This window comes from Haliotis rubra, unplaced genomic scaffold, assembly GCF_003918875.1.
Source record: "Haliotis rubra isolate DU_JTF1 unplaced genomic scaffold, ASM391887v1 Scf312, whole genome shotgun sequence".
Lineage (NCBI taxonomy): Eukaryota > Metazoa > Mollusca > Gastropoda > Lepetellida > Haliotidae > Haliotis > Haliotis rubra.
In genome coordinates, this window is record NW_025766983.1 from 18029 (window position 1) to 162207 (window position 144179).

Here is a 144179-nt window from a genome sequence, read left to right on the forward strand (position 1 = left end):
TGTGTGACTATATTTCTGTCTGTCTCTCTCTCTCTCTCTCTCTCTCTCTCTCTCTATATATCTCTCTCTCTCTATATCTCTCTTTCTCTCTCTATGTGTCTATCTCTCTCGTTATGAGAAGATCCGTGTCGTGTGATTATTTCAAGAACTTCTTCTTATTATATATATATATATATATATATATATATATATATGTGTGTATATGTGTGTGTGCGCGCGCGTTTGTGTATGTGTGTGCCGCACTCAGCAATATTCCATCTATATGGCGGCGGTCTGTAAATAATCGAGTCTGGACCAGACAATCCAGTGATCAAGACAGTGTTCGAAATTAACGGCCGACTGAAAACCACTCATACCCACAGCTTTTGTTTTCTGCAGGTCCTTGTGGCCGACAGCTTTTTCATCCCCAATAATTAACAGTATTACTGCCATATATTTAAATATAGGGCCTGCACATTCTTATCAGGACCCACAACTTTTTAGGGCCTGCAGCTTTTCAGGGTTAAGGGCAAACACTGGATCAACAGCATGAGCATCGATCTACGCAATTGGGATACGATGACGTGTGTCAACCAAGTCAGCAAGCCTGACCACCCGATCCCGTTAGTTGCCTCTTACGACAAGCATGGGTTACTGAAGATCAATTCTACATAGCTGGGGACAAAACAAACAGGCGTCATGCTCTGTAGGGATTAAAAACAATGTTCTTTGGTTTCACTGTTGGGCTAGAAATCGGCTTCCATCATTTGATTTTCAAAATCAGGAATAATGTTATCGAATATTCTTTCATTTTTCTACACAAATGTTATAGTGAGTAATCGTGAAATTACGCACAACAGAAAAGTAAGTGAATGTAAGAGCTGGTAAAGCGTTGATTGGTTCAGTGATGATGTGATCGAGCGAACGAAGCAGGGTTGTGATTGGATGGAGTGTGGGTTTAGTTAAGACCAGATCTGAACACACAGAGTGGGTGAGCGAGTCACTGGGCGATCTGAAGTAAGTCAGTGAAAGCATGATTGCATGGGGAGAGTACAGATGTCAACCTGATGTTCGACAAAATGCTGAAAGTAAAGTTTAGTGAGGAAATCAACAGATTAATTTCCACGCAAAAATGTCACCTGAGACATTATACCTTGAGCGTCAAATGATCAACTGGCACACAGAACCGCTGATTGTGGGTTTGAAGCCCAGGTTCATTCAACATGTCATGGTCAAAATTCACCATTTTTTCATGGAGTTAATCATTTTTGTTTCATTTAAGTTCACAATTTGCATTATTGGTAATTCGTTTAACAGTTCTTAATGTAAACTACCCAAATAAACCATGCTGTGGAAAATGTCTACAATTTGTCCCACGGTAAAACACACACACACACACACACACACACACACACACACACACACACACACACACACACACACACACACACACACACCACACACACCACACACTCACCACACACACACACACACACACACCACTCACACACACAAGACACACACACACACAGCATCACTGACACATGCAGCTCAAGCATCACTGATATGTTGTGAAGGTTTGTCACAAATAAACAAAACACCCAATGTCATTTATGCGCCAGGCAACAATACCGGCACAGGTAGCCAAGTAGCATACATCGCCGATTTCAATGTGAAGAGTTCAGTCCCTTTGTCGTGCCAGGACACAGTGCATCGTGGTTTCTAACACCAGATTCTCCATCGTCATTGTGAACTTAATGTTTTGGTTGCTCCAACGTCATGACTGTACACAGGCGGGCCATTCAAACCGGTGGTTGACATTATGAACAACTCCCCACGCATCAAAGATGACACGCTGTGACCCGAGGCACCGAGTACAGGCTGCTTGTGAACCATCTTAAACCGATATGGTCACACACGTGTTACACGTCAACCTGGATCATATTGGTGTTTCCAACTTGTGCTGATTTGTTGTGTACGTGTCTTTCAATGAAGTTTGAAACATAGGTCGTTCGCGCAACCCAGCGTTCGCTCTTCACGCCAAAGACCCGGGTTCGATTCCATACATGGATACAATGTGCCAAGCCCATTTCTGGAGTCCCCTGTCGTGATAGTGCTTAAATGTTACTAAGAGCTGCGTAAAATTATACTCGTTCACTCACTCACTCACTCACTCACTCCAACCCATTGGGGCATAATCCATATCACAACTGTAATTTGATGCTTCCGACTAAATCAACCAATCTATAAAAAGAATCCTGTCTGATAACCTTAAGTGAAACCCACCTAATGCTACTCGCCTATAGTATATCAATGTGTCAATCCTGACTACAGTAAATGAATTCACATTTTCTTCAAAAGATAAATTCAAAAACACAGATATAAAAAAACACATTAAGTAATGCCTAAATTGTTTTGACGGAAATAATGAAAGTGTCGGAACAGTGATCAGTACTGCTGATTGGAGTTCGATATATCGATCCTGAAGGGGCGGCACACTCGAGACTGACAAGCAGCGTTGGTACATTGAAATATCATAACAAATCAATACTTCTCGGCCAGTGAAATACATATCAATAACGGCGAGAGACTGATAGCTGAGCGTAAGTCAATATGTACACAGTCAGCATGAGTACATTTGTAGTCGGATATTGTGAATGTATCCGTCTGTATTAGCAGTGATTCTATATTTGGTTTATGAGTACTATTGACGGAATATCAAGGACATGCAGACATAACCTGTGAATGTTCCTGCACGCAAAATGTTATTTGCGCTACAACGCAGGTTTAAAGCCTCTGTCTCTCTATATACCTATTTTTAACATTTTTCAAACATTCACTTTGAAAAGGCTGGCTCAGTTTCCAGAAACCTTGTCCCTAGTTTCCTAATAGGCTTCAAAACGAAACCGATGAAACCAAAAGACCCTTCAATGGCACAGATGAACAAATTCAGAGGCACATAGGTTAGTGACACCATTTGACCATGACGTCATGGTAACCGATGACGATACAATGCTCCGAATTAATGCAGTGTGTTTCAAGACTGGTAACTGCACTTATCAGACTTGAAGTAGTTCCATGTTAACTCAGGCAATGAGCATTTCAGAAGCCACGAGTGAGAATAGCTCAGTACTCATCCTTAACTCCCCACGCCCCCTTCCCCACACCACCACCTCTCACACCCCATCCTGTTATATCTGGATTGCCACATCACTGCCACATAGCAATATCTATATACTATTAACAAGCTCACTGGTATATTATGTGCGCTTCATAATTTGTTTGATTTCGATTTTCCTGCAAAAACACATTTACGTTTATTCTTTTACTCTTTGTGAGGACATCAAAGCATTGGAGCTGACAAGACATTGGACATAGACCTACACAGGCTTTTGTCATAGATGTCTATTAACATAACATCAACTGTCTTATGTATCAAGTTGTTTTGTTTAAGGGCCATGCTCGCGGGATATCACGCTTTGTAAATCTCATTGCTTTACAATAAACAAACAAGAACAGATAAATAGATTAGAGGGTATCTGATTAACAGACCAAATATAAACAAGAAAGTATGAAAATGAACACGGTATCCTTATATAACATATGGCATATATATTAAGGTATCCCTATAGTTGTCTCCCTTAGATCATATAGCATCAGTGCATGTTGACGTGCAGGTGGCCGTTCCAAGCTCAAAACACGTAAATATTTGAATTTTCCTATGATGATTTGAAGTTCACAGTCGATCAGTAATTAGATCTGAATAAGTTTCATCTAAATATTTGTTAGCAGAATCCATTGTCTGTCTCTCCGTGTCTCTTTCTCTCCATCTATCTATCTATCTATCTGTCTGTCTGTCTGTCTGTCTGTCTGTCTGTCTGTTCATCTATCTAGCTGTTGTCCTCTCTGTCTCTCTCTTTCTGTCTCTCTGTCTCTCTCCCCACTACAGGTAATTTCTCTCTCTCTCTAATTCTCTCTCTCTCTCTCTCACTAATCTCTCTCTCTCTCTCTCTCTCTCTCTCTCTCTCTCTCTCTCTCTCTCTCTCTCTCTCTCTCTCTCTCTCTAATTCTCTCTCTCTCTCTCTCTCTCTCTCTCTCTCTCTCTCTCTCTCTCTCTCTCTCTCTCTCTCTCTCTCTCTCTCTCTCCACTACAGGTAATGCATAAAAGTCATATAAGTACTAACCCTCCAGACAACAGGAAACCCAACCCAATCAAATACCACCGTGGGTTGGAAACATCCCCGATCCGTCCACACGTACTTATATATAATGTTATTTACATCAGAGGCTAAAATGGTTACGGCAAATGGCATCTGCCATGTGTTCTATATCTCAAGCTGGTTAATGTAGTCAGTCGTTAATCAGAACGCGGTAACAAGTGTCCTATAATATAATCATACAGACATCCTCCACGAGAGGCCGGTCGTAACGACATTACCGGTGTTAACAGCATTACCGCACGGAGGCAGGGATTAAAAAAGGGGTAATATTACTTAGCACCTTTTATGAAGTCTATAAAGGATATGTCTGGAATAAGCATTTATCAAATAAAGACCTGAGCCTTATTCTGTAAGAACACACAAAGTTCATATCTGGACAATATGACATCGTGTTGACGAAAATACAGTCCGACATATTGAGATCTCAGAGACGATTGCTGTTTGTACTCGACTGAGTGATCGAGATGTGGTTTAAAATATTGTGATGTTGTAAGGGAACTGGAGGTGTAGGTTTCTGAAAACAATTCTGATGTATCATGCCCGATGTGAGGCACGGCGTCGAAAATCGATTGACATGCCAGGATCCGATTACCGTGAGTTCGAATCTAAAACTTTCGTGGGCTCCGCGTCAAACATCTACATCGCTTTACGTTTTCCTCCCAATCAACAACTGAGTGACAAGTCTTAACTCGGACTTAACTGATATTTGAAGCGGTGCAAAACCCAACCCGTTATGGACTCCCAGTTTCAGGAAATATTCCAAGAATATTTATAGAACTCCGCATTACAAGGCGATTCTTTGAGCATTAGGCCTTCCAACCGCACCATTATCAAATGATTCTTTGTATTCTTTGTTTAGTACACTGCAGGGCAACATAAAATACATAGATGCAAATTCGTTTTCACCAAAAATTACAATTGTTATCAATACGCTACAGGGTTAAAACAGTAGTTGAAAAGTCCAGAACATAACTGTTAAAACCCATATGAAGTACTTTACCATCAAATAACCATTTGTTGTTTTGATATATAACCATTAGATATATCCATAACATGTTGAAATACCGTGTACACACATTCAACATACCCGTTCCTGGAGATCTTTACTTTCCACCAGCTGTGTCGTCAAGCCATTTTCCCTTGTCCCACATGGTATTATATATTTACTGGTAGTTTAAGCAGTGCTGAATAACGTTATCTTTTGTGATTAGTGAACCGTTTTTAACGGATCGACATCTGAAATCACCCGGGCGATGTATTCATTTTAAGTGAATGAGTGAGTAAGGTTTGACTCTACTGTGAATAAAGTTTCAATTGAATTACGACATGTCAGCTCGACTGTAGACGACAGACCGACGTGATTTGGATTGTAAGTGAGGAAAAACCGTTATCAATAATTTTCACGCAGAAAGTCTGTGTAAATAACACTAATCTTATCCATCAATATAAATATTTTCCCATTTCATACCTGCGTGCTAGATATTTCATAACGTGAATAAGAAAATTGTGCATTAAAACAAATAACATTTATGTAAACAGTGGCGTTGAAATGTGAATGAATCACAAATAATCGAACGTGTATATAGCGAGAGCCATGTATTCATCAAATACAATAATCACAACAATCGGTTTCGTCCTTTGTACACAGAAACTGATGGAAAGGATAATACCCAACATTAACACAAGGGATGAGTAAATAGATGACTTAGAGTTGACTTTAATCTAGCAAAGTACAGATGTGTCGAATCTTGTCCACCTGGTTACCACCTTCCCTTATGTGGATTTGTTATGAAGACTGCTGTATGTGACAGAGGCAGCAAATGATTGGAACGCTACTAAAATGTCGAGTTGTCTGCCCTTCGGTTTTGAGAGAGAATTGTAGGCTGGAACGTTCTTGACGTCGAATACTTGCTTTAACAATGTAATAGCGACATTAGGACGATTCAAAGCTCTGTATACGTAACTTGAGTCTTATCTACCTGCCAAGAGAGGCACCTATTTCAAAACACTGGATCCCTGCCCGCTTCCGAACACAGTTGCGCACATTCGTGAGACTCTTACATTATTCATAGGGCTTTTACTTTCTGCTACTTACACTTCTTTGACCCATTGTCCTTTTTGGTGATTGTGAACTTAAAACTGTTATATAAATTATTGATCGTTCATTCATCGTAATAAAGCTATGCACTGATTTCGCAATTGCTACCTACAGCCAATCCTTTCACGTCAACTGAGAAATCACATCGTAATAGAGTGAAAGAGTAAGACTTCACTGCACACAAATAAAAACACTTTTTAGCTACTTCAATACCCCTTAATAACATTTTTACAGATTGCATGTAGCTTCTTTGTAAGATCCACGCTGGACATGTACCAGTATTCAAACAGAATGATACATGTTCAAAACAGGCATATGTATGCTTGCATTATACCCTCAAGTTGGATGGTGAATGAATTATAAATGGATCATACTTCTTATAAGTACATTAAGGTATGTTGAAGAGAAGAGTGAGTGAATATTATTTTATGCTGGGTCAACATTGAATTTGAGAATGCAAGATTCCATTTTTATTTTGTGTTCTCTTGTAAAGTTGGCGGAATATTTTTATCTTCCCTTTCGCGCGATGGTCGTTCCGTCAGCAACAGATCCACGTTGGCTCATGAAACAATCCTCAGGCAAAAACAAATAATAACAAACATGTTAATTTTAAGGGTTTTTATTAATACCTGGAAATTGTAGAATAACAATGTTCACCAGTAGCAACCAAGCAATGTCTAGCTGAGAGGGCGGTAGCGAGAGTGCTCAATAAAGATGTATGTTGGAATAAAAATGTAGCTCATTAAACGTGGAAGGTCTGTGGAGCACCAGAACCTCAGCTCCGAATGCCCGCTAGTATGACACGTAGGGGAACGGGCTTTCAGGTGTACCCTGAATATCTGCCAATCAGACAAACCTAGCTTCCTTGTAGGATTTCTGTGTTAAGGTTGTAATAGAGAGGGATTTATGAGGTGGTTGATTCAAACAAGGATGTCATAAACACTACAGCAAGTCGACAGAACTGTAAGGCTCCAAATGGTCTGGTCAGAGCATTACACCAAGCGACCCTAATGTACAATATGTGAAGAAAGAAGATTAAAAATTAAGAAAACTACCAGTCGAATCTCAGATATTCTCCAGTAAAATTAACAAATATTCTGTGAATTAAAAAAATGACAAACAAAAAGCATATATTCTGAATGTGGAATCTAAAGTTAACACTACCGACAAAATCCTGAGATACACGAGTTAAAATGATCAGCTGTAATGAAGTGATCACCAATATAAGAAAGTATCATGTTAGTCAAGTCGCGGCCATTATTGTCAGAGTCACGGGACCTGTACTGAAATACAGCCAGAAGCATGGAGTGATAAGGAGGATGGTTTCTTCATCAGCCACGATGGAGACTGCGTGTATATCAACTTCATCTAGTACTCTGTACAAAACCGACTCGACCAGAAGCCACGATAAGACATGAGGAAAAAAATCTGACAACAGTAAGGTGCATAATAAAATTCCTTATTTCCCAAGCTACTTTATGAAAGACTTTGTGAAAGACAATTAAGTGCAAAATGTAATCAAATACATATCAAATCTACAAAAGGAAAAACTCACAGTTTAATGCATTTTATGAGAAGTATATGGTTCACTTATGTCTACTGCCGAGGCCAACAGCAGAACACGAAGGTCGTCCCACATGGTGGGAAGACTCTAATGTGTCTAGGGGAAGATTTGGAGCAGTATAAATTAGGCTAAGATCTTATACACCATTCTTACCATGTAGACCAACACGTCATCCCATTCGCTGGTAGCATTCGTCTCTGGGAGAGGATCAAGACGCGCGACAATCCCACACATACACAGTGGTAATATCAGTAAAAATGGGTAGATGTACAATAAACATTTTGTTCATTAGCTGGCACGAAAAACACTCTACCACCTACAATGTAACAAGTGGTCTTAAATTCGATAATATTGTAATCAGAGAAATTGCTAAGCAAACCTTTGAATGAAGGATGGTGGTATGTGAGGACTAGTTAAATACTGTTATACACATTAAATAATATTTGATCAACTATTTGTAATAGTAATTGGTATATTCACTCTATACATAAAGACAAATACATGCCATCATAAATAATCTACAATATTTCGTTTACTGGGCATGACATATTTGAATCAATAACATGTCATTAAATGCTTTCTTTGTTAATCCTGAAAAAAGTTGTGATCATGAATATTATGATGAATCTTTTTAATGACAATCTGCAATGCAAAACATTCAGTAAAACTATTCGTGATCCCTATTCTTTACGTTCAGAATAGATGGAATGAAAGTCATTAAGACTATTAGGTTAAAGATGATCTGAGTAAAAATTACTACTTCGTACAAAACATCTCACTCTTATGTAATTTCAATAATGTAGCCTCGCTATTTGTATGTGAAAATGTCACTTCATACAAGGTGTTGTGTACTGTAATCGTATGGTAGATTCATGAAGTTATAAAAGCAAAAAAATATGAGAATACTTTTAAAAAACCACATAGATATGAAATGGATATTTTCATCATATATTGAAAAACTCAATCATAAGTAGGTGGGTGTTTCGTTCTCTATAACAAACATACGGATGATCGACGTACGAAATGAGAAATCTTTGACCCTACTATCACTGAAATTTACAGAAAATGTCTCAAGATGATGGTTACAATAAAACATAAAGTACGAAAAAGAATAAACGAGTTGAAGAAGATCAATAAAAGCAATAAAAATTAAGCTGGCATGGCTATGAACCATTAACAAATTTAATATATAGAAACCAAGAAGCATATATTTTTTTTCTGTTTCGCTCCAATTCAGACATGGGGCAAACAAATTCCAGAAAATATAAAGAAATCCGAACAAACGTTTCTGTGTATTTAAAAGATGGTACAAAATAAATGAAATGAGAATGATACCAACGCCCTTAAGACAATAATAAAATTTTCTTTTTCACCGGCAGAGGTTATACACAGCTGCAATCATAAGTTTAAAATACGTAACAACTAAAGGTAACCATCAAGCGTTTAATCAAAGCGCTGCTTAATTCCAAAACGAGGCACATCACGCATCGTGCTTTATTTAAAAGCTTTGTTTTAAACCCTGAAAGGTATGTGTAACACTACTGAATCTGGCAAAATTCCACTGTGACGTATTTTGGATATTTCAGTTCTTCCTCTCTCAATGAATCGCTTGATGGCTTCCTCTAACTGCAGTAGTATTCTATTGCTTAACAATGTTCATATCACAAGAACTCGCTGGTGTTAGGGACTGAATAATGCCTAATGCCGATATATTACTGTCTGTACGATCCATTGGCATCTTTGATCAATTTTACCGTGAAATTATGCCTTGAAACCTTACTTATCTACCCTGGTGATTGTTTACACTACCCAGATTTTACCACTTTGAACGTTGGGTATTTATGTCACTTTAGTTGTATCACGTCTTTCTTTGTTGGAAAAGTGAAAAAATAATTAAATTTAATACCATTTCGCGGAAATAGTCATAAAAATAAAAATATCCATAAAATTAAAACTGAATCTCTTTCACATTGAGTTGTTATGCAAATGTCAATATAACTATTCAGACACAATCTACAAGTAAAAGATGTGTCTATAATATATTCTAGCTCTAGGTAGTAATCAATACATGTGTTTTATCTCTGCAAATTGAGCGGTTTTAAAATATCAATAAACGTCTTTCACGTGTTTGTCTTTATCAACATTAGAGTAAGCTATGGCTATGAAAACCTTTGGTTCTCATTCCAGCAACTTTCAACGCACATCCAAGACATCATAACATCATTAACACTTCAACAGTTCATACAACAAATGTGTGGAAAACTCAACAAGGGATTTTACATCGCACGGAGATAAAAAGTGTCGTAAATATTTACCATTCAACAAACAGTCTTTAAATTCTATTATACAGTCATGATGTACATCTGTTACTATACTCATTTCACAATTTTAATCTCGACTTAAATATGCACGGGGAGCAGTTAATGACGTAACGTCATTGTCGAAACCAGGATTACCGAATCAAACAGCTTTATGTCCATCCTGTTCATGTTGTCGTGCCAATGGTTATAGTGTAAGTGGTGAGGACAGTGTTGTTATATTGATGGTTCTACAATGGTGTTCAAACTGGCCATGGTGTCCAATTGGTGTCCAGTCTGACTTCATACGGTAAATTACACCATGAGAGGCAGAATATATATTCTAACTCAAGGCAGAGTTTTTTAACTTATTACTTAACCTCGCCAGTAACTTCTTTGCTTATGAAAAGAACACCAATTCACAGTGAAATGCCATCCCAGTCGATGCAAGAATTAATACTCTTCACAAATACTTTTCAAATGAATACTTTGAAGATAGATACATTAAAGGTGTAAGGGGAAATTATATTTGCATCTTTCAAACTTTTATATATTATTCATATTTGTTCGAGCTTTGTTTAAGTACTTGAATAAGCATTGTCATCAACTCAACTGCCTGGCTTTAAGTGTTCTGGACACAAGGACCTGCTTCTCCTAACAGTAGGTAAAGGCTATAGTTTTACAAATTGAGATGTGTGTTTTCCATTTATTTTCACTTCAAACCTTTCTTTTCGCAAAGTATCTTACAGATCCAGATGAGCGACATAATTCTTGTAACTGTTTTCAAAGGTTTACGAACACGACACATCTACGCATCAATCAGTAAGCAAGCAATATGTTTTCAGTGCCTATTCGTTATGTTTTCGGTATCCGAATGTTTCCAGAATAACTATATTTTGATTAGTACGGTATCCAGGAGCTGCCGGTTCTGGAGGTAGCATACAGTACAGTATATAGCATACTTCTAACATGGAATGATGAGAAATATCACTTTGAAGGAACCTCGGTTGAAATATAGCACACTTTACCAGCACTGTCATACCATATCATGTCATACCATGCTGTGAGTGAACATTACTAAATATATTTAAATCATAACACAATAAAAAGCATTTGTATCGGTTCGATTAATATCATTATTTTATCGTAATTATATAATCATGTGATATGGACGGTGCTGCATACAAATCTAATGTAAAATAAGCATTTGTATATATACCTACCAAAGTCCACAAACCTTTGTAATTTTGTTTCTGATATAATTACACGGTGATATATTTACCTATACCTATCGTTTGGAGACATAGTATTACCATTTATGTCATATTATTCTAGTTCTATATTCTAAAATATACCATAAAGAAGAGCTTTTATATTTGTAGCAAAGTGACAAAAGTCATTCAGAAGTGAAAGATCTGTCATATTTATATCTTTACAAACCACTGTGTGTCTAGCAACCAACTGGTCTTTAAATAGAAGCCCCAGACTTTGGTTATATTCCTGTTTCCATGGATACCAGATTGTTAACCATTTGTGCTGAAATAGCAACGTTGTTTTCGTGAATGTTTCTGCTGACTAAGTAAGGACATGTTCTGCACAAATATTTCAGGATATTTAAATTTATAATAGCATTAAATTCTTTTGAGCCATATGAAATGCTTTATGATTTGAAATATAAACACAGAATTACAGCTGGGATTAATCGATTGTGTTCAGTTGTTGCAATACACAGCAAAATGAAGAATATGACGTCAAATGAATTCATGGTTACCATGGCGACAAGATGGGTGCAGGAACGTATTTTTAAACTTGGATTCTAACACCCCCTAGAACGAAACATTCCAGAGCAACAACACTCTACCAGAAAACCTTCAATAGCAATTTCAAATATAAATGTCATCTCCCAAAAGGCATAATTTGCAATCCAGTCCAGAATTACATATTCTCAAACCAAAACCAGACGTTTCAAAGAAAGAAATTTGGTTTCAATGAATACAACAAGTTTGCAAATGCTACCTTTTGTTGTGTGAACGTTTATGTTAGTGATAGATCTTGTAGTGGAAATGGAAGATTAATAATAAGCCCCTTTTCGACAATCCCGTGCCAGATTTCGGGCAGATGAAGATAAGACGATGTGGTTTCATGAAAAAGAATGAGGTATGCAATGTTTGTCAAGAAAATGAAAAAAAATATGAAAATTAACAACAAAATGATATAAATCTGTTACTATGTTCAAACTGTGTGTGATATCTACACTGGGTGTGGTTAAAACTAGGTGAGTACAGAGAGACGCTGACGGGTGCATACTATATGGGGGACTAGGTATCGAAAACTCCTCAAGCAAAGAAACCAAGATGAAAACTACTGCTTAATTATATCATGAAAAGACCTCTCCCCATCAAGGATAAAAACAATATTAGCACAAGCACAGTCGTATAGATTCTCATTATGTTAAAACGAGGAACATTCCCCGTAGTATGTTTCTAGAAATGACTGCTTACATCCACCAATATACACGTTTCCGAAAATGGAAAAGTAAACAGGAAGGAAATTTACACATTACTGTACAGTGTTAAGTTTCCATTTAATGAAAGGTGTCATTGTACACATGATTTTGCTATGTCATAAACTCTCAATACATTTGGAAATCTGTATCAAATATATCTGCAATTAAGTTGAAAGTACGCTACGTTTCATAAAAGACATCTAAAAATCTACTCTACGAACCTTCTTAATTTGTGTTACACTCATTACAACAAATATACAAAAAATAGTTCAACGTACATTCTAGAATTATAGTCTATGTCATGTGAGCAAAAGCAATTGATAAACTAGCTATAACTAGAGAAGTTCATCTTGGCAGTACCGACCTCAATGGTGCAGTTGTCCGGCAAAGATTCAGTTGAGAACTTGAAGTCTCGCACACGTTCTGACAACAGTATGTCGACCATACATATTTGATACAGATTTCCTGCTTTTCCAGGGGGCTACGGTCTGCATTGTACGTACAGACTCCGCAAACTGTACAGTACAGAATTTGTACTCTGTACGGTACAGAATAAGTATCCTGCATGGTACAAATTATGTGCAATTACGGAACAGATGGCATATTGTACGGTTTCAACACTTTACCTTGTGGCATAGCCTCTCTGCACTGTACGGCCTAACATGTGTACACCGTACAGCGCACACATTTCTACACTGTCCGCCACAAACTCTGCACACTTTCGTGTACAGAATCTATACACCGTATGACACACAATCTGCACACCATGTAGTACAAATTCCCTACTCTGTACGGCACAAACTCTCCACACTGTACGGCACAAACTCCGTACACTGTACGGCACTATCTCCGTACACTGTACGGTACAGACTCGTGTTGGCTGGGACCACCAGGACGTTGAGATCAGGATGCGATACACATTAAAATGATATGCAAAAATTGTAAAATAAATAAATTAGAAAATATGTACAGGACACTCATCAGTTCAAACAAAGTACTGGAGCATTGTAAAGCTTGAACATTGCATCTCCGAGACCGCCACTAGGGCGAGTTAGGACCTTGTAAACCAACATCCCATAATATCAAAAGTATCGCAATCACAATTGAACGCTCCAATCAACACGCTATCCAACAGCATCCAACTGTGGGATTTTCGGTGCTCGTTCCTCGAGGTTCAAAGAGTGTGAAAATTGCAGCTCTCTGTGGAATATCCGGGGTAGGTCATGTATGAAATACACTTTTGAAACTTTCACGTGGTAAAACGCACCGCCATCTTTGTGGTGTATCACGTGGTTAGTTGCGTACAGATCACATGACTTTTCATTGGATTGTGTTCAGGCGATACACATCTTGTACGAACAATCAACACAGATCAAGACTCGTTCCATTCTCACAACCATACGCATATGGTCGACAAGAATAGGCAGATCGTCCTCAGCTCAAATCATGTATTCACCTTGTTCAGTGCTATATCATGGCCTGGAATCGAAGTGTCTCCTCATGTCTGGCTGATAAAAATGTACAGCTATTCCTCCTCCGCAGCAAAAGTTCCACAGTATCACCAATGGGAAGATAATTAAAGAAAATGTCATAATGCTTACCATCCACAAGAAATTCAGTGACTCGCCTTATATCACAATCACGCATATAAACTTGAAGTTGATAAAAATGTCATAATAAACAAGGTGGTTGAAAATTTCTACTCTACTTGGGAATGCCCGGAAATGCTGTTACAAGGTAGATATCCTCACAACTCCCGGGTTCTGGGATTGGGTCGGAGGAGACATAGTCCCACTTGTACTCTGTGTTTTTAATGATTCCGTCTCTGAGGTTGTACTTGGAGTCGGGAGTGTCACTATCGCTGTTGTCACGGTAAGAGTATTGTTAGATTTACTATTTGTACACTCAACGGCATTCAGGCTTGAGCGAGAGGATCGGTTTATTGTGGGAAGTCGGATTTGAATGTCGTTCAGTTCCTCCTGTTCCAAGCCATGTCTATCGTGTGTTCGACCCTGAAAAGGAACACAGTTTCAGAGTTATTAAGAGCAAACATTCCCACAATTGTGCATAATGTAGAAAATACATATATATATACGTGCATGCTTCAGGGACATCTCTGGCATAAGAGACGAATTTTGAAATTTTCAGATCATCATCCAGAAAGCAGACTGAACAAGATTCGTTGTAGCAAGATTCCAGTTAACTTAGAAGAACTTACCTTCTCACTGGGAACAAACTAAACTAGAAACTAAATTCTATGTCTACATTTGACATGGATTGGTATTTACTATAGAAATTAAAAGAAGAATCACTGTGCAAGAAATTTGTAAAGACGTGCATATAATCAAAGTTTTAACTGAAGCAAACCGTAAAAATCTACTCTTATTTTAATTACTTTATTTACAAGAAAGCTTCGATGTGGTGAAAACCTGCGTGCGCAGCAACCGGTAGTTCGCCGTCTCTGTAACGAGGCCAGGGAGGGATCGGGAGACGGAGGGGGGGTCTCAGATGGCTTGGTGGGTGCTCCATTAAATGTCATTTCCAGTTCTGTGAATTCCCGATCCTGTAGTGACAGAAGAACTTCTCGTCACTTGTGTTTAGATGGCCACGCCGGGCAGGACTTTGTATCACTATGGTTATCTAGGCTCAACTCAACTGCAACTGCACTTAGGGTAGGTACTACTCTCAGGCTTAGATTAATTTTTGAGTTTGTCTACGGGAATTAGTTTTCACAGCAGTCTGTTTTTTGTAGGTTTGCTTTTAGATTATCCAGTGTATCTTGTCTCCATTCTATTAGGATAAATATGTAAGTGAACCAATTTACCTCTATGGTATCATTAGGAAAATACGTCGTCATTTTCATCTATCTCTTCAATCTCTAACGCAACGCAGAATGTCTCTTCTTTATGCCAGTACCCTGATTGGATGGCTATTGTTATCAGGCTCAAAACAAGCCATTGTGCCAATGTGCCCACGGTATTGATCTTAATGGAATGGAGATATTATTCACTGAATAATCTAGGATGATGTGGTTGTGGATTATTTCTAGCTAGTGAAAAGTAGGCTACACAGGGCTATCTTAACAATGAGTGTTTCATGTGTAGCTTTTACGCTCAGTTTGGGAATCCGATTGTTCTCTCACGTTATATACTTCCAATGTGTTTAAAGACTTCATATTTTATAGACAGTAGATTGATAACAACGATTCGTGTAGTGAACTGACGTTGAGAAAATTAAATTGATCAACGTTTTAAATATTCTGAGTGTTGTGGGATTTTTTTTACTGATTATGTTACATCCAGGGACTAAACTCAAGAGGCTATCATATGCTATTGTATGCTTGTTCCTTCGGTGGTTAGCATGCTGATATATATGCTCCGGGTTAAGTAAACTGCATAACAAGTATGCTGGAACACATCTGTCTTCTTGAAACAACCTCAACAAGTTCCCTTAAAATTCTCCTTGATATTATTAAATGCTATTAAAAAAATTCAAAACCTATATACACCCTGAGTCTTGCTGGTTTCCATGGCAAAAACATATACCCAATGCTTATTTTTGAACCCCTTTTGGGCCATAATTAAACTTCGTATCGACTGTATCCTTTTTCTTTTATGGTAGTCTTCAAGACCTAAAATCATAAGAATGTTGTCTTCAAGACCTAAATTCATAAGAATGTATTTTGTTGACATTTCTTATGATTATGAAATGTTTTCTTATTTTCCTGTTATGGTTGTCTTCAAGACCTAAATTCATAAGAATGTATTTTGTTGACATTTCTTATGATTATGAAATGTTTTCTTATTTTCCTGTTCTAGTTGAAATGAAAACCTCAATATCATTTGCCTTCTTATTCACATTACTTTTCCTGTCAATACAATATAACTTTCATATTAGTTAATAATAACATCTGTTGTTCACTCTCCTCAGATTTCGTTTCCCTTTAGAAGTAACACCAAACTCTAGATTTTTTTCAGATATCGCTACCTGTGGAAAGTATTGTCCAATCATTGTTTCATCTCTATCCTAATTACATTTTATTTTATTTATTGCCATGAGCATAATTCAAACAATGTTTCTGTTGTGCTCACATTTTCTCGTATGAATGTAAACTCTCAAACATTCTTTTATGTTTATTCTTGTGAAGACTGAAATCTCAACACTGTCCAAAGCAAAATTCAAAAGCTGTCTTCGGTTACCTTTTCCTTTCCTTTTCAATAATAAAATCCCAATATATTGTCCTTTTCCCCTCACGCTTAAGACTGTTTTCCTTCAAACAATTAGGATCACTAGACTATTTCCTTCTTACTCTCACAGTTGCCTTATCAACTCCAAAGACTATTTTATTTTGTCAACAGCAAAATCCCCCAAACTGAAAAACTCTCACCACTACTTTTATGGGTATCCGTACCTTTTCTTGTTTCACTAAAATATCAGAATTTCCCTTTTGATAACTTTTATTTTTAATTTGAAAAAAGTAATACAGTTATTGTTTCATATCTAAATAGTATAAATTTTATTATCTAAAGAAAAATTCCCAAACCCATTTTTTTCTTTTGGGTATCCCTTTCTTGCCCCAAAATGAAATCCTTCTTATGGTTAATTTTGTCATGTCAAAACTAAAATCATCCAGCTGTTTCCCTTTCCTTGTCTTCAAAGAACTAAAATCTGAAGATTTCCGTTGGCTCCCAAAATCTTGTTCCTGTTCTTGTCTAAATTCAAATCCCAATACTCTTTCATTCTTTTTCTTTTCCTTCTTGATAAGATAGTATCCATATATTGTTTCTTCTTTCAGATCATATTCCTGGTCTCATCAAAACTTATATCCAAATATTCCTTACTGCTTTTTCGTATTTCCTCTTTTGTTGCTAATACTCCAAGATTGTTTTCTTTATCACTCTTATTTCCTTCATGCCAAACTGAAAGCCCAATTTATACTCTCCTGTTCTCATTACTTTTCTTGCTAAAATGATTGACGATCCTTCCCTTTCTAACTGTTTTCTTGCCTCAACTAGGTACCAAGACATCAATATTAATAAATGTATATATTGTGTATAAATGCGTGCAACTCATTCGGGTGTTTGCAAGGCACAACATCTCAAACGCACAAACGTGAACAGTGTAGTGTAGTGTATAACTATTCTTATCTATTGATTCAAACCATTGCTCTCGTAAATATCAGACGAGCTTAGTTCTCCACGGCAGGCGCTGGGGTGGGGTTTGGGGGCAGGGCAGGGAGTCACACCCAAACTAACGAGTGCAATAGCCTTTATCTATTGCAAACAAACTTTCTAACTGGCTGCAAAACAAAATTTTCAACCGACAATGCGAAGCTTTAGTTTTAGCTTTGGTGTTTTGATAAAACATTTATAAAGTGACAGAATGTCCCTCTGGACATCTGGCTACTGCATACAGAGGACAATGTATATCGTATGAGGCTCTATGGGCAAACATATTCATAAGAAATACAGAAATATATATTTGTATGTTCCACATAGAGTCTCACATTTAGGCTATTACAACATTGCAAATTTACAAAGCATGACAGCTGTCTCGAATCAAATATATAACAGATCAGCATGTTTAAACATTTCTACAGCATTAGCAACTAAAGCAAATGTATTACGTTATACCTTAGAAAGAGTTAAGGTACATAGCATTCGGGTTAAAAGTTATTATTATTCATATGAAATGATAATAAATAATCACTAGAGTTATTTAGAATGCGGACGTACGGACAAGCTTGTAAATCAAATATGACTGAGAGTAATGAATAATATTAGAGACAGCTTTCATAGGGAAACCAGTCAGGTACACAATGCAGTGACGAAAAACAGATAAGATATTTGTCTACAGAGAGGAGGGAGAGGAGGGGTGCAGATTACCACTTCTAATGGGTGTGACTCCATGGGCGGTTTGAATATGGACCACCTATGTATATGTGCAAATATGTGTCACCATGAAGTCCATGAAGTCATTCTTCAAAGGAATTATGTTTAAAGTTATCGTAAAATATGATAGTGCCTGGGATTGATGTTTGAATAATTTCTCCAGTTCATGAAGTCATTCTTCAAGGGGAGTATTTAAACATTATTGATAAATATTGTGGTGCCTTTGATTTTGAACAATTTCACCAGTAGTTATTCAGATTTAGGATAACACAATGGTGACTAAGTGCATATTAAGTTATAATATCAATTTTGCGATCAGGGGGACTAGAACGTTGGACATAGTGAATTGTGTCCATAATATGGTGACGAAGATCAGAGGCAAACATACACATATAAAGAGATATCTAGTGCAATTAGCTACAGTCTTGAATGGCGTAGGACAGCATAAGGACTAAATCTAGTGGGTAATATATCATAGCATTAGCACTAAAGAAGATATTTAAGAATATTCATGTACATACGGGTACCTTTTGATATGTTTCACTCACACAATGTCACTGCACTTTATGGTAAGGCTCGTACTCATTTTATTTCGCTTAACATATATTTCATGGTTCCCAAAACAGTAATGTTTGGAGGTAATGATAAGGTGATATTCAAAATATTGAACTTTTTTCAACTTGCACTTAAAGATGAGTGCAGGCATGACAGATTTCCTATTATAAGTGAGTCATCGATGTGTGCATCAAATTATTACAAATGTCAATAAAAGTGCCGATGTTTAAATGTTGGACATCCGCATACATATTTTAAGTATTCTCTACGTAAATACTTTAACTCTATCACTTAAATTAAGTGCACAATTATTTCGGCACTTGTCGTTAAGTCAGTGTACCTTTAGATGTACCTACTATTGCCTGAGGTTATTTTGACAAGCGTTTGTGATTGTTTAAACTGTGGGGTAGTTCTTGGTTAGGGATGGTAATGTTTGATGTCTGTACATCATGCATGACATGTTAACATGGGTGGGGATCATGCAGGATCTATTCATGTCTAACATAAGCTATATATACTATATTGCTGAAACGAACGACAAGTATTAAACATATATATATGTATATATTCTCATTATACGTATAATGCAAATACTTGAAAATACCCGCATCAATGTTTCAAGCAGATTTAAATGGAATAATGTTATGAATGATGTATTTGCTCATTTGAAGGTGGATAATGTTTTTAAATTGTTTTGGCTCCTTTGATGAGATATTTTCAAGTATTTATGTACATGTATATACGATATACTGTGTGCTACATGGGTATACTAACATACGAAGAGGATATACATATTGCCTACGAAATATTTATATTGATATCATAAAAATTAGATAAGAGTGATAGTGTTTTAACACTCAAGTTATTCTATACGCTTAGAACTATATATCACTATGGCATATCATCTATGACATCATAACAGAACATATTTATAATTATTCATCCACGAGGGTTCACCTGATAACAGTTTGCATTCCAATCCACAAACTAAAATTTCATTTAATGCATTAATAACATGCATTTACGTGAAATGATGCATCTACAGGTATGCATATCAAAATAATATGTCCATATCAAATTCTTTCCACGAGAAAACTTAAAATTATTCCAATGTCAAACATATGATAACCCGCGCTGCTAACACACACTATGCAAACTCGTGTGATACAGAAAATAAATTATCACATTAAAATATCTACAAAAATGAAAATAAATTCAAACACTCTGAGAGTAAATAGAATTAGTGTGAAACTATATCAGATTAGTGCAATACTTAAATGTAAATACGCGGAAATAACTTTCAAGCATTGAAATAAACTAGACTTATCTCTGTAAACACATATACACAGGAATGGTGAAATAGATTGTGTCTTTGAATTCCCATACAAACACTGGAACATTTTAGTCCCATTTAAGTCATGATGGCAAAAGACCTTTAAATGACATGCGTTTGTTTGCTCAACACAAAACATGTTGGCACGGATAATTACATACATGGTATGGTGTTCATTAAAGACACATCCCTGTTTCATCACTGACAGAACTAACTGCATCACAAGCAAAACCAGATAGTACACAAGCACGGGATCATACAGTGAGCAGGCAATAGACACAAAGATCATGAGCTATATGCTGTATGCATACTGCAGGCTCACTTACCGTTGTCTTCTCCAGACAGCTTAATAGATGGTGATGTTGCATCTCAAATATGTCCTCCTTGTATTCGTCTAACTCTAATCCGCTTTCCCTCGCTATCATTATTTCCTCAGCTCGTTTCTTGCTGTTCAGGAAAGCAGCACCGCTAGCATTCTTTGCCATTCGAATGCGTGCCAACCTGGCTTTCTGTGAGAATAAAATGAGATTAATATTAATTCAGTAATGTCCGAATGTTACTGAAAACAGAATTCCATTCCATCATTGTTTCATCCGTATCCAACAGATCGACCTTTAATCACTTACTTCCAAACACATTCAAAATCAATACAGCAATTGCGATACACATAAAAGGAAATATAAGGATATTTAGATGTGTAATTGTTTAAAATTGTTCGATCTGACCAAACGCAAGCAAAGTTAGTTTCACCATTTAACGCTTGGCAAGTTAAAACAGATATTTGCTTTGTCTTGTTAGGATCCAGACGTCAAACATAAGCAACGAAAGCCTTTTCACAACCCCTTCTAAAAACAAAGATTATTGTACGATCCCGATCACATAATGTGTTTATGACACCAGGTGTTCGAGAAAAGATGAGCGTATAGTGTCCTACCAGAAGGACCATTCAGAAAAAATATGCCAATCACGTCAGTTGCTTAATATTCACATTCAATCACTGCACGCTTCTTTCATCCTGCATTCTGTTCTATAAATACTTCTTCTGCTAATGCTAGTCATTATATTAACACATTGTGATCAGTGGAAAACATATAGTATGCTTCCCAGCAATGAGATGTCATTAACGTAATTTTGAAATTATCTCGGGAATGACGTAATCGGTTCAGCTGCTGATCAATATTTTGATATTGTGTTCTTGAAGTATGGATGTGTGGAATACAGAACTTGGAGCTATGAAAATAATCTTTGTTTACCTTGAATTTATTTCGAGGTTGACTATAGTCAAATACGTTTATGGCTTGCATTATCCAGGTTGAACACAGTACACGCCAACAAGCATCCCATTAACCTACCTTTAGTCCGATCACAGAAGAACACGTTGATGAGAGCATTCCCGTTAGTTTTAGTTCGTGAATAGGAACAGCAGACCCCCAAAGGGTTCGTGAGGTTCTTATTCGCGAACCAACACTTATGAGTATGTTATAGAACTTCAGATCCCTAGTTCACACGTTTGGAAAAATATTCTTTTGAAGAAAATATTTCAACAACTGAGTCCATGGATTTACAACAGCACAAATATGAACACAGGTTATCTCCCTTACTCCATGTCCTGAGAGTCGAAGTCGTTTAACGATCCCAATTACTACCAGTATTTGACGGTGTATTGATAATTAACGCAGCATCTGTGGGTGTTTACGTACATGATCTGCTGCCTAATTTAATCTCGTGCACAGAAACATATGATCCTTGCGAGTAAGAGGCATTGGACACGGACCGGCAACCCAATTATGAGAGTCTGACGAAATATATTGACAAGTAATTGTTTAATTTATAGGGAAGGAACAAGTGGCTGGCTGTACTCAATCAAATACGGATAACTGAAATGCATAATGTGTTATCATACAAAGAAGGTGTTTTCTCCATATTTAATCAATGGCACGTAAAGCGTAACGGATTTCCTTGCAAGTAGTTAACGGGCCATGATGTTAGCTAAATAATTGCTGACATGGCAATTTGTACATTAACCCGTAGCCACCGTCACACAATATATTTCCTGTATAATGGTCGTCAGTTCACAATGAACACTACACTCTGCTAAACATGTTTGTGTGTGTCCAATTGTTCCGCGGTTTTAAAATTTCATGATTGGGGGCGGTTTCGCTAGCCCGCTGGCACCAACTGACAGGATCCGGATCCTCAGAGACCAAGGGTTGCCAGAGGCTATGGAGTGGCAGTGGTGGCGCTGTGATCTGCTGTCTTCCAGGCCCGTCTATTGTGCACGATCCTAAAGGACCTTATTCCGCTTCTCTGTACTATACTAATTAATCTCATGGACCAAGCATTTCTTCTTGTCGTCACGTCAAATATGGTTGGGTCCATATTCTAGCTACCCACAGAAGGGCTGGGGTATTCCCCTACCCAATGTTCGTTTTTCATGTTTAACAATTACAGGTAAACGTAAGCCTCATTGTAATGCTATATGCTTTGTAGGTTTTTGTGACAAGACAAGAAGATAATTTTTTTCACTTTTTCCCAAAGGAGTGTACGATTGTATGTTTTAATTGTTTTCACAACAGAGTGTTCATTATACTATGTATCTTCTACTAAACATATATTTTATTTATTTAATAAAAATGTTATGGGGTTTTGTCTGTATTTTATACTATTAGATATACGTTTGCCATAGGATTGGCGACTGGCTAGAGTTAGCTTTGTCCTGGGTTTCACTTGGAAGCAAATGTTTCCTAGCATGCAATAAACCTATCTATTATCTACAATATTATCTAGAATATCACGTGACTTTGTTAAACAACGATGAAGCATTTATATTATCGTCAGCCGAGATCATTGAAACTGTATTACTCTCCTACCCCCGAGCATAGATACTGCTTCAAGTAAACAATCCGACTGGGTTTGTCTAACGCCGTGTGAAGTATGAAGTCAAACACGCCATTAGGGCACAGTCGTGAATCTGGGCTTCGAAACCAAGACTAGATGATCCCGGGCGTAATCTTACTCAGCAAACTAAGTGGCATTGTCCGGTGGCGCGTGGCCCTGTGCTCAAAGCTCAGGTCACAAGTCGGTGAAGTTAAGCAGCGTCGAGCTCGGAGAGTCCTTGGATGGGTGACCGTGTTTGGCAGCTTGACTCCTGAGAGTTTCTAGGACTTGAGTCCTGCCCCACAACGAAGCACATGTGACACATGTGGTCTCACCTTAGGCAAGTGAGTTTGTTGAAAATTGTCTCTGTTCACCCAGCAGGAAAATGGGTACCCGGTGGAAAAAAAGTCATATGACTATAACCTTCTAGCGCCTAACAGGCAGCTTGGGTTATCCGGGGTAATAATGTGCTGTGCCTTGATTGTTAGCGCTATGAGCATACCTAGTGTGGAGTTTGTATTATACCAAAAGCAAAAGTAATGCAGCAGATCCTGGTACCAACAAGGGGTCGTACCCCGCACTGAGACAACCTACGTATAACACATTGTGGTAAGAAGGAGGCATGGACACCAGCTGGGTTATCCTTCTTGTGTCTTTAAACATGTGATCACATGTTTGATGTGGATTACCGTTTCTCATGTCGTAGTATGACATACAAAACATTTGGACACTTCGAAATGTGATTTATCATTGATCAAAATGTATTGCAATTCCTCATTTGATTTGTACTTTATGTCTACAATACATATTTGACTTGCCTGTGCATGTGTTTATGACGGGGCCTTTATGATGGGGCATGATTTGCTCACCTTTTCGCGAAAAAGTGCCGCAATATCGTCATTAATGGATAGTGAACCATAGGCATATGCCCTTTGACAAATGCCCATAGTTTATGATTTTTTTCCTTTTAAAAAAAAACATTGGTTGAGCAAATTAAACATACCTTCTGAGCTTTCCTCTTATCGGCACGTTGATTTTGATGATAGATGCGACTAAAGTTGGACACTATAACTGGAACGGGCAGAGCGATCACCAATACACCACTGAGAGAACACACACCTCCTACAATCTTCCCCGTAATAGTGTTGGGCACCATGTCACCATAACTGGAACAGAAACACGGACAATAAGCACATAGGAAACGGAATTCAGCGCAACAATACATTAAGCTGAACAATGCATTCAGTTCAGCAGTGCATTCAGCTCATCGACTACATTTAGGTCATCAATACATTCAGCTCAGCATTGTATTCAACTCATCAATGCATTTCGTTAAACAATGCTATCAGCCGAACAATGCATTCTGTTTAAATGCATTAAGTTCAACAATATATTCAGCTGAACAATGCATTCAGTTCAGCAGTACATTCAGCTCATTGACTACATTTAGGTCATCAATGCATTCAGCTCAACATTACTTTCGGCTCATCAATGCATTTCGTTAAACAATGCTATCAGCCGAACAATGCATTCAGCTTTGTCAAATGCATTCAATTCAGCAATACATTCAGCTCATCAATACATTCAGCTCAACAATACATTCAGCTCAAATGCATTCAACTCATTAAAAACAGTTCCGGAAACGTATGAAGGCGTATGGTTATCGCCTATGGTGAGATATAAGATCAGTTGGTATAATGACTTCAACAATACAGCCTAGCTGGAGCTGGAGCTGGTAAGATGGTATATTCAAGACTATTGTAAGGCAATGTGCGGAACGGAGCAGACAATCCTCAAGAGTATGTGATTTAACGTTGTTTATGTGGTATTGCCCTCCCGAAGGACTCATAACTGCCATGGTTGTTTGTTATCAGGAAAACTGTATCTTAAATGTGATATTATCTGACAACTACTTCCGTTCGTCAGATTATTTGCATCATAAAATAGGAGCAGTATTGGGGAAACGACCAAAGTATTTGCATGGATACACGTGATGCATATAATAATTCCAGATCCGTAGATCGATGCCTACGATGTCTATAACTGGACTGACAGATCCAGATTTAATTATTTACACAACAAGCATTTGTACATGAACGGTGTTATGCCACTGTCCCATATATTGGTTTTATTCAATACACAAACAAAATCGTCTTTGCTTTTGCAGTAAGAAGAAAAATATAAAATATAAAATTTGCGAAAACAATGTAATGTATTAGCATATGTAATAGGTATGTTCCATCTGTGATGTGGTTTGATCTTTTTCCAGTTGTCATGCACATATATGCATAAACCAGATAGTTATATTACAGCCATACGATATGTGCGTGTATTTCTACCAGATACAACCAAGATGGTATAGGGAGTACGGTAGAGAATGTTTCCCTAAGTTGACAGATTCTAACAGTTTAACAGAATGAGTATTGGTGGGGAAACAAACCCGGAATCGGACACCCTTAAACCTCAAAACCACTAGACCAAGATCACAGTACGGTCCAATATACATTGTGCATGGTCATGGCTTATTCCTCAAAAAGATTTGTCAAATATTTCCATTAGCATGTCTGCTTCGTCCTAACAGGGCAGAACAAAAAACGACAGTGAAAACTATTGCTTCCAGTAATCTTATCAACGTTTTTGTCAAACAAATCAATCACAATAATGGACATTTCTTTTGCCGTTGGCTGGAACTTATCACATTGTTTCACACTTATCAATGCCTAAAGACAAAAAATGAAATTTTGTCTTGATTATAATGTTCACTCTATCCCGACAATATCTGATTAAATAAATCTACAACCAGCATAATCAATTTCTCCAAACATGGTTCCTATAGCAACCATAAAACGATAATGCTTTGATTATTAGAAAAGTACTGTCTGTAAGAAAACATGAAAAGAGTGAATTAAAAAAATACTCGTATCCCTAAAGTAATTCAGCTGACGGTAGTCTTTGAACCTCTGCCAGGCGCCATTCAGGAGAATGTTAGTAAAACTCGCGCTGTCATTGCTATTCGGTGTTGACGAATGAAGGACAAAGACAAACAGTGTATGAAAATTATAATTCTTGTGATAAAATCATACAGTTATTTTCAAGACCAACATGTTTCTGCCTCACCAGAAATTCCATATTTGTGTTGAACGTTAACACATTGATTTCAGTCCACAACAGACTTATTCATGCTACAAAGGATAGGGTGTCATTGGTCTTTGCTTCTATACAACTGTCTGTTAATTCATGACACATCAAATTTTAACATTGTTGAAATGTTCGCCTATGAATGTACGGAGGAACAGTAAACAGCATCAATAATAAATACTACTACAGCCTGGATAGACTGGAAGCACTGAAAACAAATGGAAGTTAGCACGAGATAAAAATATCACGACCAGGTGCCGCAAAAACCATGGCAACGGTATGGACTTAGTCCAAACATGTCATTTCTAACATTACAGAGGCATGTTTTGATGCTTCTTTCAAGATATCCATTTATTGCATGTAAATTGTTATAAAGGCAACGATGCCGGTGTCAAACAATGGCCATTCCCAGTACACATGTAAAATGTATGAAGCTCTTCGAATGATAATTTAAACTGACAATGTCTTCAAAGTATTCAATATTAATGTATGTGTAAGGACAGGTTTCCCATGCATAATATTCAATTCCAGACCCCAAACCCAAACTTTTGTAATATTACAATTCTGGCATGTCGGCAGCCAGTCCGGTCAGAATTAAACAAAAGCACCACCCTTTCCATAAAAATACCAGAACGAAATAGAAATCGGTAGTTGCAGTTTCACAAATGGATACCCAAAACACTCGAACATTGTTCATGCCCCATACCATTGGTTTTCCCGGGTTTGATTCCAATATTTACCGGTCAGCACCGTGAATAATATATCCCTGACTGCGTCAGGAAACGACATTCACACACTACAAAGACACCAGGTGTCAAATAAGATCACACACATTACCCTACAAACAATAGGAACTGGTGAATTGCATTTTATATTTTTAACATTATGTTTGGTATTGGTATTACAATGCCCACAAGCATTAAATTCAGTTGTTGCTATGTTTCACTATCTAAAGTTTTCTTAACTAAATACAAAGTAGCACGAGCACAATACATAAACAAGTACGCTTGCTATTGATGAGCTAACGATCCAGCATCTGATGGAGAGATATTTGTATCTCTCATTACCATATGATCAATCTCCTGGCTCAGACACCAGCAACAAAAATACAAATGGAACCAGACTTCGTGTACAATGTCACATACAATATACGTTTTCCGGTTTGTTTTTACCTCCCTCCCAACTAGGGAAATAGGATCAATCAGGCAGCATTCATGTCGATGCAGTACCGCTGTCATTAGCTTGGTTAGGTCTTGTAAACTAAGCCGTAATTCTAACGGAAAGGCCCGGCCTCCATCATGCCTTTCTCTTCGGTCTGTGTGATCAATGGATGATTTGCTATAGCTCCGCTAATTGCAACATGTGGCAAGCGGGGGAACTCTATACCGGTTCTCCTACATGGACGTAATGCAACTGATTAATGAGTCTAAACAGCTGACGAAGAACAAACACAAGAAAACAAGGTAATTAATTGGAAACACCGATCCCTTAACCACACACTGTCTACATATAGCCAACGCTTCTTCCTGAAACCAAACGGCTTAGGGTATATGAACATCTACTGAATGGAAATGGTATCTGGGCATGGTGATGTGTCTCGAAATGCCTGCACATAATTCTCCCCGGACACAAACACTCATTTCATCATCATACGAATTATATGCAGTATTTGAGGCATGTTAGTATGTGGTATTATGCTCGCTGGGAGACTGGCAATCTGCATAGCATGAGAAGAGCTAGAGAGAAATGTTTCATTTACAAAACCGATCTTCTGCAAGGAATGAAAGAAATACCAGACATAATAGGAAGAACCTGAGTTCTTGTGTTACAAATCCCTGTATAAGTGACCCCCATGAAAGGTCATACGGTTTTGCATCACCTTCTTCTCATCTTGGAAGCGAAGTCACATGTGGAAAATGGTGTAACAGAGACGTAAGAACTATCAAACATATTGCAAGATCTACGGGCCAAAAATAACGAACAAATCACAATGTTGAGTTTAACCTGAGCAGGACACTGCTCAATGGAACCCCTATAATTGGTCATTTCCTCATATCCCTGTGTCCCCTCAAGAACCACTTGGAGCATGACCAGATCCTAAGCGCCCACCACAACTGATATTGTAAAGGATGTATGCTGTTAAATATAGTCTAGACAGTGTATTGATGGTGTACAACAGCATAAAGACACCGTGCAGGGAAAGCAAAGGCGTTAAAAATCGATAGTTATTATGTATATAAATGTCCCAGTCGGGAAATGACATGGAGTTTGTGCTACACTACAGAACATCTGCGTTGGATCGGGAGACGTGGATCCATAGATACTGGCGGATGCTAACGTACTGTGATGATACGTATTGATATTTCTGTCCTTAAAACATAATTGATGTTGATCTTAAAGATCACCGAGTTTCGTTTCCTTTTCTTGAAGGCATGTGGATTTGTCCACAAATTTCCTATCAACATATTTACACATTGCATTTATTTGAGGCTGTTATAAACGATTCCTTAATGTACCGTTAGACTCAAAATGCATTTTTATTGTACATCTATTTACTTTTTGTTTGCCTCTGTTTTACAAATAGTATATGCATTAACACCATTTGGTACAGATACTTTATAAAACAGTTCCTGCATTAGGAACCTTGGGAGCATTATTTGTGCTTGCTACCAACTATGCTTGGTAGATAGTTCGTGCTATCCTTGACGGACGGATATAGCACAGCTAACAAGTTGGCATATTGCCCGTCACAGCTTGCTGAAAGTACAACGTTTGACACCGTGGATGTTGGTGGCATCATTGATCTTCAATGTAGACTTTCCCTTCCCAGCCACAGCATCTCCACACGAGGTAGTCGTCAGAGGCGGAACCCTTGCATCACAAACCGTTAATGTCATAGCGCTACTTGTTTGAAAAACAACAACGAGAAACCTTAAACCATTTGTCGGTGAGGAAAGCCCGGCTATAACATACCCATCCGAGAGATGCTCAATCAGAACTAAAAAAACATGTTGACTAGCTGCCCGCCACACAATCTAGTAGACACGTTTGTCAAAGACGCTGCCCTGGCGGTCATAAGGCCGTGCATAGGGACCTGACTGTGTTGGTTGTTGCTGCAGCAAATAATGTTTGCATCGGAGTCCAATATGACCTGTTGTTCGATCAAACAGATCTTGTTTTTGTGCCAAACAGAGCAAATGTGCTAGCATCAATGACCTAGAAGTTGGCCGAATTCGGCGGCTACGTGCCCAGAGAGAGGTTTGAAGTCATCAGACAGAGTCATCTGAATCCAATTGAAAGTGATGAAGGAAAATCTAGTTATTGAATTATTCCGATCAGGCAGTTCCATGCCTTGTCGTGAGCCATGCAAGAATCTGAGATGTATTCTACCTTTTTCCAAACTGCTCATCTTTAAAGCAAATCATGGGTTTTCCCGTGGGGAATCATGTATTGTATTGTCTGATGGTTTATCATGCCCTATGGCTTGGTCTGCGGTCTAAGTTCTACTATGTCCGCCAACTGTTCACCATTACAGACATTAACGGGCATTTTTCACTTCTTGAGCCGTTGTGATGACGTCAATATGCTGTACGTGTTCTTCATACTGAGCCAGGAATGCAGTGGCCATTCTAAACGTACAATTTAACCAAGGAAATGTGATGTATCACTTACATCAGCAAACTTACAGAGAAATTGTGCTTCGACCATTTCACGGCATAAGTCAGGAAAATCACCTCAACTAACTTTCTCTGCTCATCAGCAGAAAGTTGTTCATTACCCAAAGCATGGGGTTAAAACTGCAGATCCTACACATAACAGCACATTCACAGATATAAAATCCGAATTTTTGCATATACTGTATATCCTTGAGTGGGGGCACCTGAGTCTAAACGCTGTCTCTTGACCTGGCTAGCTATTCTTGAAAAAGTCGTAGCCCTACGAACTTCTTAAGCCCATTCTTAACACATTGGCTACGATCAAAGTTAAGAATTCCTAGGGCTACGAACGTATCGAGAATAACGGTTCGTAACATTTGCAAATTTGGGTCAAAAGAAAATGTAAATACAAACCCCGTCCAACAAGATGCGTACGTTATTTAAAACACGGACACGTTAGCAAATCTGGATTCAACCCAACCTTTAGGAATTCTAGGCAGCTATTAGGAGAGGCCTTCATATTCTTAAATATTGTTATACGTTGAGTCGTTCGGGAGAATCATAATAACTTAATATTCAATGACGTTATGTTGAAACTAAATGCGTATACAATGTAAATCTATCACAGAGCTATCAGTGCCATAAATTCAAATCACCTAAATAATTCCCAAACCGGAGCCTTGCCTACGTCACAAAAGCCGCAGAGGAACATAAATCATCCACTCCAGCGTCCGTTTTTTACTGCCATGCATTGTCAGTTGCATCTGAACTCCGCACTCCGAAACAGACGCAGCCAGGGAGAATATGACCTGAGTGTACACAAATCAATACGTCAGTCTTACGCTTGTAGTGCGAAATCTACGCAAGGCAGGAAGCACCAATATAAGACTGAGCTCCGTGTGCGTTGACCGTCTCCAAATCGAGGATAACTCATTTTCTTCTACTTGAATGCAACACAAGCGTTTGTGGAAACACATTACACCCACGAGAAAGAAATATCCTTGTGTCGATTTTGCTAATTTGGAATCCGGTTGTTATATGGCAGCCTTTCTTATGACGATATGGAATCAGTATTCTCATTCCAACCTGGCCAAAGTATTGCATTGTATTTGAAATGTTACAAACTGATTCTGCTTTTGGACGATTCCAGTCTGCAACTAAGACAATATTTAAGAGGGATTAAATACATTTTTTGGTCTTTCCCTAATTGTGTATTCGCGAATAGGTTGATTTCGTGTTCATCAGTACGTTTATAACATTATATACATCGGTATGTGGTATAGTGTCTTCCTGACGACAAACGGTCAACGTTAAGGTGGCTTCCATCACTTAGATTCCATATGACATATTCAGAATTTCATCCTGGTACGTTTTAACAATTAACAAAATATATATCAGCATTTCTTTCTTTTAAGCAATGCTCAGTTTGATTTAACATATTCAGTAACACGATATTACTTCCTGAATGCCTGTCACTGGTTGGTCAGATAGCTACTTGTCAGCTGCTGCGAATGTATTACGATATTGAGTGTTTTTGTCGTAACTCTAAATTTCCATATTATTTCATTAAATTTCCATATTATTTCATTAAATACCGTATCTCATTGATCACAGTATCTACATCTGAATTGAGATACCATCGTCACTCTGCTTAAACCAGATCTTTCCAAATAATATCACAACGTCTCATCGCTAGAAGCTATCATCAGCTATGCTTTACCTAGATTGCGCTGAACATACTCAAATGCTGCTTTGACCTTTGCAGTATTCGTATACATGTATACAAGACTATGTCAAGTTTCTATTTCCAACACCGCATTGCGAAGGGAAGCAATCTTGTATTTCGTTCAAACACACACTCTCAACATCTTTGAAACATATATTGTATGTTCCCTTGATAGTCAGCTACCCAATCTCATAATGAACGCTGGCAGATGTTTTCATTCTAGTCATATGGTAACGAACACTCTCTCCGCTACCAAGACGCCTTCGACTTCACATATGAAGTAAAACTACAATGCTGCTATGTCTCGTCCCTCGCGATTCCTTATCGTTACTCTCTGGGTAGAGTTCTTTTGATCTAACCCGATCCCCGCAAACCAACAAACAAAGGTCTGTAGAGCCCCTTCCGAGGTACCTTCTGTTTATGTACTTGGAGGCTGTCTAGGCAATTCCACATATACGTGAAACAGGAAACAAACATATGGCGCAATAAGTCCTTGTTTACATTGGAACATTATTCTACATAATATTGTGCATTTCTAAAGCGAAATGCAACACTGAACATTATTCTAGATAACATTTTGAATCGCGAATGTCATGAAACATTAAACAGTCTCCTTCATAACATTTTGCGTTGTCCATGCCAAATGCAACACCGGACATTATTCTATATACCAGCATGTTGGGCAATTTCATTGAAAATGCGACGTTGAACATTATTGCGCATAATATTGAGCATGCTAAATGTGTAATGAATTGTCAATGTAGAATCCAACACTGAACATAACTCTACTAAATAGTTTGAATTGTCAATGTAGAATACAACACTGAATATAACTCTACTAAATAGTTTGAATTGACAATGTAGAATCCAACACTGAACATAACTCTACTAAATAGTTTGAATTGTCAATGTAGAATACAACACTGAACATAACTCTACTAAATAGCTTGAATTGTCAATGTAGAATCCAACACTGAACATAACTCTACTAAATAGTTTGAATTGTCAATGTAGAATCCAACACTGAACATAACTCTACTAAATAGTTTGAATTGTCAATGTAGAATACAACACTGAATATAACTCTACTAAATAGTTTGAATTGTCAATGTAGAATCCAACACTGAATATAACTCTACTAAATAGTTTGAATTGTCAATGTAGAATCCAACACTGAACATAACTCTACTAAATAGTTTGAATTGTCAATGTAGAATTCAACACTGAACATAACTCTACTAAATAGTTTGAATTGTCAATGTAGAATCCAACACTGAACATAACTCTACTAAATAGGTTGAATTGTCAATGTAGAATCCAACACTGAACATAACTCTACTAAATAGTTTGAATTGTCAATGTAGAATCAAACACTGAACATAACTCTACTAAATAGCTTGAATTGTCAATGTAGAATTCAACACTGAACATAACTCTACTAAATAGTTTGAATTGTCAATGTAGAATTCAACACTGAACATCACTCTACTAAATAGTTTGAATTGTCAATGTAGAATTCAACACTGAACATAACTCTACTAAATAGTTTGAATTGTAAATGTAGAATTCAACACTGAACATAACTCTACTAAATAGTTTGAATTGTCAGTGTAGAATCCAACACTGAACATAACTCTACTAAATAGTTTGAATTGTCAATGTAGAATCCAACACTGAACATAACTCTACTAAATAGTTTGAATTGTCAATGTAGAATCAACACTGAACATAACTCTACTAAATAGTTTGAATTGTCAATGTAGAATCCAACACTGAACATAACTCTACTAAATAGTTTGAATTGTCAATGTAGAATCCAACACTGAACATAACTCTACTAAATAGTTTGAATTGTCAATGTGGAATACAACACTGAACATAACTCTACTAAATAGTTTGAATTGTCAATGTAGAATCCAACACTGAACATAACTCTACTAAATAGTTTGAATTGTCAATGTAGAATTCAACACTGAACATAACTCTACTAAATAGTTTGAATTGTCAATGTAGAATCCAACACTGAACATAACTCTACTAAATAGTTTGAATTGTCAATGTAGAATACAACACTGAACATAACTCTACTAAATAGTTTGAATTGTCAATGTAGAATCCAACACTGAACATAACTCTACTAAATAGTTTGAATTGAAAATGTAGAATTCAACACTGAACATAACTCTACTAAATAGTTTGAATTGTCAATGTAGAATCTAACACTGAACATAACTCTACTAAATAGTTTGAATTGTCAATGTAGAATCCAACACTGAACATAACTCTACTAAATAGTTTGAATTGTCAATGTAGAATTCAACACTGAACATAACTCTACTAAATAGTTTGAATTGTCAATGTAGAATTCAACACTGAACATAACTCTACTAAATAGTTTGAATTGTCAATGTAGAATTCAACACTGAACATAACTCTACTAAATAGTTTGAATTGTAAATGTAGAATTCAACACTGAACATAACTCTACTAAATAGTTTGAATTGTCAGTGTAGAATCCAACACTGAACATAACTCTACTAAATAGTTTGAATTGTCAATGTGGAATCCAACACTGAACATAACTCTACTAAATAGTTTGAATTGTCAATGTAGAATCAAACACTGAACATAACTCTACTAAATAGTTTGAATTGTCAGTGTAGAATCCAACACTGAACATAACTCTACTAAATAGTAGAATCCAACACTGAACATAACTCTACTAAATAGTTTGAATTGTCAATGTAGAATCCAACACTGAACATAACTCTACTAAATAGTTTGAATTGTCAATGTAGAATCCAACACTGAACATAACTCTACTAAATAGTTTGAATTGTCAATGTAGAATCTAACACTGAACATAACTCTACTAAATAGTTTGAATTGTCAATGTAGAATCCAACACTGAACATAACTCTACTAAATAGTTTGAATTGTCAATGTAGAATACAACACTGAACATAACTCTACTAAATAGTTTGAATTGTCAATGTAGAATCAACACTGAACATAACTCTACTAAATAGTTTGAATTGAAAATGTAGAATTCAACACTGAACATAACTCTACTAAATAGTTTGAATTGTCAATGTAGAATCTAACACTGAACATAACTCTACTAAATAGTTTGAATTGTCAATGTAGAATCCAACACTGAACATAACTCTACTAAATAGTTTGAATTGTCAATGTGGAATCCAACACTGAACATAACTCTACTAAATAGTTTGAATTGTCAATGTAGAATCCAACACTGAACATAACTCTACTAAATAGTTTGAATTGAAAATGTAGAATTCAACACTGAACATAACTCTACTAAATAGTTTGAATTGTCAATGTAGAATCTAACACTGAACATAACTCTACTAAATAGTTTGAATTGTCAATGTAGAATCAACACTGAACATAACTCTACTAAATAGTTTGAATTGTCAATGTAGAATCAACACTGAACATAACTCTACTAAATGGTTTGAATTGTCAATGTAGAATTCAACACTGAACATAACTCTACTAAATAGTTTGAATTGTCAATGTGGAGAATTCAACACTGAACATAACTCTACTAAATAGTTTGAATTGTAAATGTAGAATTCAACACTGAACATAACTCTACTAAATAGTTTGAATTGTCAGTGTAGAATCCAACACTGAACATAACTCTACTAAATAGTTTGAATTGTCAATGTGGAATCCAACACTGAACATAACTCTACTAAATAGTTTGAATTGTCAATGTAGAATCAACACTGAACATAACTCTACTAAATAGTTTGAATTGTCAGTGTAGAATCCAACACTGAACATAACTCTACTAAATAGTTTGAATTGTCAATGTAGAATCCAACACTGAACATAACTCTACTAAATAGTTTGAATTGTCAATGTAGAATCCAACACTGAACATAACTCTACTAAATAGTTTGAATTGTCAATGTAGAATCTAACACTGAACATAACTCTACTAAATGGTTTGAATTGTCAATGTAGAGAATCCAACACTGAACATTACTCTACTAAATAGTTTGAATTGTCAATGTTGAATACAACACTGAACATAACTCTACTAAATAGTTTGAATTGTCAATGTAGAATCCAACACTGAACATAACTCTTCTAAATAGTTTGAATTGAAAATGTAGAATTCAACACTGAACATAACTCTACTAAATAGTTTGAATTGTCAATGTAGAATCTAACACTGAACATAACTCTACTAAATAGTTTGAATTGTCAATGTAGAATCCAACACTGAACATAACTCTACTAAATAGTTTGAATTGTCAATGTAGAATCCAACACTGAACATAACTCTACTAAATAGTTTGAATTGTCAATGTAGAATTCAACACTGAACATAACTCTACTAAATAGTTTGAATTGTCAATGTAGAATCCAACACTGAACATAACTCTACTAAATAGTTTGAATTGTCAATGTAGAATCCAACACTGAACATAACTCTACTAAATAGTTTGAATTGTCAATGTAGAATCAAACACTGAACATAACTCTACTAAATAGTTTGAATTGTCAATGTAGAATCCAACACTGAACATAACTCTACTAAATAGTTTGAATTGTCAATGTAGAATCCAACACTGAACATAACTCTACTAAATAGTTTGAATTGTCAATGTAGAATCCAACACTGAACATAACTCTACTAAATAGTTTGAATTGTCAATGTAGAATCTAACACTGAACATAACTCTACTAAATAGTTTGAATTGTCAATGTAGAATCCAACACTGAACATAACTCTACTAAATAGTTTGAATTGTCAATGTAGAATCCAACACTGAACATAACTCTACTAAATAGTTTGAATTGTCAATGTAGAATCCAACACTGAACATAACTCTTCTAAATAGTTTGAATTGAAAATGTAGAATTCAACACTGAACATAACTCTACTAAATAGTTTGAATTGTCAATGTAGAATCTAACACTGAACATAACTCTACTAAATAGTTTGAATTGTCAATGTAGAATCCAACACTGAACATAACTCTACTAAATAGTTTGAATTGTCAATGTAGAATCAAACACTGAACATAACTCTACTAAATAGTTTGAATTGAAAATGTAGAATTCAACACTGAACATAACTCTACTAAATAGTTCGAATTGTCAATGTAGAATACAACACTGAACATAACTCTACTAAATAGTTTGAATTGTCAATGTAGAATCAAACACTGAACATAACTCTACTAAATAGTTTGAACTGTCAATGTGGAATCCAACACTGAACATCACTCTACTAAATAGTTTGAATTGTCAATGTAGAATCCAACACTGAACATAACTCTACTAAATAGTTTGAATTGTCAATGTAGAATCCAACACTGAACATAACTCTACTAAATAGTTTGAATTGTCAATGTAGAATTCAACACTGAACATAACTCTACTAAATAGTTTGAATTGTCAATGTAGAATCAAACACTGAACATAACTCTACTAAATAGTTTGAATTGAAAATGTAGAATTCAACACTGAACATAACTCTACTAAATAGTTTGAATTGTCAATGTAGAATCTAACACTGAACATAACTCTACTAAATAGTTTGAATTGTCAATGTAGAATCCAACACTGAACATAACTCTACTAAATAGTTTGAACTGTCAATGTGGAATCCAACACTGAACATCACTCTACTAAATAGTTTGAATTGTCAATGTAGAATCCAACACTGAACATAACTCTACTAAATAGTTTGAATTGTCAATGTAGAATCCAACACTGAACATAACTCTACTAAATAGTTTGAATTGTCAATGTAGAATCCAACACTGAACATAACTCTACTAAATAGTTCGAATTGAAAATGTAGAATTCAACACTGAACATAACTCTACTAAATAGTTTGAATTGTCAATGTAAAATCCATCACTGAACATAACTCTACTAAATAGTTTGAATTGTCAGTGTAGAATCCAACACTGAACATAACTCTACTAAATAGTTTGAATTGTCAATGTAGAATCTAACACTGAACATAACTCTACTAAATAGTTTGAATTGTAAATGTAGAATACAACACTGAACATAACTCTACTAAATAGTTTGAATTGTAAATGTAGAATCCAACACTGAACATAACTCTACTAAATAGTTTGAATTGTCAATGTAGAATCCAACTCTGAACATAACTCTACTAAATAGTTTGAATTGTCAATGTAGAATTCAACACTGAACATAACTCTACTAAATAGTTTGAATTGTCAATGTAGAATAAAACACTGAACATAACTCTACTAAATAGTTTGAATTATCAATGTAGAATCCAACACTGAACATAACTCTCACTAAATAGTTTGAATTATCAATGTAGAATCCAACACTGAACATAACTCTACTAAATAGTTTGAATTGTCAATGTAGAATCCAACACTGAACATAACTCTACTAAATAGTTTGAATTGAAAATGTAGAATTCAACACTGAACATAACTCTACTAAATAGTTTGAATTGTCAATGTAGAATCCAACACTGAACATAACTCTACTAAATAGTTTGAATTGTCAATGTAGAATCCAACACTGAACATAACTCTACTAAATAGTTTGAATTGTCAATGTAGAATCAAACACTGAACATAACTCTACTAAATAGTTTGAATTGAAAATGTAGAATTCAACACTGAACATAACTCTACTAAATAGTTCGAATTGTCAATGTAGAATACAACACTGAACATAACTCTACTAAATAGTTTGAATTGTCAATGTAGAATCAAACACTGAACATAACTCTACTAAATAGTTTGAATTGTCAATGTGGAATCCAACACTGAACATCACTCTACTAAATAGTTTGAATTGTCAATGTAGAATCCAACACTGAACATAACTCTACTAAATAGTTTGAATTGTCAATGTAGAATCCAACACTGAACATAACTCTACTAAATAGTTTGAATTGTCAATGTAGAATTCAACACTGAACATAACTCTACTAAATAGTTTGAATTGTCAATGTAGAATCAAACACTGAACATAACTCTACTAAATAGTTTGAATTGAAAATGTAGAATTCAACACTGAACATAACTCTACTAAATAGTTTGAATTGTCAATGTAGAATCTAACACTGAACATAACTCTACTAAATAGTTTGAATTGTCAATGTAGAATCCAACACTGAACATAACTCTACTAAATAGTTTGAACTGTCAGTGTGGAATCCAACACTGAACATCACTCTACTAAATAGTTTGAATTGTCAATGTAGAATCCAACACTGAACATAACTCTACTAAATAGTTTGAATTGTCAATGTAGAATCCAACACTGAACATAACTCTACTAAATAGTTTGAATTGTCAATGTAGAATCCAACACTGAACATAACTCTACTAAATAGTTCGAATTGAAAATGTAGAATTCAACACTGAACATAACTCTACTAAATAGTTTGAATTGTCAATGTAAAATCCATCACTGAACATAACTCTACTAAATAGTTTGAATTGTCAGTGTAGAATTCAACACTGAACATAACTCTACTAAATAGTTTGAATTGTAAATGTAGAATCTAACACTGAACATAACTCTACTAAATAGTTTGAATTGTAAATGTAGAATCCAACTCTGAACATAACTCTACTAAATTGTTTGAATTGTAAATGTAGAATCCAACACTGAACATAACTCTACTAAATAGTTTGAATTGTCAATGTAGAATCCAACTCTGAACATCACTCTACTAAATAGCTTGAATTGTCAATGTAGAATTCAACACTGAACATAACTCTACTAAATAGTTTGAATTGTCAATGTGGAATAAAACACTGAACATAACTCTACTAAATAGTTTGAATTATCAATGTAGAATCCAACACTGAACATAACTCTACTAAATAGTTTGAATTGTCAATGTAGAAATCAAACACTGAACATAACTCTACTAAATAGTTTGAATTGTCAATGTAGAATCCAACACTGAACATAACTCTACTAAATAGTTCGAATTTAAAATGTAGAATTCAACACTGAACATAACTCTACTAAATAGTTTGAATTGTCAATGTAAAATCCATCACTGAACATAACTCTACTAAATAGTTTGAATTGTCAGTGTAGAATCCAACACTGAACATAACTCTACTAAATAGTTTGAATTGTAAATGTAGAATCTAACACTGAACATAACTCTACTAAATAGTTTGAATTGTAAATGTAGAATCCAACACTGAACATAACTCTACTAAATAGTTTGAATTGTAAATGTAGAATCCAACACTGAACATAACTCTACTAAATAGTTTGAATTGTCAACGTAGAATCCAACTCTGAACATAACTCTACTAAATAGCTTGAATTGTAAATGTAGAATCCAACACTGAACATAACTCTACTAAATAGTTTGAATTGTCAATGTAGAATCCAACTCTGAACATAACTCTACTAAATAGTTTGAATTGTCAACGTAGAATCAACACTGAACATAACTCTACTAAATGGTTTGAATTGTCAATGTAGAATCAACACTGAACATAACTCTACTAAATAGTTTGAATTGTCAATGTAGAATCCAAATCTGAATATAACTCTACTAAATAGTTTGAACTGTCAATGTGGAATCCAACACTGAACATCACTCTACTAAATAGTTTGAATTGTCAATGTAGAATCAAACACTGAACATAACTCTACTAAATAGTTTGAATTGAAATTGTAGAATTCAACACTGAACATAACTCTACTAAATAGTTCGAATTGTCAATGTAGAATACAACACTGAACATAACTCTACTAAAATAGTTTGAATTGTCAATGTAGAATCAAACACTGAACATAACTCTACTAAATAGTTTGAACTGTCAATGTGGAATCAACACTGAACATCACTCTACTAAATGGTTTGAATTGTCAATGTAGAATCCAACACTGAACATAACTCTACTAAATAGTTTGAATTGTCAATGTAGAATCCAACACTGAACATAACTCTACTAAATAGTTTGAATTGTCAATGTAGAATTCAACACTGAACATAACTCTACTAAATAGTTTGAATTGTCAATGTAGAATCAAACACTGAACATAACTCTACTAAATAGTTTGAATTGAAAATGTAGAATTCAACACTGAACATAACTCTACTAAATAGTTTGAATTGTCAATGTAGAATCTAACACTGAACATAACTCTACTAAATAGTTTGAATTGTCAATGTAGAATCCAACACTGAACATAACTCTACTAAATAGTTTGAACTGTCAATGTGGAATCCAACACTGAACATCACTCTACTAAATAGTTTGAATTGTCAATGTAGAATCCAACACTGAACATAACTCTACTAAATAGTTTGAATTGTCAATGTAGAATCCAACACTGAACATAACTCTACTAAATAGTTTGAATTGTCAATGTAGAATCAACACTGAACATAACTCTACTAAATAGTTCGAATTGAAAATGTAGAATTCAACACTGAACATAACTCTCTACTAAATAGTTTGAATTGTCAATGTAAAATCCATCACTGAACATAACTCTACTAAATAGTTTGAATTGTCAGTGTAGAATCCAACACTGAACATAACTCTACTAAATAGTTTGAATTGTCAATGTAGAATCTAACACTGAACATAACTCTACTAAATAGTTTGAATTGTAAATGTAGAATCCAACACTGAACATAACTCTACTAAATAGTTTGAATTGTAAATGTAGAATCCAACACTGAACATAACTCTACTAAATAGTTTGAATTGTCAATGTAGAATCAACTCTGAACATAACTCTACTAAATAGTTTGAATTGTCAATGTAGAATTCAACACTGAACATAACTCTACTAAATAGTTTGAATTGTCAATGTGGAATAAAACACTGAACATAACTCTACTAAATAGTTTGAATTATCAATGTAGAATCCAACACTGAACATAACTCTACTAAATAGTTTGAATTATCAATGTAGAATCCAACACTGAACATAACTCTACTAAATAGTTTGAATTGTCAATGTAGAATCCAACACTGAACATAACTCTACTAAATAGTTCGAATTGAAAATGTAGAATTCAACACTGAACATAACTCTACTAAATAGTTTGAATTGTCAATGTAAAATCCATCACTGAACATAACTCTACTAAATAGTTTGAATTGTCAGTGTAGAATTCAACACTGAACATAACTCTACTAAATAGTTTGAATTGTAAATGTAGAATCTAACACTGAACATAACTCTACTAAATAGTTTGAATTGTAAATGTAGAATCCAACACTGAACATAACTCTACTAAATAGTTTGAATTGTCAATGTAGAATCCAACTCTGAACATCACTCTACTAAATAGCTTGAATTGTCAATGTAGAATTCAACACTGAACATAACTCTACTAAATAGTTTGAATTGTCAATGTAGAATCTAACACTGAACATAACTCTACTAAATAGTTTGAATTGTCAATGTAGAATCCAACACTGAACATAACTCTACTAAATAGTTTGAACTGTCAGTGTGGAATCCAACACTGAACATCACTCTACTAAATAGTTTGAATTGTCAATGTAGAATCCAACACTGAACATAACTCTACTAAATAGTTTGAATTGTCAATGTAGAATCCAACACTGAACATAACTCTACTAAATAGTTTGAATTGTCAATGTAGAATCCAACACTGAACATAACTCTACTAAATAGTTCGAATTGAAAATGTAGAATTCAACACTGAACATAACTCTACTAAATAGTTTGAATTGTCAATGTAAAATCCATCACTGAACATAACTCTACTAAATAGTTTGAATTGTCAGTGTAGAATTCAACACTGAACATAACTCTACTAAATAGTTTGAATTGTAAATGTAGAATCTAACACTGAACATAACTCTACTAAATAGTTTGAATTGTAAATGTAGAATCAACTCTGAACATAACTCTACTAAATTGTTTGAATTGTAAATGTAGAATCCAACACTGAACATAACTCTACTAAATAGTTTGAATTGTCAATGTAGAATCCAACTCTGAACATCACTCTACTAAATAGCTTGAATTGTCAATGTAGAATTCAACACTGAACATAACTCTACTAAATAGTTTGAATTGTCAATGTGGAATAAAACACTGAACATAACTCTACTAAATAGTTTGAATTATCAATGTAGAATCCAACACTGAACATAACTCTACTAAATAGTTTGAATTGTCAATGTAGAATCAAACACTGAACATAACTCTACTAAATAGTTTGAATTGTCAATGTAGAATCCAACACTGAACATAACTCTACTAAATAGTTCGAATTTAAAATGTAGAATTCAACACTGAACATAACTCTACTAAATGGTTTGAATTGTCAATGTAAAATCCATCACTGAACATAACTCTACTAAATAGTTTGAATTGTCAGTGTAGAATCCAACACTGAACATAACTCTACTAAATAGTTTGAATTGTAAATGTAGAATCTAACACTGAACATAACTCTACTAAATAGTTTGAATTGTAAATGTAGAATCCAACACTGAACATAACTCTACTAAATAGTTTGAATTGTAAATGTAGAATCCAACACTGAACATAACTCTACTAAATAGTTTGAATTGTCAACGTAGAATCCAACTCTGAACATAACTCTACTAAATAGCTTGAATTGTAAATGTAGAATCCAACACTGAACATAACTCTACTAAATAGTTTGAATTGTCAATGTAGAATCCAACTCTGAACATAACTCTACTAAATAGTTTGAATTGTCAACGTAGAATCCAACACTGAACATAACTCTACTAAATAGTTTGAATTGTCAATGTAGAATCCAACACTGAACATAACTCTACTAAATAGTTTGAATTGTCAATGTAGAATCCAAATCTGAATATAACTCTACTAAATAGTTTGAACTGTCAATGTGGAATCCAACACTGAACATCACTCTACTAAATAGTTTGAATTGTCAATGTAGAATCAAACACTGAACATAACTCTACTAAATAGTTTGAATTGAAATTGTAGAATTCAACACTGAACATAACTCTACTAAATAGTTCGAATTGTCAATGTAGAATACAACACTGAACATAACTCTACTAAATAGTTTGAATTGTCAATGTAGAATCAAACACTGAACATAACTCTACTAAATAGTTTGAACTGTCAATGTGGAATCCAACACTGAACATCACTCTACTAAATAGTTTGAATTGTCAATGTGAATCAACACTGAACATAACTCTACTAAATAGTTTGAATTGTCAATGTAGAATCCAACACTGAACATAACTCTACTAAATAGTTTGAATTGTCAATGTAGAATTCAACACTGAACATAACTCTACTAAATAGTTTGAATTGTCAATGTAGAATCAAACACTGAACATAACTCTACTAAATAGTTTGAATTGAAAATGTAGAATTCAACACTGAACATAACTCTACTAAATAGTTTGAATTGTCAATGTAGAATCTAACACTGAACATAACTCTACTAAATAGTTTGAATTGTCAATGTAGAATCCAACACTGAACATAACTCTACTAAATAGTTTGAACTGTCAATGTGGAATCCAACACTGAACATCACTCTACTAAATAGTTTGAATTGTCAATGTAGAATCCAACACTGAACATAACTCTACTAAATAGTTTGAATTGTCAATGTAGAATCAACACTGAACATAACTCTACTAAATAGTTTGAATTGTCAATGTAGAATCCAACACTGAACATAACTCTACTAAATAGTTCGAATTGAAAATGTAGAATTCAACACTGAACATAACTCTACTAAATAGTTTGAATTGTCAATGTAAAATCCATCACTGAACATAACTCTACTAAATAGTTTGAATTGTCAGTGTAGAATCCAACACTGAACATAACTCTACTAAATAGTTTGAATTGTCAATGTAGAATCTAACACTGAACATAACTCTACTAAATAGTTTGAATTGTAAATGTAGAATCCAACACTGAACATAACTCTACTAAATAGTTTGAATTGTAAATGTAGAATCCAACACTGAACATAACTCTACTAAATAGTTTGAATTGTCAATGTAGAATCCAACTCTGAACATAACTCTACTAAATAGTTTGAATTGTCAATGTAGAATTCAACACTGAACATAACTCTACTAAATAGTTTGAATTGTCAATGTGGAATAAAACACTGAACATAACTCTACTAAATAGTTTGAATTATCAATGTAGAATCCAACACTGAACATAACTCTACTAAATAGTTTGAATTATCAATGTAGAATCCAACACTGAACATAACTCTACTAAATAGTTTGAATTGTCAATGTAGAATCCAACACTGAACATAACTCTACTAAATAGTTCGAATTGAAAATGTAGAATTCAACACTGAACATAACTCTACTAAATAGTTTGAATTGTCAATGTAGAATCCAACACTGAACATAACTCTACTAAATAGTTTGAATTGTCAGTGTAGAATTCAACACTGAACATAACTCTACTAAATAGTTTGAATTGTCAATGTAGAATCTAACACTGAACATAACTCTACTAAATAGTTTGAATTGTAAATGTAGAATCCAACACTGAACATAACTCTACTAAATAGTTTGAATTGTCAATGTAGAATCCAACTCTGAACATCACTCTACTAAATAGCTTGAATTGTCAATGTAGAATTCAACACTGAACATAACTCTACTAAATAGTTTGAATTGTCAATGTGGAATAAAACACTGAACATAACTCTACTAAATAGTTTGAATTATCAATGTAGAATCCAACACTGAACATAACTCTACTAAATAGTTCGAATTGAAAATGTAGAATTCAACACTGAACATAACTCTACTAAATAGTTTGAATTGTCAATGTAAAATCCATCACTGAACATAACTCTACTAAATAGTTTGAATTGTCAATGTAGAATCCAACACTGAACATAACTCTACTAAATAGTTTGAATTGTCAATGTAGAATCCAACACTGAACATAACTCTACTAAATAGTTTGAATTGTAAATGTAGAATCCAACACTGAACATAACTCTACTAAATAGTTTGAATTGTAAATGTAGAATCCAACACTGAACATAACTCTACTAAATAGTTTGAATTGTCAATGTAGAATCCAACTCTGAACATAACTCTACTAAATAGTTTGAATTGTCAATGTAGAATTCAACACTGAACATAACTCTACTAAATAGTTTGAATTGTCAATGTGGAATAAAACACTGAACATAACTCTACTAAATAGTTTGAATTATCAATGTAGAATCCAACACTGAACATAACTCTACTAAATAGTTTGAATTGTCAATGTAGAATCCAACACTGAACATAACTCTACTAAATAGTTTGAATTGTCAATGTAGAATCCAACACTGAACATAACTCTACTAAATAGTTCGAATTGAAAATGTAGAATTCAACACTGAACATAACTCTACTAAATGGTTTGAATTGTCAATGTAAAATCCAACACTGAACATAACTCTACTAAATAGTTTGAATTGTCAGTGTAGAATCCAACACTGAACATAACTCTACTAAATAGTTTGAATTGTAAATGTAGAATCTAACACTGAACATAACTCTACTAAATAGTTTGAATTGTAAATGTAGAATCCAACTCTGAACATAACTCTACTAAATAGTTTGAATTGTAAATGTAGAATCCAACACTGAACATAACTCTACTAAATAGTTTGAATTGTCAATGTAGAATCCAACACTGAACATAACTCTACTAAATAGCTTGAATTGTCAATGTAGAATTCAACACTGAACATAACTCTACTAAATAGTTTGAATTGTCAATGTGGAATAAAACACTGAACATAACTCTACTAAATAGTTTGAATTATCAATGTAGAATCCAACACTGAACATAACTCTACTAAATAGTTTGAATTGTCAATGTAGAATCAAACACTGAACATAACTCTACTAAATAGTTTGAATTGTCAATGTAGAATCCAACACTGAACATAACTCTACTAAATAGTTCGAATTTAAAATGTAGAATTCAACACTGAACATAACTCTACTAAATAGTTTGAATTGTCAATGTAGAATCTAACACTGAACATAACTCTACTAAATAGTTTGAATTGTCAGTGTAGAATCCAACACTGAACATAACTCTACTAAATAGTTTGAATTGTAAATGTAGAATCTAACACTGAACATAACTCTACTAAATAGTTTGAATTGTAAAATGTAGAATCCAACACTGAACATAACTCTACTAAATAGTTTGAATTGTCAATGTAGAATCCAACACTGAACATAACTCTACTAAATAGTTTGAATTGTCAATGTAGAATCCAACACTGAACATAACTCTACTAAATAGTTTGAATTGTCAATGTAGAATCCAAATCTGAACATAACTCTACTAAATAGTTTGAATTGTCAATGTAGAATCCAACACTGAACATAACTCTACTAAATAGTTTGAATTGTCAATGTAGAATCCAACACTGAACATAACTCTACTAAATAGTTTGAATTGTCAATGTAGAATCCAACACTGAACATAACTCTACTAAATAGTTTGAATTGTCAATGTAGAATTCAACACTGAACATAACTCTACTAAATAATTTGAATTGTCAATGTGGAATACAACACTGAACATAACTCTACTAAATAGTTTGAACTGTCAATCAGGAATCCAACACTGAACATAACTCTACTAAATAGTTTGAATTGTCAATGTAGAATCCAACACTGAACATAACTCTACTAAATAGTTTGAATTGTCAATGTAGAATTCAACACTGAACATAACTCTACTAAATAGTTTGAATTGTCAATGTAGAATTCAACACTGAACATAACTCTACTAAATAGTTTGAATTGTCAATGTAGAATCCAACACTGAACATAACTCTACTAAATAGTTTGAATTGTCAATGTAGAATCCAACACTGAACATAACTCTACTAAATAGTTTGAATTGTAAATGTAGAATCCAACACTGAACATAACTCTACTAAATAGTTTGAATTGTCAATGTAGAATCCAACACTGAACATAACTCTACTAAATAGTTTGAATTGTCAATGTAGAATTCAACACTGAACATAACTCTACTAAATATTTTAAATTGTCAATGTAGAATTCAACACTGAACATAACTCTACTAAATAGTTTGAATTGTATATGTAGAATCCAACACTGAACATAACTCTACTAAATAGTTTGAATTGTCAATGTGGAATCCAACACTGAACATTACTCTACTAAATAGTTTGAATTGTCAATGTAGAATTCAACACTGAACATAACTCTACTAAATAGTTTGAATTGTCAATGTAGAATTCAACACTGAACATAACTCTACTAAATATTTTAAATTGTTTAGAATCAACACTGAACATAACTCTCAATTGTCAATGTAGAATTCAACACTGAACATAACTCTACTAAATAGTTTGAATTGTCAATGTAGAATCCAACACTGAACATAACTCTACTAAATAGTTTGAATTGTCAATGTAGAATCCAACACTGAACATAACTCTACTAAAAGTTTATTGTTTGAACATAACTTACTAAATAGTTTGAATTGAAAATGTAAAATCCAACACTGAACATAACTCTACTAAATAGTTTGAATTGTCAATGTAGAATCCAACACTGAACATAACTCTACTAAATAGTTTGAATTGTCAATGTGGAATACAACACTGAACACAATTCTACTAAATATTTTAAATTGTCAGCGTTGAATGCAACATTGCGCAACGGGATAATAACTGCCATCTGTGTATTTAACAAATGCACATTTGAAAGAAGTCGCAAAATATAATTCCTGCATGAGTAAAACCACAGGCGTATGATCCCAAATGAACCTGCAACACAAGAAAACTATCGCTGTCATGCATATGGTAACTCTCAACAAGAATCCACACGTCGCTTGAGATTTTGCGAATACAAATTCACGTTGAATTATATATTTTAAGTAAATAATGTAGAATCCGTTGCAGATGCGGTATTCAATGAATATTTACTTTACCACAAATAATCCATTGCGGGTATGGGTGTCCAAAGCATATTACTTTACAAGAAATAAAGGAACACGCAGGTAAACTATATGTGAGAAGGTATACACCTGTATTGTACGATGACATCTATATCTCCACACCTGAAATCGAATTAACCCCTTGTCTATGATTAAATCTTATGCCATCAAATACCCATGCAGAATTTAATACTACACCGAACACATAATGAAATCTTCCACCACGTTGGGAAAAGGGCATTTAAAAATGCGATTCTCTATTTGTGAATAGAAGCGACAAAACCCTTTCTACGTCCATAGGAAATCTCTGCTAAAACAGAGTCGATTGCACAGTTGTGACTATATCATGAGCATGTATTTATTTCAGCAGTATTACAGCTGTACGATGTTGTTTGTAAACGATCGAATCTGAACCAGATAATCCAGTGATTGTGACCATGCGATACCATGACAGTACATGTGTTTATGAATCCGATGCTTGATGGGCATTTAGAAGTTGGAAGGTAACATAACAACGTATGGTATGGATTTACAACTTCTTTAATAATTATAACACATTGTAAATATTAAAGTGTGTTGTAAATTTTAAAGAAGTTGTAAATCCATAACATACGTGGTTATGTGTATCAATCACTATGAAATAGTAATGATACCAGGTGTTCACGATACCAGGTGTGAGCGTATCCTGCCCCACCGGTGCCACTAGTCATAAACATATGCAAAGTCTCGTCAATTGCATTGGTTTCCAAGCGTATATATTTATTCAAAACCGTAGCAAGCAATACAGTGGCTCAATTCAAATTGGGACTTCCATAGAATCAGTTTAGTCAACAACTTGCCTCTCAAGTGCTGGTCTCGACAGTCAGATCTATATGGTGTGGGATTAAATTAATCAAGTATTGATAGCTCATGTAGTTTTATCTATAGAACAACATCGTCTTTAGTGCAGCATCTATAATATACATACGTATACGACCGGTTTTTACATCTTACACAGCCTAACTGGAAATATCATATAAAACACAACGTTTAGGGGACGATGGTTGACGCGTTCGCTCGTCGCGCCAAAGTTCTGTGTTCGATTCCCAAAATGCATGAAATATGTTTGGGATCATTTAAGATGCCCTCTTCCAGTACTCTGATTTTCGTCATCATCGTTATAGCCGCAAGTTTACAACCAAAGATGTTCATATTGTCATATAAGTCTCATCGCGTTCGTTTCAATAATGACGACGTGTCACTATAACACTGATTAATATTCAATTTTATTGTTACTTTTATCAGCGTATGATAAGTCCATACATGTAGTTTGTATATTTCCTATGATGTGGTACCAAAATATGGTAATTCTGTCAGTCTGTGTGTCTGTCTATCTGCCTGTCATATGAGAACACACCACCAGTACAAACCGTGACATAACAAAAACTATTCACATGAATCTCATTAACTATTTGATTTTTTCTGTACCATTTCAAATGAAACAATATCCAGTTTCCATGGCATTGCCGATAACACTCTCTATCGTGATGCATAACTACACATTATAAAATCAAATTGCATACAGTTTCCATATGATGGCTTACTAATATATGTACACATGTATCGTCACTTAGAATTCATTTCGAGGCCAGCACTGTGTAACCTAAGTGCGATATGGATTGCCACACACGCGTCATTTATCATTTAATAAAACTCCAAAACGTACACTTGCATATTGACCTAGTAATATAGCTCGATCCATTTGTATAGATGTGTCAGCATGCATTCATGTTTCTCGACTTATCAGGTCAGACTGTTTAAATGCACTCATTTTCACTCTGTAAAATTGAATCAGTCCCTTGTAACACAATGGCTTTTTGTCCTGCAAACATCTCCCTCTGACGTCACGAATAGGTTAATAAAATTTATAATGAAATTCGTTCTCAACTTATTGGAGAGAAATCTATACTATTTAAAACATATCTACCCTTTTATTACTGTATATTATTTAGTATAATGTACCATATTTATATTCTGTTGATGAGCATTGGTTTTTCAAAACAACACCTGTACGCGTGGATATCACCGAAGTTGTAAATGTCAAGGAACTCTACCACTTCAGGCTTTCTGCGACCGCCTCCGTGGTGTAGTGGTTAGAGCGTCCGCCCGGAGAGCGGAAGGTCGCGGGTTCGATCCCCGACCGCGTCATACCAAAAGACGTTAAAATATGGTACTTGTTGGTCCCTGCATGGCGCTCGGCATTAATGGGTACAACAAGGACTGGTCGGCTCGGAGTCAGTTTAATGTGTCTGAGTGGGGTATTCATGCTTCACTGCGGCATGGTATCTCAGTGGGCTAGCACTATAAAACCAGCTTAAGTCTGGGCTAGTACCAGCAGCCGCACATACACATACACACGCATGCACGTCGTCATATGAGCGAAAAATTCTCAAGCACGACGTTAAACCCAATTTCACTTCAGGCTTTCTGCTTATTTTTAGCTGACACACTGTCATATACTTCGCATGCTGTTCCAACTGGCATTAAAACCAAAGTCACTGTCGTGAGAGATAACTTAGAGATAGAACTGAGGGTCAGAACACGCTTCATCTCTCTGCCATCATGTATGCAAAGAGCAGTTATCACTGAAGTAATTTGCAAAATGGTAATTAATTTAATTAAAAGCAACGCTGTTAAAATATCTCTATAACGTTCACATGTACAGACATAAGACATCACAAGACATCACAAGACATCACAAGACATCACTAGAACAAAGTGTCAGCTAATCATAAAGAAAGGTAATTGCGATTTAAAACAATTATCTCACGATTGTAAAGAATGCAGAAAGCTGCCAGATTCATTAAAGGCGCTAAGGAGGATTACAGGAGATAATTAACCCTCCTCTATATCCTAACAATGAGCGCTAAATGATTGTTGTAGCCAGTGTCCTATTAAGAACATTGTTTCTAAATACCTCATGTTGTTAATTGATTTAGATATTAATCCGAACTGACTCCTGGGATGAACATGATACCTGCCCGGTTTATTTATGATCATGTCACAGAAACACATGTTAATGTATTTCCAGTACAGCGATTCAGGAAAATGTAATATTTGCAGCAATTCCTAAATTGGAAGTATGCCCATGGGGCCTAACATGTCTGTGCTCTATTCAAGGTTGACATGGCCGCATAGCCCCGGTGACCGCACTGGCCGCATGCCATGTTCTAATTCACCCATTGACGTCACGACAGCGCGCTACATCACTGTGATAGCTCGCCCAGCAGGTAACGCTGGCGCGTGGATTAAATCCCTATGTCCATCAGCCTACCAATATAATAACTATTATCTGTGGTAAGCGATAACGTCACGACTTATCTTCAGATTCGTTCTCCGCAGAAGGACGCCCGCGGCTTTCATTAGCAGAGCACAATTCTACAGTAGCGTGCTAGGGCTGGAGCAGGAATGGACCCGGGTGGTGTTAACGCACGGGGAAACAATATTGTCTAAACAGCCAAATTAGCCGTGTTGATAACTCTTGAATTATCCGTTCAGTGCAAGAGGTTTCAAAAACAACATCGTAATATTTGGTATTACCTTTCAAGTGTTGGTTTAAGTAATAACATGCTTAATTCCTGCAGTTACTTGTCCTTGGTCCCAACAGAAACACTGTTCAACTCGAAAAAAATAACCATGAAAAACTGTATTTTGCCTCTGGGTATATATACATTTTATCTCATGATCTACATGTATATGTATGAGTATCATATTATACATATGCATGAATATGACAATAAATTATACATGCATTATGCGTACAAATTAACTTATTGTGAAATGTTAACAGCCAATTGTATTTTTTCATTGTTTACATTTACGACTTTTTATGCATTCATATTTTGATCATGATATTTGGTGTCATTCACTGTATGATCGTAAATGCTCGAATACAGTAACACATATGCATGACAATAAAATTGCGTTTACATCGACACTGTCATCGTGGACGTTTCACTAGCCACTTATAGAATCTGTGTATATTCCATAGAGAGTTAACTACGTTTAAAACGAACGTACGGATATAACGCCCTCGCTTCTTGATGTACATTTTAGTCGAAATGCGTAAACGAATTACCGCTATAACACACTAGCGGTTTCTTTGAGTTCGCGATAACCGTAGTTTATTGTTATAGTGATCATGAACACGTAACCATCATCATGATCATCATGATCGTTGTCTAAAGCACTGTTACAGTGTTCATGAACAACAACGCAACTTTTACAATGTCCATGCTGACAATTATTGTTTTGTTCTATTGTTTTTATATGATAAAATATCCATGTAGTGTCATGCAAGCAGACATTCTGGAGAAGAACAAATATTCTGGAGTAGAACGTTTGCATTCCGAGCCTGCACTTTTTCTGTTTATGTTACAGATAGCGCAAAGGTGCGCTCATCACTTCAAGGCATTCCTTGCAAGCCTTATCAACCTCTACGAGCATTTGTATCTATGGCGTATCAGAAGACAAAAGTCGAAACGCGGATGGTTCCTCAGTGTTTCTGTAGGTTTCTATAATCAATGTGCATTCTTCGTTACAACATCCAGAGCATATGTAGGGATTCCTTGCCTTTTCCTTCACTACCTGCAATACTGGAGATAAATATATTGCAAAGTTGAGTGTAAACAGCAGCTGCCTAACAAATGGGTAGAAAAGATCGATGCCCATTCCCGTTGCCATGGATACATGGACACATAATACCTTGGCCATTACAACAGTAATGGACATATTTTGAGATTCTGAACAATCGTGAGCTATTGAAGAGAATATATTTACAAACCTATTGCTTCATTCTAAGCAAAGCATACTATAACAGTAAGAAATGATACAAACGTTTAAGTAATGAAGACACAGGCGAGTTATAGCTACTGGATACAGAGACGTATGTTCAATGTCTGCATAACATACTCTGTGGTGACAACGATACAAAATTGTTCAACAAATCATGTAAAACCAAGTCCCTGTTTGTGTGAAAACGACACTTCATATTTTGTCCCAATACTCGAGATCAAAACATAAATCATTTGTTTTCCGGCTCATTTGTTTGTGACGGATTCCGCCACAGTGGTTCTAAAGCTCATATTTTCGCGAACCCTGGTTACAGTATGTGATATTAATTCATATACACATACTTATGATCTAGTCGGAATCGTACAACGTACTCTGATTTTAGTTGAGATTTCTAATAATTTTGGAAGGTTTTTGTTGCTTCTATTTTAAAATATTTATTATTATTATTATTAATATAGGATATTTATAGCGCACATATCCAGGCAACTAGTGCATGCTATAGGCGCTGGTACTTTTTTCCCTCGATCATTGGATGTCAATTACCAAGGAATTAGCAATGCCTTCAAAACACTAAACTAATTGTGTCCTCGTACTTGATATATTTAATGATTTGAGAATAAAACAATGTTCTTTATGTATACAATGCTTCTGTGGATATAATTAAAAATATTAATGAAACACTGCCAAGAACAGCTCATATATTCAATGGGTTCAGGTAATTATAACCTAACGGCTGTTTCACGGTGTGGAATTGAATCCATCTCAGCAACATCTGAATCTGAAGTGTTAACTACCTGACAAAACGACACAGCTGTGTGCCACATTTCATCCAGGACAGACTAATTTCAAGCCAAGATTATCCCTTTATCAATACTTTGACGTCATCATGTACATAATTTGAAAACATATAAGTAATAGTAATATTTATCATATATGCCATTTAAATGGGTCGTTTTATTTGCCTTATAGAATATAATAATATTCATTACTTCTTTCATGTTTTTCAGGAAACTTCCGTTGGTTAGATATTCATGAAGATCAAATGTAACACTAGTCACTTGAACATGTAATACCACTTTACGATCTGTTCAGTTCCAATGCGTAATGACAACGCACAACAAGGCCCATTCAAGTTCCTCCTACAACTAATCGTTAATATGAATCGATATACATACGTATTGATAAATCATATGCAAATATTGATAAAATCCATGGCAGTTTCCAACGTGAAAGCCTGGCATTAAGTAGTGTGACATAATATGCTCTTGCACCATTTGCTTTCAAGAACCATTGAGGTATTTTGCTGATTCTCACCCTACAACATATTTGACTGGCTTTTAGGTTAATATATTTGAGTTTGAAGCCAACTGATGCGAAAATGATGACATGTGGGGCGAGGGGTGATCAATTCTGATGTTCTTGACTCTCTTTAACATCCCCACTTGCTTAGAACTGACAATTGTTCAGGCGCTACGAATCTGAATCAAATAACTCAACACGGCGTTTATAGACTGGATGGAGCATTCAGCTACATTAGTGTGGTAAATGTCATAACCAGGCAGGGAAGGCATAATGACGTTAAAATATGAAATACCGTTCCATTCAGATGTCAAGTGGAGATTAGTGAATTGGTATATTCAATTACCATTAAGGGTCTTTAAGCTTAATTTCATGTCTGCATTTGCCGTGGCATCGGGTCTAAGAGCAAAATGTCAGAATTAATATTGAGAGTAACACATTTCCTGTCTTGTTTTGAGAGTTACGACCTTATTGACAGATGACTTGTAGAATTAAGTTCTATCGTTCTTAACTAGGCTTTGAGTATGAAAGGTGAGTAGTGTCATGCACCATTAGCAGAAACCGTTTCATGTGAACGACCAAACCAGGACAAAAAAAATATTATAAGCCATTATCATCATCAGCATCATGATCATCATCATCATCATCATCGTCGTCGTCGTCGTCGTTGTCGCCGTCGTCAGCATCAGCATCATTAACACTATCATCATTGTCATCATCATTTGTTGAGGCAAAAATTCCAAGGTTCCTATCACGTAGAAACATGTCTCATGTGCAATACTAGTTTCAAGAATCTTCAAGAATAGTTCAGGGTATATCCCAGATATATCATTAAATGTATATAACTAGTAGGTTTCACCACTGCGCAATAATGGCTGTCACTAACCAATGTGTGATGAGATAATCAGAATACAAGCACTATCATGTTACTACTCATAGCAGGAACAGCATCAACAGTGTTCATCCAGGCAGAAGTAACAAGCTTGTGATGTACCATCTAATCACAGATGGGTTGGCCATGTCACTGGGTAAACCAGTTAGCCTGGCCGACTTAACCTCCCCAGGTCCAACTGAACATGTACAAGCACCTGTTAAAAACTGTACATCTGAAATTGATCAGGCCATCACTTCAATCACACTATGAAATATTCATTGTGTAGCCAAAAATGAAACCGTGTACCCAAACTGCCAATTCTAACCACGATATCGACTTTCGTTAATTGGCCTGAAGCATGAAAGCCATCCCCTCTTGTGACTTGCCTAGCTGAACGTGATACTGGAAACAACTAGACACAAGATCAGGGTGGGAACCAACGATCAATACTACAGTCGATTTCTCTGGAAGGCGTAGTCACTGGTAGGTGAAACAAATGAAGTCTTTCCTGCAGTTCCAGCAGTGGAGTACTCCTCAAGGCTACAAGACACTTGCCAAATCATAGTCAGGGTTACACTACCCATATCCTTAGTTGATGACGTTTTCCCCTTGATTGCAAAGCTTTGCTCTATCTGTAGGTTACTGGGTGGCCATTAGTAAACCTATTGATTTAACGAATAATTTCGTGAAATACACACATCACAGAAATTCGGGTTGTACATTTTTGACTTGTTATATATAGGCCGTTATAAAGACGCAATGTAGTTCTCAAACGTATATATTATGCAGGAGTTCTATCCCATCAATGGAGGGACGAAACGCAAATGCAACACGATTTGAAAATATACAACCTTTGTAGCGCGTTACTCTCACTGATATTAAAGTCACTGGATGATAACAACATAAACAATGGTTATGGTTAGAAATGCAAGAAGGTAATAATATGTTGTACATTGAATATATGCCATTATGAACTGTTTGTTAGATATGTAATATCATGTTTTGGGGAAAGTGAAATAAATTATTATGCTAATACACACCGATTTCATGACTCAAAGCAAAGACAGATAATACTAGATAATATACACATATTACTATAAACAATTTATCCAACTCAAATTTATGGATGGATGAAATCTACATCTGAAGTCTGTATATCTTGTGATCAGTCAGCAGAATACAGTAACGACGAAACTTGATAAAATGGCAACAACCTAACAGTGTGTGTGAGACATGAAGGTAATAAGGTAACAACATAGTTTGCATGTCAGATACGCATAGAATAGAATCATACATACATACATATATATATATATATATATATATATATATATATATATATATATATATATATATATATATATATATATATATATATATATATATATACCTTCTCTATGTCACCATTGTGCATGTACTCACAACCAAACATATAACGTCGACGGTACATTGTATGTTAACGAGCTTGGTAACATGCTGAAAGAGCTTCAAACAAAGGTGCACATATTTAAAACGAAATAAGAAATTTAAATTTAGCTTCTAATATTCCACACACAAAACAACAATGATGTAAGTTTTCAAAATGAATTCCATCAACCTCGTACAAGGATCTTCTATCGTTGTAAGATGTCATTGAATCCTGAGTGTCAGCTTTGAAAATAACGCGAAATGCATTTACGAGGGGAAACTAGTTTTATATGAAAAGTCGCTAATGGCCATAGTTTCCTCATTAAGCTGCTAATGACTAACGTATTAGAGTATTTGAATAATGCCAGTAGCGTATTGATCATATAATAGGAGGTATAAATAGCCGTAGTAGCATAACATAGCACGAAGCTTCATTATCAGATAGCTTTTGATAAGACCTGTTGTTCACATCACCAAAGCACTGTGACCCATTACACCATGGGTAGAAAACTGTAATCGAAATCCCACGACCTTGTAGGCTCTGACCCCTAGTGAAGCTCTTCCATGTGGATACATGTCCAAACGGTACCCCCAATCTGGAGCTTAAGTCGACAGTGTTGAGTTGAATGATTACACAGCAATTATATGCCAGGATGTAGTATTACCATACCAATGAAGTCATGCAGAACTGAGAATGGAAACTAGCGACACATATTTCTCTTGTCAACTGTGTGGGCGAGTTTCACCGCCTTCAGATATCCATAGGGGACCCTGTTGTGGTGTCGCGATGGTCATACGTAATAGAGAATTGAACATCATGGAAAACTGATCCGGATCATGAACGCGCAAAGGGAACTTTAAAACATGAAAACAGAATAGTGTTTGCGTGTTAGAACTTTAGATTAATCTGACTGAAGATTTGTTTTGCCATTCCTTCCGATTGCGTGTTGGAATTTAAACGAGTCATAGACAGAATTAGAACTGTGTTCAATGTCCCATAGATCAAGCTTAACTGCGCATGGCCACACAGAAAGAGACAGAGATTTTAAGCAGATGTTGGTAAAAACGGCCTTGGTGCCACTGGTCTTTGTCATCGTGAAAACTGTTGTTAAACAGTACACTTCTTTCAAACGGTACATTGACAATACCGAGGTATAATACCGCTTGTGAAGGACGTGGGAACGGTTGGCACTGTCCTGGTATGTTCGCTGTCAAAGGTCAAAACACTCAGAATTAAATTAAAGATACAATGACTACCCGTGAGTGAACATATTATGTGGAGCTGTGTATGCGTTAGTCATTTTCTGGGAATTCAGTTTAAATGTTAAATTTCGATTCTGAATACAACCGTATAATCATAATGAGTGAGTGAGTGAGTGAGTTTAGTTTAGTTTTACGCCGATTTTAGCAATATTCCAGCAATATCACGGCGGGGGACACTAGAAATGGGCTTCACACATTGTGCCCATGTGGGGAATCGAACCCGGATCTTCGGCGTGACGAGCGAACGCTTTAACCACTAGGCTACCCCACCGCCCCTCATAATGACCTTCATGTTATTTTCATATTGTTTATGTTGTCCTCATATCTTTTCACCTTTTATGTGTTCCTTCTAAATGCTGTTCAAAGTCCCAATAAATACGTGTCCCAGTCCCGAGTGTCATTTGGGTTTTTTCGTCCAGAATACCGCCGTTATACTGCTGAAAGCTTTACGAAGCCAAACTCCCATCTGTAATTTCTGAAATAACCGCCACGTGCTGTGTATTGATTGGCAAAACTGTTCTCGAATTGGACCAATATAGGCGTATGATATAGAAACAATGTCAATACCGACAATCCATTCAAACATGGCACTACCGTGACATATAACTCGCATAACTAGGTCAAAACATGTTAGCATTGCCATGTCCATAAATGGTTGTGTTTATTGCTCTTTAGAACGTTCACCAAACTTTCATCCAAGCAAACAAATAGAATATTTTTGGTTGACCTACTTTGTAACCATACGTAGTTTGTTAAAATTCGATGTCAGAAAACGATTAGTTATATCGACCGTCAAACCTGGGGCAATAAACAATACCCATTGTGTATAAGAAGGTGAAATGACGTAATAGAAGTAAACATTAACATTGGCCCCGCGAATCACATGACCATCTGTGACATCCGGGTAACTGTTGAACAGTTGTTGTAGTGAACGGTTATCAATGGCGGTGTGTGTGTTCAACACTGTATCGACCTACCTCGACCTAATCGTGTTCCTTCGCTGTCAGTTTCTACGTGTAAAGCACATTAGAGGAAAATCTCTAAACGAGGATTTTACATACTTATTCCTGCATGTTTTGTGACCTTCGAACGAGGTAGAACATGTACCGTTAGTTACAGTCAATATTTAACTATAAAACGGCAGAGTTTCTCGTGACAATTTAGCAACACGGATGGAAAGGTCAAACTATTAGGAAAGCAGTTCTCGATGTGCAGGTGTTTCATATTGTATTCTATTACTCAAAGTGTTACCAATAGTATACACATATGGTAAGCGATGACTTAAAAACCATCGTGAACACCTCTCTCAAAGAAGAGATTATTCAATATTTCTTATATCGGGGACATCGACGTGATAACAGTGAACCCCTTTATTCCGGACATTGAGGACAACACTGTGGGGAACGTCTTCTATATCAAGGGGTATATCTATCATGTATTTGTACGCCGTGAAGATCCGGGTTAGAACTGGGTGCTGTTGTATAAAACAACCTTAGCGCTAGGACGATAGTCTATGTTAAGGCGTGGGTGTTGTAGTCACCTTATCGCTATGATCGCTTTGTACAACGGCACCCTGGTCTTCAGCAATCCACGTTGTCGTAAAAGGCGACTAGTGGATTCGGTGTTTTATAGCTCGCGGACATGGTTGATGCTGGTCATCCCATTTACCTACATTGATGCTCATGATGTCACCCACTGGATTGTTCGGTCAAAACTCTAGTATTTACTGACTGCCATCATATAGCTGGGATATCATTGAAAGCGACAAAACACATCAAACAAACAACTACGAATTTGAGAGTCGTTAATCTGCAAATATGTTAATACTACGGACGATTTCGCTGGGAGAGGTAGCCGCTGGGAGAGGTAGCCGGCTTTACTGTGTGGAACACTAAGCTTAATGAAAACGGTAGCGCTGTACAAACGTAAGTCTTTCATTCAGGAAACGCAAAATGCGAATTAAGTCAGACTAGACGTCATTGATTCTATGTAATCGATGGCCAATACCTGTATCACCACACAATGGTGTTTGTTGTTCAGTGTACACGTTGTCAATGAAAACCTCACTCACAGATGTAGTTGCTGATTTGAGCTAGAGTGAGTGAGTGAGTGAGTGAGTGAGTGAGTGAGTGAGTGAGTGAGTGAGTGAGTGAGTGAGTGAGTGAGTGAGTGAGTGAGTGAGTGAGTGAGTGAGTGAGTGGGATGCGCCCCTGTTTGACACCGTCATAACACATGAACTTGTAAGTTGTGTCGGGGGAAGTGGGGTCGGGCGGAATGAGGGAAGGGGATGACACAGATGGGGGGGGGGGGCGGTAGTTCTCTTGTCGCAGGTTGTAGGTCTTTGACAAAACCTTGTTGTTTCCTATTAATGATAAAGTTTGAGACGATGATATGTTTTGTCAGATCGTACTATTTATGACGAAGTGTCCGTAATATTTCTGACCTTTTTTTTATTTGCCATTGTGTGAAATGGATTATACGTATCCTCTTATACTGGAGGTGATTAGGTAAAAGTTACTATAGATCACTTCAATCACTACCACACAATCAATAAACGTCGACCATTAAAAATGTAATGTTACACCTCATAGTAAAAAACCTCGTTCGCACAATATATAGGGCACCTGTTGCGCAATGACATAAGGAACCGCTCTTTTGCACATTGCATTAGTACCTTCTGGTGCTGATGGGAACTGCGAATGGTAACACTATCAGCCGGTTATGCTCAACCAATACCAGCGTTAAGCATACTTATTGCCATCATTAACGCATAACACTACATACACTCTCTAAAAAATATTAACGAGAGCTCGTGCTTAAAATACCTCCTTTAGCTCGCAAGGTCAAAAGCTCCAATGCTTCTGCTGCTTGTTTGATTAAAGGCATTCCACATAATGAAAAAACGTTTTACTTTGATTACGCAGGAGTTGTTTTCCTTTTTACCCATACAACAACATGATTAAAAACCAATGTACCACGGCAAAGCATTATAGTTACCTGTTAATTACCGATTTACAGGTAGGAAGAGATAACTTGTTGCTTTGATCAGAGGAAAGTGAAACTGTGTTTTCCTTTAGTCCTTCAGGTGGATCTTGGTTCAATCTTGTATATGCATCCCCGACCAAATCATATGAATATTAATGGCAAAATAGGTGTTCCATCACGACAGATGGAACACATTCTGGAAGGATCAATGCGAATTTTTACCCAATCCATATTCAAACTCTAACAAAATGTGATATTCAAGATGGAAATGAAAAGATTACTATTAAGGAGAAAAGGAAACTCGGCCTTGCTATCTCGGTTCGGCGTATATGCACATATTTAGCAGCCAGGCAGTTTTGCTGGAACCTTGGCCAATATATTGTAAACGATGGACATGAGCGGACGTCATAGTTCGCATTTACGCATTCTGCGCAGAGATCAGTTATATTCTTTTTCTTATGTTCTATTGACCTGACAACATCAGTTAATATGGTCTGTCTCCTTCAGGTTCCATGGCACCGTTTTAGATGAGGAGGCTAGATGGATGTGCAGTGCCGAGCTGTTTGATGGTATGGCCGATTTAAATGGGGTTCGTCTTTGGGTTCATATGAATAGAAACATTACTTGCATATGGGAAGCGTTATCCACTTGGAGAACTTGGATCACGGTGTGGTTCTCACAAGCCAAGAAACATAATCATTTAAACTGATGATCTTTGTTTTGGGGAGATCCATTGACCATTGATCAACCCTTGAATTAGGAAACCCTTACAGTAAGCATGTTGATCTATGCACCACTGGATCACGGTGTGGTTTTCACAAGCCAAGAAACATATCATTTGAACTATTGTTTTGGGGAGATCCATTGACCATTGATCAACCCTTGAATTAGGAAACCCTTACAGTAAGCATGTTGATCTATGCACCACTGGATCACGATGTGGTTCACACAAGCCAAGAAACATAATCATTTAAACTAATGATCTTTGTTTTGGGGAGATCCATTGACCATTGATCAACCCTTGAAGTAGGAAACCCTTACAGTAAGCATGTTGATCTATGCACCACTGGATCACGGTGTGGTTCTCACAAGCCAAGAAACATGATCATTTAAACTAATGATCTTTGTTTTGGGGAGATCCATTGACCATTGATCTTTGTTTTGGGGAGAGCCATTGACCATTGATCAACCCTTGAATTAGGAAACCCTTACAGTAAGCATGTTGATCTATGCACCACTGGATCACGGTGTGGTTCTCACAAGCCAAGAAACATAATCATTTAAACTAATGATCTTTGTTTTGGGGAGATCCATTGACCATTGATCAACCCTTGAATTAGGAAACCCTTACAGTAAGCATGTTGATCTATGCACCACTGGATCACGGTATGGTTCCCACAAGCCAAGACATATAATCATTTCAACTAATGATCTTTGTTTTGGGGACGGATGGTTCCCACAAGCCAAGCCATTGATCAACCCTTGAATTAGGAAACCCTTACAGTAAGCATGTTGATCTATGCACCACTGGATCACGGTGTGGTGCTCACAAGTCAAGAAACATAATCATTTCAACTAATGATCTTTGTTTTGGGGAGAGCCATTGACCATTGATCAACCCTTGAATTAGGAAACCCTTACAGTAAGCATGTTGATCTATGCACCACTGGATCACGGTATGGTTCCCACAAGCCAAGACATATAATCATTTCAACTAATGATCTTTGTTTTGGGGAGATCCATTGATCAACCCTTGAATTAGGAAACCCTTACAGTAAGCATGTTGATCTATGCACCACTGGATCACGGTGTGGTTCTCAGATGCCAAGAAACATAATCATTTAAACTAATGATCTTAGTCTTTTGGAGAATCATTGACTACTGGACAACCCCTGAATTAGAAAACCCTTATAGTAAGGAGGATGTTGGAATATGGTAAGGAATGGTCAGTACTGATGTATTGAAATGACCATAAGGATCGGTGAGAGGTGTTACGAATTGGATGTGGTTACACGACGAGGATGATGTATAGGTGTTCACGGATAGAGAACGATGTTGGCGAATCGATGAGATGTTGATGTTTAAAAGAACAGAAATATGGATGAATAAAACAGGTGCCATGATACCTTGTGGGATGGTATGAACTTAATTTCAATATCTGCTCTCGAGGTGAGATGACCACTGGATGAAATGGAAATAGGTCAGGAATCGAAGTCGTTAAAGAGCAAACATATATCACCTTTGTCTAGCGGCATAACGTAGCAATTTCTAGCAGCGAGCTGTTAAGTGTTGTGAAGCCCTGTGAAAACTGTCTGCCAGGGCCTGTTGTTTACAGATTGCAAGCTGGTGGTAATCTACACTGACATTAGGCAATGTGAAGTGGTGGTAGGCAGTAGCTGTTTCAGGCTTGGACTCGTAATGAACTGCGAAGCCAAACGATATGCAGATTGCGCTGTCAAGCCAAATACTGAATTATGTTTTATTTATTCATGATCCTGTAGTGGCTCAGAAACTAATCGGGAAGACTTGGACTGCGAAAAAACATATCCCACTGACCACTAACGCCCCGATGACGAACCTAAAGTGGCTTACCAGACACACAGAGATTGATTTGAAACCAAAACGGTGGAGGTCTGATTGAAAAAGGAAAACACATCGTGACCCCCAGCGCTTGACGGTCTACCAATCATCAGATAAGGTAACATTACTGTTGATAGTTCACGTCCAATATAATCTCCAATCCTTTCATTTCAACACGCAACATATATGTATACCTTCTTGTAGACCTATGACATATTCGTTCCTCGGGAACACGGCTGCAAATGACAGTAACATGTTCACCACTGAATCATTTACAGAGACACACACCAATGAGTTGCCAGATGGACTCGAAGCTACAAAGGGGACACGCTGGAGACTGGTTCCATCATTCAAGACATTGTCCCTTGGGCAACACCTGCTAGGCAAAGCGAAAATGACAGTGACGTCATTCCAATTCTAAGAAATGATAGTTTCTTAAACCTGACATACAAATAAATCACTTTTCAGAAACAGACTTACGAGTGTGTTACAAGCTAGTATGAAACTAACAGAGCGCCACATGCATCTGTTCCAGAACAGCAGCAGAGGATGAATAATACATGATACCACGACTGCAGCTATTCTTTATTAATGGGTAGATAATGGTATGGGGAAAGCTGACGTAACAAATGTCGTGAAAGACATAGGCTTAGTGCTAAGTCACCAGATCAACAAACTATTTCACCAAGCAATATTCCAGTAAAACATTTCACATAAGGTCGACTTTTCCAGTGTATAAAATCTCCAAGGGTCTATCCGATACTATTTATGAACTATTAGTAAAATACCGATGGGCGGTGTGGTAGCCTTGTGGTTACAGCGCCGAAGACCCGGGTTCGAGTCCCCACATTGGTATTGTGTGTGAAACCCATTTCTGGTGTCCCCCGCCGTGATATTGCTGGAATATTGCTAAAAGCGGCGTAAAACCATGCTCACTCACTCACTCCAAAAAAGAAGATATAGAACCTTCGATAACCGAACATGGTAGAGGGTTAACCGGTTCAGTATGCTGCAGCTAATGGACAATACGTAATTAATGTTTCACTCGTCGTGTACAAGGAAATGTAGTGATATACTGGTACTTTGAAAAGTTTGACGTATAATAACGTCATATTTCATCGCGCATTAAAACTGTATAAAACATGGATCGATGAACAAGAAAATGCCAAATTATTCAATTATATCACATACATGAACATAAAAACATATTTACCATGAATGGGGAAACTTGGTTAAATGAGAACTGTTCTCATTTTAGTAGGGAATCTGATGATATCGGTCAAAATACGTTTAGTCCAGTATATTATTCGACCCTGCGCAGGGTCCACATTTGCGAGGTCGAGATTAACGGATGCTGGATTAACAAGGTCCTGGATATTAGAGTAAAGCTGTATTTTAACATTACAACATTAACGGTAGTGCGTCGTCAGGTAAACTACATTACGCTAGTATTAACTACGGAAAGTCACATATATCCTCCCTCCTAATCACACAATGTTGCAATCCCAAATGCCACAGACAGCCAAATGAGCTTATAATATCCCATGAAATATCCATCGCCGGTCATCGGTTAAGGTGTAAATCGAATCATATTGAAACGGAATTATTCTGAGTGTCATGTGCACTTGGTTCCACATAACATGAACGCTGTTCGTTGGTCGTATAAAATCACCTCCAGCCAACAGTCTCCTAAATCTTTCATATTGTTTACAGTTTGGGTATTATCTCGGCAATGGCAATAAAATATTCCTTTATCTAGGACACAAAAAGCAACAGCACACATCACAACTGATTAATTTCTCTTTTGTTCGCATCCAATCTGAGGTATACAGCTGGCACTTCTTGCGCCTGGATCTATTAAAGTCGTAGGATTTAGGATGAACTCGCCGCTCCACCTTAATAATTCATCAGGAAGCAAGTTTAAGTGGCGTAAGTCTAGCATTGCAGAGTCAGAGTAATGATGGATGCCAAGGATGGAGGGGGTACATGTTATAGCTCCTGGAACTCAGGCTTCGTGAAGGATGTCATAGACAATTGCATGCAGAGTTCGCTGGATTCAAAATAGACTGTCGGAAAATATTTCACCATTCTACGATTTGAGATGTTTCAAGTGTCCATTCTGAAGAGAGAGTTTTCTCAAAGAATTCTGGAGAAAGATCTGATCAAAGAATCTCTTGAAGAAACAGTCTGATCAAAGAATTTTGAACAACTGTTCGTCACAGAATTCGGATGAAGCATTTTGATAAAAGAATTTTGCAGGAAGAGTTTGATCAATAATTCTAAAGAAACGTTTTCGTGGATGAATCTGTATAAAACAGTTCCGCGACGGAATCCTAAATGGACATTTCACCAAATAATTCAGATCGACATGATTTTCGTGAGATTTTTTAAATTATATTTGAAAGAGATTCCAAGTTTAAGACATGTAATCGTGCAATATTTCGAATGGTGATCACGACAACGATTGAGGCGATGATGCTAACGTTTAAAGTAGTGTCTTTTTTCTGATGATGACGTTGATGAAGGTGCGGAAGAGTTGGCAAGGGTAAAGCAAGGTTGATGATGAGCTTGACCGATGTCATTGGCGATGTTGATGCTGAAGAAGGGAATGATGACGTCTCTATCACCATATTTGCTGCTGATGTTGGTAGAAAATAAAATGGCCATTTTTAATTGAAAGACGATTTGGCGAGAATCTGACTTATTTTCTAACGAGTCCAAATAAAAATAATAACATGCTACTTGAGTCCTAAAGTTGACTGACATAACTGCAGCAACCTTTTACAGAGCTAAACGTACTGGATTGATTCAAATTCCTGTCGGAAAATGGAACTGCCTGACTAATGTTAAGTAACACTTGCACTGCCTCCAGATGACAGTTCAAATACCCAGTAATCTATAGTCACCTGATAATCAAGTACTCAGCAAAATACCACGGGCGTTACAAAAATTACATATTCTCGAACAAAATGTTGCACATAGACGACAATTCCATCAATCACGCACCTCCAAGACCAACCGATTCAAGATTAAGTGAGTTTTGGATGAACATACAGAGGTTGGAATACGTTGTTACATTCCGAGGCAAGGCCATATGGAGTTTCAGGGCTGATTTTCCCCATTGATTACACGGGAGGAACCTTGGCTATCTGTTTAAACAGATCTGCTACACGCCCTTCCCCACAAATGGGATTGCTAGCAGATTCCTAGGGATCCAGGCGTAAAGGATGACGCAGAATATCGTTAATTACAGTATCTGGAGGTATATAACAATGGTTACATCGAGTTTGCAGGTCATTGTATTTCACGTGATGACCAGAACCCGTCTAGCAGTACCCATTGGGGACGTCAGTGTGTAGGTATTGTTTCACTATTAGGTTAGGCATTCGTACTGACTATTCAAGCAGTTCAGGATAGTGATCAAGCTGATAAGGTTTGTACTTCAGTTTATGCTGCAGTGTACATGGGTTTAAAAAGTATTCATCCTTCAGCCTCTCTGACTTGAAAATGTGACCCTCAATAATCAGGATCTCCTTCTTCTGGACAAGAAGTAGTCTGTCTCACAGTCCCTGAACCACATTATTTTCCCCACTGCCAAGCCCTAAATAAGGCAAGTCTAGATTTCCTCAGGTTCTGAATCTCTGGTCTCCCTAGGGCTCCTTTTTAATTTAAATGGGTTTGTTTGTTACTATCAAAATTATATATATTCAGAGACTAAGCCTTAGTCTAGACAAGAAGTACAGGAGCGCTGTGCAGTTTCTCAATAGGGTGGGGTTTTTAGTAAAAGACACCTGTCTTCTCGAATGATTTTGACTTGGTTCATGGAGGTTATTACAGAAATTACAGATGGAAAATGAATACCAAATATTTGGTTTTATGGGGGGTGATGGAGTACAGTATGCTTCTTGATTTGTAACGTTACATTTCATCGAGTATGGGTTCACATAGTTTGGAGCAATATAATCAATGGCATTACAGGAGGGGAAATCAGGAACAGGATTCGGCATCTGGAGATGTATACCAACTGAGTTAGGGTGGGAGGGGATGGAGGGGAGGGGTGACGGGCTGGTGGGCTGTGTAGAAGCCTGGGATCAGCACCTGGATCAGCCCCGGGTTCGGCCGAACAGCTCAGTTTAATAGGGATCAGCGACAAGGGAATCTTCCAGTCAGCAGTTTCATATGTTAGGGATCCTGCGGTAAGACGGTGCTTACATCCTGTGGCTGTTATGAGAAGATGCACTGAGCGTAAGAGTGAAAATCAGCAGATTTGTTCTGAGCGGAGGTTAATTGGCACGTTTATGGAGATTATTTAACCAGATTTGGGGCTTCTCGCTGACACGCGCTAGGAACTTCTCATTAGGAGATGAAACCTCTCTCCCACATGGGAGATACATGTGCGTTGGTGAATATTTTACCTACGTATTTTAGGAGCATATTCTTTCATCTTGTTGCGATTACCCTAAGCACGACCAGCTTTGTATCGGCTATGGAACTGTGTTGGGATAGATTTGAAATTGAATGAAGATGGTTGAGGGCAGTCAGCTAGCCTAGTGGATACATATTTGTCCAGAATAAACCCCGACATAGGATACAAGGGTCAAATATCAGAGGTCCGTTTTTGTGTTCACAAAGCGACCTGTAATATTGCTGAACCGAAACTCAATCATTCAGTACAAAACAACACTTGTGAGGTATCTGGGTTAAAATTTCTTTTGTCTGGACATCCGTGTGAACACCAACTTTGACATCCCTTCTTCAGGACGCAACTGTCGGACACGCAATAATTATCAAGGGACATGACTGACTATATGTACCCCGTGAGGGTTGGAATTGGTCTTTAGCAACCTAAAACTGATCATGAGAACTGACCAAATGGATCGGTGGTCAGGCTCGGTGACGTTGAATGCTGACAATACCAATCACTGGATTGGCTGGTCCAGATTCAATTTGTTACAGTTACCGCCATATAGGTGGAATATTACTAAGCGCTGAGGAAAGTAAAACTTGTTCTGAACGTAAGCCTACTTCTGCCATCAATGAGTTTCTGGTAAGTACTTATTGATTGGATAAACACACAGTATGTAATATTAATTCACGAGGATATTGATATTGTCAAAACCTGCTTCTCAGTCAAACAATGTCAGCTTAGTCAAATCAACTGGAACTCAAGCAACAAAGCAATCGGGAAGCCCCAGTACGATTCGTTGCTGCATGTCTTCGACTGATTGAACCACTCGGCGTATCGCGAACCCATTCTTCTGATCAAATAACAAACCTTCGCCACAGAAATCACTGGAACACCATACTCGCTTGTTGCCCCGGAGATTAGTGTTGAAATTGGCCTACTTCACCATGATAGCTTCCGATGGCAAACTGAACGATTTTATCACGGCCGTGTCGAAGAAAACTTGGCCTATAATTATCTCCGTGAATATAAACCTCTAGTATCATATTTCAGAATGTAAATTCAAAACAAATATTTTTGGAAAATGGAGATTGAATATTAATGTCTCTCAAAGCTTAATGGCGATGGTGTTCCAAATTGAATAGTAACAATGGACAAGTGATGTTTAATTTCCAAACGATGTCAACCCACATTTACAATGGAAGCTTTGGGAGTTCGTAATGTCATAGGTATTCAGGAAAAAAAAGTATACTCAAATAAATCGACAATTGAGAGCACACAAAACCTTTAAAAGCTTAATCAGAGAAAAGAGTATATTTCAAACACGTTCACAAACTAAACATACGCTTCAACTCAAGATGATGTATTATTAAAGTATGTAGGATGTAGGTGGTACCTAAAATACCATTAGTAGAATCGTTTAAAGCGTGAGTGCATGATCCCCTTATGAGCTTAGGACAATGTCTTCAGTTAGGAACTTTACGGCAACAGCCTGCGTGACCTTATTGAAGATGATTATGCTTCAATTAAGTTTTATGCGCCAATCATATCGACAATGTCACCCTTGCAACGTGTAATCCATCAATTCTACAGTGATGACCCTGTGTTGGTGCGGGATGACACACCACCTCAATAACCCATATGTGTGTCACCTTGACATTGCATTATTCAAAATGTAAAGAATTCTTTTTCTCATAAAACAAGCAAAATATTCGCAGAAACAGACTTGTTCTGTGATTGACGACTCAGCCTTAGGAGCTGACTGCAATGAAAATCATCCACGTGCCTGGACTATGATAATTCCGTTGTTCGCGTTTATGCCTTTGAAAGAATTAATAGTGAAGGTGTTGCACCTTGATGAATTGCATTCGGGTTGCATTGACGTCATCACTTACATAAGTGCTTCCTTCACTTAATTAGCGATAATTTGCAGGTGAGGCGAGGTGAGGTGAAATTGGGTGCTTGTTGTGCTTGAGAATATTTCGCTCATATGACGACGTGCATGCGTGTGTATGTGTATGTGCGGCTGCTTGTACTAGCCCAGGTTTAAGCTGGTTTTATAGTGCTAGCCCACTGAGATACCATGCCGCAGTGAAGCATGAATACCCCACATTATACTGACTCCGAGCCGACCAGTCCTTGTTGTACCCATTAATGCCGAGCGCCAGGCAGGGACCAACAAGTACCATATTTTAACGTCTTTTGGTTAACGCGGTCGGGGATCGAACCCGCGACCTTCCGCTCTCCGGGCGGACGCTCTAACCACTACACCACGGAGGCGGTCTAATGATAATTTGCAAGCTTCGTGCAGTTAACACTCTAGGAATGGTATACGTTAAATCACTAATATACTGATTACGCTGTTTGGCAACTGGTACAGTTGTTGTACTGTTTCACTGTGTGTTTAAATCTACATACACAATATGCCAACTGCCAAACAAACGGGCGAAAAATCCAAATGTCCTTTATTTGAACTCCTGACCTAATGGTCAAACCTGATCAAGTCCACGCATCACCACAGATCATCCCCTTAACGGACCTTATACCATCTTACATCTACACGCGCCCGATCACGGATGGTGAAGCTCACTACCTCTTCTATCAAGTTCGGGGATTATTTGACAATATGGTGGATTCCCATCTGTTGCATGGACAATACAGTGGACACTGTTGGCCGAGACCATTCACGATTGATTACAGCTTCGGACACCAAGGCGCTGGACAATGGATAGGCTTCATCTTGGCTAGTTTTCCATTGGTCATCGCAACGCTTGTCCGATATATCGATTGGGCTGGCTGAGTCTGGAAATGTTCTGGACAATGAGATAATGCCCACTGGCCAGAATGACTGACAACTCCAGCAGTCCATTTGCTCAAAGTGGTGGAATTGTATGTTTGAACAAATGCTGTCTTGAGCAGGGTTGGGAATTTGTGCTATACGGTAGATTGAGTAATGCCTCAAACGGGATCAGTGTTAATGCCTTGAGAGTTCATTCCAGGGGCCAGTGTCAGGTACACTTAGGCTTCTAGCTTTATGAGTGAATGAGTATGATTTTACGCCGTTATCAACAACTTTAAAGAAGTATCAACGTGGATAAATCAGAAATGGGCATACACAAGTGAGAAATGAAACCTTAGATACCAAAGTGTCCTGTACTCCACGATAACCGAGTTTTCACAACAGATGTATCGACATTCTTTTAATGCATTGATGTATCCAAATTTAATGTGTTTCTCAGAAGTTTTTGGTCTGATTGCAGTAATATAATTCTTACATTAAGCATGTACATAAGAATGCAAATGCATAGTAAAAGTGGTTAAATCACAAAATCAATACCATAGTCGAGATAAATGTGAGGTTCGGATCCTGGTACGACAAAGGGGAGTAATCATATAGAATGTATGGTGACATCTGGGCCACCAGTGTCCTTTAATAAATAAAACATATTTGGATAAGTGTCGAATATGTGATCTTTTGTACTCAAACACAACATTAAGCTGTGAAGTGATTTCCCATATTGTGAAATTCCTGCTGAGTGGGGGAAATGTTAACTGCTCAATACGGTAAGTGTATACTAGAACACACCGGGCATGAGCACTAATCACATGTTAGTTGGGAGTAATACCAGCAATTTGAAGAAATGTCAACTATGCGAAAAAAAAGAGCTGCGCTGGGAAACAAGAAGCAATTCCCCCCGGATACATCACTACGTTCGGCTTCTGATGTTGAAGTTTGGCAACCTGGCGCTAAACCTATTGGCACGCATGACTTCACCCGTGCGTGTATCCTGCTGGAAATTATCCAGATGGTACTGAGCAGTACTTTGATATTCTGCATACACATTACATACACTGACAGAATATAAATGCACCGATTGTCCTGGGTTTCCTGGGTTCATGAGTGTAGCTTGAACAAACCAGCAGCATGACTGGTTGTAAAATTATTCCTGAACAGCTGATGTAATCATAGTCATACTTGTACATTTATCCAGCGGAATGGACTCGTTTGTGTGATTGAAATTAGCCATGTGGGCATGGCACATTGACCCCTCGTTACTTAATAACACAGCTGAAGCAAGGGAAGGATAAATATAAGTAAATTTGACTCGGTACAAAAATCTCTAGGTAATAGAATGGGCGGTTGGTGGTCTAGTGGTTAAAGTGTTCAATCCAAAGACCCGGGTTTGATTCACTACATAGTTACAATGTGTAGATGTATTTCAGGTTCAGGGTTGTTCCTGGAATACTGCAAAAATCGGCGTAAAAGTATACTCACATTTGTGTGGCAACAGGAATATTTTACCATTTGACATGAAAGTAACGTTGATGTTGTATCTATTTATATTTTATGATACATTGTAATTTGTTAAGTTTCGTTGAGTTTCAGTTGATGGTGTCTGTGCAAAAACCTAATTGAAGTTTGTTTCAGTTCTGATTGCAGGGCGGTGGAGTAGTCTAGTGGTTAAAGCGTCGCTCGTCACACCGAAGACCCGGGTTCCACTGTTCCACATGGGTACAATGTGTGAAGCCCATGTCTGGTGTTCCCGTCGTGATATTGCTGGAATATTGCTAGCAGTGGTAAAACTAAACTCACTCACTCACTCTCTGATGCACTGACTGTAACAGATACAAACAATGCTACCCAAGATCCAATAAACCTGTATACGCGTTACAGTTCACACTCGAAGGCGCTTTGTTCTACTTCCATTCATAACAGAAACGAAGTGGACATTCGTAATGGATCTTGTGTGACTTATTGATGAGCACCGACATGTTGCAGAGAAAACCATTCTAGCGTTGTGACATATTCGACATCGCGTGCCCTTTAGCACCAAGAACGGTAAGGACAATGCATGTGGTCCTTACAGACCGACCAATATTTCTAAGCCCGAATTATACAGCACAATACTGTTCGGTATAGTATAGATTTGCTGGAGGGCATTTAAACTCGTTTCACGATATGGGGACAGTGGTAATAGTGTTAGGATTGAGGAACAATAAACTATAGATATAACGATCTAGGAGAACCATATTTTAGTTCGTTACAACCGAACTTCATTACACGCATTTCAACTAAAATAGAGTGACAGAGTGAGTTCAGTTTTACGCCGCTTTTAACAATATTACAGCTATATCACGGCGGGGGACACCAGAAATGGGCTCCACACATTGTACCTATGTGGGGAATAGAACTCGGGTCTTCGGCGTGACGAGCGAACGCTTTAACCACTAAGCTACCCCATCGCCCGAACTAAAATAGAAAGCCGGAACAAAAAACCGTTCTTTATATCCGTGAGTTTTATAGGCCTGCTCCTGTACATAATGTACTGCATTTGTACAGATATCTGGTGGTTGAGGAATGTATTTGTACATTAATGATGGAGTCGCTGTTCTGTAGCCTTATTGAATCTACGGTTGGCCACAGTGTAATAACACGCTCTAATATAGCCTTCGTAATTTGACTCTGCATATTCGTCATCAACCTTTCCAACCATTATGGCTTGTGTCTGCCACCTCCCAACACATACATACACCCCACTGATCACTCTGCCATCTGATCCGGTACATGTCCTCAAAGGGACGACGTTGTCGGATGTGGGTGACGTCAATGCTAACATCTCCCAGGACAATCCGCAGCCACAGTCTCGTCAGACATATCCCCACCCACCGTCTGGTTCAGCATTCCAAACAGTACCTGCAATTTACCATCCCACCTCTGACATTTGTTCAACTGTCCATAGATCGTACACATCGTGACAGAAGGACTCACAGTCCTTGCATGTGGAGACGGAGAACCAGTGTAGTGGGTGGACGCGACACGGAGAACCGCAAGAGGCTTGAGGAGAGGAGAGGCAATCATAACATCCCACAGAAACATTGAATTAGTTTCAGTCGCGTGTCATGCCATACAATTCAGAGCTAGTATACTTGTCTGCATATTTTTAAAAAGTCAATGGCCGAGGGTATTCACATTTAGATCTCTGCCACATGACAATTTTGTTGTTGTTTTTAAAGCGCAGTCAGCAGTATTCTTGCTGGTCTGCAAATAATCAGGTCTGGAGAGACAATCTGGTTATTAACATCATAAACATCGATCTGTGGTATTAGGATTCGATTACATGCATTAACTAAGTCAGCGACCTCCAGTCGCCTACTACATGGGTTTCCGAAGAAGAATTCTAACATGGAACTTTACCGGAGAGGAGGAACAAAAATCTAAATGGAAAGGTCAATCCAGATAACTTACACTCACGAGTCACTGTAAACTAACACCAGGTGTTCGCGAAGGGTAATCATGTCGTGTCTTACTGGTAAGACACCGTCATTAGTGAAGGTCAAGATCAGCAGGCAGATGCTCTCAAGTCCACGATCGTTTAAGGCCAGGACCTGGTATTGTCTAATGTTATTTGAGACAAACGACATTTACAAAGTGTGGGAAGTATTTAAAACAAATTGCAATCGATTTACATAAGCGCACGTGTTACGTATGGGGCATGGGAAGAACTCCATTTCCCTCTAAATCAGCCCACGCAAGGAGCAGGGAAGTGTCGAGATGTTGAGCCTCGTTAAATGTCTAGTCAGCAGAATTACCTAGAACATATGGAACAAGAAACACTTTCAACACCGTCGGTCAGAAATTAAACAGAAAATGTCAACACCAAAGAACACCCGGTGCCGAACATCGGGTGAAAGACTATATGGATGTATCGGTAATGACACCGGGGTGTTCACCAAACAAAACACGTCAACGCCAGAGAACAACTAGCCTCGACCATCGGGTGAAAGCTATATGGATGTATCGGTAATGACACCGGGTGTTCACCAAACAAAACACGTCAACGCCAGAGAACAACTAGCCTCGACCATCGGGTGAAAGCTATATGGATGTATCGGTAATGACACCGGGTGTTCACCAAACAAAACACGTCAACGCCAGAGAACAACTAGCCTCGACCATCGGGTGAAAGCTATATTGATGTATGACTCAACGTCAGTGATGGCACCGGGTGGTCATCGCGGATAGGGTAAGCATATATATCAGGTTTCCGAAAGATGTCCCACTGAATGAAATCTCATATTAACTACTCCATGTCATGTACGGGAGATTGATTAATTTATCTTCCGGGTGTTCGATTTTGGTCATTTGTGTGTCGAGATCTTTGGGGTCAAAGTACAAAAAACACGTTTTTATCACAAAAATATTTATAATAATTATATTGTGTATGAATCATATTTCCAAAAAATATCCTATAATGCACATATGTTCCATATTAATCGTTTCATCTGATAACGTTATGAGATAATGACAGACATTAATATTCTTCTCTCGACAAGACGTTGCACCAGGTACCCTTCTCACCAACTTCACCATTGACTTCCATTGTGTAACGCCAATACAAAGCATCTCTTCAGCTGAACTCACAGCACAGGTGATGCCTTGGAAAATCAATCCGCCATTTCCATGAATCTAAATCGATCATTAATTGATATATTAAAAGCTGTACACATCAATCAAATATTACCTTTCCTGAACATATGCAATAAATCCTTGATAACATCTTAACAACAGGGTAACCGCGATTTTACTACTACAGCTAATACCAAATCGATACGAATTCCCTCTATTAATTTATCTGGGTACAAGAGACTTACAGCACTACTACAGCGCAATAAATTGTATTATACAACCACGGACACATCAATAACATATCAGATAAATATACTGAGGTATGTTTCGGGCATAATTCTACATTACATTGCTAATACCATTTAGTATGATAGGTAAATTAATTGCACCTTTCTATAGGCATTACAGCTTAAGCATTACTAAACTAACCTTAAATAATACTATTACAAATATGTCGGTTTTAGTAATGGGACCATTGGCCTGTGATAATCAACGTAAATGTATGTCGTGTCCTTGCAGGTTTGTTGTGCTTCTGCATAAAGAAAAGGCATATTCCAATACTTATCACTACAGCATTACGAGAACATGTTTATTGATAAAGACCCATATTCACATCAACTACATTAAACTCAACACGCATCACTAATGTCTCATTATTTTAATCCTATTTGGATAATGATCTATATTATATACCAAATATATGTACAGTATAGAACTAAATACCGTGACTTAGTAATAAACCATTATCTCAAAACATTAGGATAAGTGGTACAAAGTATTCTTCACATCATGGCTTGGCCGTATTCATTGTCAGAATGTCAAGGTCACCTTCTATATGAACGCTGAGTAAACACACTGAAGCATTAAAAAAACAGTTCGAGAAATGTGCGCATTTGTTTAACTTACATAAGTCAAAATAACCTTAATACAGCTGAAGAAAGTTTAGGAGAGAGGTAAACAGCTTCTAAAAGAGCCATGACCTTTGCTGGATAATGTCTGTGTTTTGGACGTCATTTTCAGTGTTCCGACACCTGCAATTCCGATTTAAAAATGTATCCAAACATCTAAAATCGATCCGTGTCTGTCTACTTGTAACACCCACACGTTACGTGAACCCTTCTTGTCAAAATGAGAACGCTTCTGCCTTCCGAACCCATCTTCACTTTCATTGCAAGGAACATTCTTTGAAGACCTGTACACTCTTTAACGTGTAGCGTTCTAGTGTAAACAGCTCCCAACACCGCGTGCCTCGCATTAGCCTTGCTCGGGTTTCCTTCGTGTGCAATATAACGCCAATGACGGTTAGGTAGTATGCGGTGTAAAACCATCAAAATGATAGTTTTACCAGATATTTTCAATTTGAGCTGCTTCCTGATTGTGAATGGGTGCCCGATAAAATATGCGGCAGAAGATGTGAAAATGATGGGGGTTTTCTGTAAGCATACTGATCTGACATATTTTCACAGCTGTGGAAGACTTAACGTACTTTGGGTATTATTATTACTGCAATGTCATGCTTTGTTGCCCTGATTTATTTAGCTAATGCAGCTCATTATTACAGTATTACAAGCAATGACCCTTTCAACCTAGTGATTCGATCCTATGTTTGAAATATAAATACAGAGAAGTAGGCATCGTAATGGTTTACTAGATCGCTGTAGAACAAGTATGGTATCATCAAAAACTAATTTTACTTTCATGTTGAAATTTGCAAAACTACGGAAGCGTAGTAGGGCCACGGTAAAAAATAATAATTTTGGTCTTGCTATCTCCTACGTAGTACTTAATATCTTCTACGTAGGGCTTAGTATCTCCTACGTAGTACTTAATATCTCCTACGTAGGACTTACTATCTCCTACGTAGGACTTAGTATCTCCTACGTGGGACTTAGTATCTCCTACATAGGACTTACTATCTCCTACGTAGGACTTAGTATCTCCTACGTAGTACTTAATATCTCCTACATAGGACTTACTATCTCCTACATAGGACTTACTATCTCCTACGTAGGGCTTAGTATATCCTACGTAGTACTTAGTATCTCCTACGTAGGACTTAATATCTCCTACATAGGACTTACTATCTCCTACGTAGTACTTAGTATCTCCTACGTAGGACTTACTATCTCCTACGTAGGACTTAGTATCTCCTACGTAGTACTTAATATCTCCTACATAGGACTTACTATCTCCTACGTAGGGCTTAGTATCTCCTACGTAGTACTTAGTATCTCCTACATAGGACTTACTATCTCCTACGTAGGACTATTTTCTCCTACGTAGGACTTAGTATCTCCTACGTAGGAGATGCTAAGTCCTACGTAGGAGATATTAAGTACTACGTAGGAGATAGTATGTCCTACGTAGGACTTTATAACTCCTACGTAGGAGATACTATCTCCTACGTAGTGACGTAGTAAATAGTGACACCAAAAAACTTTTCACCGTGGCCCTACTACGCTTCCGTACAAAACACTGCTTGGTTCATGGGTGTAAAAAAATAATATATAACAGATCTATCTCATTTATATCTCATGTAAAAAATACCTGTCAAATGTTCGTTATGTTGGTGCACCTCCACGGTAGAAAATGACGCTCTTAAATGCAGTTATTTTAAGTAGATTAAATCTTTATGTTTTGGCTTTCCGACTAGTCAGTACCCACACCCACTCACCCACTCACCCACGCACCTGAGTCTAATATGTTATGAACATATATACATACACTTGCTTCTGGCTACTAAGTGATAAAAAATTCCATACTTAATAAGTGTAAATTAATTCAAACATCATTCGTAATTGATTACTTCAAGATTACGTACAAATAAATATGAATGTTGAATTGATAAACTGTAGAACAACAATCTTTACATTATTCCACCTTGAAATGCAAATACTACATCCATCCATCCAACCAACCAACCATCAATCCATTCATCCGTTCAAAACAGAGCTATGATACCAACATGACATACATCACTATGGAATAATAATAAGTTCCATTTTACAAATGCTACTATCACGAGACATATTATTATTGCACAATGCATCTGATTACATGCAGTAGGTAAGATAAGTAAACACACGGTCTTTAGAATAAGACACATTGTTACATGTATTACAATAAAACCATAGCAGGTTTTAGAAATTCATATATATTTGACTATGATAGGATAACTATTAATGTTTCATGAAACAACATACAAGGTTGAAATCAGACGTCCAATGAATACATACATACTGAACCTAGATAGATTCTTCAGATAATATAATAAAGATAACAGCATGTACAGGGCGTACGTCGCTCAGGCGAAATACAGTCTTAAAGGACACTTGTCATACCAATTTCAGCTTCATTACATATCCAGCAAGTGGCTATAGTATAATGCTTAGCATAGTTCCCTGGGCAGGGCAATCTTGGTAGATCGTAATTTACAGGTTCTGCTGAAGACATCCAGCTGTCTGGAACACACTAACCGGCCCATAGTCGTACGTAATGCAGCCCCGTGTTGTAGGTGTAACATTGGAATATATTTATAACGATACAAATGCTCTTTACCATCACGCATGCATGTATGCACTGGATTTGAATAATGCATGTGATGATCCTCGCTGGCAGAGCATTATGTCTGCAATAACATTAGAAACATATTTCACAATTAGAAACCATGGCAATTGGAAATCATTTGATTCCTCGCTAGTCATCACCAACAGATGAAATTATTCATAAACATTATCATATCATCATAATATTATAACCGTAATAAACTTGGCAGTTGTCATTAAAACCCCATTATTCATGAACATAATTTAACATGTATTTATCAACAAGAAGTTTCCAGTCTGGTGATACACTTCAGTCGAATATGACAGCGTGCGTACTCATTAACCAACAGCATGTCAAATTAATGTGTGGTATATCAATAATGTACAATATACAAACAGGAAAATCATCATAGTCACGAAACATGTATACAAACGTTTTCGTGGTCATGGCAACATATGTTGCCACATGCAAACACAGTCATAGAAACATATATGTGGTTAAAATCCAACATACACCAGGAAACATTAACTAAATCCAACATCATCGAGGAAACATTTAACTAAAAATAGTAAAATCCAACATTCTCAATGAAACATTAACTAAATCCAACATTCTCAAGGAAACATTCAACTAAAATCCAACATGTTATCTAACTCCAGCTTTCTCAAGGAAACATATGAAATTAAAATCCAACATACCCAAGGAAACATATAAAAGTAAACCCACGGACCCACGATGAAAGATTTTTAAATACATCAAAAATATTCAAGGAGACATATGTAACCAAACTCCAACATACATATGGAAACATATGTAACTACACTCCACCATGTTCCAGCATAAATAACCAACTTTTACCAAACATCATGAAAGCAGATTTTATTTATCTTCCCCGTGGTGATAAACGCACATACAGCACAACTCTGTCACAACATATGTGACCCTCAACAGGGATGAATGCTTCATGGGAAATACAAAAACGAACCAAATATTCCTTAATACAGAACTCCTAAAGGGAGCTGTCTCCGACAACGAAGATGTTTCTAGTTGCATTACAATCGACTCGTTAATATGCAGTTTTGGGAACTATTGTTTACCATCAGCGAGGCCATCAAAAGAATGTTTACTGACGTTTTTTCGCCAAATTTTGCCATCAGAAATAGTCAACAAGAACGCATTGATTTCGTGGCATAACGCTGCCTTACCTATTCTGCTCACGCTCGGTCAAATGAGGCATTAGCGCGAGTCCATCGCGATTTGAAGCGACTTGATAATGGCATTCAGCAAGGAATCGACATGTCACTAATATCTTCTTCAATGGAAGCATTAAATATCAGTTCAGGTATTTAAGCCTAAAAACTGGAATATTGATGTGCAAGAGAGATTGATCGTGTAATTACAGAAATATGACGGTGTCGTTATCAAGTAAACACATGTAAACACCAAAGCGATAAGATATGATTATTATTTATGGTTTTATTGCTGTGGCTTTGGAAGAAGTATGTTTATGATCCTTTAACACTGATTCTGAAATTGATGAATTGGTCGCGCGATTGCCAAGCCGTAGTTTCACATTTAAGCACGTTTCATTACTTCAGCTGTTGCCAAATTGGCAACGGTCTGTAAATATAAAACCTGTAAACAGTAATAGGACGCTGGAGAAATGAAATGCATAATCTCTGTAACAAGGTTCCTGTAGATACAGCACTGAATAAATGGCATTAGAAGGATAAACAGTTCCATTATCACAAGATACGTCTACTAAAAGCAGAGTCGAGATTCTGACTACATGATAAGCATGTTCAGGAATCACAATCAAACAGTGATGGTACCAGATGTTCACCAAACGGTGTGTGTATCCTGCTCCATTGATGTCACATGTCACAAACACATGCAAGGGCAAGTCAATTGTAAACTATAGATGCGGTATTTTATGGATTTGTCTTCTTCGGGTTTAGTATAGTTACGCCATACTGATAGTATCATTTTGTGAAACAGGTGTTTCAGAATTAACTCGACTAAAATGAAGATCGTGTGGTCGGTTCTTGGATCGTTGCTTATGTAGTTCACATACTGGTGTGCCTGGCACAGGCTCTATTTTATTATATGCCATTGTCAATTAATACTGGTGAATGACTCACACATTCATTCATATTGAATTCCAGGGTATCACATCACACCATTGTTTAACCTGATACGAAGGTAATATGAAAGTAATGACGTTTAACAATTCGTTACAACGATGGAATGAATGAGGAAATACACGACCATTTTGCACAGGACACCCGGTGTCTTTTCTGTGTGTATCCTGTGTGTATCCTGTATATCCTGTGACCGGAGTTTATTTGGGACTATTGTGACACACTATGATATGCAGCATCTTTAACATTTAATTAACATTCTCGGAAATATTTCTATATGTTACTTTAGCTGATTCCACAGTACACACTGAATAACAAACATCAGTTTATACTGGACAACTATTTGTATACGATAATGACTGGCAATAGCAACAGATATAATAGCAAACAAATCAATGACGTATTCAAATCATTAAATCTACTTTAACCTTTCAAGGTTAAACCGAAGATTTGCCATCGGCTGATGGTTATTTTCCCAAGCTAAATGAATCCAGATTCCGCTTAATGAATGTCTACATTAACTCCAAGACTGCAATTCCACTGATTATCTCTCAATTTAGGCACTGGTCTTGTGATTTCCATGTTGGTTTAAGGATATTCCCAGAGTGCTTGACCAGAGTTGCTGATCGGGAAGCCAAAGAGGAATCTCAAGATCTGAGCAAACAAACCTACAGATCCAGTAGTGGTCAGTAGTGGTCAGTTCCTATATAACCAACTGAGTGGCCCTCATCACAATACACTGTAATCGGCAATAACCACTCCTAACTTACCAGCTGTTTCGCCTTCAAACGTCTGATGGGCATGCAAGTGTTAATGGACGCCAAAGGTCAAAACAGGTCTGATACAGTAACTGGCGGGAGAAGCTGTACTCACTTGATGGTGAGCTGCTGAAGGTGCGGGACTAGTGTCGTTAATGTGCTTGCCCCAGAACACTTTTAACCAGTTCCCACTGCGAATCCATCATGAATACATCCATAGGAGTACATTTCAATACACCATTAGATGGTTTCAGCCTGATTCAATGAAACAGATTCACACGTTGCTTTCTCAAAATGGAAACATTATAGTTCTCCATTAATAAGTTAAGTCAATACAGATTTGTAGTACTTGTGCATTGTTCTCGCGCGCATGAAGACTGCTGACGTAATTGATGCCATGGGTCACTGTATAATTATTATTTATACATTATACCTCAATATCAGACGGTAAGACGACTGTTAAAACTCAGCTAAAACCGGGACTGCTCGAAAGCTTTTCATAACGGATATATTCATTATTCCCCACATATGTTTCCTCTGCTAATAATGAGTTAGACTGCTAAAAGACAAACTGATACATGTACCATACACATGCTGAGATGTAACACAGTACCTATAATTCATTTGAACTAGTCCCGATACAGTTGAAGTCATTCACGCGAGCTCAAGGAGACCTTGTCATAGTTCAGGTTATCCGGGGTTCAATAAATCTGACTTGACCATTTTAGTGTCTGACAGGCCACAAAAACAAACCCACATATTATACATGTTATATTTATGAAATACACAATGCCATTTTACAAAGAAAGTGTAATCCCAAATATAACATACGTTACATTTGACGACTTTCTAAAATGGCATTGTGTATTTCATAGTTTTCTGCAGTGGGAGCCTTGCCAATTAACACTTATCAGAGGGGTACACAAAGTCCGCAGTCTAGACTACCAGTTGTCCGACTTCCATTTTTGTGGAAGCCGCGGTGGCTGAGCGTTTTAGGCGTCTGACTTTGTGTGCTGGCGATTAAGTGCCTGACTCTGAGGATGTGGGTTCGAATCTCGGATGGGACTCAACCCAAAATGTACTAGAATCTGTACTTTACTAAGAAAGTGTAATCCTAAATATAACATACCTTATGTTATATTTACCTTTGAAGTGTAAATTTAGTTAGAACTAACCAAGAATTCGACACATCCGGTTTTAAATACAGTAAGAGTTCCCATTCCCGGACTATGAGTTCGACGCAACTGAGTGTTCGAGACAACATGATTCAAATACCCTGCAAACACAACTCTACATTTTGATTGGTAAATAATTTCGTAAATCACCAATGAGCTAATACAAGTAAAAAACGAGCTATTCTACGCCGACTGACAACATTCTTCACCTTCACTGTTATAAACCACCGTAACCAATTCTACACCCATCTCGAGTTAAATTAAACATGTATTGACGTACCTATTAGGAAAATACAGCGAACGAAGTAAACACCTCGTGGTCAGGTAATGATCAATGTCAACAGCAAAGCGCACATGATTAAACATTGACCGCTGGTCTAACAAAGCAGTATCTCCCTAAATAAACACACTATCACTAATCATATGTAATGCTAGCTACCATGGTACAGACTGGCGTACCAGTCGAATGTTGTCCAGCACACTAATGTGTCATTTTAACAGTCAGAGGCTTCATTCATTATTGATACCACGGTTTCAATGCACGGGTAGCCTGAATGACAGATAGGTGCATGAATACGTTTTTGTCTCTGGAAATATCATACAAACACTGGCAGCCAATAATACCGTTATCAGTCGATATGAGTATGGATGCTTTGGATCAAGCATTCTAGACGGGTCGGGTAAACATTGCCTCGACGCTGGTGGTGGGCTTCGTTCCATTGTCATGTCTGACAGTTAACACTAAATGAAGACGCTTTGTCAGATTAACGCCAAGCTACTGGTCAATATTTCCACCTTGCTGAAGGATGTACGAGATGATGGCGTGTGACCTTTCAGACTGAACATACTGAACACGATACAGGTTCGATACAGTGACACCCCGTTAATCCGGACAGTATTGTTTTCATTGAAATCGTCCGGATAATCAAATATCCTGATTAACGAATGAAGTTTTGGGCAGTGCCTTTTAGATCACGTTTTGTGTTCCTAAAGGCTGTTTTGGATAATCGATGTTTTACTGCCTTCAAAACTTCAACGAGTGAGTGAGTGAGTATAGCGTTACGCCACTTTTAGCAATAATCCAGCAATATCAAGGCGGGGGACACCAGAAATGGGCTTCACACATAGTACCCATGTAGAGAATCGAACCAGGGTCTTCAGCGTGACGAGCGGACGCTTTAACCACTAGGCTACCCCACCACCCCTAAACTTCAACGAAGACATTTCAGAAGGAGCTACTGATTCAAATGGCAAAGATATAATTTAACTCAAGCTTATGATAGTACATGCATCCCAAAACGAACCCTGAGCTTAGTACATGCCTCCCTTGATTATGGTAAAGAAGTTGTTACCATAATATATATTCCGAGTTGTACCAACAAGAAACTTGATACAAAGCTTGAACATTTCTGGTCTTCTTGCTTACAGAAGGGTATTGTCCATTGTATTTGGCACCTTCTAAAATGCCACTCAAAGAGGTTAACGTAATACCTCTCTCTTGCAATAAGCATAACACGTGACATTTATTTGCAATACACAATAGTCTCATTTCGGTTCGTGGCCTTTGTGTCTTGGAACCTAATCTGGTTGAAACGCCCACACCTTCCATTACGATATTGGACCACGCAGTCACAGCCCCGGGGATGGTACTCGTCCTTCTGACCGGGAACCAGTGACATTTCTAGTGACCGTCACCGTAGTCACCCTACTGACCATCAACAATGGCACGACCAGGCCACTGCATACTCGGTTCCTACTAATAGGTGCTGAGGTTGAAAGTGGGTAATGGCTGCCGGCGAATATTCTGGTATTAATCTAAACCACTGGTATAACAATGTTGCAATCATTAGGCTTGCATAAAGGTCGTGTTGCCATGTTATTAATCCTGTGTTGGTATTGCGAAAGTGTTCTGAAAAAAGTGTTTTAAACACCAGGCATGTTGTTAAAACAAACGGATACTGACAAAATATCTGCTATAAAAGAAACTCCTTATACAATGTGTGCAATTGATCACATAACTCTTACAGAATTGACAGCACATTCGGGACAAATAACTCTTACTGAATGGAGAATTAATTTTGGTCAAATATCTGACATTGGTGAAATATTTGATACTGAATAGACAATGTATTCTAGTAAAATATCTTATACTGAATGGACAAATTATTCACATCAAATAACTGATGGACAACTTACTCTGGTAAAAACGAATTGATACTGGTAAACGTCAGACATTGACAAAATAACTGATACTTGATGGCAATTGATCTTGATCAAATAACTGATATTGAACGACAAGTGATACTCATCAAATACCTGATACTGTAGAAACATTCGATTCTTATCATTCATCTGACATTTATCTAATGAATACACTATCGATACAAGAATGAAACTAAACTACAAACTCTCAAACAAATGCCATATATCTGACAGTATCCCAAGCTTTTGGCATTGTAAAGACTCAAATATTATTTCGCGTTTGACGTTCAGGGCTGCTGATGATATCGGTTCCTGACTGCATGGTTGAGTACATATTGAGGACCCCTTGCATAACCACTGAATAACTTCTCATTTTCAAATACACAAACATTAACAAATCCGCAAATAAAACAAAGTGAAACTGACATCATCTACACATTCAACATATCCGTGTCCATTTTTTCGAATAGAGAAATATAGTTCAGACTACAGCTGTGTACATAGGCTGTCAAAGCTTATTGCAGTAACACTTCACGATACGACCTGACTGTCAATATATCTATACATATATCGAATGCAATTGTATTGCTGTTATTGACAATCTCTTTGAAACATCACATTTCAATATGCATGGAATGAAAGACTGACCTATGTATATACACGTACAGAGGGACATTATGAAGTATTTACAATCTCTATACTTAGTGTTATTGACCGGTTAGTGCACACGTATATGTACACATAACTATATATAAAATTGAATATCCCTGTCGGACAATGTGTACCAACTGTTGCCGTATCTGGTAAACAAATTCTAATAGCTGTTCCTCTTATTCGGCCTCGCCGTCAGTGCCACATAAAGTTCCAATAAGCTCAGTCAACATTGTATGTAGGATAACGGCACATCGATATTGATACACTAAATTACACACAGAACAAATGTGGTGCCATAGTTCTTGAGCACAATAGTACTTAACATAATCTGAATTGATATAAAGACCAAAGAAAGCGCAACGCTGTGCAAGTGTCGTCCTTGACCTTCATAGAGTGCATTGCTGCCGTTGCCTTACGGTAAGAGCATCGACTCAATAGGAGGTTTGGTCCTATAATCTGGATTCCTTGTCAACATACAACACAGAATGAGATTATCTGCCAGCTCGGCATTCGCTAATGGTTTTGACAATCGATTTAGTCGTGTTTATTGGGTATCTGAAATACGCAGTGGGCCATGACAGTCACGCTTGGAGTTTGGACCTTTAAGCACACAATGAAATGTTAAGTGATGCCGGGGCATGAGATTCATTAATTCACGTTTTAATTGGCCAGCTAGTTGTGAATGGGTGACCTTGATTGTAAAGGACATGGACTGTTGGTATGCTGTGTGAAGGTATTTGCAGGACTGCAAATTGGCAACAAATTATATTTACACTGCGATCATTGAAAGCTTCTCCTCAACGGACCCTTGATAATCTACTTCCATTTTGTAAACTAGATATATATATATATATGGAAAGTGAATCTCTGTCTGCATAAAGAAAAATATTAATAATCTACACATTTTATCTAATGAAATTGGAATTACAGGACTATTTTCAAGTCTTGGAAACAGGACATTAACTCCTATTCTCTTCGTGTCAATTTCTACGCATTACCAGTGTGAAGTGATGGGGTAACACTATGGCTGTTGGATGGATGGGGTGGATGGAAGGATGGATGGATGGATGGATGGGGTGGATGGATGGGGTGGATGGATGGGTAGATGGATGGATGGATGGATGGATGGATGGATGGATGGATGGATGGATGGATGGATGGATGGATGGATGGATGGATGGATGGATGGATGGATGGATGGATGGATGGGGTGGATGATGGATGGATGGGGGTTGATGGATGGATGGATGGGTGGATGGGGGTGGATGGATTGGTGGATGGATGGATGGATGTATGGGGTGGATGGATGGATGTATGGGGGTGGATGATGGATGTATGGGGTGGATGGATGGATTATGGATGTATGGGGGTGGATAATGGATGTATGGGGGTGGATGATGGATGGATGTGGGTGGATGGATGGATGGGGTGGATGGATGGGGATGGATGAATGGCTTGGGGGAATGGATAAAGGACTTCCATTTCCACCCTTTGAAAGAATATTTTAAAATGTCAATTCTGTTACCTTGCTGTTACTACAGTTTGCTTCCTGCACAGTGTACGCTGGTATGGGTTTTATCATACGGTAACAGTAATGTCCAACCACAGCATGTGATTCTTCTTTCCTTTCCAGAAAGGCATCCTTTCAGCAAATGATCTAATTGCTGAGTTCAGATACCGTTTTCGGTACACGGTACCCCTTTGATATGTTTTATTACGTGACTGTTACAATAACGCTTAGTCTCTGAATACATTTAATTTTGATACAAACAAATAAGAATTTGCAAGGCAGCTCCGGCTCGGAGATTCAGAGCCTGAGGTAATCTAGACTTGCTTCATTAAGGGCATTTTCGTTGCAGCCAGGGTTGGGTGGGAGGGAAAAAACTGTGGATTAAGGACCATGCGACAGACTATGTGTGTGTTTGTGTATGTGTGTCTCCCTGTGTCTGTGTAATTGTGTGTGATCAGATGTGTGTGTGTGTGTTCATGTGTGTCTTATTTTGAGTGTGTGCATATGTGTGTGTGCATTACCATTGTGGATTTCGACAATGTCATTGTCTATCAATATTTTATTCCCGTCAACCATATGAACAGAATCCCAATGGTATAAACAGTGAAACGTCAATAGTGTGCATAACAAATGTTTCATTGAAGGGAATATTGATCTACAGAGACCCGCACCCTGCACTGGGCTGAATCCTTTTTAATGATCACCTCCTCCTGTTGTGGTAGAAAGCACGAGTGAACACCACGATTGGTTATTCAAGAAAGAAAATTGCATTTCTGATTATGTTCTTTTTATGACTGAGAATTATGGTTCAAAACAATTCACCTATTTTGCTTGATTAACCAAACATTCTACCTTGTATTCGTCATAAACGTCTGTTTTATTTTTTATATAGATATACGAAGAAATGTGAAAACGCCTTCACATTGAATCGTTCTTGAGAGCATGTGTTTAGATTCAGTGTGAAGGTTTGAGGTTCAGAATGCCGTTAGGCTAAGAAAAACAAAAACTGTTTTCATCAACCTGTAAATAGTTATTAGAACAAACATGAACAAATCGACAGATAAGTTAGTGCCTTATCGTGTAAATAAATCATTCAAGCAGGCTTACTCTCTACCTGATGGGTCCAAGCTGCCAAAATAACGTCAGAAATACACAATCTACAAATGTGTTTATGTTTGAGCCGTTATTACAATTTACAAGGATCTATAAACATTGAGTCCAATAGCTGAGAGCATTCAAGAGCAACGAGCCACATTAGAAAACGGCGTGGTTTTCATTAAGCCAGAGAGTCTTCGTCAAGAGTAGACTCCATCCATATCGTTCCATGCACCCTCCAAGAACAGTGTGTCTTTCATTAACATACTGTCATAGCGATTGAACACATGTGGCGAAATACCACTGTAGGCTATATATACTGTCAAGGTATGTGGAGACATTGCCTGTACGGGAGATACGACACTGATGTTGAAGGCAGCACCATCTTAAGTCTACAGCGCGGACGTACATGCATTTGTTGGTATATGCTGAATGCATGCCAAGCCACGCTTGATTGATCGTGGAATTCCACCTGGAATATTGGTACAAGGGTTCTGTTACTCAGCTGCTCGGGGAGAGTTACTGGGTTTCAGGTTCTTGATTAACGAAATGGTAGAGCTAGTATACATGCATCATGTGTAACAGGTGTACTCATGAAACACAAAATTAAACCAAACGTTGCATTCAGTAATTTGAAAAAGTGTAAACTAGTAAAAGAAAGTGCATCCTTGAACGCAATTACAAACGTCAAAGCATGCTGGGCTGAAACAGTTCTCGGAACGCTGGAAACGTTAGTTCCAAAACATTAGACAATGATACCTACATCCAATACATATGTATAATGAGCATTTATAAAGCGCTGTATCCATCCACAAGGTAAATGCTCAAAACGCATAAAATGGGAGAAAAGGCACACTTAATGAAATCACCATCGTATAACAGTTTCACGTTTGGTGTATTTCAGGTACCATGAAACACGAATGTTTATCTTCTTTTGCCCATCGTCACGATATGGCTGAAATATTGCCGATGTGACGTTAAATCTTAACTCACTCACTCACTCTTTTGCCCAACAGTCTACATATGTGTATGATCGAGTTGCATCATCGATATCATTGTGTTATATAGATTATATACCTGTGCTTGTTGTATATCCAAAGCATCATCCTTGTCAATACAGACAGCGAGAAACGAGGCTACAGACTTTGATACACATTTCATAAGGTGATGTTGATGAACCTGTACATAACATCATGCCGTATTTCCTTTTTCACAAAAATCTATGTAGATGCAAATTGGTAGCTGAAGAGTATATATTATTACTCTGCTTTAACAATGACTGCAAATATATTTGATCAAACATAGAACAGTAAATGAGGTAGAACGGCATCTTTTAGCCATACACTTGGAAGATGAGGATACTGTAATTAAATCCAACCCCAGCCTCCGTCCACAACACAGGAGGTGTTTGTTGGGCAGACCATGATGGGCATGTTTTCGCATTAAGCGCCAACAGTCGACAACAGGCTGAACCGTGCATGACCTTGGACTGTGACCTCTGGTATTTTTTCTTCACCCCTAAAATAGCAACAGATGCAATGAACAAGCCAGCGTTCTTGCAACAACGGCTCTCGGAGATGAGATTGCTGGTGAGTTGTAGATGGTCTTGGAAACCCCTTTCCCAATAAATATCCATATAAAGATTACACAATAGCCATAACTCTCCCTGTATTTTCTCCCGCCCCGGGTATAATGAGATTGCACTCAACTCCCCCTAGAATTGTCTCTTCACACAAAACACGTACTTTCCTATGAAATGTATCAAGTCAGTGTTACGTATCTGTCCCAATACCAAATCTTATCGTCTGCTTCCAATTAGTTTCGCGCCATTCTTGGCTCTTTTTGGTCACTAATCAACAATTGATTATTTGATTCCCGCAAGTTCCCCTGCTACAACCAGCTTCAAGCAGGAGAATAGCCAAGTTGTGCATTGTGGGATAATACTCTGTTTGTAAGAAGGTAAATTAAATGGCTCAAGCGTCAATTAAGGGCATATCTGTGAATAGATTTTCATTATTAAAGAAACCAATTCCCTTTTTTTTGCTTCTAGTCACATTTGCTCCATTCTCTCCACTTGCCAAATGGAGTGTTCGCGAAAGAGGCAACCTGGCTTCGGTGTAATGAAAAGTAGTTGGCTAGAACTGCTTACTGAAAGTAATTTCCATGAACTCATTAATCAACAAGTTAATCTGTCACAGACAGCTCAAATATTATTGCATGATAATAAAATACCATATAATACAAACTATTATATCAGTTAGAGTACGGACATTCATGATCTAATGTGTTATAGTTTGATCTTGTGACATTTACAAACCACCCATCTCGATAATCATACGCTTACATATTGATTGAAAATTTAACGCATGGTAAATGCACACTTAAGTATTTAAAATATTTAAACAGCAATTTAAATGTGAAAAATCCTTACGATATGTAAATGTCACAGAATCCACGCTACTGCTATTAATAATCGTTTTATAGAGGCAACTTTAACAACGTTAAACGTGTTAAATAGTGTAACTGTAAATATATTGAAAATAACTAAATATCATATAAAACTTACATGTTATTACTAAAACTACGAATGCGTGGTATCGAAGTATATTTTATGAAAGTGCACCAAGAATCGATTACATATTCTTGTCAACAAGTAAATATAATTTATTGCATAACCTACGTTTGTGAGTCAGGGAAATTAAAGGGAAACGCAGCCCCACACAGTAACATGATGATTCTACAGTCTTATGAGCCTACGTCAGAAATAAACAAACCTTTATGGACGTACATATCGGTTATGTCAGTGGAAGTGTTTATCTGGATCACTGGAACGACAACAAGACCTTTTACCTCTGTCTGAGAAACCTATATATAAAACACCCACTTCTAGGAGAGGCGAATTGACCGCAAACCGAAGACAATGTTATAAGTGCTCCCAAACCACAACATGATTCCCGTGTTATTCAAACCACGTCACAAACATCCAAAGGATTCCATTTTTAAAGGTCTGTTAATAACATGAACACTAACGGTGCCCCATGTTTACAGTCCATCACCATACACCAGAGTGCTATACATATTTTTATCGTCTACAAAGAAAGCAACTGGCCGGTGTTACCCCAATATATATCAGATGGTTTTGACCCCGGATAAAATTAACTCGGGCCACATCAAAGCAGTGTTTTGGTGGCGGAGGGTAGGATCCCGCATTCAACATAGCACGAAATGTCAGGCCTCCGTAATGAAAAAACACCCTGTTTGTCGAAACATTTTTCATTATACTCATGTGCTTAAATAACTGTACGTATCATCTGTAACAGAAAATATTAACAAACAAATTATATTGTAATGGATAAGAATGATATTGCTTTCATTTACCACGTTTAAGATGAATATAATAATATGTAGGTAAGGTAAAAATACGACTTGGTCCTGTAAACAACACAAAAGGTGAAGGTAAGCAAGAGAAGGGACCAGCTACTCGATTTCTGAAAATTCCTTGGGCTTCGGCCTGCCTAACGCCGAAGCACGTGTGAGATATTTGAGGAAGAACTGCTTTATTTTACTAATGCAATACCATGTCAGTCAAACCTTTGCACATTGGCATTACATCAAGCTGTTAATGCTAAGAGCCAGCACACTCAGCGGTCGGAATTTTCGGGCTATATACTCAGGTTGTAAATACCTAGCACCGAATTATAAGGCCTGCCTGCATGCAAATGTCGCAGAGAATAACGCTAAGACAGAATTGGCATTGGCCCCGTTGGCAACTGCGTCAGTGTAAACACGCTATTGCCACCACGGTCTGCACTTTGTTTTCCGTTTTTTATACAGTCGATTGGTTTTCTCCGAACATTCTCTCCAGAGTGTATGCATATATTATTCAAATTATTGATTGCACCGAAAACATGTGTTCACGCATAAATCATTAGCTGCCTCAGATATCAGGTAAATATTGACAATGCACATGTATAGGTGCGTGGGTGGGTAGATACAAACGCATGTTTAGGAGTGTTCAGTGGCAGTTGTAGTGTCGGTAGGATCACCACGTTACCAACGGCCCCCATCACCAACCCCCACCAAACTCACCCCTCGCCGCCTCCATCACGCCCAACTGTATGGATGATCAGATCGATAACACTCACTGCATATGCCTCCTAATCTTATGAAACATGCATACTTGAAACTAGCACCTATCTGACAACGCTAACGGTGAATAAATATATACTCGAATGGCCTTTAAATATACATTAATGTGTTCCCTAATTCCTATGATATTTCCAAAGCTCGATTTATTGTCTGTTTATATGTACCATAAAGCACAACCGATATTAATATTTTCCGGTAACTGAACATGGATTGGGAATACGCTGCTATTAATACCCCGCTATGCCTAAGCAGAATAGTGCTTTTTAAAATTTTAAATAGGATGCTTCAATGCTAGCAATGCAAATAATGTAACTGAATACTGATGTTTTGTTCCTAGCCGAATATGATTAACTCATCACCAACTACAAACACGGTATCCGTGTGCCATTCTTTGGGTGTCCATTACCAACCAGGGCGGGGATTTACTGTTATATGGCATACACTGTAACAAGTGTGTGACCCGATCTTCTAGAGGGACGTTTACCAGGATGTAGCATATATTGCAACAATGTCAGACTGACTGAGTTTGGTTTTACGCCGCTTTTAGCAATATTCCAGCAACATCACGGCGGGGGACACCAGAAATGGGCTTCACACATTGTACCCATGTGGGGATTCGAACCCGGGTCTTCGGCGTTACGAGCCAACGCTTTAACCACTAGGGTACCCCACCGCCCGCAACAATGTCAGAATATGCCCGCCTTTATGTCCTTCTCTGGACGTTTAGTTTGCGGACTTAATGGCATGCAGTGTGCCTGTGTCTCAATGTTAAGTCAAACATACAGAGTTCTATATGGCATATAGTGCAAGAAATTGTGAACGACTCATTACTTTACCTAATATATTCTGTGAATGTTTAGTTATGGCATTTTATGGCACATACAGGTCTCAGCGTAATGTCTGACATGTTGAGTCTTATATTGCATATTATGCAATACATGGAAACCGAAAACAACTCTGACACCATGATCTTGGGAGGTCAGGTTTAGCGATGCACGACATGGAAAGGTTTAGCTGGCTGTATTATATGAACCCGATAACGAGGCCATAATCACTTAAATGGCTATTAGCTTTAGAACGTGTGCCTTGTGGCATATGGGTTTTACTCTCAATTCTTGTTTATAAGAGTTGACACGTATCAGCGTTCTCTGTGCCCGTGAAGATCCGGGTTAGAATTGATCTTCAGCAACTCATGCTTGTGGTTCGCTGATGTGGGAGAGACAGTCATTGTATCAGAATTGTGTAGATCTGTGCTCATGATGTCACTCACTGGATTGTTGGGTCCAGACTCGAGTACTTAGACACTATCTTTATATACCAACGTTCTCCATGTATCTAGTGTCTAGGTTTTATACTAATCACAACAAGTTAGGGATCTAGACTATTTTGGGGTCCACATTTAAATGAAGACGGAAGAGACAATTTCATGAACAATATTCCCATAATATTCACGATCCCTACCACGATCATGGCACCAATTAAATATGTGGCTTTGAATATACTTAAATCTTTTACAGAACGCTGGTGTCATTCTGGTTGTGTTTTAGGCAAATCTATAACATGGCCATTGAAGCCATTCTTTTTAGTGGACAAATTGTTTTTATTTTAAGAGCATAGATGCGGCTATTACAACAAATCAGACGAATTGAGATTAAAGATTACCATGGATTAAAGCAGGTATACGTAGTGTCGTGTGACCACTATGACCTTCAGAGAGTTCAAGGACACCGTGTTACTGAGGTAGCTGGATGTTGGTTCTTCATCCGTGGGATAAACATAGGAAGACAGCGTTGCCTCAGTAACGGATACTAGCTGACGCATGAATTATGACAGTTTCCCGTAGAACAGATGTTGGGTTCAACAAGCATCCCCTGACTCACGAAGATGTCCGCGAAACACAGGTGATCGAGGTCAGGATGATACTTGAGAGTAATGAAATCCCCATGGATGGTGACTTCGGCCCTACTAAATTATACATAAGCATGTTATTCAACAGTGTCTGTACTAACGTTGTTACAATCCAAGTACATCTGGGTACACACGTACCTGAATGCACCTGAATGTACTTGAATGTAATTTATGAATCTTTTCTTGATTCTAGTTGCTTACATTATACATTAACATTGGTATTAACATAATTGCCTTTAAAAGAACACACAGCTTGTGAAAGCTTATCCCGAATATATTCTCTTAATATGGATCATTTCTATATTTCGCCATTGGACAGTTAGCAGTTAGAAGACCTATAAATAATATTCAGTGGACAAATGTTCCGTTGAAATTAGAACTTTAACGGGGGCGTACAGTTCATGAAAGGAATCGTGAATGTTCAATAAACAACTGACTAACTGAGTTTGGGTTTACGCCGCTTTTAGCAATATTCCAGCAACATCACGGCGGGGGACACCAGAAATGGGCTTCACACTCAATAAACAAATGATCCAATGTCATAACTACTATTATGTGGACACACCGTTTGTCGATACACACATACTGATTATTCAGGTTTAATATACGGGCACATGGAGTTTGTGAAGGCAAGAGATTTGGTTTGTGTTCTCAACACATAAAAGCAGTAAAACCCTTTACATAATCTCTAAACGCCCCCTGTATATTTCCAACTATCTAATAAGCAGGTGCTCTTGGACTACTATCAAGCAATGACGTCACGGATACTGGTGAAAGATTAGGCGCATCCTGGCCAATCGGTAATACTTGCCCCAAACACATGCAAAGGCAAGGTAATTGTTCACCTTAAAAACAAACAAGAACTTATGGTCCAAAATATAAGGAATTGCATCAGACATAATTTGTGGTACTGGTGTGTCCAATGTGGAATTGTTTTCTAGGAGTCTACCGGTGGGGCAGATACGCTCCTTTTGTGAACACAGGGAACATCACTATTTCATAGCATTTAATAAACACCTGCCTAGGATATTGTCGAAATAATACATTGAGTTTTTCTGATGAATATGGAAAGAGTGTTGTAGCTTATATTACCACAAAACCTTTTGAAAGCTTAACTACAACCTGGTACGTTGTAGCCCTGATCTGACAACAGAGAACATTCCTGACCTAAATAGCGCCGCTAAGAGGAGCTGGCATACCTGATCATACCTACCCCCACCTACATATATACTATGTAAACGCTGGAATCGCGGGAATACGTGGAGGAAGAACAAGTAATATATTGAGACGTTAAGACGTAAAGTTGCCAAAAGGATCCTCACACTGGCTTCCATATGCATCCTGGTTTGCTGCAATGCCTGTGTTGGCTACTAAACATATCTCCATTATTTTGCCAATTATTCGCATCCCTCTCAGAGCAGCATAAGCTACATCTGTCTTGTAGCCGCGTGTGAGCTTGCAACAGGTGCATCAGCTTCCCTACTCCAATATCAGAATTCAAAACATCATTATCGATTTTTTCCATTTTCGAGTAATGCTAAAATTGTAATGAAAACGAAACGCTCTGTGTAGTGCATATACCGAATGCATTCAGCAGAGTTGCCTTCGCCTACACACGCATTAATAGCGTTGCCTAGCAATAGGTGCAAATTGAGATTTTCTTGCATAATACCTGTTAATTATATACCTGTGTTAATGACCTGTGTTTAGGTAGGTCCCAATAGTTGTAAAGAATTGATTATTCCTGCAAACATCCAATCTATAGCCAGAGGGATCTCTCACGTTCACGAATCTAGCTGCCGGTGAAATTGGGGCTCATTTGTACATCTCACAGTCTGATTAGTATGTTACCGTGGAAATCAACGTACTGGGGCAAAACTGCTAAACTACTCGGGGTGTTAATAAGTCATAATGTGCAATATGTGTGGAACAGGATTTGGGGTAACATCTGGCAATGCAAGATTTATTGATAAACATATCTTGTAGAAGGTTCGCATTATATGTTCACCGACTGTCGATAAAAGGTTCACGGGCAAATGGAAGTTCGCACTGGGTTTAACGTTCTATCGGTTTCAGATCGCAAAAGCGATGGCTGTTATTTTTTTACAAAATACTAAAACATTCGATATACAGACTCATATAATATGACACGAAATCAGCTGGATCGATGGATCAAAAACGTACATTCTCGAAGCTTTGAAAAACGCTGGCGTCACGGGTTGGTGTGTCAGGAGATTATTAATGCATACCCTTCGCGTGTGAAGGTTGAGGTCATCTCCAATATGCGGGGAAAACGTTCTAAAGTCAAAGCATTTATCTGCCGATGTGACGTTAAATATTAACTCACTCACTCACTCACTCACTCAAAGCATTTATCTCTACTGTAGTGTAGGTTGTTAAGAATAGGGCCCGTGCACACGTGGCTCTGAACGTCAGAGTGCTATTAGAACATGAAACAGCAGCGTAACATAACAGCGAGTTTATTCATTTCTGGATGCATTGACGTCATAGCTACAGAAATGCGTTCATAGGCAACGGTCTGAATATTAAGAACAAGTCTTTTGTGGCAACCTACTTTATCAAAATTATTCATCGACATAGTAAAATGTTAATGTTACGCAAAATTGCATCCGCTCAAAGGAACGTATTCACTCCCATAGTCGAATGTAGCAACATAACGAAATTATTACATTTAAACTGAAAGCATTTATCGACACTGTCATGAAGCTAGAAGCATCAACATCAGAATACAATAACATGCTACGAGATCCTTGGAATAAATGTACATCTATTACAAAGCATGAGATCAACAAAATGGATTCTCTGGTATCTGTTGTCAAAAGCTCGAGATATTCGGGTTACATATCTCCCGAAGATTCTAGCACAGACCGACCCTGCATAAAACACAAACGTTATAGGTGTAAGGGTTGCCGACTTTTCATAGCGATTTCCTCCTTATGTACAAGTCCCAGCCGCGCTCCGGTTTTTCTCATCCGAAATCCCCCTGGGAATGATGCGATGCTAAAGCTGCCTCCAACCGATGATAGCTGGATTCAGCATAGATGAATGTCAAAACGCATGAACCTCAATGAGCTACCCCGAGAGGATCTCCTCACTAGTGCAACAGAGTCCGCAAATTCTTCCAGCAGCTGTTTGTTTACATGTGGTTTGACTTCCGCGAAATTGCCAAAAGATATCCCACATCCTCAACCTTTCTTACCCAAAAATCAATACTTTTCAATTGCAAACTCGAGACCCAGACAACAGTTGCAGTGATGGAAGTGCGGCAAGTGACAAAATCCAATTCATGAACCGTCTGTGTTGGTTTCAATAAACGATAACATGGACCACTGTTTGTATACTAGGGATCATATGATACCCTGTGTATAGCGTGATGGACGTGCACGTGTGCTCAGATGTGCTCTGATCATCTACATCATATTGATGCACGTGCCATGTGCAGTTTAATGCATAAAACATGTTCGATTTCTTTCGCTGGTAGAACTATGCAGTTATTCTTCTGGCAAGCGCACCGGCCATTCTGAATCTCCATTGCAAGATGGCGACCATACAATGGACTACCGCAGAGGCATGTGCATGCGTATACATTGCATATACTTACAGAGAACGACAGCTAATTTATCGGTTATTATAACAATGTGGTATTTCTACGATGTTGATTGTTTGATAATGAATAAAATTAGTGCATGCCTACAGTGTCAATACAAAGACCATTGCCAAAAAAGGTAAATGGCATTTACTAATGTCATTAGAAAGATACCCACTAATTGCCGTGCCGGGCTATGACAGAGGCGGTTAAAGGCTACTCAAACGGCAGTGATTGGTCAATACGGTTATTACAGAGTCATTCATTAGCGCTTTAACCTCCACTGTAATCATCTTATCTCCTGGAACAGGGTCTGATTTAACCTTGGGTGTTGGAGACGTAGAATGTGCTGAGTTCCCAACACAGGCTGAGGTGACGAGGTGACGAGGTGATGGCCACGTAGCTTCATTTGATTAATGATAATTTCATCGTTAGTGTTGAAGCTTCTATGAATGGACAAGCCAAGATCAGACCCTAGAGTGATATACACATACGTAAAGATGACGAAATTTGAAAATGCTTTCAATGATTATTTCATGTTAAACGTTTGGTATATTCCTTGAATTTTGTATCATCTGTGGACTGTTTTTGTGACTCTTTCATTGGCTGTATTTTTTTAAAGACTCGTGTTCTATGAATCCCACAAATGCTTGTATGATCTCGGGAGGATTGACAGGCCACTCGTTGACACTGTAGCAAAACAGATTCGTCAGCCGAAAGAACATTGGGGCAAATTCCCAGGAACCAACAGTCCGTCTCACAGTCAACTGCCTTGCTTTTTTGGAAAAGCTAAAGCCCTATATAAAGAAAGTTTAGATTTCCACTGGTTCAGATTCTAGATCTCCCATCTCACTGGGGTTCCTTTTCGATTTAAAAGGAGTTATTTCTTTCTATCACAAATATATATATATTCAGAGACTGGGCGTCAGTCTAAGGAACCAGCAACGTTGCTTCACTTAGCGTGATTGATATAGCCACTTAGCTTGTCTCCAAACGCCCATGATTTTATAATAAGCAATTATGTTGATGAGGGATGATTGGATGTTTTGTGAGAAACGATTAAGCATGCTCTACTTAGGGTATCAAGAGACTTGCTGAAACTCATAAAGCCATCGGCAGTTTGATTTGCAACGATTCCGAATTCAATTTATTGTTACATGTTTACTAGTTATGGACGTTTGGGGTTCATTTGAATTAAAATGAAACGTAACAGAATTAAAAAGGTAAATCTAGTTAGCTTGAGGGACGGTCCACCTGTGGCTATCCGACGTACTTCACAGGTGGTTTGTGGAAGAAGGAAGCGCCACCTGGTGGTGTAATGGATACATTCTGTGGGGTCACCTCTTTCCCTTTCACTCAGTAACGCTGTACCCCACAGACGTCCCCCCCACCCCATCTTCTCTATCTGTGCACATGTTTGGTGTTCCCTGCACACATGGTATATCCCCTTCCTTGTGTGTCAAACGTATTTGATGAGCCTCATGTGAGCTATGTAGGTAATGTTTCGATTACGTCTTTCCGTATGCTATTTGTTATGATTTTCGCATGCGTTATATATACGCTATATTTGGCCATTACATCAATAGCTCAGCAGTCTAGGATTGACAAAGGATGGTTGCGCAATGACAGCTTGAATATATGTGTCAAACGCTATGTTGACATGACCCGATCTATTGAATATATGATAGATATAACGATATTTTGACAGGAGTTGGCGTATTGTATATATGACTACAAAGGCAATGTTAACATGGCTTGACGTATTGTATGTATGAATATAAGGCTATGTTAACCTGACCCCATCTATTGAATATATGGATACAATGGTATTTTGACAGTAGTTGACGTACTGTATGTATTAATACAAAAGTATGTTAACCTGACCCCATCTATTGAATATAAGGATAAAACGATATGACAGTAGTTGACGTATGGTATATATGAATACAAGGCTAGGTTAACATGGCCTGACGTATTGTATATATGAATACAAGGCTATGTTAACCTGACCCCATCTATTTAATATATGGATATAATGATATTTAGACAGTAGTTGGCGTATTGGATGTATTAATACAAGGGTATGTTAACATGGCCTGACGTATTGTATATATGAATACAAGGCTATGTTAACATGACATGGCGTATTGTACACATGGATACACGGCTATGTTAACATGGCCTGACGTATTGTGTACATGAATACAAGGCTATGTTAACATGGCCTGACGTATTCTACACATGGATACACGGCTATGTTAACATGACCTGACGTATTGTGTATATGAATACAAGGCTATGTTAACATGACCTGACATATTGTACACATGGAACACGGCTATGTTAACATGGCCTACCGTAGTGTATGTGGATACAACTCCATGCAAACATGACTTAAAATATCAAATATGCACATACAACCTCATTTCAACACAACCTGATAATTTAAACACAATATGATGTCAAGACGACCTAATGTGTGGTATAAATGAACACAAACCTATGTTGACATGACATGGTGTATCACGTATATTGACACAACCATATGTTAACATGTTTAAACCATGCGGTTTTACAGCACAAGCATCAAGCAGCTGATGTGAATTGCACGCAGCACATGACTACATAAATCCCACATGTAGAACGAAATATGTACACTTCATCATTTGACGTTTTCAAAAGTCTAAATAGACAATTAGAAGTTTGGTGTACCAGCATGGCATGCAGTATACATACATGGATACAACTACGTAAATATGACCCGGAACATGACAAATTCTTGACAGGTGTATATGTAATGAAGTTGTTATCCATAATACAAGGGGTGTCATGGATAACACCCTACTGTAACGTGGTATTCTGGTTTTGCAACAACACATCGTGATCATGCTGACATGGCACCGTGTACCACAGACATCTGTACAAGCCTGTATTTACATAGACTTGCACACGTCTCTAGGGTAATAACTAATAGTTAAAAAAATATAAACAGCAGCCGTGGGTCCTTAGACTGTCCGCTTATGTAAACTTGTCTCTTTAAAGGATATAATTACTATACATGCATGGGCTTAGCACTGAGTACAGCCTTGGAGCAAGGCTAGTATTTACACGATCCTTCGGTATGCATGTGCAGGGATAGGCAGGCATGACAGTGTTAACCACATACATCAATAAATACCATGCGGAACATCTGGCATGACCACTGTAGCATGACATTAGGTTTGAACCATATATACCAGTACAGCTGTAGCTGTATAAAACCAGATTATCGTTACATGATATATATAACATACATACAAGTACAACAGGTACACGTTTAATAATCTTTGTGTTGTATTATTTGTTTTGTGTAGGTTTGATATGGCCATATATGTGTATTAGTATACTCTGCATCCCATATTCATGAGTCGATATTCGCGTTTGGGGTACAATATTGTACACTCGAGTAAACAATGTTGTACACACCACACTGTGAATAACTCGAGTAAACAATGTTGTACATATCACAGTTTGTTTATCTCGGGGATACAATGTTGTACACACCACACTGAATAACTCGAGTAAACAATGTTGTACATATCACAGTTTGTTTATCTCGGGGATACAATGTTGTACACACCATACTGAATAACTCGAGTAAACAATGTTGTACATTTCACAGTTTGTTTATCTCGGGGATACAATGTTGTTGTGATACAACATTGTACACATCACGATGTCTCTAATTTGGGGATACAATTCGGGGATACAACACACTCTGTATAACTCGAGGAATCATTGTACTTTGTACAAGTCCAGGATACAATGTTGTAGACACCATACCCTGTATAACTCGAGGATACAATGTTGACTACTCCATGCTCTGTGTAATTAGAGGATACAAGGATTCTTACCACGTTCTGTAACTCGAAGATACAATATAGCACACATCAAACTCTGGGACGAAATACTCTTCACATTACACTCTATAACTTACAAATACAATATTGCACACGTCACATTCTCTATAACTAGCGAATACAACCCTTATTACACCCATGCAACCTTGGGTATAGACTCAAACGCACACCAAACCCGTTGTATTCATATAACGCTACATTCTACACACTCGCCGTGTTAAGCGAAACTGATCACCCTATCACTCATCGAAGATGAAGATCGATACATTTGACCTACGGCAATTGGGCGCCATCTACAGATTACAATAGAACTATCGATCACATGGATGCTTTTAATTTCACATTTATCCACAATGGGAGGCCATGACATGGCCGAATTCCTGTACAGAGTGGCGACAGGTGGCCCGTATACGGCGGTAGCTGCGACGTGGAAGTAGGACTGTGAATTAATATCAAGCGTAATCTACATATCACCCAGAACACGCTGCACACGACCACCATCATTGTTTAGCACTCACCTCGTTTGTAGGAACGACTAAGAAGCCCCTGCCACTTTCCGATGAGAAAAGTGTAGCTTTTCCCATGTCGTTTACATGCACATTCGGTAATACGAGAAATCTAACCATTATTTCTGGTAATGATATAATCCTACATGTATACACATGTAATACTACTAATATATAAAAAATACTTCAGTTGACATTGGGACTCTTCTCATCAGAGAAGCATACAGCGTGGCCTATGCTATGGAACGGTTGTAAGTGTAGCCTTATCAGAAAATGCTTATCTCGAAGTTGAATAGTTGAAGGGAAACCTTGTTATCTCAACTCCATTATCTCGAATTAGTGTTTGAAGTAATGGAATTGGCATTCATTTTGTGCCGAACTACATGCACTATGGTCCATTACTTCGAGTTAACAACACGACCCAGGCACTGTGACAGATGTTCGTGTGTGCATTACTTCGAAGTACCACCAGTGTAGTATAACTCGAACATCTTTTAGCCGAACACCTGGTGTCATCGGTAATTTCTAAACAATTAATCGCAGTATTGACTCGGCTTTTGGTATTTCGTGATTATGGAAAAGATTTAGCTATATATAGGCAAAAGGTTAGATGACACCTTACTTACAAATTACTTCGAGAAAGCGAGATTACCCATCATGCTTCTGCAATGCTAGTGATATGCTCCACTGCACGTGAAGCAACAAACGAATAGTCCCGGTAGATGATATAGTTTCGCCAACCGATGGGAACGCCATCCAATGGTAAGAATCGCACATTCAAAATTAACGAGGTTCCTTTCATACGTTTTCCTTGCCGTTCCGGACCACTGATCATGGACAACAGCGCCGCGGTGTCATCCATATTTTACACGGCGTCTCGGCTTTCTTTGCGCAATCAATACAAGGCAAGATGCTGTTGGCTTCACAACTACTAATACATACAAAGTAAAATACGCTGACTCCACAACTACTTAAAGGTATAAAGTAATATGCTGCTCATTTCACAACTATTAACAGGTACAAAGAAAGACCATGCTGTCCAGCAACTAGGCATTTATAAAAGAAGATGCTGCTAGCTTCACAACTACTTACATTTGCTACAAAATGATACTGGCTTTACAACTACTGACAGGTACACTTTAAGATCATACGGGCCTAGGAACTAGTAACATGTATAAAAGAAGATGCTGGTAGCTTCACAACTACTAACAGATATAGAAATAAATGTCCTTCTGATTGAACATCTACCAACAGGTATCAACGATTGCTTCTAGTTTCATAACTACTTACTGGCATATACAGTAATATGCTGTTGACATTTTTGCAGAAATACATAAAACATTATGTGAGTATCGATTCTAAAGTCAGAGTTCGCGAAACATTCCTCAGAAAACACACAAAACGTTTATTGGGATATTATATTCATTGCATAAAGAGCTCATATTGCATAAACAGTTCAATATAGTGATGCTTTAGCGTCGGATTGTTGAAGTCATAACTCTGCACTAAAATATCCCTAGATCTATGTTTTCATTTTGTGCGCATAAGCCTAATATTTTTTTCATAAACGCTGTTATGAAAAATCGATAATCCTTTCATCCCCAATCATAAAATATACCTTGGATCCAATTATATCGGTCATTAATTCCCAGATCACCGGTGTAAGGATATGTTCAAACTGGTTTATCCATTCTCAACATGACCTTTATATGAAACATTTGATTACAATTGCCTGACCACGTGGTAGCGATTAGCACGTGCAACATGTGTTACCATGGTTGTTGCAGCTGGACCACACGTGAGGCATCCAAGTGTTCAGCTACAAAATTTGCTTTGAACGGGTGTAGGTTAATAAGACACATAAACACTTTGGAGGTATTTGCGAGTCCAATCGTATAGTACGATGCTCTTACAGGGTACTATTGTCACGCAAAGCGTAACCGAATTCTCCTAAGTTGATTTACGTCTGTCAGATATGGATGGCTTTCTGTTTGGCGTCATTGTGGTATAGAGTTCAGAGCGTGAAATCACCATGACAACCGTTTCTCTGCCAGTTTGACGTAATGGTATTTTAGACTATCATATAACAAAATTTGAAGAACCTCTGAAAACTGTCATTTGAAAGTAACGGAGATAGCTCATTTTATTTTAACAAGTTTACACAATGCAATGGAATTCTTGATATGGGAGAAACAGTATTAATATTTGTGCACACTCTTCATTTAGTAAATCTCTCTGTTCCATGATAACCTACCTAAGTATGTAACATATTATAATAACTTATTTATGTACGCAATTTATCATTGCAATATAACGATTCGTATGACGTCTTTTGATAACCTACATGTGTATAACATTCCATGATCTCTAACACATGATAAAGACACACATATGTATGATGCACATGGCAACCTATCTATGTATATGGCATATGTACACCCAATATGATAGCCTTCCTTTGTATATAACATAGCATAACATATTAATCCACCTGTGTGTATAGCATCCATGTCAATCTGTATATATGACCTATCTTGATCACCTAAGTTTATAGCACATAGTGATAACGTATACTTACACACAAATATTTTAAAACATCTCATGATAACCGACCGATATATATAACATCTCATGATAACCGACCTGTGTGTATACCATCTCATAATAACCGACCTGTGTATATAACATCTCATGATAACCGACCTGTGTATATAACATCTCATGGTAACCGACCTGTGTGTATAATATCTCATAATAACCGACCTGTGTATATAACATCTCATGATAACCGACCTGTGTATATACCATCTCATGATAACCGACCTGTGTGTATAACATCTCATGATAACCGACCTATATGTATAACATCTCATGATAACCGACCTGTGTATATAACGTCTCATGATAACCGACCTGTGTGTATACCATCTCATAATAACAGACATGTGTATGACCTGTGTGTACATTCTCATAATAACAGACATGTGTATACCATCTCATAGTAACCGACCTGTGTATATACCATCTCATAGTAACCGACCTGTGTGTATAACACCTCAAAATAACAGACATGTGTATATAACATCTCATGGTAACCGACCTGTGTATATAACATCTCATGATAACCGACCTGTGTATATAACATCTCATGATAACCGACCTGTGTGTATATCATCTCATAATAACCGACCTGTGTATATAACATGTCACGATAACCGACCTGTGTATATAGCATCTCATGATAACCACCTGTGTGTTTAACATAACGTGATAACATACCTATATATGTAAGATGTCATAACCTATCATGAATACATATTTGTGTATACAAGAATAGATAATAACGTACCTGGGTACACAAAAACATGATAACCCAAATTTTCTACATATTATATCATGATATCCTACACACGTATGATAAAAATCTACATATGCATATGACCACCTATCTATGTATATAACATATATCATGATAACTTACCTATGTACACACCGTAATAACCTTCCTGTATACATAGCATCTCATGATAACCGACCTGTGTGTATAATATCTCATAATAACAGACATGTGTATATAACATCTCATGATAACCGACGTGTGTATATAACATCCCATGATAACCTACGTCTGTGTATAACATCTCATGATAACCTCCGCATGCAGATAACATGTCATGATAACCTACGTATGTGTATAACATCCCATGATAACCTACGTATGCGTATAACATCCCATGATAACCTACGTATGTGTGTAACATCTCATGATAACCTCCGTATGCAGATAACATCCCATGATAACCTACGTATGTGTATAACATCCCATGATAACCTACCTGTGTACATAACATGACAACCTACTTATCTCCCGATAACCTTCCTATCTATATGCCATCTAATAACAACCTACGTATCATAAGTACATACACACAGGAGCATATATCACCAATACCAACATACCTGAGTAACATATCATGAATACCAACATACCTGAGTAACATATCATGAATACCAACATACCTGAGTAACATATCATGAATACCAACATACCTGAGTAACATATCATGAATACCAACATACCTGAGTAACATATCATGAATACCAACATACCTGAGTAACATATCATGAATACCAACATACCTGAGTAACATATCATGAATACCAACATACCTGAGTAACATAGCATGAATACCAACATACCTTAGTAACATATCATGAATACCAACATACCTGAGTATCATATATGAATACCAACATACCTGAGTAACATATCATGAATACCAACATACCTGAGTAACATATCATGAATACCAACATACACAGCATATGATAAGAAATTAGATTTCTATTAAACGGAAGCAAAAGGGGAAGTTGTAATGAAAACACTTTACTCTATATCGTCACTATCTCATTTCATTGACATTTAGGGCCGGTTCCACAAAGCGGCTGTAAGATTATCTTAAGTCGAATACTAAACAGATTACGACAATCGTGGCTTAAGATCACTTTGTGGAACCGGGCCCTTATGCTTATGCGTGGTTGGGTATACGCTACGAATAGAATACTGGAGTCATATAATATGGCACATGAAATAACTCGATGTCAAATATAGGCTATATGATTCAGCCTAATGGTCTGGGCATAGGGGCACCTGAATGGAAACAATGAAACTATTGATTGGCTTTGTTCACTTTGCGACATTCGGCAACATGTGGTTAATAAACACAGCTACTCCATCCAGTGCGTGAAGGATGCACTCAATACACTCCTAACATCTTGGTACAGTACCGCTCAAAACATGCTGAAGGACGAGCTCTCATGTTCTCATTGAAGAGCATTGAAGAGCATTCTAGGATTATGCATTCATAATATATCAGCTTGGTAATATACATTTGTCATTTGTTACAGGTAATGAGCACACAGAAGCACTAAGGTATCATGAATTGGTATCATAATAAGATAACATGTATATAATGGCACTGTGTACAATGAGGTGAAATGTGTAACGAGGTAATACCTATTATGAGCTACTGTTGCACCAACATACTGTGATGCCCCTTGAAACTGTCACATGTTAATATATCGCAGTTATATAACCCTGAAGTTAGCAAATGTAACAATATCTCCAACTAAAAAAACAACTAAATATATTTTTACAATTCTTTTAACTGTGTCTTCTTGTTGAAAAGGGATGTGAAATGTCTATCAATAACATGTTTAGAAAATTATGTTTTATACTGGATGATGTTTCAACATTAAAGTACATTTTTCAAGCATATTTCATTTTTTTAAATTGTACTTGTCGCATCAAATAGGTTATTTTTTATGGTAACTTATATGTATATCTAGTTTCAATTACTGGCTCTGATGTTGTATGTAAATACAGGAATGTTGTTTGACATCCGTGGAGAATAACATAGGTTCAAGTTTACTTAACCCAGTCAGCCTAACATCAGTTGTTGACCAGATAGCATTGATCAGCAAGAGTGTTCCTCCTTAAGAGGTAAAATAATGTATACAGTGTACACATACACGTGTGTGCACAATACACGTGTGTGCACAATGCAACATAGTTAACGCTAACTCCTTGAACGTCTTAAAGCATTTGAAACTGTGCTTCATCATCTTGGGAGAATTCTTTCACTATTGTCTTATGTTGGCATTCTGTTTGTTGCAAGCTACGGTTAACATCGATTAATAAACCATGGCTTTGTGTTTACGAAGTTATGTTATAAAAACCAGTGTTGTCAGATTTAATGTATATCAGAATAGTGGATATAAAATAATGAATTATATATTCATCTGCGTGGTGCATGAAACGTAACATTTGCAACACAGCCAGTGTTGTCAGATTCAATGTATATCAGAATAGTGGATATGGAATAATGAATTATATATTCATCTACGTGGTGCATGAAACGTAACATTTGCAACACAACCAGTGTTGTCAGATTCAATGTATATCAGAATAGTGGATATGAAATAATGAATTATATATTCCTCTACGTGGTGCATGAACCAAACATTTGCAACACAGTCAGTGTTGTCAGATTCAATGTATATCAGAATAGTGGATATAACATAATGAATTATATATTCCTCTACGTGGTGCATGAAACGTAATATTTGCAACACAGCCAGTGTTGTCAGATTCAATGTATATCAGAATAGTGGATATGAAATAATGAATTATATATTCCTCTACGTGGTGCATGAAACGTAACATTTGCAATACAGCCAGTGTTGTCAGATTTAATGTATATCAGAATAGTGGATATGGAATAATGAATTATATATTCATCTGCGTGGTGCATGAAACGAACGATTTGCAACACAGCCAGTGTTGTCAGATTCAATGTATATCAGAATAGTGGATATGAAACAATGAATTATATATTCCTCTACATTGTGCATGAAACGTAACATTTGCAACACAGCCAGTGTTGTCCGATTCAATGTATATCAGAATAGTGGATATGAAATAATGAATTATATATTCCTCTACGTTGTGCATGAAACGTAACATTTGCAATACAGCCAGTGTTGTCAGATTCAATGTATATCAGAATAGTGGATATGAAATAATGAATTATATATTCCTCTACGTGGTGCATGAAACGAAACATTTGCAACACAGCCAGTGTTGTCAGATTCAATGTATATCAGAATAGTGGATATAAAATAATGAATTATATATTCATCTACGTGGTGCATGGAACGTAACATTTGCAACACAGCCAGTGTTGTCAGATTCAATGTATATCAGAATAGTGGATATAAAATAATGAATTATATATTCATCTGCGTGGTGCATGAAACGTAACATTTGCAACACAGCCAGTGTTGTCAGATTCAATGTATATCAGAATAGTGGATATGAAATAATGAATTATATATTCATCTACGTGGTGCATGAAACGTAACATTTGCAACACAGCCAGTGTTGTCAGATTCAATGTATATCAGAATAGTGGATATGAAATAATGAATTATATATTCCTCTACGTGGAGCATGAAACGTAACATTTGCAACACAGCCAGTGTTGTCAGATTTAATGTATATCAGAATAGTGGATATGAAATAATGAATTATATATTCCTCTACGTGGTGCATGAAACGTAACATTTGCAACACAGCCAGTGTTGTCAGATTCAATGTATATCAGAATAGTGGATATGAAATAATGAATTATATATTCCTCTACGTGGTGCATGAAACGAAACATTTGCAACACAGCCAGTGTTGTCAGATTCAATGTATATCAGAATAGTGGATATGAAATAATGAATTATATATTCCTCTACGTGGAGCATGAAACGTAACATTTGCAACACAGCCAGTGTTGTCAGATTCAATGTATATCAGAATAGTGGATATGAAATAATGAATTATATATTCCTCTACGTGGAGCATGAAACGTAACATTTGCAACACAGCCAGTGTTGTCAGATTCAATGTATACCAGAATAGTGGATATGAAGAAGTGAATTAATATGTTCCACTTTATGGCTCCTGATTCTTTACCCACAGTACATCAGTATGAAATATAATCTGGTGGGCTCTTTGACTTCTCCAGGTTTGTATGTTCAGTGTACCACTGTACGATATATGAGACCTATCCTTACTCTGCTACAGGGTTCTGTGAAGCACTTTGTATGATATATAACATGTATCGTTTTTCTGCTAGTTGGTTCCGTTCAACAAGATATATAAGATACTTCATTACTCTGTAAGTAGAGCCTTTGCAGCACTGCATGATATACAGGTTGTAACCAGTTCTCAGCTAGTGGATGCTATGTGGAGTTTGTCTATACATTGTATATACGCTGCATCATTACTTTACTAGTAAAGTCTATGAAGCACTATATGATATATAAGCTGCATCATTTCTCTGCTAGTAGAGTCTATGTAGTACTACATGATATATAAGCTGCATCCTTACTCTGCTAGTAGAATCTATGAAGCACTATATGATATATAAGCTGCATCCTTACTCTGCTAGTAGAGTCTATGTAGTACTACATGATATATAAGCTGCATCCTTACTCTGCTAGTAGAATCTATGTAGCACTATATGATATATAAGCTGCATCATTACTCTGCTAGTAGAGTCTATGAAGCACTATATGATATATAAGCTGCATCATTACTCTGTTAGTAGAGTCTATGTAGCACTACATGATATACAAGCTGCATCATTACTCTGCTAGTAGAATCTATGTAGCACTACATCATATATAAGCAGCATCATTACTCTGCTAGTAGAGTCTATGTAGCACTACATGATATATAAGCTGCATCATTACTCTGCTACTGTGGTCTAAGTGCAGCTGTTGCGTGTGTGTGCACACAGACAGGGTCACAACACGCCTCCATTCAACACTGCAGCCGTAAACCTACAGCATGAAGCATTGACTGTCATTCATTTATGCAGTAACCATTGTCAAATATGGCGTAAATAAGGTCTTTTTTTTAATTTCACGACTCATTACTGCAGCGGCATCAGGGTTCTACACCGTTAACGACATTATACGATAATCAATTTAAAACTTGGCTGAAATCATGCCGCCCTCATTGCAATGCATTAAAACCTCAGGGTGCTGAGCACTTTCTGAAAATAACACATACGTGCGTGTTCTATGGAGGAGTCGTAAGGCTAATTGCTTTCTGTTATTCCCTTCCCGTCGAAAGGATTTATGGTGCAAGGAGGAGAACTGAACGGATATGACATTTCATTTCTGAATAACTAATATATAAGAACAGATTCAACATCGGTATTTGACAGTTCCAGACCCATGGGATTTAGAGACTCCGTCATTAGAACGACCAGGGTGGGGTAGTATTCCAATACCTTCACAATGTTGACGTTGTCAGAGTACAAGATGCAATAGATAATACATGAATAGAATACATACACCGTTTATCCGCCATATTTGGAAGAACAAACATTATGCTCTCTCCCTCCGAGTAGACCTCGTATCGATTGTGACACTTCGGGTGCTACAATGATATTACTACAAGCAGCCATAAGATTAGTATGACCTGGTGATAGAGCTGAAAATGGGACTGATTTGGAGAGACGTTGTGGAGACGGTGCAAAATATGACATCAGGGTGGCGTTAGCGGAACTGAGTAGGCTCTTAATATGGGTATAGGTTGACAATTTCAGCCAGATTGGTGAGAATAAACAGTTTGGACAACATGTTCAGGGGTATGGAATCTGGACATTACGGTCATGACATGACGTTTGGAGAGATATATGCAACTTAACACATGTTATTGACAGAAGCTTGGCTCACTATGCACAAAATACTGAAATATGATTAGCATGGCACCTACTTTTTCATAGCCTTCACAAGTCTATTTTTAGAACATCCGCGACAGTGAGTGGGGGCCATCTTGAATATACTTGTATTGGTTGGCCATTGATTGGTGAAATAAAAAGATAGCTGTGTGCTTTGTAGGGTACAAGTATAATTGACCATAGAAATGGACACTGGCTGTCGTAAAATGGCGCCGGCCTGGTTCGAATACCTGTAGACTCGTCAATGGCGGCCGTAAGCTGTGGGGGGTTTGGCTGTTGAGGAGGATAATAATTAATGACATGTATTAGTGAAGAATTAATCAGGTCAGGTAACAAGAACTACTTACCCTAAGGTAGTCATGGTAACGATGGTGTACCAGAATGCCGCTGGAATACTTGTGAACTTCGTGTCTGTCACATTCTTTTCTGCATAAAACATAACAGTAGCGAAAATTATGATTGCCATAGTGAGCGAAAACAGAAGGAAGCCAAGCTCGCTAGCACAACTTTTCAATGTATAGCCAAGAATGCGTAATCCTTGGGAGTGTCTGGAAAATTTAAAGATTCGGAATACGCGAAAAACTCGCAGAGTGACGAAAGCCCCACTAACGTCGTCGTTGTCGGTGATGACGAGTCCTATGTAGTACGGCAAGATGGCGACAACATCTATAATTGACATTACGCTACGCATAAATTTACATCTGTCCGGAGCGGCGTATAACCGAAGCAAGTACTCCGCAGTGAAGATCATGACACAGGCTGTGTCCAGACAAAAGAAGGCTACATGAAATCTGTCCCCACAAGACCGGTTTTCCTTCTTTCCTACTTCTACACCACATGGCACCGTCTCCACGACGTTCGCAATAACAGACACGGCAATGAAGAATCCTGTCACATAATAAAACACTAATGCCGCCGTGCCTATATGAGGGTTTTCAAACGCCCTCCACATCCGTTCCCTGAGGTTCCCGACGGGTATTGGGTCACCATTCTCAGATCCCTTGTCATCGATGAGACGTTCGCTATTTTCTCTCTTTCTGTCCCTGTAATCCTCGTAACAACAGTCGCCGATAAGGTCCGGGAGAATTCCAAAGAAAGCGAGCTCTTCATCATAGGCACTGATGCATTCATGTCTTGGATAATGAAGCTTACCCGTTCGGTAATAGTTTAGAATGTGCCGAAATATATCGGGATCCCTGTCAAAGAAAAATTCCTTACATTCCTCGTCAAAGAAGAATTCCCTCTCGTTTGATCCCAGAAGTGTGTCTGGGTATTTCTCGAGCGTAGTCCTCCAAGTTTCAAATCGACGCCCGCTCACATTGATACTGAGCTTCTCGTCCCCTCTTTTATGGTCAGGCTGAACCCGTGGTGGGGGGAGGGGGTTCTGTGAGATGGGCACCCACCCTATAGCGGATGCCCGGGCAAAGGGAAGCCACGCTGCCACGGAGGCCATTGTATTCCCCTTGGAAGAGAAAAGATCTGTATCCTCTAGGAAAACAATTTTGAATTGTTAGAATGACAAACGGGGTGAAGGGTGAAGAAGAAAGAAAAAGTGAAGTGATACTACGTCGCCTTACTCCGTCGGCATTGGTGAAGCAATACGAACAGTATATCCGATCAGATCTACGGCGACAAATTCTGTCGATCTGGTTTACAGTCAATGGCCTTGCCTCCTGTGGACTAGCTAGCTACACAGTGGCACTTTCAGCGTTACATTATCTGGGCTGTCCATTGTGTCCTAAAACCTCAGCTTAATGTCCATCCCTGACGGCTATCCACGACCAGCAGACGACACTTGTTCACGCGCAGGTATTCACATCTTTGTCGTCTGCATGTTAAACCAGCACAACCCGACCGAGCTAGCAAGAGACTGTCTGCCAGAGATGCGAGCAGGTCGCCATTGCTTCCGAGGCGGTACACTCAGGCGGGAGGCAAAGAGTATTACAGCAGCACCGGGCTATGAGGCTTCATAGTCGGTCGTTCTACACTGTGCAGAGCGGCCGTATCGATCCTGGCTCTACTCGCCATTGGCGTGCTAGATGTTTGCATAATTAGTTTTCTCTCATACAAAATTCAATACCCGCCGCTATGGTGAAGGTACAGATTCTGCCTTGTTGTAGCCAACCGTTTCATTCGCCTTGGCCCGCACAGTATATATGTTTACGTCACATGTATTGCTGCATTGTTTTTCAAGACAGACGCGGGCTTCTTCGCGAGACGGCCTACGCCACGAGTGTAGCGCGTTCTCTCATACAGAAAAATGGTTTGGTATTACTGGTCTCTGGTTGTTACCGCTCAATTGAATTCTGATGCCGAGGTATACAGGCCGTGCATTCTTAAACCGGATCAATATGGAGTTAGTGAGGGATTCCCCTCTAGTCTGAAAGAAGCGCTGGTCGAGATGTACTCAACCCTGTAGCATTAAGACACAGATTACATCCAGACCGTTACGGAACCCCAAGTGGACTGGCGAACCATCTGCGAGCAACAGGTTTGTTATTTCGTAATGGCCGCAGCGTTAGAGGATCTGGAGCGGACAGACTGCCCTCTTCGTGGAAGATACGGCGTTACCTCATTCAATTGTCGGATCATAGCCGGATAGCCTGGAAGCTAATGAACCGCACAGCAGCAACAGGTTTTAATGATCATGGAATCCTTCCCTGCTCAGATCCCCCGTGACCTGGAGGGATGCTGTGTTAGGATCTGGACAAATTGTAAGATTTGTAATGGAATACGACCTAGCGTTCCATTACAAACTTCCACTTCCTCTCAACCCTGATGCAACTTTACAGTGATGAGGAAGAGATTTCATAGCAACAGATTGTGTTCGGCTTCTTACAGCTTAGGGATTCAACTTAGTGAAGTTTGTCATCACCCTGTTTTCAGTATCTCGGGGGTGCAGTGTTTGAAGCACGCCTGTTGCTTTTGGATTATATCCTACTGGTAATTTGTGATAAAAGATAATTGACCACTGACGTATTCAACCCCACTACGCGACGTGTTAAAACAAATTGAGTTTTGATGCTTGATTTTTAAAGCATTAGCGCTGAATATTGCATTACTTTTTACTTTAAATTGTTGCATATTGTTTCAAATCATAAAATGATATTTTATTTAAATAAGAAACGTAAATCTTCATAGAAAACATGGTTTAGTATATTTTGTTAGAGCCGTTTCGGTTTACATCGTTGACAAGCTTGAAAGTCGCTTGTACGGTATACCCAAATTTGGGTCTATTAAGTCGTACGGTTCCGTACATATTTACTCGCAAACTCTAGAATGCCGATCAAACCGTATCAAACGTATTTATAAAATAAATAATCATTCATCCGTGTTACCGAATGTATCTTCCTGATATATGTTGCTTCAATTAGGAGGAACTCTCGAGTCAGATCTCCAGGAAGGCTCTCCCGCATCAAAGGTAATGTTATATTTGTATATGATCAAATGTCACAAATGTGGATTTAGTGGCTGTCGTCATAACAACTGCATTGAAAGTGTCCAGATTTCATCATTACCTCAGAACAGACTGCAGTGTGCAGAATATGCTTCGTGCCATGGCTCTCACTTAAGTTCACTATCTACATTACAGTGGGCCTACATTTACCCTGCTTCACACTGGATACGTCACTAGATTGAACCTACATTTATCCTGCTTCAGACTAGGTACGTCACTAGATTGAACCTACATTTACCCTGCTTCAGACTGGGTACGTCACTAGATTGAACCTACATTTATCCTGCTTCAGACTGGGTACGTCACTAGATTGACTGGATACGTCACTAGATTGAACCTACATTTATCCTGCTTCAGACTGGGTACGTCACTAGATTGACTGGATACGTCACTAGATTGAACCTACATTTATCCTGCTTCAGACTGGGTACGTCACTAGATTGACTAGATACGTCACTAGATTGACTGGATACGTCACTAGATTGAACCTACATTTAGCCTGCTTCACACTGGGTACGTCACTAGATTGACTGGATTCGTCACTAGAGGGACTGGGTACGTCACTAGATTGACCGGATACGTCACTAAATTGAACCTACTTTTATCCTGCTTCAGACTGGATACGTCACTAGATTGACTGGGTACGTCACTAGATTGAACCTACATTTATCCTGCTTCAGACTGGGTACGTTACTAGATTGACTTGGTACGTCACTAGATTGTACCTACATTTATCCTGCTTCAGACTGGGTACGTCACTAGATTGACTGGATACGTCACTAGATTGACTAGATACGTCACTAGATTGAACCTACATTTATCCTGCTTCAGACTGGGTACGTCACTAGATTGACTGGATACGTCACTAGAGAGACTGGATACGTCACTAGAGACTGGATACGTCACTAGAGTGACTGGGTACGTCACTAGATTGAACCTACACTTATCCTGCTTCAGACTGGTTACGTCACTAGATTGACTTGATACGTCACTAGATTGACTGGATACGTCACTAGAGTGACTGGGTACGTCACTAGAGTGACTGGGTACGTCACTAGATTGAACCTACACTTATCCTGCTTCAGACTGGTTACGTCACTAGATTGACTGGTTACGTCACTAGATTGACTGGATACGTCACTAGATTGACTGGATACGTCACTAGAGTGACTGGGTACGTCACTAGATTGAACCTACACTTATCCTGCTTCAGACTGGGCACGCCACTAGATTGACCGGATACGTCAATAGATTGAACCTACACTTATCCTGCTTCAGACTGGGCACGCCACTAGATTGACTGGATACGTCACTAGATTGACTTGATACGTCACTAGATTGAACCTACATTTATCCTGCTTCACCTTGGATACATCACTAGATTGACTGGATACGTCACTAGATTGAACCTACATTTATCCTGCTTCACACTGGGTACGTCGATAGATTTACTGGGTACGTCACTAGATTGAACCTACATTTATCCTGCTTCAGACTGGGCACGTCACTAGATTGACTGGGTACGTCACTAGATTGAACCTACATTTATCCTGCTTCAGACTGGGTACGTCACTAGATTGACTGGATACGTCACTAGATTGAACCTACATTTATCCTGCTTCAGACTGCAGTGTGCAGAATATGCTTCGTGCCATGGCTCTCACTTTAGTTCACTATCTACATTACAGTGGGCCTACATTTACCCTGCTTCAGACTGGGTACGTCACTAGATTGACTAGATACGTCACTAGATTGAACCTACATTTATCCTGCTTCAGACTGGGTACGTCACTAGATTGACTGGATACGTCACTAGATTGAACCTACATTTATCCTGCTTCAGACTGGGTACGTCACTAGATTGAACCTACATGTATCCTGCTTCAGACTGGGTACGTCACTAGATTGACTAGATACGTCACTAGATTGACTGGATATCACTAGATTGACTGGATGCGTCACTAGATTGACTGGGTACGTCACTAGATTGAACCTACATTTATCCTGCTTCAGACTGGGTACGTCACTAGATTGACTAGATACGTCACTAGATTGACTGGATACGTCACTAGATTGAACCTACATTTATCCTGCTTCACACTGGGTACGTCACTAGATTGACTGGATACGTCACTAGAGTGACTGGGTACGTCACTAGATTGACCGGATACGTCACTAAATTGAACCTACTTTTATCCTGCTTCAGACAGGATACGTCACTAGATTGCCCCAACATTTATCCTGCTTCAGACTGGATACGTCACTAGATTGACTGGGTACGTTACTAGATTGAACCTACATTTATCCTGCTTCAGACTGGGTACGTCAATAGATTGAACCTGCATTTATCCTGCTTCAGACTGGGTACGTCTCTAGATTGATTGGATTCGTCAATGTGATGAACCTACATTTATCCTGCTTCAGACTGGGTACGTCACTAGATTGACTGGGTACGTCACTAGATTGAACCTACATTTATCCTGCTTCACACTGGGTACGTCACTAGATTGATTGGATTCGTCAATGTGATGAACCTACATTTATCCTGCTTCAGACTGGGTACGTCACTAGATTGATTGGATTCGTCAATGTGGTGAACCTACATTTATCCTGCTTCAGACTGGATACGTCAATGTGGTGAAAATACATTTGTCACGAATGAAACTTAAGACGTCACTATGGTGAACCTCAATTTATCCTGTTTCAAACAGGATACGTCACGACAGGGAATTTACATATATCCGGCTTCAAACAATATACGTCACTTCAATATCAATAATGCGGCTTTCAAACAAGTATCTACATTTGCTCCTTCAAACAAGATACGTCACTTCAGTAAATCTACATTTATCCGGCTACAAACTAGATACGTCACTGGAGTGAACCTTCATTTATCCGGCTTTAAACTAGATACGTGACTATGATTACACAAATGTAACATATGTTATAATCTATATTTTTTCCCTTAAATCCCAAAATATAACATGTGTTACATTGGATACGTGACGAGAGTGAATCTACATTTATCCTTTTTAAAACCGGATACGTCACAAAAGTGAGCCTCCATTTATCCTACATCAGAATGGATACGTCACTTCAGTGAATCTACATTCATCCGGCTTCAAACTGTATACGTCACCTCGGTGAATCTACATTTATCCGACTTCAGATTGGATACGTCACTAGAGTGAACCACCATTTATCCGACATCCGATTCGATACGTCACAATTGTGACGCCACATTTGTCTTACGTCAAACTGGATACGTCACATCAGAGAACTACATTTATCCCACCTCCAGACTTAATACGCTATAGTGACCTACGTGAACCCATATCCTACTGAACGGCCTATACACCAACACCTTCCACTCTGGACACGTAGGAAAACCTCATTTGCTCTATACCTGATCCGATGTTGGGTTAACATAGATCAACATTGAGGACTTAGTGATCATTGCTCGTAGATAAATAAAGATGGCGGGGCAACATCGGTTCCTTTCCAAACAAGACAGTTTAGCCCTCTTTTCAAGTTACGTACACCAACTTGACCTGTGACTCGACAGTTCTGCGTCTCTGACCTCTGAATACTTGTTGTTTTGTTGTTGCAGTTTCCTGAAAATATACATCAGGAATGATCATTTACTGACAGACATTAACAGAACTATACATTCTTTTATGATGCGTGTCATTCACACATGCCATATGTTCCAGACTGCTAATGTGGGTCCCATTGCCCAGGGATACATCTGTCTAATTAGTATTGGAACTTAATGCTCTGAACATGTCGTCATTCACAGATTACTTGAATGAGACCCAAAACAACCCAGAGACCATATACCGAAGCTCATGAAACTGTTCCTCGCCCAATACCAAAGAACTTCATGAGAACTGTACACTATTTAGTTCAGATTGGAGGTTTTAAAAACTGCCCGTTATTTTTCTGTGAAACAGATACGAATACACCCAAGGGTATAACCTTTATCCATTAGTGAATAACAAGGGGGGTAACTTTAATAACATTTAAATGGCACGTCGATAAATAATTTATTAGTTCTGACATTAACTTGCGTAATGTTAAAGCGTAAGGTTCGTCAAGTCGATTCACGTTTGTTCCTGGTTTCAGAGTGTGAAGCCAAAGCCTCCCCGGTGTGATGTGGGTTGTGTACTCACTAAACCTCGTAAATGATACAATTAGGACAAAACAGTGCACGTCATGACATCAGTTTTATAAAGAATGACAAACGTGGATACAAAAGTAAAAAAATCAGCCGTGGGTTTATAACTCCGATGTGACATATGTGAAAACGTCAGTTTAATAGTTACTTGTCGCATAGAATGAATGATAGTAAATCTATGATCATCACCACCGAACAGCTGTTTTCGTTCAATACACATTATCGAAGTCCATTTCGTCACAATAGTGCGAGGCAGCCAAAACACAAATAGGACGAGAGTATAGTTATCGTTACACTATCCCAGGAAAAAACAACGTACATGCGCCAAACTAACGCCACTCAAACATTATGATTGTTTATTTGAATAGAAATTAGAAATTAAAAAAAATATTAAATCGTTGACACAAAAGACATCACTGTAATGAAACATAACTCAGATGAAACAATCAGATATTGATCAATAGTAGTATGTGCTGTGTAGGCGTATATGAAATGTGTGCCATCTGTGAATGGGTGTGACATATTCGCCATGTTTATACGAGTATGACTTGTGTATCATGCATGTATGTGTTTGTCGTGTGCCGCGTGTATGTATGCATGATATGTGTGCCAAGTATATATGTCTTTGACGTGTGCCGTGTGTATGTAAGCATGATGTGTGCCAAGTATATGTTTTTGACGTGTGCCGTGTGTATGTATGCATGATATGTGCGCCAAGTATATATGTCTTTGACGGTTGCTGTGTGTATGTATGCATGATATGTGCGCCAAGTATATATGTCTTTGACGGTTGCCGTGTGCATGTATGCATGATGTGTGTGTCAAGTATATGTGTCTATGCGTATGACATGTGTGTCGTCCGTGCCTTGTGTATATGCGTATGACAAGTGTGTCATGGTGTTATGCCTATGACACATGTGTCATGTGTGCCATTGGTGGATACGTATGATATAATTTGTATCATGGGTGGATACGCATGAGATATGTGTCATGGGTGGATACGTATGACATATGTGTCATGCGTGCCAGGTTTATATAGTGTGACATGTGTGCAATGTTTTTTATGTATGACAATATCTATCCACATATAAACAAAACCTTGAATTGACAACGTTCATCAAACTCGTCAAACAAGACACCCATGACACGTTGTGAGGGACATGGCAGCGTTATGAGTGACATGGCAATTTTGTGAGGGACATGGCAACGTTGTGAGGGACATGGCAACGTTGTGAGGGACATGGCAATTTTGTGAGGGACATGACAACGTTGTGAGGGACATAACAATTTTGTGAGGGAAATGGCAACGTTGTGAGGGAAATGGCAACGTTTTGAGGGACATGACAACGTTGTGAGTGGCATGGCAACGTTGTGAGGGACATAACAACGTTGTGAGGGAAATGGCAACGTTGTGAAGGACATGGCAACGTTATGGGGGACATGGCAACGTTGTGAGGGACATGCCAACGTTGTGAGGGACATAACAATTTTGTGAGGGAAATGGCAACGTTGTGAGGGACATGGCAATTTTGTGAGGGACATGACAACGTTGTGAGGGACATAACAATTTTGTGAGGGAAATGGCAACGTTGTGAGGGAAATGGCAACGTTGTGAGGGACATGGCAACGTTGTGAAGGACATGGCAACGTTATGGGGGACATGGCAACGTTGTGAGGGACATACCAACGTTGTGAGGGACATGGCAACGTTGTGAGGGACATGGCAATTTTATGAGGGACATGCCAACGGTGTGAGGGACATAACAATTTTGTGAGGGACATGGCAGCGTTGTGAGGGAAATGGCAACGTTGTGAGGGACATGCCAACGTTGTGAGGGACATGACAACGTTGTGAGGGACATGCCAACGTTGTGAGGGACATGCCAACGTTGTGAGGGACATGACAACGTTGTGAGGGACACGCTATTAGAGAGTAATCACGGCTGCGACATTGACTGCATCATCGATGAGATATTACGCCAAAACGACATTACAGTCTGGTTCGAGAAAAAATAAGCTTAACGTCCTGTTCTACAGATTTGATCAAGCACGGTGCAAACATGAAATCGAATTTCTTGATCGGCAATTTCCCTGCATATCCGTAATCGGTATTATGCTAATACAGGAAACGGGGAACGCATTCGGCACAGATCGGTTTTATGACAGGAATGTGTGTTCGCATTGTGGATTCCGGCTACTTTCATTTTATCAAAGTGCATTTACACCCATTCACAATCAACTTGTTTCATAAAGGTCCGAAGAAAAGATTTCATAATGTATTGAATACAATTGAAAATGTAACCACAACTGGTGTGTTGATGCATATCCACGTCTCACAGCTGGATAACAATTATATCGTAACGCACAGAACGAAACGCTGTTTAAATACTGATATTTCAAATATTGATCAAACTGTCAAATTTACATGTTATATTTAAACAGTTAAGAATAGCCAGCCCGGTTACCTGGTTAGGAGACAGAAACATTGGCGCGTGTGACATATTTGTTTGTTTGTTGTTGTTGGTGTGTGTGTGTGTGTGTGTGTGTGTGTGTGTGTGTGTGTGTGTGTGTGTGTGTGTGTGTGTGTGTGTGTGTGTGTGTGTGTGTGTGTGTGTGTGTGTGTGTGTGTGTGTGTGTGTGTGTGTGTGTGTGTGTGTGTGTGTGTGGTTAAACGCTACATTCAGCAATATTCCAGCTACATGCTTGTGGCTCTACAAGTGAGGGGTGAGGGAGTTTAGTTTTAAGCCGCACTCAGCAATATTCCAGCTATATGGCGGCCGTCTGTAAATAATCGAGTCTGGACCAGACAATCCAGTAATCAACAGCATGAGCATCAATCTACGCAATTGGGAACCGATGACATGTGTCAACCAAGTCAGTGAGCCTGACCACCCGATTCCGTTAGTCGCCTCTTACGACAAGCATGGGTTACTGAAGATCAATTCTAACCCGGATCTTCACGGGTGGTCTTTAAAGAATCGAGTGGGGACCAGATAATAATGTTTTCCAAATGTCATCCAGTATCAGATATACAGGAACGGTTAATCTGGGCCTAGATTTTCGAAGCTCTCTTAGCGCTAAGATAGTCGTAAGTGTCATACATTAACATTAACTTACGACTATCTTAGCGCTAAGAGAGCTTCGAAAATCTAGGCCCAGGACGTTAAAGCGCTTGCTCGTCACCCTAAGACCCGGGTTCGATTCCCAACTATGACTCTATGGGCAGCTGTTCTATTATGAGCTTCTAGCGTAGAACAGCGGCACAGACTAACCTACTCATAGAATGGAATTATCAGTCATGTGACGCATGTGAAAACCTTATGTCAGCAGTTATCTGCTAACGTTGTTAAATGCCTTTGTAGTTTGTGGTGGGTTTTTGTTGGTAATTTACTAATTATCTTCAGCTTCTAGAACCCCTCCAGATGCTTCTCCATGTCGTCATCCCAGCGCCATGCACCCATAACACAGACACATTCAAACGTATGTTTCACAATAGGTACTTGGCAAAACTGCAAATGTTCCTTAAACAAATTATCAGACTGGAATACAACCGTCAACTTTTGGCTTCTGGAGAAAATTTAGCAATTTTCAATGAGCGTTGTCAGCATGTTTCATTACAACCTCGGCAACAGATGACGTCTCCGTGCTGACTGTAGTGATAGGTGTGTGTCCAGGTGCTTGCTGGGTCTGTGAGCCTGGCGGTCTGTACTGAAACTTAATGAGCTGCATGGTGTAAGGTTATTTATGTTTGAGATGGTCCTCTTACGTAACACGGCTTTTGGTTACTGTGACCAGATGTAGACACGAATGCTATATTTGTAGAGATGAGGTGAATCAGGGGGTTTTAGTCGCGTTTACGCTTTTTTGACCTTCAGAGAGCAAGCGAAAGAGCGAGAGGTGGGACGGGGGGGTGGGGGTGGGGTGGTGTGTGCTGATAAATGTGGCGTAAAACCATTTTCATTCAGCCACCCATATATGCGTCAACAGAACAACTAAACTTTCTACTGCTCAACGCTTGCTGCCTATCGCTCAACGCTGAAATACTGCTTCGAGTGAGTGAGTGAGTGGTGGGTTAAACCCGCGAGTGAGTGAGAGATATTAACCCCGCGCTAAGTAGTATATCAACTATAAATGTAAGTATGGTCAATGCAGAAAACGATGGAATTCACACAATGTGTAAATGTGAGGATCGATCCAGATCCCTCGGGGTGACAAGTGGGTTAGGTGAAACGCCGCTTTCAACAGTATTACAATTATATCACGGCATGTCTGCTTCATGTGGGAGAAAAGCCCGGAGTAACGCAGGTCCCAGACGTTAACTACCTTGGTGAAACCCACAAGCACAGGTGTGGTTCAGACAAACCTAGGAAATATAATCAGAACAATCGAACCCACGAGCACAGGTTTCTGATGTTCCCAAGGGACATAACTCTGGGACTTGCGGCGCCTTAGACAATTTGGTCAACCGTGCGCTCACAATGTGACGAACAAACCACTCAATATTATCCACTGATTATTATGGCTAAATTTGTATCTATTGTAAAACATTAACTTGATTTATAGAATAACAGTTCTACTCTACTGTTTTATAGGAATCCACAGGCACACAATTAGCATACATTGTTAATAATAATCATAAAATGTAATGAAAGGAGCCCAGAGACTTTCCGCATGCCTGACACTGTGGAAATCTAGTCTTGCCACATATTCTAGACTATCATGTTCTTTCTTTGATATATTTGATTCAGGGTCTGTATGACAGACTAGCCTCTAATCTGTTTGGACTATTTAATGAAACAGATTGTATTGAGCGGAATAGATAAAACAGAGGTGAAAGTTGAATATGACTACGATGAATATTAGGTAAGAATAAAGATGCTCTGCTCTGTCCGCAGCACATGATATTCACACTATTCGAAATACCGCGTCTGTTTCATTAATTCGCAAAGAAGTACTCCCCTCCCCCACCCCCACCCCCCCATACCACGACAGCCTGAGAGCCGGCGGGGTAGCCTTATGGTTAAAGCGTTCGCTCGTCACGCCGAAGACCCGGGTTCGATTCCCGCATGGGTACAATGTGTTAAGCCGATTTCTGGTGTCCTCCGCCGTGATATTGCTGTCAATATAGCTAAAAGCGGCGTAAAATCATACTCACTCACGCGTTTAAACAATGGTGCCCAGGTGAAATGAACGGAGTACAATATTCCTAACTTAAATTGAGCACATATCAACCATTAAGCATGCTAAGGTCAGAGTGTCTCTGTGTGACCAGAAAAGCGAGCGAGTTAAATGAATATTTTATTCTCCACATAACCGTCTACACAATCAGCGGAGACGTGGTCAATGAAACGACACGTCGGCTACAGAATCTGGTGTTTACTCAGTAATTATAAACATGGCGAGTGTTTATCCATCTTATAGCACATGCACTGTATATATTTTTAATGTATCCCAAGCAACGACTTTGTTAAATGATTGAGCTATTGCTATATGAAAACAGCCCCCCCCGTAGAGTCATGAAATTACGTGCTTGCTTTCTTAAACATGCTTCCCTCGCTGGGATATACTGTACATGATCATTGTCACCAATCAATATTGTCATTGTCTTGTTAAACGCCCTTGACCCATGCCAATGCAAGGGCAAAGGTGAGTATGGAGTATTGATATATATTCAGTAATGAAAAAGTATATGTTCGATAACTGATAAATAATTTTGCGCCCAGTTTGCTTTTTTTCACGTAAGTATATTTGACACGAGAAGAACTTTCTCTGTGAGTTCCGTAAAAAGACTAATGAATAATCACGTGTGAGGTCATTTAATGAATAATGATATGTTATGAATATGACCCAAGACATCCGTTAATTTTCATTTTTATATTAAATTACATTACACGTATGTCAATGATGATTACTGAATAATTCTTTCCTTAACGTGAAGCAATCATAATAATGTTATCTTGTTATTTACAAATGCAAAAAATCTGACAATTTAATACCAAATTATAAAATAGAAAAATAATAAATACGTTATGAATATGAATGTTTTATAAATAACACCAATCTTTAATACTGAATGACTGAATAGGTGCATGTGTACCATTTGAAAGAAATACTACGATACTCTCCACCGATATGACATCCCGTACACTCAAAACATATAGAACACGAGAACCCTACATCCATATTATATATACTTATTATGATTATTACAGAACAGAAATTAGTATGTGAATATTTATTTAATGAGCTGGCGGGAAGCCCTGTTCGATCAATCAGGAGGTGTGGCCTTATATAAGAGTATACAGTTAAACATTACAGGCAACAGCTGCGCTCCTTGCGGTGTTTGATGCAGTAGTAAATAGCTTGTTGGAGCATTAAACTGTGCTCTGTCACAACTACAGAACACGGTGGGCAATCAAACATACATGGATATATAATACTGTTATAAAGGAAACACAAGGGGCTATACACGAGCAGTTTATACCAGCATGCAGACTTAATGTTCTGTCAATACGAATAATGTTATTATAAAATGTTCTGAGATCATATTGCTGATAAAGCGTTATGGCTTGGCTGTTTAGGCATATTTCTTCAAATGGCGATTTTAATTCGCTAAATAAACGTACAGTCTGCTCCAGTTGCCTAGAGACCGCCCCCGTGGTGTAGTGGTTAGAGCGTCCGCACGGAAAGAGAAAGGTCACGGGTTCGATCCCCGGCCGCCTCATACCAAAAGATATTACAATATGGTATTTGTTGTTCCCTGTCTGGCGCTCGGCATTAATGGGTACAACAAGGACTGGTCGGCTCGCAGTTAGTGTAATGTGTCTGTGTGGGTATACATGCTTCGCTGCGGCATGGTATCTCAGTGAGCTAGCACTATAAAACCAGCTTAAGTCTGGGCTAGTACAAGCAGCCACACATACACATATGAGCGAGATATTCTTAAGTACGACGCTAAACCCCATTTCACCTCACCTCCAGTTGTCTAGAAATTGATGCGTCCATTAGGGCGGTGGTGAAAACTGTGTTTATATTTGCGTTTGAAAACACGAGTCACAGATCAGTGTACACATCGGTCGAATACACCTCGTACCTCTAATCTAATAATGTGGACATACTGTTTATCTCGATGTCCAGAAATCTCACATGTTCAGAAACGTATGCTGCTATCTCAAATATCCAGTGACATGGAAATTCTCTGTAACCTTCGGACATAAACTAGAATAAGTTCGTTATATCGTCAGTTTACTTTAAGCGTGTCCGTTATAAGCATTGTTAAGTGTTCGTAATAGGTCGCTTTCAAACACAGCTCAGTGTGTGTGTACTTGCGTTTGTGTGTTCGCTTGTGTGTGTATTTGTAAGTATATATACTATCCGAAAAAAGAAACGCATAGGCGTTTTGTATTTTTAAAAATCTATTAATTACCTATTGTGTTCAGACAATCGTCAAAATATGTAACAAGTGTTGATGATATGATTTTACACAACTGCACAAGTAAAACAATAGAGGTTACCTGAAAATGTTGATTTTGATGAGATTTCTTACAAGGATTAAAAAGGCATCGCCACAACGCAACAGCAATCACCTTCCAGTTGAAATTGTGCAGCAAGGAGCATGCACTGTCTGGCTTTAAAAAATCCAGATTACTTTCGGAATTCGGCATTTGTTTTGAAGGAGTTTCAAGGTCAAATGACTACGCTACGTCTTGACGCTGCGACACGGAACATCGCCATTGAAGAATCCACGCTTGAGATTAACAATCTTCTGTTGCCAGGCGTCTGAATGTTAGTCTGAGCGCGATATCACGATTTGCAGCTCGTTACAACCAAACAGGTATAACAAATGGCCGTCCCCGTACAGGCAGACCTGGAGTCACCACTGCAGCCCAAGATCGGTACATCCGGGTACTCCATTTGCGTGATCGTACTTCCACGGATGAGAGCACAGCAGCCACGGTGCCTGGGCTTCGGAGGATAACCGGTCAAACTGTACGGATCAGGTTGAGAAAGATTGGACTGAGAGCCACGAGCCCCGACGTCGGGACCGTGCTACGTCGTCACCATCGCGCTCAACGTGTTTGTTATCCTAAATCATCCACTTGGTTGTATAGACATTTCCTTCTTATAAACTGATGTAAAAATTCATGTACTAAAGTCTATTTGTAGAGTTATACATGCTTGAAAATACAACATTTTCGCTTCAGATTTCTGGGTTATGCGTTTCGGTTTTTTAGTAGTATATGTGTGTGTGCGCCTATGCGCGCGTTTGTGTATGTGCTCACTGTATAAACATTCAACTTGTATTTTAAGAATAAACATTATGTTTGACAGAAAATAATATACTCGATATTTCCCTGAAACAACCTATTATACCGGAACTACTTTCATTCTTGCTGATTAACGCAATATTTGTCTATTTTATTTTTAAAATATGAGTAAATTCATGAATATTAGAACCAAATAACAAAATGAATGGTTGGTTGGTTGGTTGTTTAACGCAGTACGCAGCAATATTCCAGCTTCATGACGGCGGTCTGTAAATGATCGAGTCTGGACCAGATAATCCAGTGATCAACAGAATGAGCTTCAATCTGCGCAATTGGGATACGATGACATGTGTCATAACACTATCACGTGTCTGTACATTATTGAGAAAGTGTAATAATTTTAAAACGAGGATTCGTAAAATAAAACATGAGAATATGTTTGACCAAGAAACAACGTGTTAATATTGTACACTCGTCTTCTTTCAATTCATCCTTCCACTACATTTGAGATCTGCGTATCATATTGATTTCTGATATAGCTTTCAAAACCGCATTGGTCAAAATATTCATCTTTTTACCATCTATTTTCTCGGGGACCTCTGATACCTATAACCAGAAAGACAAAATCAAATGGAACTGGCATGACAGAAACTTGGAATAACTAGCCAAAGGATTACCTTTCCTGTCTAGCTTAAAAACGCTCCATTTCTAATTTAGTTTTATTACACGACTGTGAAATGTTCGATGAACGAACCTATTTATAAATAACGATCACTAAACTAATTACAACGTCACTTGCTTGAAAAAATACGGACGGGTGAATATCAGGCTGAGATTTCAGCTCAAAAGACATCTCGCTGACTTGGTTGACGCATGTCATCGTATCAGTCACCGGATTGTCCGGTCCAGAAGCGATTATTTGCAATACAGTCGTCATATCGCTGGAATACTGCTGGCGTTGAATACATATCAAATATACTTGCTTGAATTAGAACCGCTAGCGCGGTGAAGTAATGTTGAAATCTATGTCTATTCAACCATCCTTTATACAATAGTTCCTTAAATGGCTCTTACAGACACGGGGGCGGTGGGGTAGCCTAGTGGTTAAAGCGTTGGCTCGTCACGCCGAAGACCCGGGTTCGAATCCCCACATGGGTACAATGTGTGAAGCCCATTTCTGGTGTCCCCAGCCGTGATGTTGCTGGAATATTGCTAAAAGCGGCGTAAAACCAAACTCAGTCAGTCAGTCAGTCAGTCTTACAGACACAGGCCACAGCTTTTAGCAGAGATAATACTGGCAAGTGTGAAAGGGTCGACTATGTAGGATTTATATGAATCCATAAAAAGATAAGTGCACGTGTGTAAGCTGTTATTTGTAGACATTTATATTCTGTCTACCAACACCATTTCCGCTTCTCCGGCAAATTTTCCAGTTTCGACTGAAACAAGCTTGAGTTTAAGCGCTGTTCCATCCTCACTTTACTCGTTACACCAACACAAGTACCTCTGGCTGAGTTAATAAATGACATGAAAGCCTATTTTGCTGTCATGTTATTTCTAGCTTTCTCTCATTACCTTTGTTATGTCAAATGTAGAGTGATGTGACGTGTCTTAAACAACCACTCCATATATAATAACTGAATTAGCCTTAACGTCGCTTTGAAAAGGATTTGGGTTAAATGACGGCGTGTAGACGTGGAAAAAGAGCCCAAAGTGGTGCCAGCCGTAGACGTTGTATGACATACTACTCAACTTTTGATTGGGCAAATGAAATTGTATTCTGTTTAAGTACACATATTATGAGGGTCAGCTTTGTGTCTCTCGGAAAGAAAGTAATGTACGTATCGAAAGAGGAGATGTATACATTGGTGCAATAAGTATTTGGCCCATTGACCGACAGACTTCCTCTTTTGGCAAGTTTTTTCCCTAGTTATATTCTATTGGGCGTTGTTCTATCACTTTGAAACTATATTTACCAACACTCCAAGCGAGTGTGAGTCATTATACGGTCCCTCACTTCTGATTGGGACCATCCCAGTAGGTCACAGATACAGTTTGAATAGCGAACACTGTTTAGAATATGAGGCTCAGGGGGTTAATAATATATTCAGGTGTTATTAACATACATATATATCTATCTGCCTAGCGAGGTCATCTAAGATATTCATCTACACTTCTGTTGCGTGCTGCCTTGAGGAAATGGGTTGGCGTTAATGGTGATATATATTCGTGTTTGTGTGCGTGCGTGTGGGCGTATGCGCGCGTGTGTGTTGTGTGTATGTGTAACGGGTTCAAAGCGTTAACCCCACGTCAGCTACTTGCCCTACTGTCCTACTTGGCAAAATGACACAGTGGTTTATCTGCAGCTCAAACCTGTTGCAACATTTCAGGCCATAAGGGCCCTTTGATGTCCGCATAAATCATGTTCATTGAGTATATGGTTTAACACTGTATAATTTATCATGTTATCAGTTCTTTATTATGGGACGACTACGAGTGGTTTTATTATCTTTTATACATTGAGTGGCAATGCGTCGCGATAATGTTTTACTGGATTGTATGCATCATAAAGCTGAGTTCTGTGTCATTGCAAGTAGGATGAAAATAAGATATTCTGTTTGCCTTCTTGTCTCAGGCGTGGGTAAACTAAATGAGGTGCTTTAATTCTTTCTGCAGAGTTCTGTCCCTTGGCCGTGCCAGAAACCTATATCAGTGGGTTCGAATCCCGAATACAAAGAGAACCGTGAAGATCCGGGTAGAATTGGCCATGCTTGTCGCAAGAGGCGACTAACGGGATCGGGTGGTCAGGCTCGCTGACTTGGTTGACACGTGCCATCGTATCCCAATTGCGTAAATTGATGCTCATGCTGTTGATCACTGGCTGAGTGCGGCGTTAAACAATAACCCAACCAACCAATCAACCGAATGCAAAGATTATTTTTATGTTTATAGATGTTCCATCACAATACCTTCCTTGATGGTCACACCAATGCTGTGAGCTATGACTTTCATCACTTCCGGGTTTCCCGACACATGCACGTGACAGGCAGTGACGAAAGTAAACGTAACGCTTCGTTAAATAAATTACATTCTTTTACGTTTTTATGAACTGTGTTTAAGTAAATAATCGTTAAATGAAAACTACACTACATCTGTGAAATGAAGAAAGTGAAAACTACCTCGTTACTTCAAATGATACTTAAAAAACAGTCTCCTTTCAGAAGCATCCATCCAATGGTGATATTTTAGTATACACAATGCATATTTACACACAATAATTCTTATGGGGTCGTAAACTCGATCAATAGCGTGTTGTATTCAGCCGAAAGCGATCCCACCTATTAGAGAAATACAGCTTCCCTCACCGCGATGTTATGAAGCTGAAACAATAAGGGTCGCAATATATTATTGATGCAATACCAGGCAGACTGGCAACACTTGAGAAACTTCTAACAAAGATAGAGCCTGTCACGCTCTGTTTGAGTGGCTGCTGTCCTCTCACCTAGCTTGCTTCTCTACAACCGTTACACCTGGGATAGTGAGAGGCACGGTGTCACGGTGTCACGCTCCGTGGGTCTCTTGTCGCTATGTAAACAATGCCACAAGTCAAACTTGTTGATGAATATGATGTTTCAAGATGCCGCATGCGAGTTATGTCCCTTTGTGGGCAAGGCTCAGCTGATCGTAATTTGCTTCCATCACTTGCTTCGGTTTTATCAAAGTCGTAAATGAAGAGATACCGTTTTCATAGATAACATTTCTTAATCGTCATTACAGCCTTGAATGGGCAAGAATCGTTCCATATAATCAATAAAGAAGCTGTTGTCCATAAATGTGTCTAAGAGCGTCAGGAAATGGTTTACTCTATGACAAATGTACCAGGACTTCACATTCACGTTCACACACACACACAAACACTAACACTAACACACACACACACACTAACACACACACTAACACTAACACATGCACACACACTAACACACATACACTAACACTAACACACACACACTAACACACACTAACACTAACACTAACACACACACTAACACTAACACACTAACACTAACACACACACACATACACTAACACACATAACAACACAAACACTAACACTAACACACGCACACTAACACTAACGCATACTAACACACTACTTACACTAACACATACTAACACTAACACACACACTAACATACTAACACACACACACACTAACACACATACTAACACACAGACACTAACACACATGCTAACACACACACTAACACACACACACTGACATACTAAACACACATAACACACACTAACACACTAACACTAACTAACACACACTAACACACTAACACACACACTAACATACTAACACACACACACACTAACACATACTAACACACACACACTAACACACTAACACACTAACACACACTACCATACTAACACACACTAACATACTAACACACACACTGACATACTAACACACTAACACACTACACACACACTAACACTAACACTAACTAACACACACACTGACATACTAACGCACTGACATGCTAACACACTAACACAACACACACACTAACACACTAACACTAACACTAACACAACACTAACACACACTAACATACTAACACACACACTAACACTAACACACACACACACTAACACACACACACACACACACACACACACACTGACATACTAACACACACACTGACATACTAACATATATGTACTCCCAGTCACTCTATTCTCACGGTAGTATACCCGTGAAGGTCCGGGTTAGAATATTGGCCTTCAGTAAACCATTCTTGTCGTAAGAGGCGACTAACGGGATCGGGTGGTCAGGCTCGCTGACTTGGTTGACACGTGTAATCAATTCACAATTGCGCAGATCGATGCTCATTTTGTTGATCACTTGATTGTCTGGTCCAGACTCGATTATTTACAGATCGCCGCCATATAGCTGGAATATTGCTGAGTGCGGCGTAAAACTAAACTCACTCACTCACAGTAGTAGGGGGGCGGTGGGGTAGCCTAGTGGTTAAAGCGTACGTTCGTCACGCCGAAGACCCGGGTTCGATTCCCCACATGGGTACAATGTGTGAAGCCCATTTCTGGTATTCATTCGTGTATTCATAACGTTTCTTCATTCGTAAATGAATAGATGTACGTTTGCGTGCATACACACAACGCAAAGTTGCGAAGTATTCATTCGGCATTTATAACATAGTGGGTGAGTGACTGAGTCGGGTTTTACGCCGCTTTAACAGTATTTCAGCAATATCACATTGTACACATTTGGGGAATCGAACCCGGGACTTCGGCGTGACGTGCGATCCGTTTAAACTCTGGGCTAACCTCTTATGAAATAGAGAATACAACCATTAGTACAGATATTCATATGAACAGATATCACTATATAAATTTAGTTTCAAACCGTTCAGACACATAACACTTTAGACATGTCTTTTATATGTATTTCCACATTCCGGATACGGTGAGAGGCCGGCCGTCAGCCAAGTTACCTCTATTTTCCTGTTACATTCCGTCGGCCTGCAAATAATCGAATCTGGTTCAAGCAATCCAGTGATAAGTATTGTAAAAAACGATCCACGCCATCGGTGCAAGCTAGCAGGATATCAACCAAATCAACGAGCCACAGTACTCAAGCCATTTAGTTGCCTCTTGCAGCCAGCATGGGTCTAACCCAGAACCTATACTGAAATATAGTAGAAACGCATCACATTGATCATGGAATATGCAAAACAAAATTTGAACCCAAACTGTGCTTGAAGTAATCTGACTTTGACATATAAACGTGATGTACATCGAGAAGCAGGTGTACCCTGTGTGATCACATGACCCACCATTTGCTGTAAATCACCTTTTCACCTGCAAATCGCGTGAAAATGAAGAATATGTGACGGTTCCACAACATTTTGACAGATCATACAACTGTGTACCAAAATCACTGCTAACTTATGAAAACCACTAAATTGTTGATTTTACATAATGCCACCTTTACCAGCTGTTGAGAGAGAAAGAGCTGTTTGGTTTCTTTAGACAGGTTTGTCTACAGATCAATTGGCCAGAAGGTTTAATTGTCAGAATCCAAGATCGTCAGGTTATCACAGAGCCTACGATAAACTGGCGCAACATGTCGCCGACCACGCCCAAGACAACGACGTGTCACGACCACGTCCCAAGGTCATTACATTTCTTCACTCATTTAAGTGAGTGGGTGAGTTTAGTTTTACGCCGCTTTTAGCAATATTCCAGCAATATCACAGCGGGGGACACCTCAAATGGGCTTCACACACTGTACCCATGTGGGGAATCGAACTCGGGTCTTCGGCGTGACAAGCGAACGCTTTAACCACCACGCTCCCCCACCGCCCCTCACTCATTTAAGGAACATGTTGAATACAATACAGGAACAGTGACTACCATCCGTGGAAGAAGGGGTATCATCAGTCCCCAGACATTCCAGACATTGCTGGAGTCCCAGTGTTCAGCGCGTGTCATATTTCAGTTTGATAACAACAACCCACGTTAATGTTATCGTTAATTTATGGTTGCACTAAACGGCGAATGACTACTTTTGTCTTTTTTTATGTATCCATTTTGATTATCAATTTCAATGTCAGTAGGGACAAGTTATTTTGTTCATTTATCAGGGAGATGAAACGTTTTATCCCGGTGATGCGTTTCTAATGGATTTGAGTATATTATTGCAGTCGACGGGTGTTTGGTTTTACGCCCAAATCATACTGGTTTCAAACAATGTATACATTCCCAGGCAGGAGATCCCCTGCTGAAATAGCTTCATAGTACTTGACTAACAAGATCGATCTTCCGGACAAAATGGCCAAATGAAGATTCGTAACCCTTACATTCTAACATGGGAAGAATATTCGAGTATATACAAGTGTCAACTTTGAGTCATTTAGTCCATAAACTCAACAAGCATGTTCAACGGAAAACATTGATTAAGGATCATTCTAATAATATCCGCATGACTATGGCGGCCATCATGAAATCTGGATTGGTCACTTGCTTGCAAGAATCAGGGAATCAATACTCAACATCAGGTCAAGTCTCTTGTTTTCAACATTTCATCCACTTTCCTTCCCGGAACGGCCTACCTTGGCAGTCAATGTTCATCTTCATATGCAGTGCAGAGCTGCCTCCGTTGTTAGTGCTGAGGTCGTGGTAGTGGGTTCTAATCCATGGTATGGTCAACACCATATCGAAGTTCGGTAGTTTCGGTAGCCAATTGTCGAGTGTATCGTTGCTTATACCATCAAACACGTTCTGGTAACACACTCACTCATGCACACACGCATGCACGCACGCACGCACGCACGCACGCACGCACCCACTCACTCGCTCATTCACCACTCACCCACGCATTCACTCACTCATGCACGCGCGCACAGACCACACGCGCACACCTACACGCATTCACTCACTCACTCAAGATTCCATTTAGTTATTCGTTCGTTCATTTGGTTACCCATCCATCCAATTATTTACTTTCCATCGATTTATTTATCCATTCGTTCAGTTATTCATCCATTCACTTGGTTGTCCTCCCATTCTTTCAGTTATTCATCCATTCAACCGGTTGTCCATCCATTCGTTCAGTTATTCATCCATTCAACTGGTTGTCCATTCATTCGTTCAGTTATTCATCCATTCAACTGGTTGTCCATTCATTCGTTCAGTTATTCATCCATTCAACTGGTTGTCCATTCATTCGTTCAGTTATTCATCCATTCAACTGGTTGTCCATTCATTCGTTCAGTTATTCATCCATTCACTTGGTTATGCATCCGCCCATGTAGCTATCCACGACAGACTTGGCTGCTCATCGACTGACTTGATCTGCCATCTATTTAAGTGGCTAAACACCCATTCTTATGATTAACCACCCATACAGTTACCCACACGTTTAGTTATGCATCCAATCATTTGTTTTCAATCTATTTGATCATTCACTCACGACTCAATCACTTTATATGCGTTCAATTGGTTATCCGTCATCCTGAATATTCAGTCATTCGATCATCCAATCATTTACGTATTCAACTATTTGGTTAGCCATAATTTAGCTATCCATTATTGAGTTATCCATCCATTTCGCTAGCTACCATTTAATTTAGCTATCCATTATTGAGTTATCCATCCATTTCGCTAGCTACCATTTAGTTATCCATTATTGTGATCCATCCAATCTATTTTAGTTATCCATTATTGTGTTATCCATCCATTTTTTACCATTTAGTTATCCATTATAGTTATCAATCATTTTGATTATCCATTATTGTGTTATCCATCCATAGCTATCATTTAGTTTTGGTTATCCATCCTTGCTATCATTTAGTTATTCATTATTGTGTTATCAATCATTTTGTTTATCCATTATTGTGTTTATCCAATCATTTTGATTATCCATTACATTTAGTTATCCATTATTGTGTTATCCATCCATTTGGCATTTAGCTATCATTTAGTTATCCATTATTGTGTTATTATCCAATCTATTTTGGTTATCCATTATTGTGTTATCCAATCATTTTGGTTATCCATTATTGTCATCAATCATTTTGGTTATCCATTGATGTGTTATCCATCCATTTTGTTAGCCACCATTCAGTTGACCATACATTTGGTTGTCTACAATGTGGTTAGTCATCCATTTGGCTATGCATCATTTGGTTATCCATGCATTTGGTTATCCATCATTTAGGTATCAACTCATTTGGCAACCATCGATTTGGTTACCCATCATTTGGTTCTCCATCCTTTTGGCTATCGTGGGAGTCGACATGTAGCACAGCAAAATACACACAATCACCCAACAAGATTGAATTATCTAAATACAAGAAGATTCTAAGTCTTCCTATTTAAAATCAGGACATCTGAATTAGAGGCATGTACAGATCGCTAATCATATCCCTGGGCTTGGAGGGGTACGGGGCTATAATCATCCACGACAGCTGGAACAAATTGAATCAAGTCTCTACTGAGCACGACTCGCCCTCGCTGTAATTATTGTTTAAATTGTGAGCAGCCAAAGATTTGTCAGTTTACTGTCACGAATGAAATGAATGCCAAACGTCCTCAGTTCCTGCAGGAGGCCAACAACATGATGAAATCAGAACACTAATTATTTTCAGATCATTTTTAGTGATTTCTGTCGTCATAAGTGGGTGTTGATGAAGTGTGTTAAAGGGGTACTCGCCTCAGGATGGACGGCAGAAATTCTAGTCTAGTTTCTCAAATATTGTTATCTGTATGAAGGCATGGCGCGTGTTATGGACAACATTTCAATTGGTCGTAAGGACGTTTCAGGGCTACTTCTTGCCCCTGTTCAGGTGAATAACTTAGTAGGTCAGTTACTGTTTAACGCAAGGACAAGGACATGCCTTGCACGTCACGAAATGAGACAAACAGGTTATTTAATACATTCGTTCCATTTGTTATTTTACAGGTGAAGATCCGGGTTTGAATGTGCCTTCAGCAACCCATGCTTGTCGTAAGAGGCGACTAATGGGATCAAGTGGTCAGGCTCGCTGACTTGGTTGACACAAGTTATCGTATCCCAATTGAGTATATCGATGCTCGTGCTGTTGATCACTGGATTGTCTGGTCCAGGCTCGATTATTTACACACCGCCGCCATCAGCTGGAATATTGCTGAGTGCGGCGTTAAACAACAAACAAACAAACCTAACAAACCAAAACCCCCTCGCATTCAGTATATATATGCATATCAGTCTGTTTACACAAAGTAGATGTTGCTGGAATACTGCTAAAAGTGGGGAAAACCCATACTCACTCACCCACCTGCTTTTGACAATAAAGGGTGATAGCACTGTTGAGTACACGTTGGTGAGTAGATGCCTTGCTCTTTGTTTATATATCTGTCAGTATTAAGTTGTAATTTTAAGATGTTTAGCAAAATATATTATCGGACAAAAGAAAGTATAAACACATGCTTGATCAGAGCGTACTAGAAAGGGGTTATCCGACGGCGATCTGTTTGACATGGGAATCACAGATTTTTCTCTTTAAAGTTTTGGATTTTTTAATATATTTCACAAATCCACTTTTCATGACTGAACTATCTTTTGCCCGGGAGTGTAGAACAGACACATATCTCTGTTTCACTATTGGTGTTAATTACAATATCAGGATCTAAGCAGAGAACAGGCCTTAGGTCATGAATAGCAGATCACCAACAACAGAGAAATCGTGATAACCTGATAACCCATGTTATTCGCCATTGTAGCCATCAACACATCATGTCCAACTTCGTGTTATCCAGAGTGTATGCAGATTGTATATATGTACATGAGGCCAGCAAGTGTTAAAAGGCGTCTTATCAAGTTATTAATATTTCAGGCAAATAGGTTATTTTTCAAAGCTCGAGATCATGATATTTCCTAACAGATTGATCAATGTTTCTCAATGCTTTTTTTGCATTTTCGACGTTTGTGGCACTGAAGGTATTGTGGTTTTAAAATATACCCATTCATCCATTTGCGTTTCAAATACTGTTTTGAAAATGTGCCAACAATGTAGAATTGAAAGGAAATACATAGAGAAAAAAAAGTAAATGCTTTTTAAATTTTAGCCATCATTAAACATAGGTGTACATGTATATTTTCATTTGCCTGTCAGTTTACATACCCAGCATTCGTTCATTCTGACGATTCACACCCGGGTTAACGGGGATTCACTGAACAATACAGATTTTATATTCAAACGCCTGGACATCTTGAAGAAGTAAGCGAAGGACAGTGATCAACATGTAAATTATATGACGTACACCTAAACTAAACTGTACGTGAAATCTGCAACCACTGTGTCATGGCTCAGCGACGAGGAGTTCCAGCAAGAATATCGCATTCGCTGTTTCCGTCAGACCCACTTTCTCCGACATACATGTAAACATCCAGATTCAAACATGCACCCTTTTTATCAAGAAATGTATTTGTTCAAATAACCCCAAAGGAATGGTTGGAAACCACTCAAAGAAGTTTCAAAGAACGGCGACCGATATCGCCAGCAGTTTGGGACACAGAGTACAGGCTATGTAATCTGATTTTAGTAATATCTAGAATATTGATTTAGCAACGACGGTGGTCAAATAATGAAATAAAATGTTCTTATCAAATTGTGGCGGGAGAAAACAGCTCCTGATATGCGTTTACTCAATATTGAAACCAATAAAGAACTTTAATCCGAATAAATTCGAATTGCAAATGGACATTGTCATGCTCGTACCCTGTATCAATAACACATTAGTCAGCTATACCTGCAGGACATGTTCTATAGTACACGATAAAAGGAATGTATCGGTTTTATTTAAACGTGTTTTACGACCCTTGTGTCAATTTTACGTAAGAAACGAGACTTGTAAAAATGTCTCAGCTATCAAAATGATATATTGGAACGCGTTGACAGTAAAACAGTCGCTCTCCAGGTTGCTATGGAAACTGTAGTAAACCAGTTCATGAAGGACAGATAAAGCAGCATCTTATTGGACCAAAATAAAGTATTAGTTTAAATACTGATGGGCTTTATCGAACATTAGACATGGTGGCCATACTAAGCTTTGGATATAACCCGTCAAGGGTTCTGCTGATCTGTTTGTGGTAAATGAAGTTCTTTATTAATTTAACATTGTGGATTCACATAATCTGCGATTGGTATTAGTGTTTGTTTGTTGTTTAACGTCTCAGCATTTCAGCTAAATGTGCTGTCAATAACCGAGTCTGGAACAGACAGTCCGGTGATTGATATGAAACGCAACGTCCAAAGCATTCTTGCAGTTGTCATGAGCGTCTCAATTTTCGAAACGTGGAGTGCAGCATGTCTTTGGAGTAAAGTTGTTCCATAGTGTGTTGTTGTTTTGTGGGTTTGTTTGTTTTCTTTGATTTTGTTGTTTTGTTTAGTTTTTGTTGTGTTTATTTTGTTTTGTTTTATGTTTGTTTGGGTTTTTTGTTTTTGTTTTTTGTTTGTTTTGTTTGTTTGTTTGTTTGTTTGTTGTTGTTTTGTTTTGTTTGGGGGTAATTTTTTTTAAATAGGGGTTATTTTTATTTATTGGGGGATGGGGAATGGGGAGTTCGGGGGCAGGGTTGGGCGGAGGGGGTGCAATGGTGTTGGGTTAGAGGATCATTACAATGTGACGGGGCTGTTTGCCTGAAGTATGAAGACGCTACACTCCATCACAAACATAAATTACCAATGGGGCCAATTCCAGTTGCTGTGCTTGATAGGCAAATATTGTGAAACATAACATGGTCCTATTATGACAGCCCGTAGCATGCTGGTTGGTGTAATTAACACTGAGACAATAGCCTAATGTTTTGTACAATCCCAGCGGCTCATCTTGAGGGACAGATTATCGGAATCGATGCCGAGAAAATTGGTATGGAAATTCGAAAACGTCCTCACAGGCCATATTTGTTTTGATAGATGATATAGATGGCCTGTAAGTCCACTTACACATCACAGATGCATGTAAGATTTGAAGATTTATGATCACAGGTTTCTATTGTTTCTAATGTGCATTACCGATGAAGTAGATTGTGGTTGGTAATTACAAGTAATTCTTCCTTATCCATATATGACTGCTACGGAAATGTAATTGAATTTTGGTCTAAGAACGTTCAGTCATGCGTTCGAGAAACTCTTTCCAATGTAACAGCGTTGTCGACTGAGACATTACCTACCTGTTCCTTACCTGTCAATGGCCCCGCCACCCAACTCTTCAGCCACATCTAACCCCACGAAATAACGCGACCCAAATCAACCCACATTTGTTTTGTTTTTCGAAAAGGTTAGTAGCAACTGATGTTACTATTGAGGTTGAAGAGCAAATTCTCAAGGAATGCAAGATGGATTCAATGCTACTTTTGTTCAATGTCTCAAATATCTTTCAGCGTCTCAGTAACTTTGACAAATCCCAAGCATAGATGTTTGGCGTTTATAAGCTTAAACTTCATTCTTTCCTGTTTTGTTTATAACTATTCTTTATATATATACAACACTAATGTAGTTAAAATGTTATTGTTTTTAATCTATTACATGTTCATATCATCATTGGTTTAATAAATATGTGATATTATTAATATTTTCTTTGTTCCGATCCATTTTAATAGACCCATACCTCTCCTACCTTCATCCACATCGGGAAACTGTCAGTTTCTCCGCCGCACTGGAAGCCTTTGATAAAATATTTTGTTTAGAATAGACAAGCCCCGTGCACATAGGTTTAAAAAATTCATGCCATGAATCAGTTAGTCAGTTCGGTGCAATAGAAGCCTAGTCTCGTATTGATCCTTGTAGAGACAGGAAAAATAGCCTCTGTTGCTGCACAGTCTGAAACCAGCTATAGAGCACAGGGGTTGCAAATGTGTCTTTAAATCTTTCCTGTAATGTCCAAGAGGCGTCATCATTTACATACCCATAATATCATTCACGCGCTCAGAGGTCAGACTGTTATATGCATTGTTCTAAATCATGAATTAAATTTGATATAGTACTAAAGGTTAGAGCCGTGGGAGAGGTATCGACTTATTTTGGTTTCGTACTTCCAGCAAACTTCCAGCGACTGTCTGTAGTGTATGATAACTAAGGCCAAACAAACGGGAGGTTGAAAGTGTGAGCGGTTTGAACTGAAGTGAAACACATACAGTCTAGTGATAGTTGAGAGCAGAGTTTATTCAGGTTTTTTATTATTATTATTTTACTGGCACGAAACGGGCGCTGTGTCTAACTGCACTACACTGCAAATCGTCTGGTACCAGTAATCTCGCGAATGTCATGTATGTGTTTGTTATTCTCTGGAACTATTTAACCCAGAGACATATAAAAGTCTTAAACAAAGCATTCAAGGTCATTGCCATGTTTCATTCAAATGAAATATGCAGAAGAAGCTTTTTTATCTATCAAAATAACACTAATAAACATAACAATAAGATTAATGAGGATGATGATTATAAATATTAGTTATCTGTTCACAATATTTGCCATCAACACATTTGCCAATAACGTATTAAATCTGAACGTTTTGTGCGGTGTTCCAAACAGTTTGTTGAAGACAATTCCATGATGATAATAAATTCGGCTTCATACCACAAATGTCTTCAAGTCATGTTGGTTTTTACGAAAATAGAGTATTGCGAGTCACGTCTTTAGGATGCGCCCGCAGCTCGGCTGTTGGGCATGCTGTCACTCCAATACTGGCTTTGTTGGGGGGATCAATTGCAGTAAATTTCACAGACGAGTATATGAGGATAGCTATACCGATCGTGGTATACGCTCCTCCAAGAGCCGACAAACACCCAGTATTTCCTTTCAGCACTCATGAGCACCCCAATTGATTAATGCACTGATAGAACCAGTCCAATATTTTCATCACATTTGCAATTTCTCTCCATGACCTTGACCTTTCACCAGAAGGTCGTGTGACCCGTGCAAATGCCGTTATGTGCTCAAAGCCTGGCGTGGCCTCGATTTCATATCCTGTCAATTCTAGTCAATTAGTTATCAATTGATCCTCAATCCGAGCAACGGACGACTCGTCTTCGTAATAACAGACGAATTCCAACAGCTGCATCTGCTTTCAAGTTTTGCTCTAATGTGATACGCGGAGTTTTCTAAAGACTTTCATCAAAGATGTCCGAATGGTTTTAATGGCTTCAGATAATGCGAATAGCATGGTCATGGATAAAACAGGCTTTTTGGGCGCCATTATCGTGGTGTGCCGAGTAGTGAGGATAATTAAAGGACATTTGGGTTTTTAAATTTCTGTATATTTATAGACCTGATCATCGGCATCAACAGTTAACCATTGTGACGTCAATGATTCATTTGAGATTTTTTAAATGAGAACACGCATAGACGTAATTCTCCAGTATTCTTGGGGTTGGGGGATGGGGTGGGGGCGTTATGTTGTTCGGTCAGTCACCTCGTGAACTATGTGTTTGACATGCTTGAACCATTCCAGTTCCATAGCCGTTAACTGCATTCTCTGCCTCTCCGACAGAAAAGAGATGCACACTTCGACAGAAAAGTGAATTTGGCCATCGATTTTAGCACCAGGGACCTCAAGGGAGCTATAGATGGGTACCTCCTCCGCGAGCCCACCATCCCTGTCGATGCTGAGGTGACGCCAACATCACGTGACCTCAACCAGGTGACAGTGACCTTTACCTTGGATCCTGCAAGGGCTTTTGTCAGCTTATTTGGGAAACCCATCAATGCTTCTTTTCGGGGAAAGGACACCATGACTTGCAAATCATTACCAGCTATTTATAGCATACATGTGGACTACTGAATATATTCCTACAAAAGTATACACTTTAAATGTATTAAATTATGGTTACGGATTTACAATACTGCATATTTCACTTACAAAATACACAGCCAAAAATATAAACTTTTCATGGTGACATCACTAGCTGCTTGTAGAGAGTAAGTACCTTCGAGGCTGCAGTTTTCCACAATGTTTTTTCACTTGACACTTGAAACGTTTTGTAATCTTATCTTTGTTTGTAGACCTATATATACCTTTCGCCCACAGCGCTCAGGCACTTTCTTTTGTTTGTTTGTTTTTATGGAGCTTGTGTGAGTAGGTCTTTGGCCTTTTTTCACTTAACGATGGCATTTTGATTATTTTTATCACAGCACGTGAACCTGTTGTAATGTTACTGTTTTACTGTTTTTTCGAAGGTTTATGGTAAACTCTGTGTTTTTTGCTATTAGAATTTTTCAAAGAAAAAAATATTTGTGTAATACTGGGGACGGTCCGATTTACTTTCTTAGTTCCGCTGACTTCCTGAAATGAATCATTTGTCTTTGCATTTAATAACCAAAGTATCATTTTGAGCATGTTTGTAGCTAAGCAC

At 38.2% G+C, this 144179-nt stretch overlaps 1 protein-coding gene across 4 annotated transcripts; it reads right to left on the minus strand.

The window, feature by feature from the left end:
• Positions 1 to 11597: 11597 nt before the first annotated feature.
• Positions 11598 to 115442, minus strand: LOC124283278 (potassium voltage-gated channel protein Shal-like). 4 transcript variants are annotated; one of them, XM_046719306.1, is made up of 5 exons: positions 112698 to 115439; positions 24324 to 24486; positions 20770 to 20952; positions 15069 to 15227; positions 11598 to 14676 (listed from the first exon to the last, which is right to left on the minus strand). In XM_046719306.1, the coding sequence occupies exons 1-5, from the start codon at positions 113801 to 113803 to the stop codon at positions 14395 to 14397; spliced, it is 1893 nt and encodes a 630-aa protein (XP_046575262.1). In that variant the 5' UTR covers positions 113804 to 115439; the 3' UTR covers positions 11598 to 14394. The 4 variants fall into 4 exon arrangements, with proteins under 4 accessions (XP_046575262.1, XP_046575261.1, XP_046575263.1 ...); XM_046719305.1 differs by having other exon boundaries at positions 15060 to 15227; XM_046719308.1 differs by having other exon boundaries at positions 14525 to 14676; positions 15094 to 15227; positions 112698 to 115442.
• Between the last annotated feature and the right edge of the window lie 28737 nt (positions 115443 to 144179).

Excerpts from the sequence above, each read along its gene's own strand:
- LOC124283278 (XM_046719305.1), bottom strand. The coding sequence starts at position 113,803 with ATGGCCTCCGTGGCAGCGTGGCTTCCCTTTGCCCGGGCATCCGCTATA. Across the intron at positions 20,953-24,323 it reads ATAAGAGGAAAGCTCAGAAG|AAAGCCAGGTTGGCACGCAT; the intron begins GTATGTTTAATT and ends TTATTCTCACAG. Across the intron at positions 14,677-15,059 it reads GAAGCTTTCTTGTAAATAAA|GGTCGAACACACGATAGACA; the intron begins GTAATTAAAATA and ends GTTCCTTTTCAG.